Source organism: Molothrus ater, chromosome 7 (assembly GCF_012460135.2).
Source record: "Molothrus ater isolate BHLD 08-10-18 breed brown headed cowbird chromosome 7, BPBGC_Mater_1.1, whole genome shotgun sequence".
Taxonomy (NCBI): Eukaryota; Metazoa; Chordata; class Aves; order Passeriformes; family Icteridae; genus Molothrus; species Molothrus ater.
In genome coordinates this window covers 22,607,902-22,745,582 of record NC_050484.2, presented here as the reverse complement: position 1 = coordinate 22,745,582, position 137,681 = coordinate 22,607,902, and the positions used below count along the sequence as shown (strand labels likewise).

The window sequence follows — 137,681 nt, the reverse complement described above, 5'->3', positions numbered from 1 at the left end:
GCCCAGGGAAACAGCACTGAGCACATATGAAGAGGGAGAACGGGGAAGCCCCTGGGATGTCAGCCAGGGGGTGGTGCTTTGCTTGCTGGAGCTGACCCCACATCCCAGCCCTGTCCATTCTCCTGCAGATATCCGTGAAACAGCCTTCGTGTACGCCATCACGGCGGCTGGAGTGAGCCATGCCATCACGCAGGCCTGCAGCATGGGCGAGCTGCTGCAGTGTGGCTGTGAGCTGACACGGAGCCGGGCACCCCCCTCGCCCACGGCGGGGCCGGGCCCAGAGGGCACCGCCTGGGAGTGGGGGGGCTGTGGGGATGATGTGCAGTTTGGCTACGAGAAATCCCAGCAGTTCATGGATGCCAAGAACAAGAAAGGAAAAAATGATATCCGAGCTCTTATCGACCTGCACAACAACGAAGCTGGGCGCTTGGTAAGGCCCCTGCACTCCCTGTCCCCTGCAGCCCTTGTGCCCCTGCCCAGCCCTCCACCTTCAGTGTCCCCAAGCCGTGTACCTGCACCAGCTTTGGCTGAAAGATGACCCAACATCTTTTGGGTATCCTTTGCAGGTGCTTTGGAAACCCCTGGGCCACTCTCCACCCCCAGCCCCTCCCGCGGGCCAGGGCAGCACCACGGGGCAGGGTTTTGGCTGGGGGTGCTGGGCAGCGAGAGAGGGCCCTGAGGGCTGAGCATGGCTGTCTCTTCCTCAGGCGGTGCGCAGCTACATGAGGACAGAGTGCAAGTGCCACGGGCTCTCGGGCTCCTGCACGCTGCGGACCTGCTGGAGGAAGATGCCCCATTTCCGCGAGGTGGGCGATCGCCTGCTCGAGCGCTTCAACGGGGCTTTCAAAGTGATGGGAGGCAACGACGGCAAAACCCTCATCCCTGTGGGCGACAACATCAAGCCTCCCGATAAACAGGACCTCATCTACTCGGCCGACTCGCCTGATTTCTGCTCGGCTAACCGTAAGACGGGCTCGCTGGGCACCAGGGGCCGTGTCTGCAACAGCACGGCCATGGACACGAGCGGCTGCGACCTGCTGTGCTGCGGGAGAGGGCACCGGGACGAGACGGTGGTGCTGGAGGAGAACTGCCTTTGCCGCTTCCACTGGTGCTGTGTGGTGCAGTGCCGCAAGTGCTCCGTCCGCCAGGAGCTCAGCCTCTGCATCTGACAGCCCGGGGTCAGGCGAGGACAATTTGGGAGGCCTCCTCCAGGCTCACAGGGCCCCCCTGGGACAGAGACAGGTGGAGCCGGTGGCAGGGTCGGCGTGGGTGAGCTCAGCTCTGCACTCTGGGGAGTCCTGGCTTCCCCAGAGGGCAGCACAGGGCTGCCTGGCACCCCCATGGTCCCCATGGCACAGAGCTTCCATAATAAAGCTATTTAAAGCCGTATGCCACAGAGCTTCCTGGGGAGGGCTGAGACGCGCTGGCCACCGTACTGGAATGGGCTTAGCCAGAGAACTGCCTTTTCCCAGCTGTGAGTCCCAGTTAGTCACACTCTTACCAGCCCCTAGCCCTGCTGGGACCTGTGGCAAAGTCTAGCTCATTTTTTATCTACCTCTGTTTTTTCTCTGTGGTTGTCAAGCCTGGAGATGTGTGTGGATGAGGGCGAGTAGTCTCCTGCCCTGCTCTGCTGCTTCCAGTGTGTGAGTGCTCTCCTCCCATCACCCACAGCTGTCATTGCTTGGGGTGCCCGTTTGTGTCCTGCCACCATCTGACCTGGGATGCTTGCAGTCCGTGGTGCCTCCACTCATGCCTCATGCCAGAGGTACATCTAGCTGCCCTAACACTGTGCTGTTGTGCTCTGACTTTCTCGAGGGGACCCTGTATTCTTTTCACCCCAGCCATGTCACTGCAGTCCCCGCTGCAGAGCCTGGCACACAGAAGCCCTGGACAGCGCTGACACTGTTGGCTTGGTGGCATGCAAGGCATTCACTTGGCATGCCATGGGCCACGTGCAACCCCACCTGGGTGGCAGGATGCCAGGCATGTGTGTCTTTATAACCTGATCAGCCTGTGCCCCTCATGGACAAACACAGGGTGAGGAGCAGCCTGCCTGGCTGCCCAGCAAGGCAAGCTGCCAAGTCTCTGTTCCAGGGGCTCCAGGAATCTCTGAGGGGGTCCCTCCCATGCTGCAAGGAGTCCACAGGAACTGGTTTCTCCAGGGTTACCCAGCACAGGGGTTTAGGCAACTGCAGAGTGGAATGGGTGTGTGCAGTGCCTGCTCAGCTGGCAATGCCCCACTGGGCTGAGGACCCCCAGGGGGACGTCAGCAGGGTGAGAGCCTGGGCAGAGAGGCCCACACTCCTGTGCCTGCCCTCCACCTTGCAGCAGTGCTGGACACTGGGGGCTTTCCTGTACACCCCTCTTCAGGAGAGCTCTAAGCTGAGGTGGCTGAAGCAGCAATGCCCCATGTGCTGGGTACTGCCAGGCAGGGTAAAAGCAGAGCTCACAGTGCTGGGCACACTGCAAGGCAAGGGAGGCTGCATGGGGTGCTGGGGATGCCCCCAGCTTGCCTTCCTCGCCTGCCCCACCCCAGGCAGCCAACAGGGAAGGGCAGGAGAAGCAGGGTGCTGGTGAACCATTAACTTAGCCCAGCAATCATTGGGGAGGAAGTCTCTAAATCTGTTAGCTGCAGCTTTGCAGCTGGAAATTCCCTTCTGACTTGGCCACAGTGGTGCTGGGAGAAGGGAGGCACACAGGGCTCCCAGGAACTCCTGTCCCCACGCCCACCCACAGGAACACATGGGTGGGTGTGAGCAGGGTAGGGTGGGTGCTGGTGCATGCAAGCAGCTTGGTGTGTGTGCATGCACAGGTAGCATGTTTATGCTTGTTCATATGTGTGCATGTGAGCTTGTATAACCCATCACTGTGCGTGTGAGCCCATCGTGGGTGTGTAATTGTTGGCCTGTGTGTTTTCCTGCATCTCTATGAATACACAGCAAATTGCTAGTGTGTGTGACAGTGACACTGTCCCACCTGTGCCTGTGTGAGGGTATGTTTTTGTGTCATATTATGTTTCGTCAGGTGTGTCTGGGACAGGGAGGACGTGTGTGGGTGCAAAATGGTCCTCCAGAAGGGAGCTGGAGAGTTGCAGGAGCTGTGTGCTGGAAGATGTGTGGAGCTCTTCCATAGGCTCTGCAGGTGCCTCTGAACTGGATGCACTTGAGCACACCCCATGGCCTGGACTGCCTGTCAGGAGAAGTCAGTTCAGGCAGGTGCTGTGAAACTTTACGTCACCCCTGCTGTCCTCTGGAACCATAGCTGAGACCACCTATAGAGGGATTCTGAAATTCTCGATGAGACGTTCAGAGTCTGGGCTCCAGCCTCCAGCAAGTTTCTTCTCTGCATTTTGTCTCAGCTCCCCCACAATGGGCTGCTTTCATGCTCTGGGCTGCATGGACATGGCTTTGGAGATGTGGCAATGGATAAACCCCTGGGAAGACATTTAGTACTTTTGAGTAAGGTGTCTGGCCTGTGTCATCTCTGCCATTGCCCCAAATCACAGCTCCTGAAGGATGGAGAGCACAGAAGCCAAAAATGTGGAGGGGAAGCACACGGTCTGTGCTTCCCCTCCACATTTTTGGTGGTGGTGCAACTCCTCTGCACATCCACGAGTTACCTCTGCACTGTGTCTGTGAGCTTCTCATGGGTGTGCAAACCAGTCGGGCTGTGTGTCTTGGTCTCTGTCCAGCTGGGGAAAAGGGACAGCTCTTGTGGGGGCTGACAGCTCCTTACCACAGCTCCCTGCTGCTCCTGGTCTGGCAAAGCCAAATCCATTCCTTTGATAGCCAGGAGAAGCCCTGACACAGGCAAATGCTGCCAGTAGCCTGTCAAGGTCTGGACTGTCCCAGTGGTCTAGAGAGGGCTGAACAGACAGCAGAGCCTCCTAGAAGTCTCCGAATTCTCCAGACCTCCACAGCTCCCCAAGAGCTCCCTATCCAATAGAATCCCACCCCAGATTCCTAACACACCCCAGCAGTCCCTCAGGGCAGTTCCTTCCCACATCCCCAGAAGTGCCCCCGGAGTCCCCCATATTCCTAGAAGTCCCGCAGCCCTCCAGGCCCCCAGGAGCCTACTGAACCCCTCAAACCCCGTCTGAGGAGCCCCTCAAGCCCTCCCGGCCTGGGGGCGCAGCAGCCCCGCCGTCGCCATGGCAACCCGGGATGCAGGGCGGAGCGGGCAGCAGGCGGCCGCCAGGGGGCGCTGCGGCACGGCACGGGGATCATGGGATGGGATGGGATGGGATGGGATGGGATGGGATGGGATGGGATGGGATGGGATGGGATGGGATGGGATGGGATGGGATGGGATGGGATGGGGTGGGATGGGGTGGAATGGAAGGAGTGGGAATGGGGTGGAATGGAAGGATGCATGGGGAACATGGGAGTGGGAATGGGATGGGGTGGGATGGAAGGATGCATGGGGAACGTGGGAGTGGGAGTGGAGTGGGATGGGCTGGAGAGATGCACAGGAAATGTGGGAGTGGGAGTAGGGTGGGATGGGATGGATACATGCACGGGGAACAGGGGAGCAGGTATAGGGTTTAGTGGTGAACATGGCAGTTTGATGTTGACAGTTGGACTCGATGATCTGAGAGGTCTTTTCCCACTGAAATGATTCTGTGGCTCTGTGAATGTGGCTGTGCATGGGGGCTCGTGGAGGTTCATTGGGTTGTGCAAGTGGCTGTGCTTGGGGTGGACATTTGTGGGGGGTGTGTATGTATGGGTGTGCATGGGACAAGGGGCACAGGAGTGTGTGTGTGTGAGTGTGTACAACCCCCTGATTCCCATCCCTGTGCTCCTGTGGGCAGTGGTCAAGCAGGACTCTGTTCTGGGGGAGCTGGTGAAAGCCAGGAGTGTACAAGGGTGGCTGTGTGGGTGCAATAAGGAGCTGGAGAGCCCGGGGGTGTAGTTGTAGATGTGCGTGTGTAGCCCAGATCCCTGCTACTGAACAGTTTACATTACAAAACTTGAAAGATCTTCCCAAGGGAAAAAGAGGAAGTTTATAATAATTGGATCAAAAAAAAAAAAAAAAAGAGAGAGAGAGAGAGAATCCCAGACCCCTGTAATGTTAATGACTTTGGTTTTTGTTTTGTTTTGTTTTCACATTTTCTTTCCAAATGGGAAGAATGCAGTTTTTCCTTCAATTTCTCAAGTTGAAAACAGCTGGACAGATTAATTCAATCAAGTTTGAAAAGGAAAATCTCTCTGGACTGAGACCAAAAATAGAATATTTTTGCTCCCAAAAAAGAAGTACTTTAGGAAAGTTTGCAGTAATGCAAATAGGTCCTAAGAGGGGGAGGCCAAGATACCTGGATACTAGCTAAGCTGAGTGGTCAGGCTTGGACAGTGGCACCCAACAACTGTGTCAAACCCTTTTCCTGTGGTTGTGCTGCCTGCTCACTGCTCGTGGCTGAGCAGGGGCTGCCTGGCCAGCAGCAGAGCTGGGTCCTGGCCAGGGCTCCTGCCTGCCCAGCCTTGCTCTCCCAGGAGGCCTCTGACTCTCCTTCTCCAGGCTCTGCTGCTCCCTCCAGGGATCTGCCTGTAACTGTCCTGCTCTGCCCTCACTCCATTTCCAGTGACAGATGTCACCCGGGCAGCCATGAGGAGGACACATCAACCCCAAGTTGCCCAGGAGGGCCTGGCTCATCCCTGCCCATCATAAGGGTTCTGCTGAGCCAGCCCAGCTCCTCCTGGCCCTGCCCCATTTCTGGGACTCTGGTGTGTGCAGTGGCTGCCTCTGGAGTGGGGCACATGGGTACTGGGGGCTGTCCAGGCCAGCTCTGCTGCAGCATCTCCCAGCACTCAAGCAAGGGAATATTTTGGGACCTAAAGCAGAGTGCAGAGAGGAGTGTGATCTCTCGAGGGACAGGAGATGGGCTGCACAAGGACCCCAGACATGCTCTTTGGAGACACTGCCTATGAACATGAGGGGTCTGTGTCCTTCCTCTTCCTCTTGGACCCTCTCCAACACTGGTGTCTGTGCCCTTCTCTGTCCACACAACCCCAGCATCGTGGGACTGGCTGTGCTGGCCTGGCACATGCTAAGCAGTGTTTGTGAGGGCAGTGGGCTCTGGAGGCTGTCAGGGAGCGCCTGACACCAGGGCACCCCTTAGATCCCCCACCCCAGAAGAAGGGCAGAGCAGAAGCTCCCTCACTCCTGGATCCTGTTTCTGATGGCCAACATCTCACCTTACCCAAGCATCTTCCACTCCATGGCCTCATTACTTATGCTGTAACAAAGGCAGCAGCCATCCTCCATCTCTAGGGAGGGGGATCTGACTATGCATACCCCTGCAAGGCAGAGCTGCAGGAAAAGTGATTGCAGAGGTGGCTTCATGCCCTGATCACTCCACATGGGGACCATCACCTCCCAGCTGTCCTTGTGGCTGTGCCCCCCACCCCACAGGAGGCACCTGGAGCAGCCCTGCAGAGATGTGCTTGGGCAGTCCTACCCAGCCACCTCCCTGCTGCCTCAGCCAGCAGCCTGGTCCTTTTGGGGACATACTCTCCCTGCCAAAGGCAATGCAAGGGTTGGGATCCCTCATGGTGGTCATGCCAGCTCTGCCATGGGGTGTCCCTGCACAGCAAGTCCCTGTGGTGTGTGGGAGGCAGCATGCAGGGGGCTTGCTCCAGCCCCATGGGATGGTGTCCACAGCAGGCTTCAGCCCCTTCCTTGCACCCTCTAGGAAGAGGGCCTTGCTGGGATCGAGGCACCCTCTGCCAGCTGCTGGGAGGAAGATGAAGAGGCAAGATCTGCCTCACTGCAAGGATGCTCCAGGGATGGCCAGAGGCAGCCAGGCCCTGCCTTTCCAGCCTGACTGAGGCAGCGTGGCTGAGTGCTGGTGCTGGCCCTGCCCCAGTGCCCCAGGCAGCTGGCAGGACTGGCCAGGCCAGACCAGTGGCCGTGCTTGGTCCTGAGTCACAGCAAGCACACTCGGGCAGGCTGTGTGGGGTATGAGCCAGCCACAAGGCAGTGATGCTGGGGGCTCCAGGGCTGCTGGGCTGGGGAAGTTTGGCATGGTGACTAATGCTGCCACAAAAGGCAGGGTCACCCCGACCCCACACCCAGCTCTGACTCACGTAGCTGTCGCTCCGGTCCCACGAGGAGAGCTGTGCTTCAGGATGTCAAAAGCTGGGTAAGTGGATGGCTGCATGGGCTCCCAGCAGGCCTCCCCTTCCTCCTCCTTCTCCTTGTCCAAGCTTACCCTCACTTTAAGATTCCCCAGAGCTTCCCCCTGCACACTTTCAGCCCCACTCTGCGTCATCAGAGCTGCCTCATCTTGCCACACCTGCACACACAGACTGGCTGGCCCTGGTGGTCCCAGAGGCCATCAGACCCTCCAAGGCTGCAGCATGGCCAGGATTGTGCTTGTCCAGAGCAGGCTGTTCTCTCCCTGTGCTACTTTCTGGTCACATCTGTGGGCCCATAGCCAGTCTATAAGAACAAGTAGGAGCAGTGTGATATGCACAGAGGTCTCAACCCCTTCACTTTCCTGCCATGGATTTCTAGTGGGTCATCCTTGGACATGCAGAACCTCAGAGAAGCTGCATGACTGTCCAGGACATAGGCCTAGGAAGTTACTTATCACAAGGCAGAAGGGGCTGGAGGAGGGCATATGCCAGGAGGAAAGGGGGGAACAGAGCCAAGAGCCAGCAAGTTATGGGCTGAGTGCTGAGGTGCTGGAAAGGATTTCAGACGGAGATGACAACAGGAGAGCCAGCTCCATTCTCCCAGGGGTGTGGGGTGCTGGCAGGACCTGCTCCTGCACAGGGAAGGGAAACAAAGCAGGCAAAGTGCAGGCAGCCTGAGGGCTGGGCAGGAGGATGTGCAGTGTAAGAGATGGAGGGATGGCAAGAGGGATGCAGAGACAGAGAGACAGAAGGGTGGAAGGAAGGGAGGATGGAGAGGAAGAGGTATGGATGCTTCCCCAGCCCCCTGCACAAAGCACATCCTGGGGGCATCATGTAACCTGCTGAAAGAAGGGACCTGTCTGAGTGCTCTGGCCTGGGCAGGGGAGCTCCAAGGGGTATTCCAAAGTGCACTGCACCAGGTACTTCCCCATCACCTTTTGTATGCTGGCTCTGGGGAGCAACCACCTTCATTCCGGCTCTGACAGCATCCCACATCCCTTCCTGGTCTCTGCAGAGTGTGGGGCTGCTGAACAGTGCTGGAGATGGGACAGAAGCTTGGAGGTGACAGGTCCCATGACCCACTGATGCTGTGTTCCCAGCTGGGGGTCTATAGTAGTGACAAGAACAGATGCAGTGCTCTCAGAAATCTCAGCTTTTTGCCCTGAGCTTTGATGGTCCCATCAGGACCAAAGCACCCTCCATCAGCCTCACATCCCTGCCTACACCCATCCCTGCTCAGCAGGGCCAGGTCCTGTCCTTAGCCCCCAAGTTCCCCAGGCCACAACAGGTGCTTAGTCTTGTGCTTGAGGGCTTTGCTGGTGTGATGCAGAGGAAAGGGTGGAGCAAAAGGCTCACCTGGCTCCTCTTGAGCCCCAGGACGTTGGTGGGACATGAGGAAACAGGTCCCCCCTGCCTGCCCTCGCTGTGAGCACCGGGACACAGCAGCTGTTCTCCTCCCCAGGTCAGCAGGAGCGAGCGAGTGAGACACCTGCTCTTGGAAGTGATTGTGAAAGGATGAAAGTGCTTCTCTGATTTGCCTTGGCATTTATTTTGTGCACAGGATCCTAACAAACATACAAACATCTGTGCTCCTGAAGCCTGGAAGGAAGGGTCCCTTTCCACAGGGAAGGAGCTTCCGGTGGGAAGGTGTCCCACTTTCACCAGGGGATCTCTGGTGGGTCCAGGACAGCACAAGCCTGGGTGTAATCCCTGGAGTGGCCTGAGAAAGAAAGGGATGCTTAGGACCTGCTGAGGACACCTGAACCAGGAAGCTGCCTGAAACTGGAGGCTGTTCCTCTGCCCTATCTCTGCCTGCTAAGTGGGGGCTCAGTCTGTTCCAGGATGTAAAGGGGAACTCAAGACAGGAGCCAGATCTTATGTGAGAGGAAGTGCAGAGGGTAGGAGCAATGGCTTCTATGTTAGGGACCATTGTGTGTCATGTCCACAAATCTGCTGGTGTGTTCTGCCCAACCCTGACACCACACCTCTCATCACCAGTCTGCAGCTCTGCCTCCTTTGGTGTGCAGGTGGCTAAAGGGTGTCCTGACACCATTCCCAAACTCCTGTGGGACACTGCACATCACTGGCTGGGTGCTGGGGGATCCAGGAGGGCAGCAGCTACAGAGGAAGTGATGAGTGCTGGGTGATGCTGTGCCAGGAACTTCTCTATTCTCAGACCCTTGCCTGAGGGATAGAAGGTTCTGCACCCTCACCTCTTGCTAAACTGTGTGGGCAAGGATGTTGGAGGGCAGATGCTGGCTCTGTATCAGTGTCCATACCTGCACACAGGCTAAGCCCACTCAGGAGCAGAGCTGCCGAGGCCAGGAGAACAGCCAGCAACCTCAGGACTGCTGAAGAAACCTCAATGGTGATGCCACACTTCTGCACCCAGGGGAACCAGCATAGTCTCAGGGCTCACCCCCAGATTGCAAGTCATGTCCCAAAGGAAGTGCATTTTCCTCTCTGGTGCAAACAGGAACCATCACATGAGCAGAGAAGGTGGCCTCTGTCGGTGCTACTGTGCTGATGGGGAGATACCCAGTGCCTGCCTGGTGGAGAGTGGTTTGGCACCTGCCAGGCAGCTGTTTATGGCCCAAACACCAGCCTGGGGTGGGCTGTGGTGGCTGGGGATAGTGGGGGGCCTGCAAGGGTACTGCCTGCCACCCCCATCCCCAGCACCCAAGCTGAGGGCCCTAGCCCCAGAATGGGCACCCAAACTAAGGGGATACCAAGCATCTCCATGACTGGGGACAGGCTGCATTGGGGCAGATCACATTTGCTGTGAGCCCAGTGAGCCTGGGCTTTTCTAGGTCACCCTCCTGTCCCCAAGGACCCAGCAGGGAGATACAGGGATAGCCTGCAAGGCTACTGCACAATTCCCAGGTGAAAGATACCCTGCCCACTGGGACTCCACGAAGGTAAGGGGTGCCCAAGAACTAAACTAATGGCTCCAAGGAGGTGGGCAAAAATTGGATGTCCAACCTGGGAGAGCTCGTGGACTGAGGCTGGGAGTGCTTGGTGGCCCTGTTGAGGGAAGGCAGAACCACACCCACAACTTCTCCACAGGCACTGGCCCTGCAGCACTGCTCTCCTGGCACTGGGTTGGGGGAGCCCAAAAGGGGGCTGGCACATGGCATGTGCATGGCCATTCTCCATGCCCCCACACACAGAGTCACAGCCCAGCATGTGCCATTCACGCTCACACGCCTGTGCACACTGACAGGCACCCACATGCCCCACACCATCAGGAATGCCTTCCTGCACAACCACAGCTTGTGCCAGCACCCCCAGTCCCCCTGTGCACACCCTGATATCTCTGTGAACCTCCAGCATCTCCTGCACACCCCAAGCCACAGGGACACTTGCCCCCACTCCTCCTCCATGCTATGCACAGCCCTCTCCCAATGTTCACTCACTCCATGCCCCGTGTATTTCCTGTCTGCTGGTACAGTCACTCCCCACACACCCCACACCCTGCACTCTCTCCATCCCCATTAACACTTACCCATGCCCTCATACCCTGCCTATTCACTCTATGCCTCAGTCACATTCAATCCACGCTGTCCACACTTGACCACACTGCACACACTCGCTTTACGCCCCGTGCACATTCCCACCCCACACACAGGGCACACAGGCACTGGGACTGAGAACAGTCCTCAACACTCCACACATGCTCACGCTCACCACTCACACTTTCTCTGTACTCCATGCACACTCCCCCATGCCATGCACCCTTATGCCATGCCCAGTGCCTGCTCACACCCCATGCCTGATGCACTCACCCCACACTGCACACACATCACACCCCCTGCAGCCTCGCCCCTGCCATGCACACTCACCTGTACACTGCTTTCTCACCGTGTACAAGGGTCCCCCTGCTCATGCATGCTGTGCACACACCCCCTTGCCCCACACACACTCAACCAAGCCGTGCACGATCACCCCACACCCTGTGCCCTCACCCACACTTGGTGCACTCTCACGCTGAGCACATTCACTCCACACCTCGCGTATGCTCACCCCGTGCACATTCACCCGTACTCCGTGCACACTCTGCTTCCATGTGCACACCACCAAACCCCACGCCCACAGCACCTTTCCCCCATGCTCTGAGCACACTCCTCCCAGCAGCGTTCAGTCCCCCAAGTCCCCACGAGTAAGGTGCCACAGCATGCACGCTCACCTGCCACCCCACGCACAGTCCCGCACACCGTGCACAGTAGCCCACAGGACGGGTCCACTCAGCTCTCCCCGCGCTCCGATCCACGCCGCACACGCTCACCCCACACCACGAGCACTTACCCCGAACCCTCCGCACACTCCTCCGCGCTGAGCATTCCCACCACACACACTTCTCCGCGCTCCGCACGCTTACCTCACACACCGTGCCCACTCACCCACGCTGTGCCCACCCCACGCCGCTTTCCCCCCCGGCCCCGCGCCCACTCTCCCGCCGCCCGTGCCCGCTCGCCCCCCCCGCCGCCCGCTCCCTCTCCGGTAGGCTGCGTGCGACACGCCGGCTCCCCGCCCCGCTGCCACCCTCTGCCCCGTCCTTCCCCCGCGGGCTCCTGTCTGGACGTGTCGGGACTCGGGCTCCGGGCGCTGAGTAATGCTCGGCGCAGCGCGATCCCAGGCAGAGCCGCTGCCGCCGCCGCTCCGCGCCCAGCGCTCCCGGGGCGCTCCGGCCGCGACCCTGCTCGCTCCGCCGGAGGCCCGGCGACACCGGCGGCGGGGGGCGGCGGGGGGGCCGCGGCTCCCCATGTGCCTGCGGGCCCCGCGGGAGCCGCGGAGCCGCTCGCCCGGCGAGCCCTGCCCACGCCCGCCGCGGCCCCGGAGCCCCGGGGCGCCCTGGGGAGCGGCGGGGGAGCGCACCCCGCGGGCCGAGGGCCCCCCCGGCCCCCCGGCACGTCCCGCCATGGGGGGCTGAGCCGGGGGGCTGTGCGCGGCGGGGCGGCGGCGGGCAGGGCGGGGGGCGCGCAGCCCTCGCCGGGCTCGGAGGGCGCCGGGGCGGCGGGAGGCGGGGGGCGCATCCCGGGAGGATGGCAGAGCCGCCCCGGCGAGCCGAGCCCCGGCGCGCAGGGAGCCAGTGAGAGGGAGGAGAGGGGAAAACACAAACAAGCAAACAACCCACAACAAACAAAGCGGGCAGAGAGCAGCGCCGAGCCCCGCCGCCCCTGCCCCAAAGGCGCCCGCCCGCCCGCAGCCCGCACAGCCGCTGCCCCAGCGAAGATGCGCCCGGCCCTGGCCCACGGACTCTGCTCGCTGCTGCTCAGCCTCTGGGTACCCAGGTAGGAGCTGCACCCCTCCATCCCCAGCCCCGCCGCTGAGAGCCCCGGCCCCACGGGGAGGGCGCCGGGAAGCCGCCGCGCCCAGCCCCGCACCGGGGGCGGTCTGCCCAGGGGGCTCCGGGGGGGTCCCGCCGCCCCAGCCCGGCCCCGCACGCTTGCGGGCCCCCGTTCAAGGGGCTGTCAGGGCTGCTGCCCCCCTCCGCCTTCCCTCGTCCCGACGGAACGCCGGTGGGATGCGCAGCTTCTCCCGCTCCAGGAGGCTGTCCCCCTTCCTCCCCGGCCAGAGACGCTCCAGCGCCCGCCCCGACTGCCTCAGTTTCCCCGCTCGCCCGCGGAGGACGGGGGAATGCCGGCTGGGATGTCACTGTCGTGGGGGTCGGTGCCTGCTGGATCCCCCTGCGTCCTCTCCCTGGCTCTGCCTGTCCTAAATGCTAGAGGGGTAAGAGGGGGCCACCTGCTTTCCAGAAAGCGAACCCCCAAATTCACCGTCCCTGTCCGTCTACGCCTTCCCTCAGCTCGCTCCCAAACTTGTGCACTGCAGGCAGCCGGGGGTTAATCCTGGTGCTGGTACGAGTCGGGGGGGGGTCCCCCGCCCTTCCCCCTCCCTCCAGCCCCTTTAAATATAATTTGTTAACGTTGGGACTTGTATTAATTAAAGCAGCAGCCGCTGCAGCCTGTGACCTGGGGGCCTGTCACCGTGAAATCAAGTTTAAATCCAGATTTAAAGGGGGAAGAGAGCTGGGGGGAGCGCTGTATCCTCCTAAGAAGTGTGACAGTGACAGCTTCTTGCCGGTCCCTGGCCCTTCTGAGCCCTGGGTGGAGCGAGAGGCAGAAGGACCTTCCCTCTGCTCTCCGGAGCCCCTGCCTCAGTTTCCCTGCAGTGCAATCGGGAGAAAGACCATAGCATCGCCCCCATCCCGGGATGCCCTGGGAAAAGATGGCAGGCACTGTGTCAGGCTCAGGACACGAAGGGAATGAAGTTGTTGTGGTGTTCGGGGCAGGAGCTCCCGGGGTTGGAGATGGTGGTGGCTGTGTCCTGCTCTGCATCTTTTGTCAGCCAGGGCTTGCTTGACAGTGGGAATGAGTGCAGGAAGCTGGAAGATTTCCCCTCCTGTGTAGGGGTTTTGGAGGGATGCACTTCCTTTGTCTCTCTTCTCTGCTCCACCTCGACTCTCCCTATTGGAGTCGAGGTGGATTTGTACTGGGGCATATTCATATACCACCCATGAAAGTGGTGGGATGGGTATAGACACCCTTGGGAAGCTGGAGAATGAGCCTGATCCTGACAGCTCTCCCTCTGCCCTGAGCAAGCTGTAATTCAGCAGAGACGCTGGGGCTGAACCCTCCCTCCAGAGCTGGGTGAGCACTGAGCTGGGGACCTCAATCCCTGACAGCTGCTTCTGTCCATGTACCTGCACCAGGCTTGCAGGGTTTGAGGGAACAGAGGGGGAGTAACCCTTCTCTCCAAGACCTGGCAGCTGCAGTCCTTCCTCCAGCATCCTCCTCCAAGTCTTGTTTCTGTAATCAAAGTTCAAAGGGCTTTGAGCTCCTTGCTTCTCCCAGGGACCCAGCTCTTGCCTGTCCCAGGGAACAGAGAAAGACTTTCCTGGGGAGAGCTCCCAGCAGGGACCAAGCTCTCCTGAACAAGCAGTGGGGTGGTGCTGAGCTCCTAGTGGAGCTCCATGCTGCAAGATGCTGGATGCTGCTGGGTGTCCCACTGTCTGCTGCTTGCTTTGTGGGTCTTCCTCTTGGGCACTGTTTATCCCAGAGTCCTTCAGGCCATTCCCTGGAGCTGGGCAAACTCTTCCTACTGTCTCCTCCAGATTTGTCTGTCATGTGTACCTCTGTATTAGCTCCAGGCATCTCTTTCTGGACATGCTTTGTCTCCCCACATCCCACATCCCACATCCCATCCCCACACACTCCACACTTCTCCATTTCCTCAGGTCACATCTCTATTTGTGTAAGTACCTGTACCCCTGCCATGGACCATGTGCCTCTCCTTGCACCATCCATGTGCTGCTCTCTCTGCTTCCATGGCCACAGGTATCTGGTTCAGTGGGGCTAGGATGTGACAGTGGACTTGGGATTGCTGCTGGGAGCTTGAGGATAGTTGGCACAGTGCTTGGCTCCATATTTCACAGCTGAGCTGAAAAGAAAAGGCTGATCATTCCCTTTACCTCCGTTGTAAGGACCCTTGTAAGCAGTGTTGGGAGGATACAGGAGATGCAGGGAGAGGATCAGCCAGCAACACTGGCTGGAATGGTCCTCCTGCTCCAGGGTCTGTCAATTCTCCCGGGGGGAAGTCCATGCTTTCTGTGGAAGGTGAGCTGGGGCGCTGTGTGCTGAGAGTCTGCAGTGCATGGCCAGTGTGGGAGATCCCTGGTGGAGCACGCAGAGAGAGCAAGCCTGGGAGATGCTGGGCTCCAGGGGCAGGATGGCCAGATTTAACTGCTGCTGGCAAAGGCTGCCAGGGTGCCTGTACTGTACTTATGTTGTTGGAGGCAATTGCAGCCCCAGTGCTGCTGGTTTTCTCTGCCTGGATAAGCTGAGCTGAGTTTTTCCAGCCTTCCCTATAGGCAACGGGCACCATGTGGATTGAGGAGCCTCTCCCTTCCCTGTATGTGTTCCCCACAGACTTTTCCCCTTCCCCAAATGGAAAACCAAGTGATTGACACATTGCTTGCTCTGAGCTCAAGAGTGTCCTTTCCCTCCCAGCTCGTGCTCCAATGAGATCCTGGGCCTGAAGCTGCCCTCAGAGCCAGTGCTGAATGCCAACACGGTGTGCCTGACCCTGCCGGGGCTGACACGGCGGCAGCTGGAGGTGTGTGTGCGCCACCCCGACGTCACCGCCTCCGCCATCCAGGGCATCCAGATTGCCATCCATGAGTGCCAGCACCAGTTCCGGGACCAGCGCTGGAATTGCTCCAGCCTTGAGACCAAGAACAAGATTCCATATGAGAGCATCATCTTCAGCAGAGGTAAGGGTTGGATGTTCCCTTCCTGTTCCACTATCCAGCACCTGCTCTCTGGAGCCCTCATGGGCTCCCCCTGGGCCCCTGCACAGCTCTTCCCTGGCCCAGGGGATGATGAGGTGAGCTCTTCAGCATCCCCATGGATGAAGGCAGACAGATGTTATTGTCTGCCAGGCAAAGGAGCACTGCACTATGGCAAAGCTGCTCCATGCACCTTTGTACCTGCACTGGCCCTTGTCCTGAGCTGCTCCTCCCTGACCATCTCCAGCTGCTCCTAAGGCTCTTTCCAGGCCCTCCTGCATTCTGGCATCTTCTCCCAGTGTGGTGTAGGCTGGTGTTTGGAGCAGTGCCATGGGTGTGCAGCATAGCTGATGGGTCTGAAGGTGGATGCCACGCTCTGGGATTTGGTTTGGTGGTTACAGTTGAACATCTTGGCTCAGTCCTGCTCTGGGGATGGTGTTTTAGTGTGTTGTGATGAGCTGAAATGCCCCTATCTAGTGGAACATAGCTCTGTGAACCTGTCACCCTGGTGTTCTGCCCAGCGCAGAGGGCTAAGGGGTCACTGTTCTGTGGGACCCTAAAGCATGATGGCAGAGGGGACAGGGATACAGGCTGTCCTGGGAGCTCAGCTGCCCACAGAGCCTGAGCTGTGCGGCTGAGAGAGCTCTCCTAGCTCTCCATGTTCTGCCAAGGATCCTGGTACCAGGATCTCATCTCCCTCGCAGTCGTGTCTGGCTCTGTCTGTATCAGAGCCTGCCTGGCTGATACTCTCCCCCTCAGGACCAGACAATGGGGTGCAGAGGGGCTGGCCTGCATGGTGCAGATTAGAGTTGTGACCTGATGGGGATCTTCTAGAGGACTTGAATGTATCTTTTCACCTGAGTACCCTTTCTTGAAACCTGTGCCTCAGCACATTAAGTGCCCATTGCCACAGGAAGGCCATGGTCAGGAAGGACAATGTGGTGCCAGTGGCCAGCAGTCAGGGTGCTGAGGGCAGGCCAGGTGCCCAGCACACAGACCACTCCTCCAGCTCCCAAGAAAGGTGAAAACTACCCAAGAAACTGCTCAGATGCCTGCTTTGTGAGCGTCTCAGCCTGATGCCCAGCAGAGAGTTGCAACCATCCACTCTTCAAACATTCTTCCACATCCTTCATCTTCTTTCCCTGGGACTATGAGGAGAATCTCAATGAGGAGAGGTTGGCAGCTTTAGGCTTACATGGCATTGAGGGGATGTGGTGGCAGGAGCCCACAGGCAGCTGTAGCAAGTGGGGAGAAAGCTGGAGAGGGGATCACAGAAGTGTTTTGGTATCCAAAGATGTCCAGGGCAGCCTGCACAGCTTCACTGGATGCTACCTTGGAGCATGTGGGCATCAGGGCTGTGGTCCTGCCATGGAGCAGCTCTGGTACCTCTCAGGACCTTAGTTCCTGGAGAAGGGCAGTGTCTCTTCCCTCTGTGAGCAGTGCCCAGGTTAGGGCCTGGCAGGAAGGGTGGGGACTGTCAGCCCTGATAAGCATCGAGGTATTTCCAGGTCCTCTGAGGAATGTGGTTCACTTCTAGTCTCCTCGGGCGGCAGGAGACACTGGCTTGCTGGCTCGAGTTGCTCACACACCCAGACAAGCTGCCTTGCTCCGGGTACCACCGGGAGGGAGGCTGGGAGAGAAGCACCAGCAGCAGAGAGCAGTGACCTGCATCCCTCCCTCAGCTCACCTTGTCTGCTGCTGGCCCCAGTGCCTTGCACCTCACTTGTGTCCCAGATGCTCCTGCAGCCCTTCCTGCTGTCAGGGCTGTGACCGATGGATGTGGGGGCTCCCACAGACCCTGGAGTCCTTCCTGCCCCTGTCTTGAGCTGTTAGATATGGCTCAGCCCAGGCTCTCAGCATTGGTGGGATCCCATTCTCTGGAATGGAGGCACAACATCCAGCAGCAGAGCAGGATGGAGGTAGGGCTGGAGCATCAGAGCAGGCAGGCATCTCATGGCGCTCCTGTTTTGGCAGCAGAGGTTGCAGGATGAGCCCCAACCACCCAAGCTATCTCATGTAGTTGCTTGGAGCCATTCTGGCATGGAGCAAGCCTTGATACTGGAGCCCTGGCCCAGTTTGAACCCACTCATATCCCTCAGTAGCAGTGCTGGAGCTTTGAGCCTTGCCTTCCATCTGTTACAGGCACAGCCATCAGAGAGGGGATGCATCTCAGGAGCCCAGTGCTGGAGGAGAGGCGAGTGGTAGAAGTGAGGGGTGCAGGCTCCTTGGTGCAGACTTTAATGCACCTGACCTCCAGGGAGCAGGGCTCTGCTCTGCGCCCTGCCCCATCCTTGGCGTGCCTGGAACACAACGTGCTTGTAGGATCATTGTTTGTAACCCGAAGTGACAGACCCCTTTAATCTTTCATTCCTTTTCCCACTTCTTCTGCCATCAGCTCAGCCGTGCGTGAATCTCACTTTAAATTATTTGTAGCTGGCTTCTCCCTCCCGCTCTCCCCGCGTGGCTTCGCTCCCCAACTCTGTCCTGTCCTCCTGCATCTCTCACGTCTTCTCCAGTGTGGGCATGAGCCAGACAGGATGCTACACTGCTCCAGCTGTCCCATGGTGCCCATCCCTCAGTGCCCAGTATCCAGGCACTCAGTGCTGCCAGGGACCTCATCCCCTGGGGACAGAGAAGAGGACAATGGCAGAGTGCCCATCTCCTCATCCTGCTGAGCTGAGCCCAGAAGTTTGAGTGCAAGCTCTGGGGAGACAGGAAGGAGAGGCTTCAAATCGGACAGGGCTGGGAGTCTGGGGTGGCTTCAGAGCAGCACAGCAGGAGAGAGGGATGCTGCCAGCATCCTGGGCAGAGCACAGACCTGGGAGATGCTGCCATCCCTGGGGCATGGGAAACAGTGGCTGTGAGACACAACAGCAGGTTAGTGGAGGGCAAGGAGGGTGCCCAGGAGTTTACCATCCCTGCTCTTTCAGAGCCACTGGGGTCTTTTGAGACACCACCATGGTCTATGGGTTTTTCAGGTCTGGTCTTTTGATGCTGCATCCTTGGGGTATGAGATGTCCTTTGTAACCTCTGTTGAGTTTTATGGGAATATGATCCAAATAGAGTTTCTAGTGCCATCTGCACCCCCCATCCTCCTTGGCCCATGTCCCCTCCTTGTTAAGCCAGGCTCAACAGTGCCATTGCAAATCCTCTGTCAGTCTTCCCTGGCTCCCCAGCTGGCTGCCTGTGCTCACCACCTTCCTGTCCATTCTCTGGCACTGTCACTTCTGCCAGGACTCTCCAGTGCTGTCCCTGGTCCCATCGTTCTCTGCTGTACCTCCCTCTCCCTCCATGTGCTCACCTGACTGACAGAGACATTCTCTTCTGGCCTCAGAAGAGGTAGGGGGAAGGAGCAGTGAGGTCGAGGCAGGTGGCTTCATCTACACCAGCAGTGGAAATAGATCCTGTGTTCCTGCTCCAAGGGTGAGCAGCATGTGCCCACCCTGCTAGAGAGGATGGCCTGTTGTCCTGGTATATTGTCCCATCACAGCATCTGTGGGCTGCCAGGCACTGTGTGGCTTGGCTGGGCTGACCCCGTGCCTGGTGCCTGACAAAAACCAAGCTGCAGATGGTGGTGGGTCACTGAGTCTTGGTCCTTGTCCAGTATGTGTGCACCCATGGGTGGGTACAATGCCATCAGGGCTGGAACTGTCTGGCTGCTGGGCAGGGGCTGTCTGAGGTGTGCTATGGGACTGACTATTCCCCTTTGCTCATCCCAACCCCAACCCCGTCTACATGGAGCTCTGAAAAAAATTAGAGGGGCTAATTTTTTTAGCCCCTCCTCCCATGGAGGGGCTGGATGTCTTTGAAGGCCTTCAAAGGCTCATGGTTGGAGGGGACATGACCCTGGAGTGCAGTATTTCTTGGTTCCTGCAGCCTTTGGAGAGATGGGTGATGCTTCCAAGGCCCTCTGCCCACCTGAGAAGGGCTCACTGGTGACAAAGGTTCTGTGTGGCCACGGCCAGATCTTGATTTCTTCCAGCAGGGAGTGGGGAACTCCCTGCAAGGCTGGAAACACCAGGTGCTGGGGCCCAGCCAGCTGTGAAACGGAGCTTGGGGAAGCTTTGCTGCGTGCTGAGGGAGGCAGGTGCTGTTTCAGCTATCCAGGGAGTTGCTGCCAAGCTCAGGACCCCGGCACCCAGCTCTGCAGAGCCCCAGCCAAGCTGCGGAGCCCGCAGACCGCAGCTCCTGGCCTGGCGCACCTGCAGCTGGGCTGCTGGCAGGGTTTTGTGCACCCCCAGGCAAACCAAGGGCTTTGCCCACCTGGCCCTGCAGCACATGCGGGTACTGTGGAGGCTTGGCTTCATCCCTGTGGGTTCCCCCATTCCCTGGACCTTCTCCCCACTGGTGGTGGAAGGGAGACCCTGGGGCCAGGCAGGATTGCTGGCGATGTGGGGCCGAGCTGGGCTCCCTGCAGCCTGCACAGCAGCAAGGGCTGCTCCCTCACGCTGCCGTGGGCGGACAGCAGCGAGGGCTGCGGGCTGTCCCTGGCACGCTCAAGGAGGTGCAGGGAGGCAAGTTGGGATCTGCAGGGAGGCATTTAGTGCCTAGTGCTGGGCCAGACCCTGGCAGGTTCACCTGCAGTTTAATTAGGGAGAGGGGAGGGGAGGGAGCGGGGCTGGGGGAGAGGCAGCATGTCGGGACTGGCCATCTCGGCAGGCCTCGCAGGAGGTGGCGGGAGAAGTTCTCCTCTGCCTTATATCAGGGCTGGGGCAATGTGCCCACAGCTCCTGGCAGCTACACCCCACTCCTGAGGGGTACTGCCATGAAGGGGCAGCTGAGCATCCTGGGGTACCCTAGGGTGGGCCTGTGTGAGGCTGTCCCACTGCTCCCTCAGGGCCAGCCAGGCATTGCAGTGATGAGTGCTGGGAGAGAGCTGCTGCCTGGCTGTGATGGTGAGCTGTGGGAGGAAGGCCATGCCTCCAGCTGTCCCTGGTCTACAGACTGTAGAGCCCAGAGCTGTGCCTGAGCCAGCCCTGTAGCCTTCATCGCACATCTGCCTGAAAGATGGAGGAACTGCAGTGTCCATGGCAGAGCCAGTGCTGCTGGGACTTGGGGTCTTGCTAAATGACCCTAAATCTCTTAGGCACTGCTTGACAGGGAAAATCTTCCCCCCTAAGAAAGCTGCTTTGGGATTTGACCTGGGGAAAAGATTTCAGACCTGTCCTCCTCGCCCAGCATGGTCTTTAAGTACACAGCAGGCTGGATGCCGGTGGTGGTGTCAGGATTGTGCCCTCCTTTCTCTCTTCCCTCGGGATGCAATACTTCTTGTACCTCCCACAGCTACACTTCTTCTGTGGTCTCTGGAGGGATATGGTGACTCAAAAATCACTGCTGAGGTCTTAAGTGGCTGGGGTAGCTGGAGAGCCTCCCTCCAAAGGGCTCAGGGCTGGCCACCACACACCACTCTCGGCCGTGGTTCCTGGAAGCTTCCAGCCTTGCTGAGCCCAAGAGGCAGGTGGCTGTTACAGCCGTGTTGCTCGTTGCTTTGCTTCAACCCTCTGTCTCTGGTGTGGCTGGGGTAGAGCAAGGAATGTAAACTGAACCTCCTAGCAAAACTGTACTGGCATGGCTGCTGTGATCCCAGTGCTGCCCTGACCCCTCCTCCCCTTTGCTCACAGCTCCCCATGAGAGCAGGTGAGGGAAGAAGGGGAGAAGGCAGGGAAGAATGGTGGGGCCAGCCAGAGTGATACTGAGCAGGGAAAGGACCATGATGGGATGGGAACAAGACTTCCTGAATGCTGTGATGCCATGTCTTGGGAACCAATCTGTCCCCTGCCCACAGCCTGGGGAATGGCAGCTCCAGAGACATGGACCCATACATCATCCATCAGCTCACATGTACTGGGAGAGCACTAGAGGAAGAAGGACTGGGGCTTTAACCCACGGGTTTCCCAACCATGGAGGGTGCCCAATCAACCTGACCTCTTTACCTGTAAGGACACGGGCTTGCTAGACGGACTGGGTGGGGTAGAGCTTGTGTCTGGGCTCAGATGAGATTTTAAGGAGATGCCACACCAGAAATTATTTTTTAGACTGGAGAAATGCGTGAGAAAGAGGCAGGGCTGAGAGGAAGGTGTTGTCCTGGGTGAAGGGTTTGCTGCCCCTGTCCCCAGGCACTGGCTGTGCGAGGAGCTGGGGATGCCCAGCAGGGTGGCAGTGACGAATCGGGCTGTGCCCAGGTTTGACATATGAAGGGCTGAAGTTGGCCCAGATAGCAGGATCAGAGAACTGACATAGGGAAGATTTGGGAATCCAGGAGACCTTTCTGTGCTGGTTATCTATCCTCCCTTGCTCACCTGGGGACTGAAGTTGCCCAGATGTGGGCCTTCATGCTCCAGCAGCGCTGTGGGTGTGTTGCAGGCACTGCCTGCCAGCACTCTCCCTGGGGAGGCTGCACGGCACAGTGTACGCACCAGCGGCCCCATTACCTGCCCGCTGAAAAATGTTGTTCAACTTGTGCATGGAAAGAGGCAGGCTGAGAGCAAGCTTGTCCCACACCGAGGGGAAGCTGGGAGAGGCTCCTGCTGGCTTTTAAGCAGTGCCTCGTTAATTTTTTAAACACACCAGTGTCAAATTAACACACAAAAGAGCAGCACGACTTTAAATGCAGGTTTCCGGGCTGCATTTCATTTTGCTTTAATAAGATCATAGCGTTTGCTCAGCGGGCGGCAGTAACCGCGGAGGAGACATGCGTGATGGGGAGCACTGCCCAGCACGGCCAGCAGCAGCGCTTGCACTCTCCCTGCTCCTGGCACTGGGGCACAGGCAGGGCTTTGGGGTGCTCACCCCAGACCCCTGTCTGATGGCGTGGATTTGGTAAAGAAAACACCCCAAAATCTGTTGTCTGTTCTGCTGTGTCAAAGCCAAACTGCTCATGTCCAACAGAGGGAGAGAGGCTGGGAACTCCAGCTATTTATTTATTCACATGTGACGCCACAGCACAAAATCTGGCACTCCCTGCATCCTTGCCTCATGCTGGGGCCAGTCAATGTGCACCAAAGCAAAGGGCACTGCAGGCTTCCTGCCTGACCTGGGAACCACAAACAAAAATATTACTTTGCATTTCAAATAGAATAGAAACTCCCAGGGAGGAGAGGGTCCTCACCTGGCTTCAGTGAAGCCAAGAGATTCTCAGGTATCCCCTGTTCACAGCCACATGGAGCCTGATGAAGCCCCTTCTGTGAGACCTGTCCCTGTCCCCATCTGCCCTGTCCCCAGCTAATGACACTTGTGGATGTCCTCACTCCCTAGGGTTTAACGACAACCAGCTGCTGGCTCTGGCAGTGCATGGTGTGGTCACGGCATGCTCTAACTGACGAGGGATGCTCATTTTTTTCCTGCCTGGTATCACATTTAGAGCTTCTTGTGGGACCTGGCAGGGTTCAGAGTGGGAGGGATATGGGCAGATGAATGGGGCTGGACAAGGCAGTGCAGCCTGCTCTTTTTACTGCCTAATCTGCACCCTGTGAGTAAGCAGAAGTGGTCCATGCTTCAGCAGAAATATCTCTTGGCCAGTGTTATATTTAGTATAGTAGGAAACTCTGAGTGGAGAGGGGAGGAGGGATTGCTTTTCCCATCAGAGCCATGATGCTGATGCCTGAGCAGTGCTGCGGTGGCATCTCCTGGAGTGATGTGAGAGCAGGGTGGTGGTGGAAGCTGGGCTCCCAGCTAAGGCAGGGCTGGCCCTCAGGGCAGCAGTGTGTCCTTATGGGGATGGGGCTGGAGAGCAGAGAGTGGCCATTCACTCCTGGCCTGTGTGGGAGCTCGTGCATCAGGAAAAAGCAAGACACAAGCTGAACCTCCCAATCCTTACACTCCAGTGTGACAATGAACTCACCCAGCCCCGCTCGGGGGTCACAGCGCCCAGCCTGACCCCAGTGTGTCCTTCCTTGCAGGCTTTCGGGAGAGCGCCTTTGCCTACGCCATAGCAGCTGCTGGTGTGGTGCACGCCGTGTCCAACGCCTGTGCCCTGGGGAAGCTGCAGGCCTGTGGCTGTGACCAGAAGCGCCGGGGCGATGAGGAGGCTTTCCGGCGCAAGCTGCACCGCCTGCAGCTGGAAGCCATGAACCGCGGCAAGGGCATGGTGCACGGCGTGCACATGGAGCACATGCCCGCTGAGACCCCTGGCCTCCAGGACTCCTGGGAATGGGGAGGCTGCAGCCCTGATGTGGACTATGGAGAGAAGTTCTCCAAGGATTTCCTCGATTCCCGGGAAACCTACAGGGATATCCACTCCCGATGCGGCTGCACAACAACCGCGTGGGCCGGCAGGTGAGCAGGGCGCTGGTCACGGCTGTGGGGAGGTGATGGGGGAACAGGGTCACCAGGACATGTGTGGGAAGGCCCTGAAGGACTCGTGCTGGCTGCTGTGGAACCATTTGTGGGTCTGGGATTGTCCCCAAGGCACCCTCTCTCCCCAGCCTTGCCCAGAACAAAGGCAGTGATGCCCTTACAGGACAGGGCTGCAAGGATATGCTGGCCGAACACCGGCTGGGAGCAATACCTCTGAGCATTGCTGCTCAAGGGATGCTGTCCCAGGCCACTGTCACCTGTCTGTGCTGCAGCGATGCTACTGGAGTGGCACAGCAATGATTCTGGCTACTGCCTCTCAGGGACAGAGTGAACTGGTGTTGGGCAGCTGCAGTGGGGGTAAGCCAAAGACAGGGAGGAGGAAGTCATTGGCATCATGGGGACACAGCACAGATTCTGCAGCACCTAGATGTGTCTTTGCCTACAGAAAGGGAGCCAGTGCCCCGAGGAGGCAGATGTGAATGAGATTGAGTTAGGCAGTGGGCTCCTATGCCAGGTGGGAAACACAGCATGCCCTTGGGAGCAGAGGTGACAGCCCACAGCCTTGTCCCCCATCTTGAGCAGTGTGCTGGAGCCTGCTCAGGCAAGCAGGACAGCCTCCCCTCCATTCTTATGATGTCAGGTCTCGTTAAAGGTACTAATTAGTAGCTCACTCTGTCTGGAAGCTGAGGTTTAAAAGCAGCCTGACACTGGAGACAAGAAGCATGAAGGCAGGAGGGGCTGGGAGGATGGCTGCATTTCCCTGCCTGCTTTTGCTCACAGCAGGTGCCTGAGAGATCACATCCTTTGAATCCAACAGGACACATGTCCCCAAGACCCCAGCCACATGCTGCCAGGGCAGTGCCAAGGGATGTGTAGAGGCTGCAGGAATAAATAATTAAAGTCAGAATTCCACAGGGAATGTTTCCTTGGGATGGCTCAGACATTTGGATGTGCCTCTTGCTTTGAGCATGTTTCAAGTTGGCTGTGAGGTGAGGATGCTGCAGAGCAGGGCCTTAATATGTGGCTTACCCTGATGCTGGAGCTGAGCTTTACCACCCTGGAGAAGCCACCCCAGTTTGGCCAAGGTGTAAATGCCTGGGGAATACCAAAACTTTTGATTTGTTTGGCTTTGTTTGCTCGTGTGTGGTGAAAGCTCACTCAGTGTTAGGCAGCTGAATCCTCTGCAGACTGCTCTGGCCCAATCTGGGCAAGACCCCCGTTCCAGTTCTCACTGCAGGGCTCATCCTGATTCCCCTACATCTCTCCATGCCCTGGATCTCTGGGACTCTTGGCAGTGCTCAGAAACCTGTGGTCTGTGTTCCCTATTTCCCAAGGGAAACCTCACAGCCTGCAGAAGGAAGGAAGGTGAGAGAGGAATATTTGCTCTGGCAGGATGTCACGAAACATTTCCTGTGGGATCCAGTAACAGTGAGAATGCCTGGGGTCTGCTTGTCCCTGAGGACAGACAGACACGAGACTGGCAATGTCAGCTCTTGGTGGCTTCAGAGACAAGATGTGGACTGATGAAAGAAGCCTGGGAGCTAGAAGAAGAGGCAGAAGAAGACTAAAGGAATAAAGGGGAATGGTACCTGTGTGGGTGGGGAAGCTGGACAGGCAGCTCACGGACCTTGTTGAGATGAGGGTGTGAGCCCATGTGTGGTGCTGTGGGTGCCGGGCATTGGAACAAGAAGATGATGCTGTGCCTGGTCTGTGCCTGTTGGTGCTGTGCTTATTGCCAGGGCTGGTCCTGGGGATGGGTTCCCACTCAGAATGGGTTCTCCAACTCCCCACTTGCTCTTATGTCAATGCTGTGGGTCCCACACCCACCCAAGCCCCACTTACTACTAGGAGCGATTTTTCTGCTGTTATAAGGAACAATCTCCTGGGATTTCCCTGGAAAGGAATGGCTGTGCTGGTTGCAGCAGCTCTGTGGTCCTCCCCTCCAAGTCCTGAGGCTGAACCTCTTTAGCAGAGCAGTGACATGGATGTGCACACCTTGTGCCATGCTCTGCCATGCACCATCCCTCCCCATGCACCAAGCAGCTGCAGCACCCAGAGCTCTCCAGCATCTCACTGATTCTGAGCATCCTCTCTGTGGTTCCTGTGTATCCCGAGGGTGCTGTGCCTGTGGGTGAACCTGTCTCCTGGCTCAGACCCTACAATGCTGGAGGGAGGTGACAATTCCATGGATGGTGGCACCCAGGTAGAATTAGAGGTGGTTTCTGTAGTGTAGTGGTTATCACGTTCGCCTGACACGCGGAAGGTCCCTGGTTCGAAACCAGGCAGAAACACACAGGTTTTTCCTTTTTACACCCAGCTATGAGGCTGGGCAGGGGATTGTAGCTCAAGGGATGTACAGCATCCTCTGATAGTGGCAGTGGTGACCTTGCTCCTGAAGAATAGGAAGCCCTGGGATAATCATTGCTTGGTCCAACTCAAGACTGAGGTGGGTGTTCTGCATCCCTGGCAGGCAGCAAGCTCCCCAGCAAGGAGCAGCAGGAGTGTGAGAGAGGCTTTGCAGGTCCTCCTAACTCACCAGATCAGAGAGCAAGAGAGGATGAAAGGAAGCCAGGAACTACCCATTACCCTCACAACAAAGACCTACGATAAAGTTCTTATGAGCGTGCCTGGGAGGAGCTGGGAATGTGTGAAAGAAAGCACCAGCGAGTCTGGGCATGTGTCGAACTTGGGTGTCTATGAGACAGGGAGAGGACGGGTTGGGGTGCATGGAGGAAATTCAATGACAAAAGCATGGGGCCAGGACTCAGATGGGCCCTTCTTCCATCTCCCAGCTCTGCCAGGGTCCTGTCTCCTCTGTGCTGCCTGGTCAGGGGTGGACGGGTGTTGTGGTGCTGAGGCTCAGGATGTTCAGCAGTGATGGCTTGGGTGATGGAGATGGCCACACTTGACACCTCTTCAGCCCCTGCTGTGACCAGCTGTAGGCCCAAATGAACTCCTGTCCAGCTGTCACACCACTGTCCCCTCTATCCTCATGGTGAGCCTGCCAGCCACAGCCCTGAATGCAGATTTTTCCTGGTCCAGCCAAGCCAGCAGGGTGGGAATGTGGGAAAGGGTGACAGTGCTAGACTGTTCCCAGGGATAGTGACAAGAACAGTGGCGAGCAGCTGGTGTCACACCCAGGACATGGTGGAGAGGCCAGGTAGCTCATTACCTGTGAGGTGGAGGCTCTTCCCAGCAGGAGCAGGACTCTCAGCAGGATGAAAGCCAAACTGCAGCCCAGCCCAGACCTCTCCGCCATGTGCCCCAAGCTCCAGGCGTGTTTCATTACCATAACTGCTTAGCAACTTGGAGATTTACTCAAAAACAAGAAAACAAGAAATAAAAACTACCCATTCCTACCTAAACAAGGCTCTCCTGTCACATGTGTCCCTCCCAGGCAGGGGGCAGGAATAGACAACATGTGGCAGGCATAGACAACATGTGGCAGGCATGAAGCCAGGTAGATGGGCAGGACTGGCATTGTAGGACAGCACCTTTCACAGGGACAGGTGTCTCCTGGAATCCCCCACAAGCCCTGGAGCAGGGCCCTGGGTATCGGAATCAGCCTGTGATAGCCTGCGAGCCCCATCTGAACTCCTGGTGAGGTTTGGGTGTCCGCATGGGAAGGGAACTCGGTGAAGCCTGTGCGAGCACATGGATATGGGGGCACACAACCCAGCAGGGAATTCCTGTTGGGACAAAGCAGAAGACATTATAAACTGTCTCTTTCCAGGCTGTGTGGGGATGTGTGGCCATGTTGTGCCCCTCAGGATTGATGGGCATGAGCTGTTTCTCTTGGCTTTGCCACAGCAGTATCCCTTACAGGTATGGGGGATGTAGGGGATCCCAGCATGCAGGCTTGCCAAGGGAGTCCAAGGAACCCCACACTGACCTCTGACCTCTGTACGAGCTGTGCTTTCAGGCTGGCCCGAACCACAGCCAAAGCCCAGCCCATGCACCCTGGCCCTTGAAGAGGGTGAATGGGTAGCACTGGCTGCACTGCAGCCTCTACAAATCCCTGTAAGTCAGGGATGTGATCCCTGCTTGGAATTCAGAACTGTGGCCAGGTTGGCTGAAGGAGAGCAGGCAAGAGCTAAAAGCAGAGCTGCTCCTAGGACTCCCAGAACTGGGGCTTTATGGGATGAAGGCCTTGGGGTGGGGAAAGGAAGGGGAAGCATCATCACTCCCACCTGCCCCACTCACAGTGCTACTGCCTGGTGAGGTGCGTGGGAGACCCTTGCACTGGAGAGGTCCCAGTATGGCTACACCATGCAGCCAATGCTCCATGCTGGCTTTTAGCTGGGGTCCAGGATCAGGTTGATGCTGCTGGAACCAAGCAGCAGTGGGAGGTGAGACCCAGGCTCCTTCTCCCTGTGCTCAAAGAGCTCACCCTCTCCTTTAGGTGCCAATCCCTTGATGAAACATAAAAGCCAGTTGGTATTACCAGGATGGGAAGGGACAGGGTGTGGGACATGAGTTGCACTGGGCAAAGCAACAGGGCGCAGCCTTGCTGGCTTTGCAGTTCCAGAGCTTTGATGGCTACTCATGCCAGCCCTTGATGTTCCCGTGGTGCCAACCCACACAGAGCTCCACTGTGGCTTCTCCAGTCCCCAAAATGCGTCTCCTTCATGCTCACTCCTCTGTCCTTCCTTCCCCACCCAGGTGGTGATGGACAACATGAGGAGAAAGTGCAAATGCCACGGTACCTCAGGGAGCTGCCAGCTGAAGACATGCTGGCAGGTGACGCCTGAGTTTCGCCTGGTGGGGTCCCTGCTCAAGGACCGCTTCTACGGGGCCACCCTCATCCGGCCCCACAACCGGAATGCCGGGCAGCTGGAGCCGGGCCATGCTCGGCACCGCCGCCGGGCTGGCATCAGCGAGCTGGTTTACTTTGAGAAGTCACCCGACTTCTGCGAGCGAGAGCCGGCGCTGGACTCCTTGGGCACTCAAGGGCGCCTGTGCAACAAGACCAGCCCGGGCATGGACAACTGCGAGAGCCTGTGCTGCGGCCGCGGGCACAACATCCTGCGGCAGACGCGCAGCGAGCGCTGCAACTGCAAGTTCCACTGGTGCTGCTTCGTGGCCTGCGAGGAGTGCCGCATCACCGAGTGGGTCAGCGTCTGCAAGTAGCCAGGCAGGGCTGGGTGCCCACCCCAGGGTGCCAGGGACAAGCACGTCTGCCTGCGGCAGGGGAGGGAGACGGGGATTGGCGCCGGGGGGGAGGTGCAGCCGCGATACCCGCTTCCCTCCGCTCCGAGGGAGCAGGAGAGGACATGCTCAGCACCCTCCAAAATCAGCACTTTGTCGTCACCTGGGAAGGGCAGGGCAGGGCTGCCCGCTGCCCCCCAACCCCACATGAGAGCACCAAGGCTCCCGGCCCCGGGGAGCCCACGGCCATGCTGTACAGACCGCCGACACCAGCACCACTCGGGGGGGGGCGGAGGGTGGGCCTGGGGGTGGGGGACTGCCCGCTGGCACCCAGCGGTATGGAGCAGGATGGGGTCGTGGACAGCAGGGCATGGGGAGCCCAGGGTGGGAGGGAAGTGGGGGGGACACACACTAGCACTGTGCACAAGTTCCTCCAACCACATGCGAGGTTGTGCTCGGAGCAGGATGGGGTTGGAGCACCCCGTGGGATGGAGAAGGGGCACGGCTCCCCGGGCTGGGGCTCAGCTCTCACCTCTGGGCTGGCCTGGGCTTCGTGGCCAGAGGGGCGGGTGCCCGGGGCTGTGCTGTGTGTGTCTGTGTTATTATATGGTAAGTTATTTTCTGATTGTGAATAAAAGTGGATTGGAGACAGCATAGGGTATTTCAGGATGCAGCACCCTGCTCTTCCTGCTGCCAAGGGTTCTCCATTCCTCTAGGGTGACAGAAGGATGGAGGGGGACCCTCAGTGCTGCTGACCTACTTGTGTTTTGAGACTTTCTCTCAGGTGCTCTCCTGCCATCCCAAAATAACTGTCCTGTCAGCTGTTTGCAGACTGGCAGGAGGTGGGGACCCATCGCAGGCATCCCAGACACTTGCAAGGTGGCTGCAGGGAAGCTTCTGCCCAGTTGGATGCATGCTAGACCCCATCCATCCCATGGGAATCCTGGCTGTTGCCCCCGTGCCCATGGCCGTGCGGGGCTGGGAGCTGCCCCACTGTGTCCCACACTCCTGGGGAGAGATGGTGGGGCTGGAGAGCAGGGAGAGGGGAAGGCAGCATGGGTGGGCCAGGCAGTAGGGGTCCACAAATGGCAGCTTGCTGTGCTGGTGGGGAGGGCACCCATCTGGCTGCAGCAGCCTGCAGGGGCCAGGCAGTGAATCATGCTGCTGCTGTCTCCTGGCTGATAACTTCCCTGCTCCTCCCACGGCTGTGCACCCCTTGGGGCTACACAAAAAAAAAATGGAAGTGAATTAAAAAACAAAAAAAACAAAAAAAACCAAAAAAAACCCAAAAAAACCCCAAACTAAATCAAAGAGGAAAATACCAGGCTGGAAGGAAGCGAGCAGCCCAGGTCCAGCAGGGAGTGGCCCGTGTCCTCGTTTCATAACACTCACGCACGCAGCTGGAGCTGCCCCGGCCCGGACGGGTGCTCTGCCTTTCACCACCCCTGCAGGGGAGGGCTGGCTTTTCCCCTCCAGCAGGGACCATGTGGATGGGGTCCTTGCTTCTGGAACCAGGTGAGGAGAGGAGAAGAATGCTGTAGGTGCTGGAAGGAAGCACAGGAGCTTTAGTGACCTTGTGGCATCTGCGTGGTTCTGTCTGCCAGCCCAGAAGGGACAGCGAGACACGAGGTCTCCACGGTGGCTCCCAGCAGCAGAGACATTGGGCTGGTGTTCTTGCAGGGAACAGGATCTCAGCTTGGGCTTTGGGGCACCCAGGCTTGCCCTGTGAGGCATGACAGCAATGTTGTTCCTGTGGGGCAAGTTTACTCTGACAGGGCATGCTCCAGCAGTTCATTTTCCCTCCTGAGATCCTACTTTTCCAATATCCATCTCCAGTATCAAGGCCCTTTTTCCAAATCCCCAAGACTTTTGCCTTTTGGCCATTAGCCCAAGGACTAATTGGACCCCATGGGGTTCCCCTCCCTCCTAAGCTGGCCAAACCTAAGGTTATGCTACTCAGGGCAGGGGGGCTCTGCACATCTATCACACTCCAGCCCTTGGTGTGTGACGTTGGCTTCCCACCTCCCAGGGGCTGCTTTGCAGATACCTGTGATCTCAGGGCTGCCTGGGGTGATGACTGACTCACCACGGAAGCTCTCACCACACTGCACTGGCCCTTTCACCCCCTGCTTGCTAATCCCAGACCACCTGCTCTGCAACAGCGGGATCCTAGGATATGACTCCCCCATAAGGGGACCAGACTGGGGACAAGGTGTGTTTGATGGTGCCCAGAGAAGTGATGCAGGGCAGGGCCATTCCCCCCAAGGATGTATCACATCCCCCAGTGAGGCACCAGGCTCTGGGCATCCTGGATCTGCAAGGACTGCAGCTTGCTCTTGCCTTCCAGCCAATTATGGGAATAGCATTGTGAAAGAGCATTGTGATGCCAGCACACCTTGGCTGAGACTCCCAGTGCTCCTTGGTTCTGTAGAGACCCTGTGTGAGCTGGAGACCCTGGGACACTCAGAAGAAAACACAAGGTCCCTTGATCTTTGCCAGTGTGCAGGAGGCATGGCTGGGGTGCAAGTGCTGTGCTGGAGGGCTGCTTTGTGCTGCAGGCAGCACGCTCTGGGTGCAGGCAGCTCCAGGGCACAGGCATCCTGCTTGCAGCATCTCATTTTCCTCTTGGGGCCAGCTGGCTCCCAGTGCAATACCAGTCTTCAAGATCTGCTCTGTGGCTTCTCTGCTGAGTGTCTGGGAGCCACAGGCAAGGTGCCAGTGTGCCTGTGGTTACGAAAAACAGTGTCCCCATGCTTCCCTAGCTAGGAAGCAGCCACTGGGCAGCTGTCCTCACAACCACACTGCTGCACAGAGCACGTGCAGGACACCTCCTCTCCCCACGGCCACTGCTGAGCTTCCAGAGCCAGCTGCCAGTGAGGGCTTGGCTCCCCGTGTCTGGGCATTCCAAACTTCTATTCCATGGACCACCCTCCCTGATGCATCAATGGGATATGTCCCAGTCCCACCAAAGACCCGTGTTTCCTCATACAGAGGGACTGTTTGAGCCTGCTGAGCTCCAGCTTGCACATGCTGGTGCATGGCCCCCTACTGCCCTGTGAGGGACATCTCCACCCTGCAGAGCACTGCACGCAGTTCTGGGCTCAAGTGGGAAGGTTCAAGGTGCTTCACCCAAGAGAGAACAATGACCATCAGTGTAGAACAGCCCAGGCAGATGATGAAGGTGGTTTCCAGTAGAGGGGACAAGACTTCCCCAGTGTTTTCCAGTCATCTTCCTACAGAGGCAAATTACTAAGGGAGTTCCAAAACTGAAAAAGGAAATGGCCATTCCTTTCACTTGCATGTCATAAAAGGGAACTGAAAGCTCTAAAGAAGACTACAAGTCCTTGCTGGCAGAACCAGGAAAAACTTATTCCAGTTTCATTAAGTATTTTAGCCCAAGCTCTAGAAATTCCTCCGTCCTTGAGGGTCCCTGCTGCCGAGGGAACCACCAGCTCAGTGTGAAGTCCAGTGGTTTTCTCAAACTTTGAACTTCCTGGTCCCAGCGGCAGGAAGGCTTCTCAGATCCTTCTAATAAACTGAAAGTAAATCTCACTTCTTGCCCCTGTGGTTGTGGAGAGTGATGGGATAGCCTGACCTGAGTGTGACTCTGAGAAGACAATAGACCTGAGCTGGTCTGATCAGTTTGTACCTCTGCCAGGTCTGAAGCCAGATCTGTGGCTGTCCAGATGTGGATACCCCAGGCTGGTGCTCTCCAAGACCCTGGCCTTGTGCCCACCAACAGACACAGAGTGGAAGAGCCAGAGGGACAGTGGATTCCCTCCAGCACAGCAGGTTTCTGGTCTCTGGGTCCTTTCTCCTCTCACCCAAAGCCCCAGCTCATCTCTTGCTTCTGGAAAGCTCCAGCAAGGGTGGGGAAGGTCTCTGGGGGTGGCAGGGGAGTAGTGGGGGGGCTGGGACTTTCCCCAGGAGATCACAGGAGGAACTTTGGCTGGAGGGTGGGGGGAACCGATGAGGAGTTGCTACATCATGCCCCAATGAGCCGTGAGTAACTCCTCTGGTATTTCTTCCCCTCACAGAACAGTCATCAGAGCCAGATCCTGCCTGGGGGAATCACTACACGGGAACACCCAGCCCCATCCAAATTCCATTCCTGCTCCCATCAAAGCTCTCAATATGAAGCAGAGCTATGAGTGGACAGTTCTGTCTCAGTGGTAGCCCCTGTCCCATGCCATCCACTGGGGTGGCACGAGCATGGACATGGGCACGGCTGGCAGTGATGGCTGGTTGAGCCTGGTCAGCTGCTGACCCACAAAAGCAGCCAGTTGCACCTGGGCTACTGGAAGTCAGGAGAGAGCAAAGCCTCGTTGTGTCTGCTTATCCAAGGGGAGCAGAGGGCAGCCCCTCTCCTGCTTTAGTCCGGGCAACTGGCTTCCATGCTTGAGAAGCAAGTAGCCATGGCTTGAGACCCATGCTGAGAGCCTGGCTGGCACTGTTATGTGAGCTGAGATGCAGAGAGATGCTTCAAGCCTTTCCTGACGTTCAGCCCCAACATGTCGTGCTTGGCACCAGCACCCGTGCAAGCCCCCGAAGAAGAAAAAAAGTTTGGCCCTGACTGACCTGCTTGGCAAGGCGAGGTACCTACAGTGAGGCAGCACCTGGCTTGGGATAGGAGCCCAGGAGTCCTGTGCTCCCCCCACCAGGCCCAGCTCCTGCCACCACCCCCCCGGCACAGCGTTCCAATGGCATTGCCCTCCCTCGTGAGGGGTGGGTCACCTACCCAGTGAGGAGGCTGCAGCCACCACTGTGTTGAGCTCACTGAGGTACCAGAAATGCCAGCAGCAGCCAGGCCCTGGGAGTGTCGCCTCTGGCTGGGCACACTGCAGCCTCCCTGCTCAGCCACAGCTGCACCAGCCCTTGGTCCTCCAAGGGAGTCCCTGGCCATGGGGCTGCCACACAGCTGCAGAAGGGCCAGCAGAGCTTGGACATGGGTGGGATGTGGAGATGGAGAGCAGAGGGAGGGTTTGGGCTGAAGGCTGTGGTGGAGCCAGGGCAGCTCCAAAGGCTGGGGTAGGACAACCTCTAGGGGGAGGCTGGGTAAGGGATGGGAAAGATCTGGGCTGAGAAGAGTTTGAGGTGCCCTGAGCCCCTTAGAAAAAAGATCTGAGCAGAGGCAGTGGACACACTGGAATGAGAGTAGGTGGCGAGATGCAGGAGGAAGGAGGCTGATATTGTTTGGGAAGGGGCTGATGTGGAGATCCTCCACAGCCCAGACCCCAGTGGCTGAGATCCTCCCCAAGCAGATGGGCACCAAGTCTCCCTAGAGAGCCTCTGGGCTAGAGGGAGAGCTCTAATCATTAGACCACTTAGCTTGTGTTGTGTCCCTGCTCTAATGGCTGCAGTTACAGTTGGACCCAAATGCTCTTTATCCCTCTTAGTCCTAAATGTGGTCCTCTGGCCAAGAAAACACCAGGGACACCCCAGGCCTCTTGGAGAGTGTGTGAGGAACACCAGCCCCTGGCACAAGAATAGGGTACCCAAGACTTTTCCTGATCCCTTGATATGTCACAAGGAGTGCCCAACCCTGGCCACTGTGTGAGTAGGGTCCAGCAGCACTCCCAGCTCATTGCTTCCATGAGGCTGATGGAGGAGACAAGAGGATGCCTGGCTGTGACAGCACAGGACATGCTAGGGAAGGATGTGAGTCTGGAAGCAGCCTGGTGGGGACACCAGGACAGGTGGGGAAAGGGGAAAAGCTTTTTGGGCACAGTTGGAGAGCACCTGGGGAAGACCTTGTGCTACTCCTCTCCTTCCCCCATTGCAAAGGGAGGTTTTGGGCTCCGGAGGGAGATGATAGAGGGGCACATCTGGCATGGGGGCAGGACACTGGTGCAGGAGGGTGGGAGCAGGCAGCTGGGGGTCGGGGGATGAAAGCACAGGGTCCAGGAGGAGGGAGTGACAGGAGCAGTGCAGAGGCAGCCAGCACAGCCAGGTGCAGTGGGAAGGGCTGGGGGGAAGGCAGGGAAAAGAGGCCAAGTGCAAAGAGAGCAAAGGCAGCGGAGGAAAAGAGAGCGTGGCCAGAGAGGCAGAGATGAAAGGGGGAGTGAGGCAGGGGAGAGATGAAAGGGCCACGGCGCGGGTGCTCCTGCCTCCTCCCCAGGCTCCCGGGGCTCTGTAATCCCCGAGGAGCTGGCTCCTCTCATGTGGTGGCCCGCAGCTGTGTGCGGTCGGCTCAGCCCCACCACTCCGCACTGGGACTTTCCAGGAGGGGGAGAAACCCAACACAAAACACATGACTGAACCAGCGCCTGCCAGGCCCCTGCACGCGGGGTCCGGGGGCACCCTGGCGCGCGGCACGCCCCGAGATGCCACAGCCCGCTGGGGCCAGGGCCAGATGCAGACATGGTCCCCTCTGCTCTGGGGAAACCTGGCCCAGGGTGGGGTGAACAGACCTGGCTGGTCAAGGGGCAAAGCCATGAGGTGCAGGTGAGAGCTTGGCTGAGCCAGGGAGAGCACGGCTCAAACAGAACCTGCATCAGCATGGGGTGGCCTCTTAGGGACACCCTCTGAGGTCACAAAGGTGAGGGGTGAAGGGGCCATATGGGCTTGGTCCTTCTCTCCAGATTTCTCTGTTAAGTGCCATACTGCCTGCTGGGCTTGGCTCTGGGTACCAGGGATGCAGCAGGACTTGGCATACGGAGCTGGAACCCATCCTGGTGGGTCACTGGGCCATTTGTTTGACTGCTCCAAGGCAAACTGAAAACTCAGGCCACTGCAGATACTGAAGCAGCCCTTTCAAGGCACTTGTTACCTAGGTTATCTCTGTTGTCCATACCCAGCTCAGGCCACTATGGGGGGTTCTTTCCCATAGCAGAAGACTTTGCTGCTTGGCAGTCTCCTGTTCACCACTGCTGACTGCAAGGATGCTGGGCTCAATAGGGATGCAGGCTCTCTTCTCATCTTTGGGGCAGGTGGGGCACCCATGGAGGGTGTCCCATGCCTCTCTTCCTCCTTGTATCAGTTTTGCCCACCCCAATCTTCTCTCCTGTGCCCATGTGAAACTGGTGAGCTCAGCTAGAAATCACTCTGACAGCTTGAGCAGCACCAGAAGCTGCCTTTGCCTTCTTGTCTCAGGGATTTTCCTCTCCCCATCTCCAGTTTCAAGATTAAAGAGGCAGCTTGGCCAATGAGTTCCTCTGAGCCCCTTGTGAGTGTCACTCTGTAGGACCTTCCTGTTCCAAAGGCTCTCTGTTGCCAGCTCCACAGGTATTGCCCCTCTGGGAAGATCCCATCTAACTCCATTTTTTTGGCTACATCTGGAAGCATCCTGACTTCCTCTGGACAATCCCATCCATACTCAGCAAGGGGGACCCTCCACGGGACAGGGAGGTCTCAGCCTTGACACTTTGTCCCTGCCCATGCCACATCTGAGTCCTGCTCTGCACCAGCTGGGGAGGGTCACACCATCCCAGCCACACGCCCAGGAAAGAAGGGACACAGCTATCCATCCCAGCTACCTCACAGCTGCACAGCAGCCCTGGAATTGCTCCTGGGAGCACATTTCCGTGCTGGCTGGGAGTGGTGACTCCACGGCTGCAGTGGGGTCTCTCCTCAGGGACCGAGCTGAAGAGGTGATGAGGGCACTGCGGTGCAGAGGAGCCCAGCAGATGTGGAGAGCAAGAGGTGGCTGTCCGCAGGTCCCCATGCCTCCAGGTACAAGCCAGCCCTCCCCAGAGGAATGCTCCAGCACAGCCGCAGCTGCAGGGAGGGGAGGCGCTTGCCAGGCGCCGTGGCACGAAGGCATGATAGGGCACGCTCCTCCTGCAGGACCGTGAATACCTGTCCCAGACACTCAGAGGCACACAAGGCGTGTACGGGTGGCGCAGGAGCGCACACCTCGTCAAGCTTGGGCGGTGGTGCTCCACCGGGAGAGGAGGCTCCATCCAGTTCACTCTCCCAGTGCCGCCGGTGAACGGCAAGCTCCCCCTCGGCAGAGCCCGCTTCCCCATCACACTCCGCACGTAGCGCACGGGTCCTGCGGAGGGAAGGAGCGAGGAAGAATGCCCTTTCCTCCTGGCACAGGGGGTGCAAGGGGTCTGGCCTGAGGCGTGGAGTGGGCTGGGTGGTCTTACTGGGTCCCTCCAGCCTTAGCATCGCTGTTTGAACGAATTGCCAAGGGAGTTGCTGAGCGAGGATCAGAAACGAGGAGATGTGCAACACAGCGAAAGAATAAAGACAAGCACAAGTAGTGGTGCCTGGTGACTTCTGTCATTTGCTGCTTGCATGGGCATGGACTGCATGCCTGTCACATGCACGAGGATCCATCCATGTGAGCCTCACCCATATTGCTCACTCACAGCTGCCCCTCTGCTGCTGCAGGATCCTATTGCTTGGAACAGGCTGCACCCCTCTGCCACACCAATGACCACACTCCCTGCACCAGACCAGGAGCATGTGTCATCCCAGGAGGCTCCCACATTCTGTGCTTGATTGTGCTCTCGGCCCAAGTACTGATGCACATGTCCCTGGAGGCATCCTGAGGGGCTGGCTCCAAGTAAAGAATGAGGAAAAAGCTGATGCCAAAATCTCCAGCTGCTTGCAACAGCTGCCTAAAAATAAGGATGTACTACACCATGACATTGCCAGTGTAAGTCGTCTGCCATGAGCAGCTGGGGTAAATACCTGCCAAAGGAAGGGGCTTCTGCTGAGCAAAGCTGGGCTGGTATTGATAGCTCTGTGCTGGCTAAAGGAGTGCTCCAAACTTCCTGAGAGACAAGGCTAGGAGCTCAATTTCTCTATTTTTGGGCTAGCAAGAAGGCACCACACTGCTGAAATACTTTTAGCCAGGACCAAGGAGTCTGAAGTGCTGGAGGAGTTTGAGCCAGATGAGCTGAAAACCTTTGAGGACACCTGTCCTCAGGAGGTGGAAGCTGTGACAGGAGAGATGCAAAATCAGAAGACTTCTGCCATGTGCCTCCAGATGTAGAACCCACAGTAAACCTGAAGTGGCTGTGAAGTGGAAGGCAGCAGCACTGCCATTGCCCCCCCATATCCCTCTACCTGCACACACTGCCTGCCCAGCCTTACAGGGAGAAGTAATCTGTGCTGTCATGATGTGTCACACTCACTGTTCATGGATGCTGAAGCCTGCCATGGGATGGAGTGTCCTGGATTGTCTTTGATGTCACTGCCTGATGAAACCACTCCTGCAAGGTCCCTTGGCAGCAGCCCTGGATGCAGGGCAGATATCCCAGACTTGCAGGGGCCCCCCTTCAGGTGGTGTTGGTTGGGCTGAAAGAGGAGCCTGACAGCAATGGGAAACCTGGGATGTGCTGGATGATAAGCAGTTTTTCCCTGGAAACCCTTAGCAGACAGTAGGCTAGTAGAAGAAGACTTGAAGAGACATCCCCAGGGGCATTTTGTGAGGCGAATGCCCCATGGCAGGTATGCCCTGCAGTGAAGCATAGTTCTAAATCAAGGCTGAACTGGGCAGGGCTGTGAGGCACTTTTGTTTCTTGACCTGGGGACCAGCCCATGCACAATTCAGGGGGTGCTCAAGCTGTGAGCAGAGCCGCAGATGCAATTGGTCCATGTGCTTCCTGGAGCCTCCTGACTGAACGTGTCACAGGTTGCTGCAGTCTCAGCCCTTTAGGATTTGGGCATGCAGCTCCATCCCTGCTCTTCTGGGGAGATGTCTTTTTCCACCAGGCCTCTTTCTCCCCTGTACCTCTGCAAAGCCTGGGGCTGGCCTGGCCCCACGCTCAGCAGGGACCACAGCATCCCTCAGCCAGGCTCGGTGGGAGCCTGGTGCTCCAGCTGCCAGCAGAGTGGCTCTCCCTTGCCAGCTGCCCCGCACTGGGGCTGCAAATAAACAAACACCCCAGAACCAAGCCCCAGAAACTCATCCCCTCCTAATGACGTAATTACAGCGAAGCAGCTGGTGAGCAGCACTTGAAACCTGGCATGTAAACATGGCTTTCTCCTCCACCACTCAGGCAAATTGCTCTCCTCCTTCAAGGGGAGCAGTAATTTCGGGAGAGGGGTCCACGTTTTTGTGGTGAGGGTTGTGGCCAGAGACTTTCATCTCAGCCTTTTGATGCAGAGCGGGAATAATAGATGGCAGACGTCAACACCCCACCTTGCTGTGCTTCCTGCTCTGGGCCATTTTCCACCTCCCGGTGGGTATTTGAGTCTCCTTGCCTTTTCCAGCCCCTGGGCCAGCTGCTGGCTCCCTCTCCTTTGCCAGGATGGGTAAGGGCACAGGGAATCTCAAAAAGCCAGACCAGCCATCCAGGAAATAAGAGAGCCATCTCATGCCCAGAAGGGCTGGCAGAGAGAGGCACAAGGGGATGGCAGGCCACATCACCACCCTGGAGCACATCACCACCCATCTCACTCTCTCACACCACCACTTCAGGGCTGTGTGTGCTCTAGAGCCAAGGGACTAAGTGTGTGCACTCAGATACCTTAGTGATGGGCGCCCTTCGAGACCAGTCAGGGAGGTGAGGCTGCCCAAAATGAGGGATCACCTGAAGATCCTCAGTGATGTCACCTCTTGCAGAGTGAGCCCAGACTATCACATGAGGGATGTCCCACTCTCTGCACAAGGATGTTATATCATTTCAGCATCCTCCAGTCCTGTCCCCTGCTCCAGTCTCTCAGCCCTACCCAGAGCTCCATTGGCTACCACTGAAGAGAAGAGGAAGTGTGTGGGAAGCAGAAGGCAGGGAATGAGGAGGCTACATGGATGGAAGAGGATTGGGAGAAGAGACGGAGTGAAGGAGTTGTCCCAGTTGGGAGAGATGGGTGCAGAAGATCTTTGCTCCCTGCCTTACCTCCCAGTCTCTCCAGTACGCCCAGCAAGCAGCCCTGGGCACGATGCTCCTGAGCTGTGGTGCCTGTGCCTGGGTGCTGGCTCACCGTCCCCGTGCTCCTCGCTGCTCGCCCAGCCTGCTGCCACCAGGAGCCTTCCATGCTGAGCCTGCAGAGCTGGGTCCCTCTGGGAAAGGAGGTGGCCTGTGTCCTGCCAGCACAGGGAGGAGTGCCACTGCCTCCCATGGTGACAGCACAGCGTCCATACAGGGACAGGGAGGGACGGGGACAGCCCACACTGCCACACCCAGTGGCAGTGCCAGGCTGAGCACTGCTCAGTCCAGTACTGTGGCATGCCAGCTGGGCATGGCTGTCCCAGCACAGGCAGTGGCAATGCTTTGAGAGACAATTGGTTTTGTGGGAGTGATTCCTGCTGGCCATAGCACCCAGATGTCATGTGCTGAGCTGTGCATGCTGGCAGCAAGGGGACAGAGCTGGGCATGTGGATGGTGGCTTCCAGGTACCTCAGGCTGACTCTCTGCACTGTTAGCCAAGGGCAGGGACACTGTGGATGGGTCAGACTGTCTCAGCACACTGCAAGAGTGCTGAGTTGTGTTGGGATTGATACTCCAAGTATCAGCCACAACATGCTGCCTTCCACCCTGCTGTCTTGATGCTCCCCTACAACCAGAGCCAGGGTGTTAAATCCACTCCCCTGGACCACTTCCAGCTCAGGTAAATGCACCTGCCAGAACCCCCTTCTTTGCAATTCAAGGTCAGAGCACCATCTTTCACTTGCTGGGGCACGGAAGGGATGCTGTTGCCTCCTGGGAATGCTCAGCCGATGCCCAGGATCACCCCTGGCAGGCCCAGGGCTGGTGCTTGCTCCCACATAGCCAGGTGCTGCACAGAAGATGTGCATGGTCCAACTCCCCACTGACGTAACTCCTGGGAGGCAGACAGGAGTTGCCAGTGGGGAATTGGCCCGCATTTCTTACAGCACTTGGGGAGCTGTGTGGAGAGGAGGTAATTGTTAAATGTGGGCTGAGATAGGCTGAGCAGGGAGGGCAGGAGGCCAGGGAGGTGGCAGACACCTCACCAGGGCTGGCTTGGTTTATACAAGTTGAGCTTTGTTCAGCATCTCCCCAGGGTTTTGTGGCTGGGAGGTACCATCCTGAGCTGCCTGGATGACAGGGAGCCAGGTGGCTCCTTTGTGGAGCCTTGCAAAACCTTCCCCACCAGCCATTCCTCAGCAGGACAACTGACAGGAAGGAGCCATGGCAGGACTGCCTCCATTCTATCCCAAATGCTGGTGCTAAATCCCTGAGGAACAATGGCCTCAAAAACCCTTGGGAGAGCAGCACAGGGTGCAGATGGTGAAGCCTCCTTATCTGAACCAGGAGATGGTGACCACTGCCTGACTGGGTCTTGGAAACCAGGTTGAGGGCAGAAGCAGTGGGGTGGAGGCTGTAACCTCTCCCATTTGATCAGGGTCCTGAATGCCAGAGGAAGCATCATCTGGCACAGATATTTTGCTCCACATTGGCCAAAGACTCAAGGCACAAGGCTTCCAAGATTTAAGAGCATCTGCTGGGCCAGTCTTCGTGGACCCCTGCAGGCCCCATGGACTCCTGTGGGCAGGTGAGAGATGCCCATAGTGTGGTAGGAGACAGACCCTGGCTGCTGGGACAAGCTCCTTTAGCCTTCAAGCTTCCAAATGTATGTCCATGCCCACTAATGTTGATGTCCAGATGGCTGATGGTGCTGGGATATGGCCTCTCCTTGCCAGGGGAAGATTTTGCTCCTGCAGTGCTCTCAACTAAGAGGGGAAGATCCATCAATGCCTTGGGCAAACAGATCAGGTCTCTCTTGTGATAGATCTTGACACTGGGATCTAGCAGAAAACTGGATTATGCAGCAATGCCCAGCTGCCCCCACAGGCAGTCTCAGCTCCCATGTGTGTGCCCCAGCTGAGACTGTGGGATGCCCATGGTGCAGAGCTGGCTCCCAGGCTCCCCCAGCCCTATCCATTGTCACGGGTGATGGAAGCAGAGCCTCCTGTCCTGCAGGTACAACCTGCCCTTGTCCTCGTCCTGGCACTGCCTGGGACACGCTGGGCTCAGCCAAGGAGCCAGGCTCTGTGCTGCTCCCTGCCAGCACCCACCAGCAAACATGGCTGGTGGTGGTGCCACCTCTCTGTTTGCTGGCACCTCTATCGAATTTGAAACTGTCTCCAGGACTCTCCTTGTCCTTGCAAGCATGTCCTTGCCCACACTGCCTGGTTTTGCTTGACACCCCTCCCTAGCTGCACATCCCCAGCATCACCCTGGCCCATCCCCAGCACCAAGCAGACACATTGTGTGTCTCTGCGCTAAAACTTCACAAAAAAAAAAAAAAAAGGCAAGGACCTAGCTGGCTCTCATGCTTACCCTCACCAAGCTAGGCTGGGGCCCATGTTCACAGCAGCACATCTCTATAACCTGGGGTCTGTGCCCACCAGAACACATCTGCTCCTCATCTGTGCCCACACAGGGGAGGTCTAGGGCAGGAGAGTTGCCTCTGTGTGATGCCTCTTTGTTGTGCAGGGTCCTGTGCTCCGAGCCAGCCTGAGAGAGGCTCCTTGCTTGGCTGCAGGGTTGTATATCATCTCCTCTGAGCCTGCCTGCCCCAAGGCTCTGCTGGCTCACAGGAAGTGGAGGAAAAGCATGAGGGTCTTGCTTACACTGTGCTACATTCTCATGGGTTATATGCAGAGGCTGCACAGCATCTCATGGCATCCAGACACCTCCTCATGTAGCTGTCGTGGACCCCAACCATCCCCAGTTCTGCAGGCATGGCCTCTTGGCCCCTTCACTGCCTGATACTCATCTCTGCCTGGCTGCCAGATCTGGTTATTGAACAGGAGGGTCTTTTCTGGAGATCTCTTACCTGCTGCTCCTCCCCAACACAGCCAGCCTCTGGTCTTCTGGCTGGCTGCAGGGGTGAGCAAGTCCTCCCCAGCCCCACAATCTTGTGCTCCCCCATACTGAGCACTCTCGATTCGGGACGACCTCCCTATCAACACCACTGCAAAGGCCTCTCTGAAAGTCATGGGCAGGGGGCAGAAAATACATCTGGATCTGTCTCCCACTTTCCACAACCACATTCCAGCTGGCAGAGCAGGAGCACGGATCCTGGGAGAGGCAGCTCCCTAGCTGCTCGCTGCCTCGGCCACAGCTCGGCGGCCAGGCTGGCTCCCCAGCACCTGCCTCCCCCCAGCCTGCAAGCCCCAGGGCAACGTGCAAGGAGTGACAGGTGAGTTGGCAGCAGCTCAGCCCTGGCACCCCTCGGTGCTCCTTGCAAACCAAGCCCTTTGCACGCCGTGTTTGTGCCATGACGAACCAGCAGACATCAAGGAGAAGTAATTTGCTGGGATTCTTCTGGGCAGGTGTGTCCCGACGCCCACACGCCGCTCTCACCGCGCGGACAGGACACACGTGCTCTGATGTTTCCCGACACCTGGGCACGGCTGCTGCCTTGTGGTTGCTGGAAACACTGGCAGAGGGGTTGGGTCTGTTTCTCTCCAAGACCTTGGATTCAATGGATGGGTATCGGCTCAGGGTTTACCCTTCCCAGTGCACGGGTCATGAGACAAACAAACATGCAGAGTTTGTAGAAAGATTGCCAAGGCAGCTTTTTTCCCAACACGACCAAACCAGCTGCAAAGGCTGCAGGATTGCTCTGCCCTTCCCTCTGTCCCGTCACTCTGAAGCATCCTTTGGCTTTGGGCAAGTAAGATCCTATACCCTAGCTGTTGCTCTGAATCACCAGTCTGCCTCCCGCTGCTGCTCTGATAACTGATGACCTTCCTTGGCAGAGGCAGGAACAAACTGTCTGGTCTACTTTCCAGGATTCCCTGGTCTCTGAAAATCCTTCTGAATTTATAATTCCTGTCTCTGAAGTCAAGCTGTTCTGTTCCATCTCTTGACCTTCCATGCCCCATCTCATGGCAGGGCTTTGTGTAAGCTTAGAGCAGGGCTCAGGGAGCAGGATCTCGAGCAGGGCTTGTGGGGCAGCTTAGTCTTTCCTTGGCAGGGAAATCATTCTTGGACTCTCAGTGTTGATTGTGTCTGTTGTGAAGCTGGCCTGGTGGGACAGGCCTTGGGGTCTGGGGCATGCCCAGATCCCACTGTCTTAGCAGAGCTCTGCTGGACTGTGAACAGGAGCACAGGGCATGTCCCATCCCCAGCATGGAGCGGCTCTGTGCCTTGCCCCAGCTGAGGACTCTTCCATCCAAACAGGGTTTCAGGACCTTGGGCCAGTGCAGGCATCTCTCCTGGGAGGGTTTTCCAAGGAAGAGACACTGAGCCAAGCTCCTCAAACCGTGTCTCTCCTGGCAAGGCAGGCAACAGCCTCTGTCAGGATGGGCTGGGAATCTCATTCAGCCAGCGCTGCTGCAGGCTTCCCCCCACCCAGGAGAGCCACAAGTGGATGGCCAGCAAAGGCATACACACTCCAGCATCTGGTGAGTCTGTGGCGTGCTCAGCCATAGCCTGGGCTCAGTGACAGCTGGGCTCAACCCAAAGTGCTGATTTGGCGGAATCCAGGCCAGGATAGCTCCTACACTTCCAGCAAACCAAGAGGCTGAGAGTGACAGAGACTTGGGGATCTGATGGCAAAGGCAGCATCCCACAAGACCCCTGCTCCCTCCACCACCCTTCATGGGGCCACCCTGGCCTGAAGAGGAGTGCTGGGGTTGGGGTCTGGGAACACCCTCTCTGTGGCTTCCCTCCTAATAACGAGGGGATGACGCTATGTGTGCAAACTGTTCCTGAGGGAGGAATGTCCTTTCTTCCCTTGCCATGTCGCAGCCAGCTAAGTACAGGCCTTCAGCTCAGCAGCCTGCTCATGGCTTGCTGCTGTAAAGTGTACCTTCCACATCTGGCCTGAATGTTCCACAGCTGCCAGGCCTGCCCTCTCTCTCTCCCAGCCCAACTGGGTCAGGCATCACCAACACAGTGAGACCAGAAATACTGGGAGAGGCTGGGATGCACTGGGAGGGGATGGTGCTTTGTCTCCCTCAGGGATGGGCTGGCACAGGGGACTCTCCCACAGGTGCAGGAGGAATCTTGAGGCTGTCTGTCATGTGCCTTAGACCACTATAGTGCTCTTGCTTAACTGGTTATAGTGCTCCTCCTGGTATAACTGTAAGGACCTCTGCTCATACAGCTACAGGGTGATCCTCTTTATACTCTGATGAGGATCACTGCCCACATTCATGCAGACACTTCTTCACCTCCCCCTGCGCAGCAATAGAGGAGGGGTTCCAGTTTTAGTTTCGTGTGGACACTCCCCCTGCCCTTCCCACCCTCAGCATTGCCTCTATGGCCACATCCTTGCTGCCCAGGGCTTTGATTTCCTGCCGTGACAAACGCCGTGAAGACGGCCCGGGCTGGGCTCATGCAAGCAGTGACGCTCGCTGGCTGTCCCGTGGAAGTGTTGCCAGTCCCTGCGGGACCCCTGTCCCTCCAGGGGTGCCAGGCTGCTCCTTCAGCCGGCCGGCAGCACCGGGAGCCCCGAGAGCTGCTCCGCGCTGCCGCGTCCCTCCGTGTGTGCGGGGGGCGTGCGGGGCCTGGGGGCGTGCGGGCAGGTGTGCGGGCAGGTGTGCGGGCAGGTGCGTGTGCATCCACTGCCCTCTGCTGAGGAGTGCGGGCAGCTCAGCGGGGCTGAGCCGTGCGGGGCTGCTGGGGCTGGACAGCCTCCGGCCACGGGCACCGGCAGCTTCGTCACGGGCTCATTTTGCTCTTTCTACCCCTCTCATCTCTCACCGGGTGTTATTTTCTGGCCCCAGTCCCCTGATCCCTCGCTCTCAGCTCTTTTCCCATGCCACTCCCAGCCTTCCTTGCCATACCTTTCCTAGTTTCTCACTGACCTTGGTCCCTCTCTACCCTTTCCCATTATTCAGTGGAAGCATAACACAGTTATCCATCTCTCTTTTCCTTCCCCCAGCCCCAGCCAAGCAGATCCATCTGATTTAATTGCCAGGAGCTGGGAGGCACAAAGGAGCTGCTGGCAGCAGCTGGAACTGTGGGATGGTGGTGTACCTGCCCAAGCCAGCCCTAGTGAGTGGTGATGCAGCTGCCAGCAGCTCCCGTGCTCCCCTCTGCCCTGCCCCAGACTTGTGAGGCACTTCGTGGCCAGCCTTCATGCCCAGCTCATACAGCAGTTGATTGCAACAAGCCAGTGGGGTCTGGCCAGGCATGAGCCCCTGCATGATGCTAAGTGTGTCAACAGGGCCAGATTCAGACTCTCTGCAGCACCTCTACTTGTCTGAGGAGCTACAATCACATGCTTTGATACTTAGAGGGGTTTTGGTGGGTCTAGGGTACTTTTAGCTGCCAGATATATCGAGGAGGAGCTGCTTCCCCCTCCACATCCCTTCTATTCCCTCGCTGCCTCTCTGTAAACAGGCTGCTTAATTCCAAGCCTCCAGAGGAAAGTAGTGGGAATCTCTGGTTATGTCTGCACTGTTAAAACAAACAGTCCCAGGGCATTGCCAGGCACAGCACTGCAATTGTCCCTATGGGAATTTTTAGCACTGTCCTTTTATGACTTTGTCTTGGGCCAGCTTGCAGTGATCCAGACAATTTTTGCTCATGGTTTGGGAGTTAGCCTGGGTCAGGGACAATCCCAGCAGGATCTGGCACACAGGCTGTCCATTTGCAGGATGCATTTCACAGCCTGAAGGAGGGCTGGTCCATGACAGAGGTCCCCAGGGGCAGAGAGAATTCCCGAGTTTGTTTAGCTTATCATAGGGCTGTAGAGAATCCTTCCCAGAGAGACTGGGAATGGATATTTTGGAAATGCAGCCTCACTGTCCATGTCTCCTCCAGGCATTTGGAGGGGCCTCTGGGTAGAGGATCTCCTAGGCCAGGGACAGAAGTATGATTCTTTTCTGTAGATTTTTGCAGTCGGGGTTAGGATGAGGATTAGGGAGAATTTCAATGGCTGGGCTATGGGACTGCAGGCATGGGAAGGGCTTGGGACAGAATCTGTTGGTGGGATGAGGCAGAAATTCATCCATCCATGATACAGGAGAGCCTCAACCCATTTCCCCCTAAAACTGTGTCCCACATAGACCAATAGCAACAAGATTTATTCACACGTTCACTCTAGTGACTCCAAAGGACTTCCACCCCTTGGGCCTTTTCAGGCATCACTTGCCCTCTCCCACCATGGCCGCACAATACCAGCTGCATTTGCACACCTGCTGGCAATGGGGGGGGGTGAGGATGCATGTACATGTGTGTGTGTGTGTACATGCATGTGTGTGTGTGTGTGTGTGTGCATTCGTGTGTGTGTGTGTGTGTGTGTGCTCACGTATGTGTGCATGCATGTGTGTGTGTCTGTGTGTGCACTCGTGTGTGTGTGTGTGTGCTCACGTATGTGTGCATGCATGTGTGTGTGTGTGCTCACGTATGTGTGCACTCACGTGTGTGTGTCTGTGTGTGCACTCATGTGTGTGTGTATATGTGTGTGTGTGTGTCTGTGTGTCTGTGTATGCACTCACATGTGTGTGTGTGTGTCTGTGTCTGTGTGTCTGTGTATGCACTCACATGTGTGTGTGTGTGCTGGGCAGACGCCCCTGGCATGCCCTGTGCCTGTGTTGGCACTGCAGTTGCCATCTGCATTTCAGGGCACGTGTGGGATCTGGCAGCCTGCTGCGGGTGCTCGGCGTGGGCAGGGGGTGTTTTTCTCCACACCTGCCTTCACCTACGGCTGCGGTTTTGATGCAGAGAGCGGCGGCGTTTGATGTCTGCGTGCGTGTGCTCTGCGGGCATTCACACAGCCTGTGTGCAGCCTGCCTCAGGGCTGCTTGCACATGCATGTGTGTGTGCACGTGTGCGAAGTGTGAGATCAGGGCCTCAGCTGGCTGCTGCTCCTGCTGGAATCCCTGCCTCCCAGGCCAAGTTAGAGATGAATACACTTGAAAGCATTTTTTCCCCCTTAGCCATCAGATTTCACCGGGAGAAGAAAAGGAACTGGGCACTTTATCTTCATTAGCAGCTGGGAGGCTCTTGGGGCAGCTTTAGTCTGGGTGATGCTCCCTCCGCCCCAGCTCTTATCCCCTGTCCTCACTCATTAGCCCTTTCCAGAGGGCAAAGGGGCTGGCTGCAGCTCTGCTGTGCCGCTGCCCTTGCTGACCACTGTGTCCCCCTGGCCTTCTCCAGTTGTCCCTAGGTAGCAGGGCTGGGAGCAAAGGGGAAGCATCCTTTTCCTTCCTGTCCTGGAAGACCCCAGAATAATTTCAGACTCCAAGAAGCTCCTGCAATTGCAAGCTGCTGCCACCTCTGGGTTTGGAATTGGCTTAGGCAGCGCTGGCTCAGGGTCTGGAGCAGTTGGGGATGGGTATGGAGGGGCTCCATGGCCAAGCCCCATGGAATGGCTGCAGCTGGGCAGGTTAAGGGCAGCCCTTTCCTTCTGAGCTGCTCATCACTGGGAAGCAGTCGTGCCCGCATCCATTAATACCCAGTAACCATGACAACTGCTGTGGAGCTGTCATCCTGTCCCCAGGCCAGCCACCAAAGGGTTCCTCTCAGAGGGGTCTCAGGACAGCAGCTTTCCTTGAATCACTGCTGTGTGTGAGGTGTCCTGTGGGCTGCACACTGCCCCACTGCCCAGGGCTGGGGTATCTGGAGGGGATACAGCACCATTCCATGCCTGCCAGGGCATCCCTGGGCAGGGCCAGGGGTGTTGCTGACAGGAACAGGGCAGGATGCTGGGGCTACCACGGCTGTGGGGAGGGATCTGGGACAGGACAGGAGCAGAGAGTGTCTGCTCCCCTCTTGCAAGCCCAGATGCTAGGCTTTCAGTGAGACAGAGAGGCAGGGGTGTTGGGGGCAGACTGCCTTAGGTAACATTCCTTCCCACTTAAAAGAAGCCATAAATCACTCATTCTTTATTAAAAGCTCTGCCTGACCGAGAGAGAAATGTCAGCAGCATAAATCAACTCTACTGCTCTCTTGCAAGGGTCCTGGCTTGCCAAGGACTGCTCCCTCCACTGTCCCCAGGTAGAGCACAGCACAGCCACACTGCTTCTGCCCACCCCCATGGACAAGGGAAGGGGTGCAGATCAGGGACCAATGATGTCAGCTGTTGGAAACCTAGGCTTTCTGGGCCAATCCTTACCTGGGGAGCCATAAGGAATAAAAGCAGGGTCCATCCAGGGAGTATGGGCCCAAGCCCTTTGCTTCCCCCTGCTTCTCAGGGCCACAGGGAGAACTGGGCAGTGCCCTGGCCCTGTGGGTGCAGGGGTGCTACAGAGGTGCTCATGTGGCTGTGGGCAGAGAGCCCTTCTCCTTCTACCTGCCTGGCAGTGAGAAGGGCTGGCCTTCCCCAAACACCCAGCCTTTGCTAGGATCTGAAAGGTGCCAGCTGAGGCCTCTCATAGCCTGCAGTTTTGCCCCAAAAGATGGGGGCTGTCCCCATTTTGCTGTTCCTGCCTACCCCTGGAGAAGAGCTGGGGGATGGGGAGCTCAGCAGGTAGGAAAACACCCCATCCAAAGCCCAAGGGCAAGCTGTATGGGGCAAGGTGCCCTCTTGCCTGCATAAGGGCAGGCAGGGGTATAGAGGCAGGCAAGAACCTGAGCAGGAGGAGGACTCACACACTGTTAAAGCATCTGCGGGCACTGAGGTAGCTGCTCTTGCTTCTCCATCTCCTGTTTTTCCAGTTAGATGCGTGGCTTAATATAGCAGCACTTATGTTGTAAAACATCAGTCATAAAGCAGAGAGGATGTGCTGTGTGGGAGCGTGTGTGAGCCAATCCCCAGCTGCTTTTTGATGTCGGCCTGGAAATTGCAGCGTCTTGGCAACGGCGGCTCGCTGGGCTTGGTGTGCAGCAGGGCCAAACCTGCCCGGCTGCAAACCTGCACTGGGCTCTGGAGCAGCCTGCAGGGCTTCCAGCCACTCCAGCTCCTCTGTCCAGAGCACAAGGGGTGGGAGCTGCTGGGGGGTCCTGGGGATGTGCACACCCTGCAGATCTCAGCTGTGCCTGGTGCCACGGAGCTGGTGCCATGGGAGCCTTCCCTTAGCAGGTATGACTAAATCTGGGGCCCAGGAGATGGGCAGCAACCAGCAGCAAGTACCCATGGGCACTGCCAGCACTGACTGGGGATGCTGAGGAGGCAGCTCTGCATGCTGACTGTTTCTGCTGCCTTGGTGGGGGAATGGCTGCCTTGGCTGCCCCCAACAGCACTGGCCTTCCTCAAACGATTTTCCCCAGAGAAGGAGCAGGATAATAAAGGAGGCTGGCGAGGCAAAATCAGACCAGGCTCAAGTAGTTTGCACACAGCCAGGTTTCCACTTGTGGGAAGGGTGAACACTGGGGGCTTCAACCTGCATGGAAGCAAGGGCTTGACTCTGTGGGGTAGCACCAGGCTGGACCAGGCAGCCAAGGATAGCTCATCTTCTTATCTCAGCCCAGGCCTCAGCTGGAGAGGGAATGGGCTGTGAGGGGAAAGAAAAGATGAGGGGGAAGGGGCTGGGACCTTCTTGCTTGGGAACTTGCCAGGACTCTTCCTTCAAAGGGAAGGAAGTCCTCAGCACAGGGCCACAGGCTTTCATCAACCACTTGCTGCAAACCCCGAACCCCATGGGGCTGTTTATCCTGGCATGGAGACCCTGTAAAATGCAGCCCTGATCTGGCTCAGAGAACATGGCTTTCCTCCCTGCAGCAACCCCAGCAGCAGGGCTGTGACAGCTCTCCAGGGCCCTGCTCAGTCCCCACACAGCCCTGGAGCAGCTGAGGCTCACCAGGGCACAGAGTCTTGGGGTCCCATCTCAGCTACTCACGGACCTGAAAGCAGGTCCCAGCCCCAGGGGGGTGAGGGGACATGAGCAGAGCTTGTCACCACGGCTCGCTGGCACCCCCAAAGGGTCTGACCTGCTAAGTGTGTCTCCCAGATGGCCAGGGTGCCCGGTAGTTTCCCACGTTTCCTCCCACCTGCCACCCATCATATTTTGCATTTCTCCCTCTATCTTATCTCCCTACCAGCTCACCCCTTTGCAGCTGGTGTCTTGTTTTCCCTCTGCCCTGTCCCTTGCTCCTTGGCCTCACCTGCTCCAGCTCCAGCCCAGCTCCCATGCCCAAGGGCCTCGAGGCAGGGCCCTGATAAGGGCCAGACCAAACAAGAACCTTTTGTGCCATGCTGAGCTCATCCACGGGAGCTTGGAGAAGACCTGGCCTGGGCAGGGCAAACAGCAATGCACAGAGGGACAGAGTGGCTCAGTGCCTCGTGTGGTGTCAGACATGCAGCATGATCCTGCCTCAGTTTCCCAACTTCTCTGAAAATCTTTCTTCTGCCCCTGCTCAAAGAAGTTTACGTTCCTGGAGCAGGGAGGGAAAAGGGCCCATGATGAGCGCTGAACTGGGGAGGGAGGGCACATGTCCTGCTGAGAGATGCTGTCAGTGCTGAGCCCTGTGTGCACAGCGGGCCTGGCAGCCAGCAAGTGGAAGGAATAAAATTCTCCCCCCTCTCGAGCCGCTGCCGGGTTAATATTCCCTCTAACGACAGACGGCTCCTTTTATCCTCTCTCGCACTCCCGCCAGTGATTTAATCTTGGAACAAGCCGTGATTATTTCCTGTACAGCTGCCTCCCTCGCTTCCACCACAGACCAGGCTTGACAGCATCCCACCAGGCAAGGAGCAGACTCTCCTGCAGGCCCCAGCCTGGCCATGGCCGAGGGCAGACAGACCCTCTCCAGCACCCTGCCTTCCCAGCCCTACACTGGGGGAGCCATGGAAAAATGAGGAGCAATCAGTGATGGGAAGGAACCCTTCATGGAACTGGCAAACACCAGGGGAGAAAGGAAGGTGTGGTGGATTGATATGGAAGGTGGTGGATTGCTTGACTGGGGGATCTTTCAGGTCCCAGCTTCATGAGGCAGGTCTGGGGCTGTGAGAGGAGTCTGGTGGGTGTCAAACTGTCTTTGGGGGCTATCATGGTATCATTGCTGAAACAATTACCCCTGAACCCCTCAAAGCTAAGGCAGTTGGATCTCAGGCTGCCAGTCCTTGGTGTAGGGCTGCTGAGGACTGGCAAATGCAGGCTCTTCTCCCATAGGTCCTTACAGTCCTTTTGATCTCACAGTGCTTGAGCAGACGCACCTTGAGCACAGGGCCACAGGGCACACAGCCTGGAATGCTCCATCACTGGCCAGCAGCAGCTCCAGAGGGTCAGGGGATCCTTGGGGACCCACGCACAACTGGAATGGGCAAGATCCACTTTGCATGGAGAGCTTGGCAGGAGCTGGGACTCACCCCATCCTCCACGCAGTGAATGTAGTCAGCCCCAAGCCCTGGAAAAACATGAGGCCAGAACACCACTGAGGGCAATCTCCCAAGTCCCCTTGAGCTGCTGCTGGGGAGAAGGCTTCCAAAATGTGTCAATGTCCACTAACTACCTGCAAGCAGGCAATTACTGCTGGGCAAGTGGGGCTAGTGGGGGTCAGCACTTGTCGCCAGAGCATATTTACATGACGTGCATTCTTGTCCTTCACATTTCTTGTGCATTTCGTGGAGGGCTGGAGAAAGCCAGGGTCCCTCCTTGCCAGGATAGGGAAAAGAAGCGAGAGACCGGGCCTGGCCCAGGGCCACCCCATCAGCACCAAAACGTGGGGTGCAGCTCCACCTGGTGGACAGCCAGCCCCCCCCCCCCAGTGTCACCGAGTCCCCTTGGCCACCAGACACAGACAAGGCACCCCAAGAGCTGCAGCTTACGGCTTTGCCTTCCCAGTCTCCACTGGAAACAGATCCAGGGGATGCAGCCTCATCGCAGCGCTTGGGAGGCTCCAGCACTTTGGAATGCTGAGGCAGCATTGACCTGTGGATGCACACGCTGCTGCAAGCATGCAGCTGCACATGCACACAGCCTGGGCAGAGAGCAGCAGGAGAGCTGGTGCAGAGCCAGCTGTGCCCCCACAACCTGCCCTTGGCGTCCTGAGTGTCCCATGTGCCTGCAGGAGAGCTTAAAGCAGGGCAGCTGCCTGTCTGCCAGATGAAGCAATCCCGAGGGACTGGATTGTTCAGCTCCTGCCAGCCAGGGAGATGTGGCAACTGCTCTCACCTAGAAACCAGGGGTCCTGGGCTCAACACCCAGCAGCTACACGCTCCTGGATAAATCTCTGCTGACTGCCCAGGAGGATACTTGCACAGATGCTTTTGTTGCCTCATGCTTCCCTTTGTCCTCTTCCCCCAGGATTCTCCGCACACACAGAGCATCCTGTGGCATCCCTTCCACCCCAGCACAGAGCCCTCAGCCCTTTCACTGCCAGAGATGCCCCGAGCTTCTGCCCGGCCGGGAGGTGCTGGGTCTTTGCAGGTGACAGACAGCAGGAAGGAATCAGTCACCAAACGGGCAACCAGACGCTTTCCCTCAGAGCCCTGCGATGTTCCCGCAGCTGTGCCAGAGCCCCTGACAGCCAGTATCCCCAAAGCGGAGGGAGGCAAGGAATTAACGGTGATGGGCTGGGCACACAGCCGCTGGAGACGCATCCTGGAGACGGGGGGAGCCGAGCGGCGCTGGAGCAGCTGCGGGGGCGGCTGCCGCGAGAGGGCAGCGCAGCCCCGGCCCGGCCACCCCCGAGCCCCCCGGAGCCGCCACCGCGCCCGCCTCCGCCTCAGCCTCTCGGGGCTCCAGCGCAGAGAGCACCGTCACCTCCCCGCGCTGGGCTGGAAGGGGACTCCTGATGGAGCCTGAATTGGTTGCAGGGAGGATAATCAGCCCTTCATCAACCTCTATCACCCTGCGGCTGTGTGGATTTTCTCCTGCCACAAGACCTTACCGGTGCGCTGGCAGGCATTTGAGCAGCCCATGGCGATACCTCGTGCCTCCCTGTTATTCCCTCTTGTTCCACTCAGCGCTTGGAGCTCTTTCCCTAAGGGCTTTAGTGGCAGCAATCCTGTGAGGGATGTGGGCTGGAAGCATCGCCTTGGTGGCAATCAATCCATATCCTCACCCCTCGGTCAGCAAGGACTGCCTTGCCTCTCCCACCAGCAGCCCAGTGTTGGACCCATCTCTCTGCCTATAGATTAGGAAGCAGAGATGTGTTTTCATGTGGATTCAAGCCCGCCTCTGCCTTGCATGTTTTCCACCCGGAGAAGCTGCGTTTCTCCAGCTCTCTGAGCCATTCCCATCACCACCGTTCAGCAAATGGCAGGACAAAAATAGCTTCTCTCCAGGGGCTGCAACAGGGCTGCTTGACTTGAGTGTGCTCTGCTTCTCTCTACTGTGTGAATCCAGGGCTGACTGCAGAGCAGGGGCTGCACAAGCTTCTCCAGCCCCCCTAGGTGGGCACTGCTCCCCACCCTGAGCAGCACTAGGCAGGTATTGCTGGGGAAGCTGTGGTGGACCCACAGCTATAGCCCCCTGCCCTTGAGCTGGGACAGGGATAGGAGACAGGTGAAAGATAACCAGGAATGGAAAAGGGAGAGATGCCTGGGCTGAGGTGGCCAGAAGCACAAGCCAGTTGTCCTCCCTGGGCTCTGTAGACATCCTGCCAGCCAGGTCCTCTGAGGCTTCCCAGCCCCAGGGCTACCAGCGCAGCCAGGACTTCTGCTGGAAGCTGTCTGCTGTGCAGCCTGGGGAGGGGGAGCATCAGGGCTGTCAGACCTGCTCACTGAGGGATGTACTGACACCGAGCTCCATCTCCATGGGCAAGGCAGTGCGGGAGCTGGCTGGCCAGCTGCTGCCAGGGAGACAGTCCTTTCCCTGCCTGCCTTTGCCAGTACAGACAGACCACGGCGCAGCAAGTGAGCTATTAAAGAACAGCTCTAGCCAGCCAGCAAATTCAGCTCATTCATCATTCTGGAGCAGGCAGGGGGACGTGCCAACTGCTTTAAGCCAGGACCCATCACAAGCCTGTGTCCAATAGCTCAGCAGCCTGGAAGCTGACTAGGGGGCTCTGGACCCTCCAAAATGCCTTTTATGTCGTGGGGGTGCTGGGGGAGCTGCCCTGCCCCAGGCTGAGAGCTTATGCATTTCTGAGCCAGAGCCCCAGCATGGGATCATCATGCCAGAGACAGTTTGGAGAGGATGTGGCAGCTGGCATGAGCTTAGCCAAGGCCTGAGCTGCCCCCCATTTCCACCTGAACCAGGCAGGCAGAGCTGCACAGCTCTGTGTCTGGGAGGCTCAGGTCAGGTGAAGCAGAGAGAGAGACTGCCAGGCACCTGCAGGGAGCTGTGTGGATCCCACAGGTCACTGCTAGCTCTCTCAAAGAGTTTTTACAGTACTGCCTACAGGACTGGTTTTACACCAGCTTCTCTCCCCTGGTGCTGCTGTCTTCCCACCAGTCTCCATCCCTAGAGCCCAGTCAGCTGTGCTGGGAACCAGAGTGCTCCAACTTCCCATCTGGAACTCCCCTGATTCTGGACAGGGATACCCCTTTACATGGCCCAGATTAGGGTTTTGGACAACAAAGCATCCCTTTGTTGGTGCTAGCAGGTCACTGAAGTATGTGTTGCCCTGCTAGAGTGACCCTTAGTCACAGAGGATCTGTGTATGCCAAGAGTGCCCCTACAAATCCACCCTACCTGGGTGAAGATTTAGCCAAGGGCAGAAGTCTGAGAGCTGCGAGACTGACTGTGCCTGAAGATCTACTTCATTCCTCCCTTTCGTCTGAGGGCATGTCATTGCTGCTACCTGGAGTGGGAACCCAAATTCCTTGGGGAAGGGAAATGCTGCCCTTCCCTCCTGCTTTGTGCCTTTCCCTACCAGCTGACCAAGAAAGAGGCCAAGAAGAGATGGTCTCAGGGATGTAGCTTGTGCTATAGCATTGCCTGCCAGCCTCAGGGCTTGAGCCTGAAGAATAAAACCAAAGCGTGGGGAAAAGATCCTCTTCTTTCACATGGAAGTGCAGCTGCCTCCTATGTAAGCTGCAAAGCTGCTTCTTTACCCACGTAAGAAACATCCTGCTGTTCTTTTGGGGCTTGGGTAATTCCACAGTGCTTGCAGGAAGCTGTTACCACTGTCAGCAATGCTGTCTTGGAGAAGGACTAGGGGCCCGCTGACCTCCTCTGCCCCAGAGCTGCTGCCGCAGCAGGACACAAGCTGCAAGCAAGAAGGGAATAATGCCCTGGAGCTCCTGTGCTGCTCATAGCTGAGGCCTCGAGCTGCATCACTAAACAGCCCTGAGCTGGATTTTTAAAGAGGCTTCAGCCAAATGTCTCCTCCTGGGAGTGGTGGGAGGTGCATGCACACTGAGCAGAGTGGTGCAGCAGCCACAAACCCAGCCAGGGCTGGGGAATTCTCTGGCCTCTGCTGTGCAGTCCAGCTCATCACTGCCAAACAGGAATAACCTTTATGAATGAGTTCTGGGAAGCCAGTTTGGGAGAGCTCACACAGCATGGGGGAGGCTTCGTGGAGCCTTCTTCAACAGGAGCCAGTAGTATGCAGAAAGGTCTCTGCTTCCTCTCCTGAAACCCACCTCAGCTCTGGGTTTCTGAGACCACATGTGCACACCAGAAGATCCTTAAACATGCAAAGAGAGCAAAGACAACAAGCTCCCTCCTATCCCCTCCCTAGGGCTTCTCCATCTTCTTGGCCAGGTTGAAACCGGCTATATCTAAAGGTGCTGACTTAATGGTCATCACAAACCCTGTCCTGATTTTCCTCCTCTGTATTTATACCCTTTACCAAATCTGCATGGTTACTTCAGCCCAGCCTAAGCTGGCCTCGAGTAGGTAATGCTGGCCCAGATCCACTTTGGTTCTGGCCACTCCCAAAGCAAACCTCTGCATCTGAGGGTCTGTGTGTACACGTGCCTGTTCCCTGCAGATGCCACTGCAGGGACAGCAGCTGGCCACAGTGCAGGATATGTGGGAATGAAACTTTGCTCTATTTCCTTGCCATGGTCCAGAGGGCACAGGCCTCTCCCCTGCCCCAGAGGGGCAAGTCAGCCCCAAGCATGAGGAGGCCAGTCTAGAAGCCTGAAACATGGCTCCGAGTCTGCGCTTTCTTTGCGAACACCTCCAGCATCGGCAGTGCAGGAGGAAGTGGGGAGGGGAGAGGGTGGGCTGGTTTAGCTCCTCCCAGCTGAGAATTCATTACCGCCCGTTAGCCTGGATCCATCCTGCAGCAGCTACATCCTGGCAACAACATGTGTTCATTTCACACATAAAATGCTGTATCAAAATGCATCCTTGAGACATTCCCCCTGAAACCTTTTCCAGCTGCCTCTCCCAGCGCTTCACTTGTGGAGCAGTCCCTGCAATTGGGATGTTTTGCTCTTAATGGATGCCTGGCACCCATCATAGAAATCATAGAAATCAGGGCTGCAGCTCATGAGAAATACAAGAGGGATCTTCCTGCATGGAGCAGAGAGGCAGCAACATCTATGGCGTGCTCTGCTCCATAGAGGGAGAAGCAGCAGCTATGCTCATGCACGTGGCTGGTTTATTGCACACCATTTGCAATGATGCAGAAGTGCAGCATCTCTTCCCTCCCCTCCTTCCCTGTGGGTTTGGGAGCTTTGGGCAGCAGAGCTGGCTGGTCTTGCCTTGGGAACATGGAAGTGGTCTTGTCCCGTTTCTCTGAGGTCCCTGACTGCTGCCTGATGCTGGTGACTGTCAGCCTGGTGGTAAATCTCCCTTCCACAGCTGAGTGGGAAGAGGCAGGGTGGGTGAAGGACCCCACGCTTGCACAGCAGGTCATGGGAGTGCTTCCCCATGGCACCCTCTGACTCCTTGTGGAGCCATTCCCAGGGCTGGGCTGGCTCTCGAGAGAGATGAGGCTCGGCCACCAAGGCTAAGCTTTTCATGTTGGCTGCCGAGTCTTGCACCAGCCTTGCACCCACCCCAAGCCTTCTCCAGCTTCCCTCTGAGCACCCGTTCTTCTTGATCCTCACACCTCCTCAGCCTTTCCTCTAGCATTTTCAGAGGCTTCTTCCCCACCGTGTACCCCTAGCACCCCTGGGCCAGGGGGCTCTGCTGGTCTGGGAAGGTTCATCCCTTTCCTTGTAGGTAAGAAAACAGAGCAGGACTTGGCAGGAACGGCCGAGTCCAGCAGCCCTCCCCAGACCCTCCCCGTGCCCCCTGTCCTCTGGGTTCCCCCCCACGTCCCCCAGACAAAGGGCTGGGGTCTGTGACAGCATCGCAGGTCCCAGCCCGTCCGCCCTGGCGGCCGCACCGAACGAACCCCCCACCGGTGAAGGTCACGCCGGGGCGGCGGCCGCCGGGCAAAGCCACCCCTCGCTCTCCCCCCCCGCCGCCCACCGGCGAGGGGCGGGCGCACCGGGGCCCCGTGCGGCGGCGATTGGCTGCGGGCGGGGAGGCGGGGAGCGGCGGGGCCGCGGCTGGCTGCAGCGGCGGGCGCGGAGCCCAGAGCGGGCGCGGCGGAGCATCTTCGGGCACCGCGGCCCCGGTGCGGGCCGCCTCCCCCGCAGCTCCCGGCCTCATATGGGCGGTGCCGGCGCCCCGGCCCCCGCACGCCCGTCCCGCTCGGCGTTAGCATGGGCACGGTGCTCTCCCTCTCCCCCGCCGCCTCCTCGGGCAAGGGCGGCGGCGGCGGGGGGCTGCTGGCCGAGAAGGCGCCGGGAAGGGTGCCGGGCAAGGGCGAGAGCCGGCTGAAGCGCCCCGGCGTGCTCATCTCGGCGCTCACCTGGAAGCGGCTGGTGGCCGCCTCGGCCAAGAAGAAGAAAAGCACCAAGAAGGTGACGCCGAAGCCCGGCGGCGGGGCCCCGGGGGGGGCCCCAGGCCAGCCCGACCCGCTGGTGGTGCAGCGCAACCGCGAGAACTTGCGCAAGTCGGTGGTGGGGCCGGCCGACGGTGCCAAGCAGGGCCCGCTGGCCGTGCCGGTGCCCACGGTGCCCTCGGCGCCGCAGGAGCTGCACCCGGGCTCCGGCGGGGGAAAGCCGCCGCCGCCACCGCCGCCGGCCGGCAGCCGCCCCGCGGGCTCCCCGCGCCGCGTGGTGGTGCAGGCGTCCACCGGCGAGCTGCTGCGCTGCTTGGGGGACTTCGTGTGCCGCCGCTGCTACCGCCTGAAGGAGCTGAGCCCCGGCGAACTCATCTCGTGGTTTCGCAGCGTGGACCGCTCGCTGCTGCTGCAGGGCTGGCAGGACCAGGGCTTCATCACCCCGGCCAACCTGGTGTTCGTCTACCTGCTGTGCCGGGAAGCGCTGCGGGGCGAAGACATCGGCAGCCAGGCCGAGCTGCAGGCCGCCTTCCTCACCTGCCTGTATCTCGCCTACTCCTACATGGGCAACGAGATCTCCTACCCGCTCAAGCCCTTCCTGGTGGAGGGAGACAAGGGGCGCTTCTGGGAGCGCTGCCTGGGCATCATCCAGCGCCTCAGCGCCAAGATGCTGCGAATCAACGCGGACCCGCACTACTTCACGCAACTCTTCCAGGACCTCAAGAGCGAGGGCGAGGGCGGAGACGGGTCCAAGCACTGGACGATCAGCCTGGACCGTTAGGGAGGTACCAGGCCCCCGGCGCCGGGGGCGGAAGGGGCCGCGCACCGAGGGGCGGGGGAGGCGAAGGACTGTCGGATTCCCCCCCCTGCCCCCGCATCCTCCTCGCCTTCCCCCTTCCCCGGCCGTCAGTTCCACGGAGACGCTGCTTGGACCCTCCCTGCTCCGGATCCGGCTGCCCTCCTCCCCCGCCTCCGACCCCAGCTGGGGGCTGCGCTCCGGAGCTCCGAGGCGGCGGCGAAGACCGGGGAGGGGGAGCGCTGCCCCTCCCTCCTTGGCCAAGGGTGGGAGGGGGAGGCTGCGGAGGAGCGGAGGCTCCCGGATGCGGAGAAAAGGGGTGAAAAAATGGATGTGGGGGCCGGGGGCAGGAGGGCTCGGGGTGGGGGTTTTGGGGTGTGGCGGGTGCCCGGGTAGAGGGTGCATGTGAAGGAGTCCCTGGCGCGGGCAGGGCCGCCCCGCGCCTCCGCAGCGCTCCCGGCGCTGTCCGTGGTGCTGGAGCTGCCGCGCCTGAGCAGACAAAGGAGGGGATTGCGGGCACGGCTGGGGGGGTTCTGTGGGCGATGCCTTCCCCCCCGCCCCCCTCGGCCCACGTGTGGTATATGGGCCCCCTCCCCCAGCATGGGTGACGCTGCCCCTCACCCCGCGGGAGCCGCCCGCAAACCCCTTTGTTCGAGCCGCTGGTGAAGGGGGGGTGCCCACGCCCCTCCCCTCGGGCAAATCCCCCCCGTGTGCCCCCCGAAACAGGGGGTGATGCCTCCCGTCCTTGGCTTGCTGCGGGAAGAGGGGTCTGTGCCAGAGGAGGCCTAGGGTGCCCAAACGGAGGGGCCTGCTATGGGAGGGGGGGGGGGGGGTCTCCTCTCCTCTTGCTTTGCTTCACTGGAGAATAAAGAGGTGGCCTGGATGGGCCTGCGGTGGCTCCTGGACTTGCTGGGCTGTGGGGTGCAAGGGCAATTGGGGTAACACCCCAAGCTCCCGGTCATGACCCACTCTTCCCCAAGAGGGATGGGGGGCCCTGGTTCCCAAAGGGGTTTTACTCCCTGATGTGAGTTGGGGGTCAAATTTTCACCCCTCTTTGTGCCCAAGGCCAGTTCTGGTCCACCTGAGTGTCTCTTGGACCCTTGTGAGCTCTCCTGGCCTCCTCCATTCCAGATGGAAATTCCTGATGCCTGTCTGCCACACTGAATTTGAACAGGATGCCACAGTTTATGTCACCTCCATTTTTTTAAAATTTAATTTTCTTTTTCCTGAAGCTATGCCCTCCCTCACCTCACTTCTCCCTACCTCTGCTCTGCAGGGCTGGGCTCCCTTTTCCTGGCAGCAGCAGCAGGCTGTGGGAGCTGTGCTGCTATCCCTGTTACCAGCTCTGTGCTTCTGCAGACCTCCAGGGAAGAGGGGTGGAGCACGGGAAAGCTTTGCCTTTTATAAAACTGGTTGCTATGCTTCAGGGTGCTGAATTTTCCAGGACTCCTTTAGCAGAAGCTGCTGCACATGCTCTCTGGCTGGGGTCTGCATCCAGGGCTTCACAGCCCCTCTGAGCCAGGCATTTGGGCTCCCCTCAGCTGGGAAGAGCTGTGCTGGCTCTGCAGGTCATGGAGGGTAAGCTGGATTCCCTCTACCTTTGTGTGCATCAGCAGAGCTGCTAATTAGGCCCAATCTGGCTCATTCAGGCAAAGCTGTGCTGCCAGGAAGACAGCACAGATGTCCCTGTGACAGGGCTGACCTGGCAGGGCGCTGTGCGAGGCTTTTCCGTGGCTGTGTGAACCCAACGAGACCCATGCTGCTCCTGTCCTCCCTCTCCTCATGGGTGCTCCTGTCTGTGCCTTTAGAGAGACATTCAGGTGACCTTGTGGTGAGCTCTCTGGGCCACAAGGCATTCCCAACCCACCCCAACTTTGGCCATACCCACATCTTGTCATGGGAAAGGTAACTCTGGCTTCAACTGGTGGAACTGAGGCCTTACAGCTCCTACAGGGCTGCTGGGAGAGCCCTGTGTCTCCTGTACCAGCGTTTTGCAGAGAGGGAAACTGAGGCACAGTGAGATGAATACAGCAAGGTAGTCTGCATTACAGGGTAACATCTGAGCCATTGGTACCAGCTATTTCCACCCTGGGCTGTGGTGTTTGTCCACAAACATGTGATTTCTATTCCCAGCTGTAGGGCTTTATGGAGTCTCCTCCCGGAGCTGAACAGCCTCCCAGCACTGGAGGATTTTCCCACCCTACAGATCTCCTTAGAGACACTCACAGGGTTATTCCAGCTTCAAGCCCCAGCCTTTCAAGTTGCTTCCAGCTGCAGTGAGGCCATGTCCTTCCCCTCCTCCCTTGTGTTTCATTGATTAAGAGTCCTAGGCCTCACTGGGGGATTTAGGAAGAGCTAATTGCAGACTGGTAATTGAAGACAGCTTGGAGTCTCTGGAAATGTCAAGGAATGAGAGAGGAGCTTAGATGCTCCCATGCATTTAAATATGCATCATTGGCTCAGCCAGAGCCTTGCTGGGGGGAGGGAGGGAGACAGACAGACATGTCTCTGGTTTTCCCTATCCCAGAGGACCTCATAGAGCTGCTGGGGGGAACAAGGCAGGGGTAGCACTAATCTTACCTTGTCTGGGAGCTTTCTGCTCCTCCCAAGGCAAAAGAGAGAACACAAAATGGCTGGGTACTGAGGGTGGGAATCTCAGGTTAGAGAGCTTGGTTTTCCCCTTTTTAAAACTGTGATTTGACATGCCAGACTCCTGTGCTGCTGCACAATTGATGGTCTGGACTCAGGAGGCAGCTGTTGGACAGCAGCAAGGGGAATGGAGAGAGCTCGTGTCCAAACCTGTGATGGCTGCAGTGCTCCCTGAGGAGCAGTGAGGGACTGAGACCCTCCCAGGAGGGACTGAGACCCCCCCAGTGCTGCCATCCACAGGGCCCAGCAGTGCCCGGGGTTGCAGGGATGAGAGGATTCACACTGGGTTTGGGACTTGGAGGTAGAGCAACAGGGCCAAATCAGTGATCAGTCACTGCAGGGATCCAGGTGAGGGGTGCCAGTGCTTTCCTAGTTTGAAATTCCTCCAGCAGCAGCACATCTCCTTTCCATGCCTCACAGTGGGTGCCCCATCTGCTCCACATTGCAGCAGCAGAGGTTGGCTCTGCAGCCCACAGTGGTTCAGCCCCTCCTGCCCCAGGGAGGTCTCTGCTCAGGCCAGAGCACCCTTGTCTTCCTTCCCAAAGGTGCAAAGGTCTCTTGGATGCACCCTGGGTGGCAGTGGATCCCAAGGATGCATAGTCACATGTGAAAAAGGGAATTTCTGCCTGGAGTCATGGAAGAAGCTCTGTGGGACTTCCCTTGCCTGACTGCTCTGTCTGTGGAGCAAATTCCGTGGGCTGGATGAGCTGGCCATAGCACTGGGGCAGGGGTGACAGGCAGCTGGAGCAGCCAGCCTGGCAAGCCATGCCTCTTCCATGTCAGACAAACAGCAGGGAAGCCGTGGTTTAGCTATTAAGAGCTGTCATCATCCCCCAGAATGACTTGGAGATGCTCCATGGGAGGAAAAGGCTCTGGATGATGCAGACCCAGCACCTGCTTGGCTGCTGAAGGACCTGCCTTGGCCCAGCTTTCTGCAAAGCCTTTCCTCATTTCCCTGCAGGGATGCTGGATGATGTTCCTCGAGGCAGATGGGAGTGGGAGGTCTCTCTTTGCCTCCGTGGGAGCCACTGGAGCACTGGCTCCATTGCAGCTTTGGCTGTTGCTGCCCTGTTGAAATGGGGATGGCTGGTGGGGGCAGGGCTCTGGTCACCTCCCTGCTCTGTGGCACTTCAGCCACAGCTGCTCACGAGGGCCTGGGGGCAAAATGGCCTAGGGAGACGGCAGCAAGGGCAGAGAGAGCCAGAGCATCCCAGACTAAATTGGCTGACGAGATATTTGTGCTCAGGGAGGGGCAGGATGCTGCCACAGGGTCTCATTTGAGGGAAGACACATCCAGGTTGGGTGGAAGGCTGCAAGAGCTCTGCCTGTGCCTAGGGCGGCCCAGTGGCAGGCATGGGACTGAGGGAGGTGGGATGGCATCAATTTGGTTCCCACTGTAGCCAAAGCACAGCCTGTGGCATTGCCTGGCTGATGTGTTTGGGAATGAGGGCACAGACTGGGAACAGCTCAGTGCCAGGAGGCTGGGGCAGGAGAGGAAGGGGAACTGGCTGCCTTGGAGCCCTGCTGGGATGGTTGATCCTTCTGCCACAGAGCCTGGCAGAGCAGAAGGCCAGGGCTGCAGAGGCTGGGTCATTACCTCCAGCTCACTGAGAGCTGAGCGTGGAGGCTTCCCTGTGCTGGGTCCCCTGCCTGTCTCACAGTCCTTTGTCACTTCTGAGGACTTAGCTCCTTAGGGGGCAGCCAGGCAGAACCCAGCTGTGACCCAGGGCAGATGTGGGGAGTCTGCCCCAGGGAGTGAGTGTCCCCTGGCTGGAACAGGGACTGCTCCCTCATCAGAAGGCCTGCATTAGAGCATAATCTGGCATTAGTGCATTAATCCAGCCCTCCTGCCCTCAGCAAAGCCCACACCAAGGTCTCAGTGTACAGCTGGACAGCAGCAGCACCAGGACACTCTCCCTGGCCACCCCTGATGGGCACCAGAGAGGAGGTGGCAGCAGGGACAAGGTTTGGGTTTATGGGGGCACTACAGCCCCAGCCCTCAGCACACTGCCAAGGGAGAGAGCATCTTCTGGAAGCATCCCTGTTGCTTTCTTGGAGGGACTTCACAGGGGTTTTGGAGCCTGGCTGCCTGCACCTGCAGGCTCTGGCTGAGCCACACTAAGTCACGAAACACTTTGCAGGGAGCCAGGCCAAGAGAAGGTGGTGTCTGGAGAGAGGATGTGAGTCAGCAGCTCGGGTGTAGGGGGCTGAGGAGCCAGTGCAGCTGGGATGAGGAGAGAATGAAGGAGGTGGGAGTTAGGAGAGCTGGAGAGGGTGCAGGAGTGGGCAGGGAGGCAGACTGTGTCCCCCAGGGCAGACATGGCCTGGCTGTACTGCAAAGGCTCTTCCCAGCATGACAAATGAAGACAGTGGCAACATGACTTCACTAAAATAGGGGAGGGACTAATCCATTCCCTCTCTGATACATTATGGGGGGACTGGAAGATTTTGGGGGAGTTGGAGAGGTCCCCCTGTCATGCTGGCAAGAGGCTGGCGTCAGGGCAGCCCTCTTGCCAGCTGAGCAAAGCCAGACACAAAGATGCATTTGTTGGGGTGTTTTTTAGTGGGGAAAAAAAATCATCCTTCTTCCTTTAATCACAGAGCAGCAGAGGAAGCTGCTGGGCCATGTGCTCTGCTCCCTCAGTCTTCCCAGCACAGGCTGAAGCCCCTTGGGACTGTGTTCCCCATCTCACCCCACACAGGGCACCCAAGGCCTCCCCTCAGGTAGGTTGGAAGCCCACAGGTGCACTGAGTGCAGCTCTCAGCCACACAAAATGGGCTCCTCACCAGCTGGTGCACCCCACAGCCACACACGGTGCTGCCCCTCTGCCCCCCGGGCTGGGCACCCCTGCCCAGGGCCAGGGATGGTGTTCCAGGGGGAGCTGTGCTGGGTTCGGCCCTGCTTGCCCATTGGCAGGATTTTGCTGCAGTCTGCTCCGAGCCCGTGGTTTTGGTGACTGAGGAAACCTGCAGAAAGCAGCACTGCTGGTGGATTGGGTCAGACGGGGCTCTGGGAGGAGGAGGAGGGAGGCTGGGTTGGGTGAAGCTGGTGCTCTGTTCAGCCCTCCAATAAACTCAACATGTGAGGGGAGGTGGCTCCCAGTGGAGCCTGGGGATGGGAGCATCTCGAGTTGCCATGGTGACCGCGGCTGCATCCTCAGGCAGGCAAGAACATCGCTGGTGCAGCCCCGCATGGGTGTCCCCCGCTCTGCTTCCTTCCCGGCTGCCGTCCCCGGGGAGAGCAGGGCTGGTGCCCGGCCTTTGGCATGGCACCCAGGGGACAGAGCGCTGGGACGGTGGCACCCAGGGGACAGAGCGCTGGGACGGTGGCACCCAGGGGACAGAGCGCTGGGACGGTGCCAGCTGGGCTCGGAGCAGAGCGGAGCGAGCCGCAGCTCAGCCTGTTGCTCCGGGTGTGTGCGGCCGCCCTCCCTCTCCCGAACAGGTAAGTCCCCCTTTTCCCTAGCGTGTCCCGCCTCCAGTCCATCGGGGATCCGGGCTGCAAGGTCGGGCCGGGCTCACCTGGGCTTCCCTGGTACAGACCCCGGCAGAGGGACGGGAAGGGGGAAGGGAGGAGCTACCAGTGACCCACATCCCTTAATCCGCGTCCTGCCCTGCGTCACGCAGTTACCTAAGCCCCGGAGCAGCTCCCCCGGCGAGGGCACAGCCTCTGCCCCGTCTCTCAGGGGGCCACTTGTGGCCATTTCCCCCATTTTGCCCTTGATAAGTGAAACTGGGGGGCAGGGGATGTCTCCAGCCTGCCTCGGCGCTGGTTGCATGGGGGTAACGACTCCTTTTCCCCCTCGCTTCACCTCCTGCCGTGCCTGGGAACAGTCTGTGCAACACCCGGAAACCCTGGAGGCAGGGACAGTCCCCTCCCAGTCCCTGCAACTCCTTTCGCTCTCAGGGGTTCTCTGCCAGCAGCATCAGCCCCCCCAGTTCACAGCCTGAGCCCTCCCCAGAGGACACACTGACATCAGATCCCACTCCCTTAAGCTGATTAGGGCAGTAAGGATGCATCGGAGCAGATGCCACCAAGGCTGGAGAGTGACCAGACCCTGGAGGGCTGCAGAAGGGGCAGCATGGAGCCCCCAGATGTGGGAACTGTTGTGGTCTGGGGCATGAAGGGAGAAGAGGTGGGGGCTGACCACTCCTTCCATGGGCTGGGGAGCTGTATGACTCCCCCTGCACAGCTGGTTTGATCCCTGAGGCAAGCCTGGGAGCCTGAGAACAGCATATGTGGCTTTCCTGAAGGGGAGTCTCAGGTAACCCAGAGGTTTCCAGCTCTGTCCTCTCTCCTGGGGATTGTAAGAACTGGAGGTGACACCTGGAGAAAAGATGATGCAGACAACGGCCACATCCTTCCCACCCCAGCCCTGAAGGTGTTCTGGCTCAGATGGGAGAGGATTTGCTGAGCGGTTCCTCCTCTCACCAGCTCCCTTCAGACAGGAGAGGACACAGGTGACAGCACCTCTCTGTTTTATTGAACACCAACCCCACCCCCCGGCCAGTGCGGAGCTCAGCGTGCCCAGCTCTTGTGCATCCACTGGGCCAAAGTCCTGCTCCAGAGGATGGGGGCAGCTCCTTGAACCCAGGGGGAGAGACTCAGGGCTGCCCCTTGGTGCCTGGGGCTCCCAGGCCTGCTGTCATCCCTTCTTCTGCTCCACCACCCATGCTGCCTTGTACCTGGGGATGTTCCCGCTTATGGAGGGTGTCCCACCAAGCCCTGCATGTGAGAGGCTAAAGCTGGAGTAAAACTGGAACATTAATTAAAGTGATGAGCAGGACACCGGCTCATGTGCAGGGTGTCAGGGACTGTCTGTGGTGTGATCCTTGGGCACTGGGGGGAGGGCAGAGCTGCAGAGACCAGGCTATGCTGCCTCCAGGCTCTGGTCTTGCCCTGAGACCTGACAGTGAGCCCCACACTTGTCCCTGGCATGTCCAACCCCAGAACCCTGCCCTGGGTCTGAGTGAACCCATAGAAAGCATCTGCTCTCCAGACCAAGGCTTCTCCTGAGGTCTGAAGGAAGTCACCTTCAGGCAGCAGGTATAGGAGGGATGGAGGAAACAAAGCCTTTGGAGACAAAGGTGAGGGGACCAAGTGGTCAGGGAAGGTCCCCTTTCCTTGTCCCTGCTCAGTGGGATCCTCATTCATGGACACAGCTGCCCTGGGGCCCCAGCTCCAGACTCCTCTCTGCAGGGAATGGGAGGGCAGGCACAGGCTGGAGGCAGAGCCAGGGACATTCATGGCATGGGCAGCACGTTGCAAAGGAAAGGTGGGGCAATGTCCCTGCCAGGAGAGGAGCCTGTGGTTTTTCCTTCCATTCACACCCTGCTTTAGGTATCCACATCCATTCCTAGAATCATGGATACTTCCTCATCTTAAATTTAGATGGCTTCCCTCCTCCAGCCACCCACATCAGAGAACAAACCCAGCAATCCTGCAAGCACCCCCCATCCCCCACACCACAGCAAACATAAAAGGGGGCAAGTGAGAGCAGGGCACAATCCCATCCCCCACCCCTCCCCGCTGAGCTTCCCAAATCCACAGCCCCACGCTGCCAGGGCCATGGAGCATCCACGTGGCACAGCCGAGCCCCTAATGGTAATGGTTGTTCATGTTGTTGAGGTGGGAGGCTGCCATGGCGCTGAACGAGGCTGAGGGCTGGAGCCCGTGCCCCGGGTAGAGGGATGGGCTGGAGCCAGCCCAGTAGGAGAAGCCAGCCGGCGTCACTCCCGAGGTCATGAGGTTGAGTTTGGAGATGCCCGAGAAGGGCAGCGGTGCCAGGTTGCCCTGGAATTTGTAGAGGGCATGGTCTGGGGTGGCCGGCTGGCACACCTGGGCCAGCCCGTGGAAGTCGAACTTGTAGGCGTAGCGCTTGCCGTGCACCTTGGTCATGATGTTCTTGTCGTAGTAGTAGCGCAGCGCGCGGCTCAGCTTGTCGTAATTCATGTTGGGCTTGCTCTTGCGCTCGCCCCAGCGCCGCGCCACCTCGTCGGGGTCGATCAGCTTGAACTCCCCGTTGGTGCCTTCCCAGGCGATGCAGTTCAGGTTGGCCCGGTCCGAAAGCAGCTCCAGCAGGAACTGCCACAGCTGGATCTGCCCGCTGCCTGCAAGGCCGGGCCCCAGAGAGGTTAAAGCTCCTTCCCAGGGCACAAGGTGAGGGACAGGGTGTGCCCCAATCCCCTTGACCCGCTGTTACATTGCCCTCTCCCACACCCAGGTTTTGGCTGCACCTCATTGCATCTTCCCTGCTTTAGAGACACATAAGGTGGTAACAAGGTTATGTCTCCTTTGCAACATCCCAACCCCATCCTACAACCCCAGATATGAGGAGAAGATGCCTCTGCACCTTGAGATGGAGTAGGAGTGCTCAAAGGTCAACACAGGTTACAGCGGGTCTGGATCCAGAGTCTCCCCATCCCTCCTGCCCACATTCACACACCACTGAGGATGAACACCTGCTTATTTGTTTTTGTGGGAGGATGTGGCCTTGTTCTTTCATCAGCAGCCCCAAGAAGGACCTATCTTGGCAGAACCCAGACCCATCCCAACACAAGCATTCCCACTGCCATGTCTGCTGGAAACTGGGCTGGTCTCACAGCCCCTGCTCCAGGGACACTGTGCCCTGCATAGTGGTCTCCATGGTCAACTCAAGTCAGGGAGCAACACTCATCTGAACTACACCCCAGAGAGACACAGATAGGTGTAGGTGAGGGAGAGACAGGGACAGAGCATGGCCTACTGTGGCTTTGAATCAGGCATCAATGATGTTCCTTATTTCCAAAGGAAAAATATCCTTCCTGAGCCATAGCCATTGCACCTGCAGCTTGCACCAAGGAGTTTCCTCAGTGGGTGCCCATGGTGCCCCTGTGCCAGGCTGTGCACACACTGGAGCCGGGCACACCTCGACACACCCATGGTGAGGCACAAGGACATGCTGCATCGGGTCTGGCCAGAGGGCATGAGAGGAGAGGGAACCTGGACCTTTGGGCAAAGAGGATCCGACTGCTGGGACCCGGCCACCCTGCAGAGCAGCCCTGCATTTTCCTGGGCACCCCACTCTGCCTCCTCTGAGCAGCATCCCCTGCACATCCCTGCTCCTGATGCCAGTCCTTGCAGCACAGTCTCTCTCCAGAGCAGAGGATGTGCCTTTGCAGTTATCCCTGTGCTCTTCTAACATTATCATCCTAAACCTGATGGAGGTTTAGGACCCATGACCTCAGCAACAAGAAGTCCTACAGCTCTGCTACATTTCCCACCCAAAAAAAAAAAAAAAAATCTTGTTCTGCTTGTTTTATCTGGTTCTCCCTGTATCTCGCTCTAGAAGAAGCAGGGAACAACCATTCCCAATTGATTCCCATTCCACCAAAACCCACCCAGACGTCCTGATCCAGGTAGTTGAGCCCAGGTCTTTCCAAGGTGTTGTATTTCCTAATTCCCCATCCTGGGACCAAGGCAGGGGATCTCTCCTCCCCAGAGTGCATCTGCAGCCCTTGCCTCTTCTCCATCACCACAGCCCCACCCTGGCCTGCAGCTATCTCCCACCCTTGGGTGTTCCACCCCATGCAAGGAGGTCAGGGAGGTGTTGGGGGGTGCATCTGGGTGGGATGGTGAGGCTCAGTCCTGCATGGTGCAGCACATGATAATGCACCTGAGAGCTCCTTAAGGAAATACCCAGGGTCCAAAAGGATCCCTCTCACTGCAGCACAGTGTTTGCAGTATGGCTGGGCAGAGTCTGCAGTGCAGAAGCAAAAGGGCTCCCCCAGCTTCATCTTTCTACCCCTCCCACCACTAAACCAGGGCTCCGTTTTTCCTGCTCAGAGGAGTCCCTGGTCCCTGCCTCCTAGCAAACAGGCAAACTACACAGCCCAAACACCACAGTGCTGGCCCCACGACCCCCAGTGCTGCTGTGCTCCCAAGCAGGCTCCAAGCTGCTCCTTGGCCAGCACTGGGAGCTCCAGGCTGTTCCTTGGTCAGCTCTGGGAGCTCCAGGCTGCTCCCTGGTCAGCGCTGGCAGCTCCAGACTGTTCCTTGGTCAGCACTGGGAGCTCCAGGCTGCTCCTTGGTCAGCACTGGGAGCTCCAGGCTGCTCCTTGGTCAGCGCTGGGAGTTCCAGGCTGCTCCCTGGTCAGCTCTGGCAGCTCCAGGCTGCTCCCTGGTCAGCACTGGGAGCTCCAAGCTGCTCCCTGGTCAGCGCTGGGAGCTCCAGGCTGTTCCTTGGCCAGCTCTGGGAGCTCCAGGCTGCTCCTTGGTCAGCACTGGGAGTTCCAGGCTGCTCCTTGGTCAGCGCTGGCAGCTCCAGGCTGTTCCTTGGTCAGCGCTGGGAGTTCCAGGCTGCTCCCTGGTCAGAGCTGGGAGCTCCAGGCTGCTCCCTGGTCAGCGCTGGCCAATGCCCATGACCCCTGCGCGGGTTGTTCCAGATGGATGGCTCCGGTTCCCGGGGACACATCACTCCCGTGCCCCAATGTTTCACTGGCAGCTCCCTCACGAATGATGTCCCAACTCTCCTCTGCACTCGCAGGAACGGATCTCTCCCGAGCCCGGATTAGCCCGCCCCACTCCCGGGATGGCTGGCAGCTCCCTCCCGTCGGATGTCCCGGAGCTCCCGGGAGATCGGAGTTAGGACCCCGCACTCTCCCCGCTGCGGGGCTCGGGGGGATGCGTTCCCCGCTCCTCTCTAATGCCTTGGACGGGAGCTTCCGACCGTCGGGGTTGGCCGCTGTCCCCGCGGGAAGTGGCGGCGGGATGCTCCCAGCCGGAGGCACTGGCAGCAGCAGGGAACGGGGGCTCCGTGTGGCCGTGTCCTGCAAGGACAGCGCCCGGCAAAGGACGGGAAAGGGGCTCCGCTGGCTGCTGGGCGGGAGAGAATGCCAGTGCCCCGGGGTCCCCGCTCCGTGCTGGCCGGGGGGAGCGGGGCCTGTCCAGGGGAAGGGGCAGCGGTGCTCTTACCTTTCTGCACGCCGGGGCTTAGAGACCCCCACGCCTGGCTCTTCCCGTCTTTGAACAAAGTTTCCCCGACTGGATCTGGGGGAAAAAAGGAACGCGGGTGGTGTGGAGGGAGGGCTGGAACCAGGCGGGACCGCGACACCCCAGCGCCCACCCGCGGGCAGCGTCCCCGCAGCCCCCGGCCGCTCCCCCTTGCCTGCCCCGCCGCTGCGGCGAAGCCAGGAAACGCGTCCAGGAAAAAGGAAATCCGATTTCCGACCCAGCCGGGGAAGCTTTTAAATAGGAATAGACGATCCCGTGGGCTTGGGTAGGGAGGAGAAAGGGAGTGAGGGAGAGAGGTGTGGGGCAGGGGGAGAGGGAGAGGGAGAGGAGGCGGGTGGGTGGCAGGATGGGTGACAGGAGCGGCGGGTGGAAGCAAGGATGTCTGTCGGCATTTGGGGAGTGGAGTGCTGGGGAAAGGATAGATAAACGGACAGATGGATAGAAGGAAGGAAATGGGTGAATGGATGGAAGGAAAGAAGAGACGATGGTGAGTGGGCAGGTGGAGGAAAGAAAGTGCGAGAGATCGATGGATGGAAGAGCAGGTAATGGATAAGATGATGGGAAAACAGGCTGATGGAAGGGATGTTGGGTGGATGGAGGGGTTGGCTGGTACCCGGGATGGAAAGGAGGATGCAGGGACAAGTGGGGGGGGTGGAAGAATGGATGGAAGCACAGGGTGGAAAGATGGGTTGGAAGAAAAGAAGGGTGGATGAAGAGATGGAAGGACAGGGTGACGGTGGGTGGATGAAGGATGGAAGATGAGTGTGCGGGTATGGAAAGCTGTGAGGGCAGCTGAAAGGAAGAAGGAAGGGATGGTTGTGGTGCTGGAAGGCAGGAAGAGAGAATGGACAGAGGGAGAGGGGATAACAGGGTGGGCGCTGGAAGGAGATGGGGCAGAGGAGAGCCCCAGGGCCTCAGCGGGACAGGGTGGGCAGGGGCTGGGTGCTGTGCGGTGCACGGCGCTGCGGTGGGGCAGCGGCCGAGGGATCCGCCCGTACCTGGCAGGTACATGTTGAGCAGCAGTGGCACCGCTCCGGTGCCGTGTCTCATGGCAGCTGTGGAGGCGGCCCGCGGGCTGCATGTTTTAATATTCCTGCCCCTATTATTATTATTATTATTCCACTTTATCAGGGAGCAGCTGATGGCGAATAAATGGCAGCGGGACGGGCAGGGGACGGGCAGGGGCCGGGGGAGGCGGGGGAAGGGGGAGTTTCCAGGCAACTCGCAGGGGCTGGGGCCCCGGCTCCAGCAATTTCCTCCGCTGTAATTAAACCGGGCGCTGCCCCCCCCCCCTCCCTCCCCCCGCTATCGGGCCCGCATCAGACTTTAATCACGGCCGCGGGTTTCTATGGAGAGCGGTTCGGGCCGCTTCCTGCCTCTTCCGCCTCCTTAACTCTTCGCAAACACGGCGCTGACATCCCAGCTGGGAGCGGGCCCGGCCACTGCCTGGAGACCGCCCGGGCCCGGCCTCCCACCAGCACCTCCCTTCCCGAGCCGCCGATCGGCCCGCACCGCCCCGGAGCCCGCTCCCGATAGGCGGTACCGCCCCGGAGCCCGCTCCCGATCGGCCGGTACCGGCACCGCCTCGGAGCCCGCTCCCGATCGGCCGGTACCGGCACCGCCTCGGACCCCGCTCCCGATCGGCCCGCAGCGCACCGGAGCCCGCTCCCCGCTGCACGGCACCGGCAGCAGCTCCGGCACTGCCCCCCTGGCTCTGGCTCTCCGAGCTGCCGTGCTGCTGGCCCTGGGGGTCCGTGCCTGCCCCTTCCCCAGCTCCAGCATCATCAGCACAGTCCTGGGGGCTCCTTGCAGTTCAGAGTCCTGGGGTGGGCAAGGGGAGTCCCCACCAGGACCCTCCACCTCCAGGACAATGGTCACGGGGTTCCTTTGCTGTACCCAGAGTTTTGGGGTGGGTAAGTGTGTCTCCAGCAGTTGGTGCACCAGGTCATCCCACAGCTCTGCCACCTCCCTGGCTCCTCTGTGCTCTCCTGAACAGTCCCTGCCCCAGGGACAGTTAAGCCTGTGACCATCCCACAGCACCCAGCCCTGTCCCAACCTGCTGCACATCTTTATTAGGATCCATGGAAGCTGGGTAACCCCCAACACCCACACAAACCAGGATGGCCCCATCTTCATCTGCTTGTCCTGGACAGTGCTGGGTACATTCTGAAGACAGGAGGATATTTCATGGAGAAACTTATGGAGAAAGGTGATACCAGCTCCAAAAAAACCATATCTGGCCAGGTTTTTCCCTGTCACCCATGGCCCCAGCTGTTATAGGCACTTGTGGGGTGCTGTCAGTCTCTGTCCCCCAGGTCAGCAGTGGACCCCCCACAGGATCCCACAGCTTGAGGCAGCCAGGCAGTGTGCCAGCAGCTGTCGCCAGTTCTCCTCCATGAGTCCAACACTGTACAGCCAAGCTCACAACTTCTTCTGGAGCGTTTCATTGATGTCTGGCAAAAGGATGATCTCTCATGCTGGATTTAGCTGCCTTTCTGGAAAGTGATCATTACAAGATATGGACCTAATGGAAATCAGGATACAGCCATGCCAGACTCACAGTTTTTATTTACAGTGCCTGCCCTGCATAAGAAGCTGCAGCCCAAGGGGAGCGATGCTCAATCAGGGTGGCACAGCCCAACAGAGCTGGTGACTCCTCTTGGCAGGGGGTGTCCAAAGGGTTTAGGAAATAGGGGGTGCCTTGATTACCGAGCTCCACCTCTGCTCCAGGTGCTCCACCTCTCCTGCCCATCTCCATCATGGACAAAGAGCAGATGCTGGCAAGGGGAGACACGAGCAGAGACCGTGGTATTCCCCAGAAATTCCCCAGCAATCCTGTTTGGAGGTAATAGCCCTTAAAAAGCTTCTCTTTCCCCAGCTTGTCTCCTGAGCTCCCCTGAACCTCCCAGTGGGGTGTCCAGCTCTGTACAGCCCAGCAGCCCTGGCTGCTCCCTGCATCCCTCTCCTGCCCAGCCCCCCAAGGTGCAGCTCTCCCCGCAGTGGCTCTGCAGCCTCCCAGACTTGCTTTCGCTGCCTGAGTCACTGAAACAAACCGCAGGCAACGGAAAACAAGCCCCGGAGACAGCAGGGTGAGGTGGGGGCGTGCCTGACCCACCACCTGTCCTCTCCTGGCAGCCCAAGGGGAGACCGTGATACTGCTCCAGCAAACTGCACAGTGGAGGGCATGGAGGGGGTCTGTGCTGAGGGACATTGCATCAGCCCAGAGTCGGGAGGGGGTGCAGTAGGGATCAGGCTCAGAAATGGGTTTAGGGTTGCAGGAGCTGGAGAAGGGGGTGCTTTGGAGGGCACTGGGGATGGAGATTCCTGGGTCCCTGGGAAAGCCAGTGGGTGGGGGGCTTAAAGTGGGATGTGAGGGGACTGGGGTCTTTGAGTGATCTGGGGTCAGAAGCCTGCAGAAGGACAGAGAATGTCAGATCCTAAAAGCTGGCAAGCCCTGTGTCCATGTAGAGCTTTGGAGACCTGAGTGATGTGACCCCAGGTTCATGGGGGAGCTGGGGCAGACCCGGAGCATGAGGAAGGCAGGGTATATGAGAAATCCAGGAAATAGGGGCTCATGTTCATGGGGGAACAAGGGACTAGGCTGTGGGTCTGAGGGGGATCTAGGAGATGAGGTTCCAGATCTGTGGGGCTACTGGGTATGGAGCCTGGACATGTGGAACACCCAGCTGGAAGCAGCTGCAGGTCCCTCCAGCTGCAAGAGGCGGTCTGCCCCCCACCCCCCACTCCAGTGCTCTCCTCCCACCCCAGGTGGAGCAATAAGGACCCGAGACTTTGCAATGACCCCCACAGCCCACCCTTACTCCCCCATCACAGCCCTGTGTGCAGTGCCCGGGAAAGCTTCACCTGCGAGCCGGCGGTGTGGAGCGGAGCCGAGCTGACGTGGCCCTGGGCTGCCTGCGCCTGGCCAGGTGTGCCGGAATGTGTTTGTGCTGGGGGAGAGGCCCTGCGGCCCGGTGGGGTGGGGCCACTGGGGACACGGAGGAGACGGGGCGGGCTGGGGGCCACTCTGCAGCCGGGATGCCATGTGGGATGGGGATACACAGGGGCTGGGTCTTCTGCACAGCAGCACCGGGGCCTGAGGGGAGAGGGGGCATGCAGGGAAACACGTGTGTGCTCAGCTGTGTGCAGCTCACACACACACACACACACACACACACACAACACACACACACACACACACACACACAAAACACACATACACACACACACACCCACACCCATGCACATGCTGACACACACACCAGGGCTGGGGTCTCTGCACACTGCTGGGTGAGCACCGCGCACAGGCTGACCCCCAGTCAGTCTCCCAGCAGCCTCCTGGGACACTCCCTTTCTCAGAGCCAAGCATGCTTTTAGCAGGGTGGGCATCAGGGAGCCCAGGCATCTGAGGCACTCAGAACTGTTCCACCATGCATCCCTGTCCTTGGTGTGGGGAGCGCCTCGGGACCAAAAGCCTGTGCCCCAGGAGGGCTTTGGGGTGCCAGAGCAGGATAGAAGACAAGGAGGAGGAGAGGGGGAAGAAGCAATGTGCTGGGTGCAGGGAGCACCTTGGGATGGGTAGCCCACACCCCAGGAATGTTCAGAGCCAGATGGAAGAGGAGGAGGCTGGGAAAGAGTGCTGGAGGAGGAGGAGGAGGAGGCTGGGTGGGGCTCCCAGTGTCCCGGAGCCGGATACTGGCACGGATATGCTGGCGTGGCAAGGCTGGAGGAGGAGGACACGCACACACCTGTGAGCATCAAGCCAGGCCCCTACCACCTGTGGAACGCTACCCTCAGACCTCCCCCTGCACAGCCACCTCCTGCCCAGCCCCTCTGTGCCAGTGCCCCCAAGCCTGACACAGCTGTGGCTGCCCCATGTGTTGTCAGAGTCCTGTCCTGCCCCAAATGACCCCTATGTTCTTCCTCCTTCCCAGGCCCACAGCAGGCAGGGACCCCCTTCTCTCTTCCAGAGGGGTGCAGAGGAAGGGGACCTTGGTTTGCAGACTTTGTAGCAATCAATTTCCCTGGCATTGATCCTGGGAGGAGAACCCAGGGTACAACCCTGCTGGATGCCTCTTCCCAGGGCACAACCCTCTTGGTGTCCTCTCCCACCTCCAGTGCTCCCTTTGCCCAGTAAGTTCCCATTTTCCCAGCCAGAACACCACAGCAGTGGAACTGTGCATGGATGAGAGGTGGGGTGCAGAGAGCTCAGCCCAGGGTGGAGCTGGCCATGAGCCCAAAACTGCTGGGGAAGGGGAAACCTTCCAGGTTGCCACCATGGTCCTCCCAGCATGGCAGCCCCCCAAGGAGCCGAGCAGAGGCAGGAGCACTCTTTTTTTTTGACAAATGCCTTTATTTGCTACCGGATAGAGGTCTATTGCACAGCAGCCTGGAGGCTGCAGGGCACACAGCCCTGCCCCAGTTCAGTGCTGGACGCGGCGGATGGATTGGATCTGGTTGGTGTGGGCCTGGCTGCTGTATTCATTGTACTTCTTGAACTCGCCGTTCTGTCTGTCCCGCTCCAGCACGTACTGGTAGCCCCTGTATCCCGGGTACTGGTATGCCACCCACCTGCAGGCAGAGCCTTGGCTCAGAGCCCCAAGCCAAATCATCCCATCCCATCCCATCCCATCCCATCCCATCCCATCCCATCCCATCCCATCCCATCCCATCCCATCCCATCCCATCCCATCCCATCCCTCTGCTTGCCTTGGGAGGAGAGGGACAGAAAATACCCAATGGCTTGTATTTTCAAGGAAAAGGTAGCAGGAATGCATCCCTTTTTTGAGGGGGTCCCCCTTCCACATTGTGGGGTTTATGGAGGTGTTTTATGCAAGGAGGTGCTTCTGAGCCTCTGCTCTTGGCACCCCCAGTCCCTGCCCCGCTGGCTGCACTCACGCTCCGGCGTTCACTTTGATGGATGCCACCTCCTTGTTGCCCCAGCCCATGGCCTGCAGCGAGGGATAGTCGTCACTCAGCTCAAACTTGTGACCCTGGAAGTTCTCAGCCTCGTAGAGGATGACTTTGCTGTCATTGTGGTTCTGCAGAGAGACAGAGCTGGAGGTCAGCAGGAGTGGGTTGCCTTGCCCATGGATAGGGATGTGGCATCAGTGTGACACACACCAAGACACTTTGAGAGGCCTGGGATCGTGAGCAGCTTTGGTGCAATGCATGGGGATGTCCCTCAGCCTGGCACCCCCCCACTGGGACACCCCAGAACTGCCCCAAGGATGCTGCTCTCATGTCCCTGTGGTCCCAATGCACAGCTGTTAGTGAGAGTTAGTGGCTACAACCTCTGGACCCACACGGACTGCTGCCCTCAGCATCACCACAACTCCCCAAGGCTGCAGGAAAGTTCAGGGCAAAGCAGGATGCTGAGAGAGGTCCCCTCAGCTATGTGGGACCTTTCTGGGTGCTGGACACGGTGGGGTTAATGGCTGGGACACTGAGAGATGCAGCACTGTCCCCCGTGCCCAGCCCCCACATGCATCTATCTGCACCGAGGAGCAGTCCTGCCAGCAAGGAGTGATCTTATCGCATCCCCTTTATTAAAGCCTGAACATATCTGCCTGGTGATTATTAAAAGTTGGGGGGGGACCCCCCGCTCGGAGGCGCAGACGTGCCGCTGCTGCGAGCAGCGGTGTCTCTGCAGATGGAGCGATAGAGCCGCGGCTGCCTGGGCACGCCCCAGCTACCCGCGCTGGGAGGGGACGGGCCCGCACTCCGAGCATCCCTGAGGTCCTGCCAGCTCCTCTCTGTTCATCCCAGCCCCGGGAATCAGGGCTGGGGGACAAGGCCTTGGGACCCCAGCCTGGCAGGTGGCTCTCCAAAGCACAAAGAGCTGGAATTGTGGTTCAGGCTAAATTTTAGACCTAGAAAGCATCCCAGGATCTTTGCAGGGAGATGGGAGCTGGTGGGTGTGGCTACTCCTCCACTTCACATGTACCTCTGTGAACACCTCACCCCTCCATCCCATGGTCCATCTAAGTCATCCTCCAGTCTGTCCCACATTGCCTCCATGCTGGGCTACCTGGAGGAGGCTCTGCCTGCCCTGAGCCCTCCCCCTGTGGGGTCCCAGTAACTCACTGCGCATTTGACAGGCCGGAAGGAGAGGAGGTGCTCGGTCCGGTAGCCACTGTTCCCGCTCCAGGCCTCCCACCGGGGATAGTCACCCTTCTCCAGGATAAACTGCTGTCCCTGGTACTCAGGGTACTCGAAGCCTACCCAGCTGGAAAGAAGAGGAGGAAAACCCTCAGGAATGTGTGACACAGTCCCCAGGATCAGTCAGGGGTCAGCTTCTCCTTCCTGGGCAGGGGACAGAGACTTCCTGCCAGGTTATGGGTCTGTCACAGATGCTGGGGTCCTTGCTAGCAGAAAATGTCCCTTTTGAAAGTGGGGCCCCTCTCTCCAGAGCCACATCATTGCCTCCAACCTACGCCTTGCCTTGTTAAGGTCTCCCTGACTAGCAGATGGGAAAACACAAGGAGCACAAGAAGGGAGGTCTCACGATGAGGCTGTGTCATAGCTGAGGAAGAACTCGGGTGTTCTGGCTCCCTAGCAGCTCCCAAGAGTGCCCTGGGAGCAGCGGGTTTGCTGGAGCGGGGCGTGCCAAGGGGCCGCGGGGCCGGCGGGGCACTTACGGGCCAGACTCCACCTTGATGGAGCGGATCTTGCGGAAGCCGCGCTCCATGATGCTGGGGCACTCCATGAGGAACTCGCAGCGCTTGCCCTGGAAGTTCTCCTCCTCCCACACCGTGATCTTGTACTGCCCCAGGGTGTCCATGGCTTCACTGCTGGTCATACGGGTCTCCCGGCTGCTGGCAGAGCCCCACGGATCACCCCAGGGCAGGTGCCCACCACCAGCCCCCAGCCACCCTCCTGCCTGCTGCTGCGCCTGGGATGCTGGTGGCACTGCCCTCACACACCCCATGCCACTGGCCCCTTGCCCTCCCCACTGGCTGGCATGGGGACATTTCCCATTCCCTTTCCTTCGGTGCTGGGGGATCTTTGTCCAGTGAGCCCCAGGTTGCAGGGAAAATTTGCAATGCCCCATCTCTCCATGTGATGTACCCAGGACTGCCTCAGTTTTTCTTCTCCCAAGCTCCCTGCCGTGGCTCCGGGAGTCATCTGGGTGCGGTGGCACTGCTGGGAGGCGGCGGTGACCGCAGCTCAGATGCGGGTGTAGCCCCGAGGCAGAGCAGCCCGGCTCCTCCATCCCTCCTGCCAGGGTCCCTCCTGCCCGCTGTGGCACACAGCGCCCCGCCACTTGCCCTTCCCCAGGGTGAGCGTTGGCTGGCTGGGGGGCTTGCTGTGGGGCGAAGGGAGCGGGGCAGCGCCTGTGCACGGGGGTCTGGGGGCTCACAGCCTGGTACTTACTTGGTCGGAGGGCAGGGCACAGAGGCGGAGGTGGCGGTGCCGGCGCCGGCTTCTCCTGTGGCCCTTTATAGCGGGCGCTGGAGCGCCGATGGTGCGGCGGCCAGGGCGCTGTGTCAGCAGGCAGGGGACGGGGGCACGGGCGGCTCACCCGGCCCAGACTCCGGCTGTCCATTCCACTTAGGCAGTGTGGCGAGAGCGGCCCCCCCGCGCCCGGCCAGGCTGACAATGAAAGTGCTGGGCTGTGTTTGCGCAGGGGCTCAGGGCACAATGGGCAAAGGGCCTGACGCGCCGCTTTCCTTTCTGCCCCCGGACAATGTCCCCGCTTGGCCCAGGGATTAGGGAGCCAGCCTTTCCCAGGGCACCCGCAGCCTCTGCCAGGGTTGAGGCTGGTGGGAAGGAGGTGCCAGGGTGAAGTGGGGATTTACCATCTGGGAGCCGAGGGGCACTGATGTCCTCACGCTGGAACACAGGGCTTATTTGGGGCTGCTTCTGCCCCTCCATGTGGGACTCTGCCACCATGGGCTCCTTTTCCAGCCTTCCAGCCAGCCCTGCAGGGATTCCTGCGCTGGCTGCAGACTGGGTGCTAATGGACTCCAGTTACATGCTTGTAATGCCCTGAGCATTTCCCCTGGCTTGAGAAAGAGCTCCCTGTGCTCCCACTCACCTCCCACAGGGGCAAGGGACACTGTGCACAGCAGGAGGGGACCGGCTTCGGGACAGAGCTGTGTCCTTCGCCTGGACAGGAGCAGCCCTGCCTGGAACTGCACCATGCCATGCAGCTATCCCCAGTGGCTCCTACCAGGACCTGGGATGGATGGGGCCAGCACAGGCTGGAAATGAGGAAGTAGGCCCTGTTGAGCTGTGAAATCCTGGGTGTCTAGGCAGCTGTTCCTTGCAGCATCCTGTGTAGTCTGTGGTGAGGCTGGGCACTCCCCACCTTCAGCTGGGCAGGTGCCACGCTGGCCACTGGGCAAGGGCCGGACCACAGCACCACAAACCTTCCCAGGAAAACTCCAGCCCTTCTGGGGGTCCTGGGCGTGGGGTCAGCATCACAAGAGACCCGGACATTGTTGGTTATGGAGAATGCAGTGTGAGCAGCTGGAGGTGGTGTTAGTACGCATGGCATCAACAAGAATCGGGGACTGAGGAGTGACAGCAAGGACGGGCTGGGGGCAGGACTTGGGGGTCCCCTTCGTGACCTCCCCACTGCTCGACGGCCCCGAGGCTCGGTGCGAATCCGCGCCGATGCCTGCGGGTCCCAGCAGAGGGTGCAGCCTGGCAGCGGTTGGAGCACGCTCAGCTCAGGGACATTAGTGGCCCTTGGCAAGGGACAGGCGCTGGGGAGGCGACCCTCAGCTTGCGTTGCCTGAAGTGCTCCTAGCAGGGAGGAGGAGATGCTCTTGGAGCTGTCTGGGGAAGCAGAAGGTGGAGGGAAGGATAGGGATGCTCCCTGGAGAAGGAAGAGCACTCTGGTGCAGCCTGGTGGCCTGGGGACATCTCTCAAAGTGCTGGGAGACAGTCTGGGCAGGATTTAGGGAAGTCAACACTTTGGCAAAGGTGAGGCAAGATGCAGAACTAGTGCACTGCAGGGTCTCCCCACGTTGCTGCCCCCCTTGCCTGGGCTGTGAGCACAGAGCTGTGGGGCACTGGTTACTTTGGGGTGCTTGAGGATGAGGGCAGCTGGGGACTCTGAGGTGCAGGGCACTGTGGGGTGTATTACAGAGCCCCAGCACATGAGGCACCACAGAATATGTGGGATGCTGCAAGCTGTTATAGGATGTGCATGTGTGGGTGACTGTATGGTGTGCTACAGCATCTGTGGGGCACTGGGGCTGTGCCACGAGGAGCATGCCAGCCACTCAGCCATCCCCATGCAACATTTGGATAAAAGCACTGGAAGGTGAATGGTGCAGAGGAGAAACCCAGATGCAGACTGTGCCCCTCCCTTGTTCCTCAGCATGTTGTACTCACTGGAAAGTGCTTCACCTCCTGCTTGGTACATTCAGGGCAGCCACGTGGGAGCCACAGCCACATCAGGGCACAGGATCAGTGGGGTCACTCACAAGGAGACGTCCCTGGCTGCATCCCAGAGTGCTGATGCAGCCTGTCCTCCCTGGGCCATCTCCAGGTGGTCTCTGTCCCCAGCCAGCATCCCCTGGCTAGGTCACTGCAAGCCCCCAGCCAGCCCTGCCCATCTGGGGCCAGGGGCAGAGGCAGGCTGGTGCGGGGGCAGGCAGTGACTCTGCTCAAGGGCAGCTGCTAATGCTGGCTGTGGGAGCTGCTCAGCACTCGCCCAGGGCCTCCTGCATAGGCTAATTTAATAAGGGCCCCTCGTAGCTCCCAGCTCAGCTTGTTCCCTGCACTAGCAAAACAGATCATGTTTCTCAGTGCCACTGGGCACAGCGTGGTGGCCCGGGGGCACGGTGGGAGCACAAGGGCACCCAAGTGCTCCCTGCCAAGCCCAGACCGTGGGGCTGTACCCCGTGCCTTGGGCAGGCACTGGTCCCAGGACAGTGCACAGCTGGGGGAGCCGAGCAGGCTGAAGGTCAGCCAGCCACGAGAGAGGTGAGGCAGGTGCTGCCCGGGAGCCCTGAGGCTGATGCCGTGTCTGTGGCAATACGACTGTACCCATTGATGGAATATCTGGGCAGGCTGGCCAAGGCAGCACAGCTGTGTGTGGTCCACCTGGCTGGCACCATGGGCTGAGCCCTGGTCACACCCTGCAAGGACCTCTAGCTGCTCTCTCCTTCTCCCCAGCCCAGCTGGGGGGCTGGACCAGCACTCCGGGGGCTGGAGGTCTGGGGGCTGGGCCCAACAGGAGCAGATGGAGCTGGTGCCGGCCCCTGTTTGTCTTTCTTCCAGTTGCCTGGTGCTCTGTTTGTTCTAGGGATGGCTTCCTGCTGTCAGGGCCAAAACAGGTGGCTTTTATTTGCAGGGTCTGGCTGATTAGATCAGGGGTGGTGTGTCATTGCCCCCACACAGCCCCATTGCTTCCTTTTTCCTCTGCTTTCTCCCCCAGCCTCATTTCTGTGGGAAACCATCCTCCTCGACAAGGATGCAAACACCCTCCTTCTCTCTACAGTCACCTGTGCTTCAGGGCTGCTCTGAACATGGCCACACCAGGACTGGTTAATCCCAGCCAAAACCCCTTCTTCCACCTGTGAATCCTGGATCCCAGAGCCAAAAGGGTTGCTGGGATCCCCAGTGCCACTTGTCCCCTCCAGAAGCTTTGCTGGCCACATGAGCCATAAGTGTACAGCACACATCTGCCACAGGAGCCTCCCCACAGGCACTGCCTCACACAGGGAGCCCTGGCACTTGCCAGCTGCCCCACAGGCACCTGTCCCCTGTGCACGCAGCCATGCCACCCCTGCAGCCAGGAACCCCAGGACAGCAGGAGCCTGGCAGATGTTGCAGGGATTAGCTCCCACGCAGGTGCACATGCACACCGTGGGCTGCCAGCTGTTCTGTGCCCCTGGCACCACCCCAGGCACGCTGCTCACCCCCTCCTTGTGGGGCTGTGCCCACCCTGCCCTGTGGCATGCACGGCTCTGGGGGTGCACCTGCAGCAGCCCTCCAAGACAAGGATGCTCCCAGGGACGCAGGCTCACCCCGTGCCACCCATTCACCACCCGAGCCTGGCTGTCCCCACATGGGGGTGTGCTCAGTCCCCACGAGCTGCCAGGGGAGCTGTGGCCTCACCTGCCTGCTCCCCACTGTTCCCATGGGGACTAATCCCACCTGAAGGTCAGAGAGGCTCCACCAGCTGCTTACCTCCTGCCTGTGGATTACAGCCTGGGTGTGAGCAGCTGGCAAAGGCTGCTCCCCAGCTGAGCCCAGCCCTGCTGGGGAACTGACAGCAGCACAGAACCAAAAGGGAACCCAGGGTGGCATGTCCCTTTCAGCCTGAGGTGTCCCCTCTGTCACACCCTACCCAGTCAGAGATGCCAGGCACTGGGGCAGAGGAGGCAGTGTCTGCTCCTCTGCTCCAGATCCTGACCTGGAAGGGAGCCTGCTGGTGCCAGCCACTGTGACCTTCTTTCTGCTTGTGTCTCAGCCTGGCACCTCCAGGGCACCCCATAGCTTCAGTGTGCTGGAGAAGCTGGCTGGTCCTCAGAGAGTCCCCAGTGCAGACCAGTCCCAGGGCTGCTGTGGTGGAGACAGGGGAGCACGGGGCAGCCCACACCCAGCCTGGTCTGGAGGCAGCTGCTGTCCTTCAGTACATTGTGTCATTTTGGAGGGACACCACGGGGTGAGCACAGCTTCCCAGGTGCCAGCTTTCCCTATAGCAGCTAGGATGCTGTCATGGAGGTGCAGAGTGCAAGATTAAGGCTGGCAGCCCCCGGCAGCCTCAGAGCCAGGGGATACCAGCTCAGCTGGCACCTGGCCAAGGTCCCACTCCACCCCAGTTCTCCTGCACTGCCCTGTTGGCCACGTCTGCAGTGGCAGGCACCCCAAGCTGGGTGATGCTCACTCACTCAGTGGATGGAAAGGTTGGCGGTGGTGGGTCCCCTCCTCCAGCAGCTTTGAGGATCAGCACAGGTGGGGGCTGAGCCAGGCGCTGCCACAGGAACAGAACATCCTGCCTCAGCTGCCTCAGGGCTCCTGGAGCCAGCAATAGCTGGGCCAGGAGCAGCAGCCCTGGCAGCCTGCTCAGTGTCCATCCCCTGGCAGGCTGCCCACACACTTCCTAGAGCCATGGGCTGGGACAGAGGAGCCCCACCACTCACCCCTTCCCTGGAGGCCCTCTGGGAGGATGGGGCTGATGTGCCCCAACATGCAGGACCAGTATAAGCTCTGGGTGTTTTCCCCCAGCATCTCAAGTAATTCATCAGGGCCCTCCCTTATTCCCTTCTCTAATGGGCCTTCAAAAACATTTTTGGGGGCAATTGTAAAAAATGTCCCCTCATCCCAGTGGTCTGTGGGTGCAGGGGGGAGGATGCCAGGCTGTACCTATGCTGTCCCTGATACTTCCCACAGCCAGGAATGGGTTGGAGTATGCAGAATTCCTGTAGTTTCACCACAGCAGAATTCAGATCCATGCCTGGGACCCACCTCTCCCATCCACTCTGTCTGACAGAGGGGGATAAGCTTGCCCCAGAGCCCAGGCAGACTGAAGACTGCCTCTGCTTATTGTCTTCAGCTGGGGGTGGTGTGTGGGGTGGATTCATTGCCTGGTGACAGTATCTGAAGCCTGGCAAGGAGAGTGCAGGACCCCAACACAGAGTGAGGACAGTCCTTATGCTCTCTGCCCCAGGCCTGGCCATGCCAGGAGCAGGCTGGAGCCAACATTAGCTCATCCCCAGCATCACAGGCAGCCTGTCTCCTTGTGCAAACTGTCTGGGAGCCCACAGTGGTGCTGGGACAGACTTTGAGGGGCGGGGAGCTCCTGCTCTGCCTGGGCACCTCCTTCAGGCACAGCAGAGATGTGCCAAAGAGGCTGAGTGGGGTCAGATGAGGTCTAGGGATGCTCACACCACCCTGGTTCTCAGCCCCTGAGGTGCCCACACAGCCCTGGGGGCTGGTCCCTGCTGGGGCACTGGTTTGCTGAGGGCAACCAGCTGCCTCTCCCACATCCTGAAGTAAAGCAGGGCTTGCCCCAGGATGGCACACCCCATCCGGGCTGGGCAGGACATGAGCAGCCCAGAGGCTGCCAGCAGCAGTGAACACCTCTGCTCCCACCCATACCTTCAGCTGCACACACCAGGAAACAGAGCAGCAAGCACAGCAGGGGCATGGCCAGCACTGTTCATCTCAGCAGAACACATACATGGGCACACACAGGACATGGATGCACCAGCTCTGCCCTGCCTGCCAGGGAGGGCACACACACCTATGCAAATACACAGGCATGCATGCACATACACACCTGGGTGAAACTACACCTGTGTGTAAATCCAAACCTGGGCACTTGCAGCTCCCCAGTGCTCCTCCTGCACCCTGCCCTCTCCATGCAAATCCTCCTGGTGAGGAGCTGTGCCACGGAAATCCCCAGCCCAGGCCCCAAGGTCCCCAGAGCCATGCCACTGGCCATGCAGAGCCTGGGGTTTGTTTGGGGAACAGCACCACCCAGCACAGACAGCAATACCCTGCTGTGCCCCATCCCATGCCAGCCTCGGTACCCACGGCACCAGCACTGGCTCTGACATGTAAAAGTGGGTGTTTAATGCCTCTGGCTCTGCCTGTTGTGAGGAGCAGCTCACCCTTGGGTGCCAATCCTGCCAGAGTCATTCCCCAGGTAACACAGCCCTCAGGGCAGTGTGGCTGCTGGGGGCCATCCCACCTTGGAAGGGTTTCACAGCTTCCCAGTGCCACTGGGCTGGCAGAGCTGGGGCAGTGACTGCAGCTGGGAAGGTGGCAGGGGGACAAGCAAGCCAGGGCACAGACAGCCCAGAGGAGCTGGAGCAGGCAGGTGAAGGCAGAGGCGGCATGGCTGCATTTCACAGCCTTGCTCTGCCTGATACCATCTCCACCAGGCTCTGCCCCCACAGGGACACACGTGCAGCCACTGGAGCACATGGACAGCAGGGTCTGGCTTTGCTCAGAGTTATTAATCATGTTCTGTTTGATCCCAGCCTGAGCAGGGCAGCTGCAGAGGGTTGTGCATATTGGGGGATGTGTTGTGCTTTCTCAGCTTTTCAACTTTGCCAGGATTGGTAGCAGGGGACACAGAGCCTGGAGACACAGCCCCAAGGGCCCATGACCACAATGATCTGCATTGTGGCCAATCACTGCATTGTGCTGGGGCTGTTCCCAGGCTGGGATGTACCCTTAGCTCTGGAGGGATGCAGGGAGCGCGGCAACCTTGGAGATGCTCTTTGATTTTGGCCCCTACCTACACCACCTGATGGAAACTTCCCAAAGCGTCTGCCCAAGCAGGAAGCCTAGGAGGTGCCTCATCTCTGCCCCTTGCAGGGGCTCTCCAAGGAGGCAACAGGACTCTCCTGCTCTGGGACCAGTGCTGCTGAGCTTTGTCCTGTGCATAGCTGCATTGGGGTGAGGGAAAGCAGCAGGAATCATCCTGTCCCTTAGCACACCTGAGCTCCTTCACTCCAACCTCTGCTCCATCCACACTGGGTGGATGGGCTGAGCCTTTTTGGTGTTTGCAGAGAGGCTGCAGATGGGCTCAGGATCCAGCTGTAAACTCAGAGCATCCCTGAGCACAGCAGGACCAGAACTGGATGCTGTGCTACGGAAGTGCCTGTGCCTGAGAGCAGGGCAGAAGCAGCTCAGGGCTGGCAGAGAAATCACAGGCAGAGCCAGGCATATACAGTAGGGAGGTGAGGGATCTTTCCATTCCCAAAAAATACTCTGAGGTGGGAGGAAAGCAGGTTTACTGCTGTCCTATCTCCTAGGTCTCCATGACTCCCTGCAGCCTCCATGGAGCTAGGAGCAGCCCCAAGCTCTGAATGTCTTCTCTGGCTGCTGGGGGAGAGGGATGGGACAGGAGTCCAGGTCAAGCACTTGTGCTTGGAGAGCAGGGCAGGCAGTGAGCAGGGCTGTCCTGGAAGAGACCCACCGGCTTGCCAGCACCACCCCCATACCCTTCCACAGCAGGCATAGGCAGGAGGATTGCCACCAGCAGGATCTGGCACCTGGCCCACAGGCTTCAGGTGAACAACAAGAAACACCTGCCCTGGGCAGTCAGTCCTGGAAGGGCTGGGAAGTGCAGGTCCTGGGAGTGAATCAAGGCAGGGGGAGGCGAGAACAGATGTGACACCCCTCATCCTCTGCCCTGCTCCCTGCTGCCTGCTCCTGCCCTCCCTCCTGCTGCTTCTCTGTCAGCAGCTAAAGCTCCCTTGGTGCCAGCAGACCATTGAGACCTACCTGGGCGCTTGGCAGAGCCTGCCAAACTCCACCCTTGGCCAGCACCGTGCCAGGGCTCTGTGTGCCTGCCATGGCTCTGCAGTGCTGCCAGGGCCAGGCTGCCCTTCCCCAGTAGGCTGCTCCAAGCAGCAGTCAGCCACACAGGCAGGATGTGTGTGCCTAGCGCATTACATGTGCCTGCCATGCCGTGGGCACATGGACACGAGTCCAGCCTACAAAGCTGAGTGCCAGAAAGGCCGAGTGTACCACTGTCACCTGGGTCCCACAGTGCCATGGGTCAGTTCCATGGCGTTCCTGCATGCTATGTGTGGATTGCTTCATCTGTGTGCACTGGCTGCTCACTGCCGCGTGTGTTTGGGTGAGACTGCGTGCTGTGCGCGGCCCCGGTGCCCTTTGCTCCGCACACACACCGGGTGTCCGTGTGGCACGCAGGCTGTGTGTCCGTGTGGCCCGCAGCAGCTGCAGGCAGGCGAGTGCTCCCTCCGCGCTGCAGCGGCTGCGGCGGGGTCGGGTGAGCGCCTGCAGCCGTACGCCTGCAGATGGGCTGGACCTGCCTAACGCGAGCCGAACGAACAAAACGTTCAGGTCAGGTATTGCACGTGGGGCTCGACGCCAGGCAAGTGCAGAGATGCTCCGACTTGGGACAGTGTTGGGCTGGAGGGGTGCTCTGCCCTGGGCTGCCGGCAGCCCCTTCCTCCCGAGCTGGGTCCTTTCAGGCTGGGTGTCCTTTGCTGCACATGCTACTCCAAACCGGCTCCTCCGGGGGTAAAGTCTGGAAAGTGGATGCTTGACACCTGCTGCCTGGGAAAGCCAAACAGAGCAGGGGCAGGTTAACTGGCATGGCAGAGTGGAGAACAGGGAAGAAAGGAAGGAAGGAAGAAAGAAAGAAAGTAAATGGAGGAGGGGAGGGGACCAGAAACTATTGGAAAACACAGGTGAGAGAGAAGAGTTAAGGAAAGGGGACAGGCTGGACGGTGTCCCCCGAGCCCGTCCCCTTCCTTCCCAGGAGTTCGGCTGTGTGACCGGACTGCCAGCCCTTGTCTCGGGAAAGCCCCCAGGATGTTCTCCATGCCCAGTACCCTGTTCCCAGCCAGGCAGGCAGGATCCTGGCCAAGCTGTGCTGGGCTCTAGCAGCTCACCTGGCTCTGGTGACACGCTGGCAGCTGTCAGGTGAGTGGCTTCGCCTTCCCCCGCTGGCTCACAGGCAGAAAATGAGGGTGACGCTGGCTGGATGGGGCTTTTATAGTCCCGATAAAAATAGCGCTGGCTGGCCGGTGATCGGGGGGCCGGAGAGATGTGACTGAGCAGAGACAGGCAGGAGGGCTGGGCTGGCGGCAGCGAGCCTTCTCCCCAGCACACCTGTCACAGCTCTGTGTTTGCTCAGAGCAAATATTGACCCAGGGAAGGCAGGCTGGGCAAGGGAGGCGATTAGCCCACCTAGATTAGAGGCAGAGCAGGTCTCTATGCAAACTCTCCAGGGCTGCCTTTGTTAATGGGAGCCTGATGGGCTGATAGGAGCCAGGAGCCTGGGTTCTGGGGTGCTGGGGAGGAGGAGGTGAGGGGGAGAGGAGGAGACATTCATTAACCTGCACTGGAACAACACCAGCTGTCACTTTTCCACCCACCTGCCTGGCTCACTTTGCAGCAGAGATGAGAGGAGAGCAGGGGGCCAGGGGAAGCAGGTGTGAGGATACTCTCCCTGGGCAGCCCTAGGATAGCAGTGAGTTAGTTACTTGCATTGTTTTGGGCTGCTGAAAAGGCAGGGAGTTGTGAAGTCTCAGGGCAGAAAAAGAAATCTAGTGCCTACCCCAAGCCGTCTGAGTGCCAGTGATAGAAAAGTCTTCCTTGTTCTTACCCCAATCCCCCCACTCATGCTGAAAAACCCCATGGCACACCAGTGCAATGCTCACATGTCTTTTAGAGCAATGCACAGACTTCTGAGCTAGGCAGCAAAGCACAGCTCAACAAAACTTTGGGAGCAACACTCTTTGGGAGTGCTCCCTGCATGGCCACACAGGCCGGGAGCCAGCTGTCCTAACGCAGCAGCTGGAACGGGATGTGTTTCACTCCATGTGCACATGCTTCCCTGTGGGTCACTGCATCCCTGAGTCACAGCACCCTTGTGTCCCAGCTGTGTCACTGCCCAGCTGGTTAACCAGTGCAGACGAGCCTGTGCTGGCTCTGGGAGCAGAGCTCATGGAAGCCAGGAGAAGTTTGGACACTCCTCCAGTGCCCAGCCATGGTGCTCAGCCCTGGCAGCCCTGTGCTGATCTCAGCCAGAGCCAGCCGGAGCTGGGATCTCTCTCCCAGTTACTCTGGCACCCACAGCTCCTCGGATAACAGAGCATGAAGCGCAGCAGCAGTGGCAGGAGAAGCTCCTTTGTGCAAGTGCAGTGGCCTGTTTGTTTGTGCAGATGGGTGTGTTTGTGGGTGGGGAGGGGGTAACGCTGCTTTAACCCCCACGGTGTACACCTGCAGGAGTTTGTCCTGGGTGTGCTTTAGAAACCATTGCTCCCTCCAGAGCTGGAGTGTACTTGCAGGCTGCAGTAAATGGATTCCAAATGTAAGAGCATAGTGGCAGATCCTTAGCAGCCACTGCCCCCCAGTTCTTCTTCCTAGGAGACTTAACCCTCTCACACTCGCGATTTTGAAAGGCAGGCTCTATCCCTCCTGCCTGCTGCTGCCTCTGCAGCCTGGGGTCCCCCAGGCCTGGCTGGAGTGATGCCAACATGCTGCCCTTGCTCATCCTGGTCCTTTTTCAATAGTTTTGGCAGCAAAGGAAATGCAATACTACCAATACTCTGAGTTGGGATGACGTGAAGAAGTGTGATGTTCCCCCTCCTTTTGATGCTGTACAGGCTGTGATGCTTGGACTTACATATTTCTCCTTTCCTGGTATGGGAATTGTGCTGGACAGGACTCCCACCCCTCCCTGCCCTGGCACACACCAGCATAGCAGAGCTGCAGCTCCTGGCATAGACTGCCCTCTCTTTCTGGAGAAGCAAAAAACCCCAAATACCACAGGTGCTGCTGCAGTGCCAGTAGACATCTCCAAGCCTATATGCTGTGTCAGAAATGCTCTTTCACCCCAGCTTCTCTCCTGCAAGGGCAGGGAGGGCCCCACCATTCACTAAATAGCAGCAAATATTGTCCTTGCAGGGCTGATTTACAGAAAACACGAGTAAAGCAGGTCCCTTGAGCTTGTAGAGTGCCCTGCACGGCACTGCTACCCTGGGGAATGTCTTGCTTCTGTTCTGGCATCTCGGGGGCAGCATTTACCAGTTTGTGCCCTTCCCTGTCAGGCAGGTGGGCAGCACCTGAACTGAGCTCTTAGTAGGGCTGGCCTTGGAAAGGCAGCCTCAGCCTCCTCTTGCAGCAGCCCAGGGCTTGTGCTGCCTCAGTGTCCCTTGAGGACTGACTAGCTCACAGCAGAGCACCTCTTGTGTCCATCAGGAGCCAGCATGGTGCCCTGGCCTGGCCTGAGCATGGCTCCCAATCCCAAGCACCAAAGTGACACAGCTGAGCCAGCAAAGCCCAGTGCCTCGGAGACAGGAGGCCAGGGGTGAAGGATCTGTCCAGCTTTGCCAAGGGTTTTGGAAGGATCACCACACACCCTCACACTTTTGCTCTTCAGACACTGCAAGCTGGTCAGGGCAGGACTTTTCCAGGTTCCTTGTACAGAGGGAGAAGGGGATGGTTCCAGCCAGGGAATGGTTGATTCTTTGTCCCCTAACACTGCTGTCTTCCTCACACTGACACAGAGACCCACCAAGTGGGACTTTGCAGGAGATTCAGGCTCCCCAGCTGCAATGGGACAGACACTCTGTCAGGGAAGCCCAAGAGCAGTTTTGTTCCCTTCCCTTTATCTCCCAAACAATAGCACGATTCAGCAGGTGTTAAATGTTTTAATGGGATTCAGGATAGCTTCTGTTGCCCACCTGCCCCAAGGCCATTTCAGCCCTCCCTGGGAGCCAGCAGTAACAGCCAAGAAGAAAGCTCCTGTTGTGTGGTGCATTAACTGCCTGATGACTGAGTGCTCCCGATAATTCCCACAAGGAGAGGGGGAGTCCCATTGGCTTGCCAAGCTCGTGCTCAGCCATAGGCGTGCTGGCTGTGTCCCTGCCGGGAGCAGTCCCGTGGGAACATCATCCATTTCACTGCCCAAACACCAGTGGGAAGAAGCAGGGCCTGTACCTACAGTATTTCTGTTGGAGAGATGTGCTCTGTTGGGCAGGGGCCAAATCCAGCCCTGGGAGACAGTACAACAAGCTCAAACTTCCTTCTGCCTGAGCCCCAGATGCCATTAGCAGAAACAGGACTTCTGCCCTCTTTTGGGTGCTGAGCTGGGCTGTGAGTCTATAGTCCCACAAGTTCATAGCCCTTGGCAGTGGCTACCAACAAAACCTCCTGCTAAGAGAAAGTCCCTCCCTGCCAGCTCTGCACATCTCTGCCCTCCCCTCCCCATTGCCCCAAAGATCCAAGTGAGAGAGAAGCCCCCGGGTGAGAACATCCACACTAAGCAGAGCTCACCCCCAGCACTATCTGGGAGTGCTGCTGTCTCTCTTTGCTAACAGGACAGTGATGTGGTTCGGTCACACGTTGAAGTGTTTTCCAAAACCAGGGTCAGGGTCTAGTTCCCAGCCTGAAAAGAGGAATTGGGAATTTCCCCAACCTTGGAAAGGGGCTGCCTCGGTGCATTTATATTTTAGGATGAGGATAAAAGAAGTAAAGTGTGTGACAGCTGCTACTCTCTTTGCTTAGTGCACTCAGAGTGGTTCTGGTTGACAGTCAACAAAGACCTACAACAGAGGTGACACATGACCATCTCACAGCCCCTAATAAGAGCTGAGAGAAGAAAAATTTCTCTCACACAGGTGTAAATAGCTCTCAAATCTGTTTCCCTGACTCACCTTTTTTTAAGGCATCATCTTTGAGATCTCTCCTACTAGAGTGATGCTTATCAAACAAGTGAATTTCCCTCTAATAGTGCTCCAACAGGCAAGTACAGTGTGAGCACTGTTTTCTCCAGGTCCAGGCTGGGAGCACAGGAAGGTGGGGAGAACAAGAGCTTTATTGGCATAAAAAAAGTCCCTGCACATTTGATGGCACTCGTGCTGTGTCCATTTGTTTTTGGGTGTTACACCAGACTAACACACAGCATTTCCCATGTCAGCTCCTCCAGGTAGTGGATGCAATGGTGCAGCTGCTGTGATCACACAGCACGTCTGAGGATGGACAAATGGACTGACCCTGTCTTCACTGCTCCATGCTGCCCTTGGGTAGCTGGATTCGATCTGCTTTCGGGCAACAGTGAGGTTTCTGCCCCTGCCTTTGCTATCCATTTGGGAACTCTGTTGCAGGACAACAGAGCATCTGCAGTGAGCAAATCCTAGCGAGGAGCCTGGACCAAGGAGAATCAGTCCAAGTGGACTGAACAGCCAGGCCCTGCTGCTGCCCTGAGCTGTGGAGGAAGGAAGTGGTTCTGCATTACCTGTTCAGCACTAGCCAAAGGCCAGAGGAGTACAGAAAGACTGCTGTGATGTAGGATACCTGGCACGCAGAGTGTTGGGAAGGGAGGAAAGGGTTTGCACTTCTCATGAGAAGGATCCAGGACCCATGTGAAGGCCCCAGGCACTCAGGCTGAGTTCAGGAGCTGGCAGTGCCTCTGCTGTATCGCTGACAACAGGAACAGCTCAGCCCTGGGGGTTAGTAATGGTTACGCAGGCAGGGCCCCTGCACAGAGAGGAGTGCTGGGGTGAAGCTGGCTGAGCCACAGTATCCCAGGCACAGCAGGCAACTACCCTCTGCTGAGTGGGGGAAAAACCCTCCACAGTGCCTTTTGCACAGTCTTCTCTTAGGATGTGAGGGAAGAAGAGGCATCTCTGGTCTTGGCTAGGTCCTGGCACTGGGAAACAAGACATGAGGGTTTGAGAGACACACCAAAGCTGCACCCTCACCAGAGCTGGGGGGCTGCATGAGCCCCATGCTGCGGAGTCCATAGTGGTATGGCAGAACAGGGGATATGCTGCAAATGCAGCCCACTGCCTGGCACAGCCATCCTGCAGCTCCTGCCTGGGAGCAACAGCTGGAAGCCAGCACCAGCCTGCTCTGTGCTGGCCACTGGGATTTCTCACAACTCACGCTGCCACCTCCCGGCTGTGACAAACATGCTCCTTCACTGTGACACACCTTACAGCCCGACAGACTCTCCAGGCCAAGCCAGGGCTGAGAGGATCCCCTTCCCTAGGTGACAGCCTTGCAGTTTGGAAAAGGAAGACCTTGTCCAGAGCTCACAAGCCCAGATGCATGAGTTATGTACGTTACACACGGTGTCAGTGTCTGAAGGTCAAGTTGGTTTTATTGGGTTGCTGTGTGTACTGATTGTGCTGCAGCTGCCCCCTCAGAGCAAGGAGGGGAGGAGGATTCAGTACCTGCATCCTGCTGATGCCATCACCTCATTGCCCAGATGTCAGTCCTTCCTCAGCTACATTCCAAAGCAGATTCCACTCCTCTCAGCCAGTACAGACTGAGGATAGTGGGAAATGTCATAGTGGTTGTCCATGTGCTCCCTGTAGCATAGGGTTCTTCTCCGATGATGTGGCCAGCCACAGAAAGGAGAGATCTCATGAACTCTGCCGTGGAGCTGCCAGAGGATTCAAATCAGTGCTGAGAACATAATCAAGACATACCTCCTCAGAGAAAGCCAGCATGCTGAGCTAAGGCCATGGTGTGGGAGGGTCCGAGTTGCTCAGGACATCACAGGGATGAAGAATGGAGAGAGCTGATGTGCTTGAGGAGCTTAAGCAGCACAGTACCCAGCAGCTACACTCTTGAGGGTGGGGATGCAGGGCTGGTGATTCTGAAAAAGAGATGGCAGCTCTGGAGATGACATCTACATCCAACAACCCTCCTCCATTAACCCTCAATCCTATCTCTCTGCACTTCTGCCCAAGCTCGGGCAAACCCATATGCTTTTCACTCAGGTCAAATCTACTTTCCCCACCAGTGGCCATTCCCTCAGTCTAACTAGATCCCACACCTCCTTGGACTATGACAGCTTTGCTCCTTTTCTGCTGTCAGAGGCTGTGCTGCCTGCTCCTTGACCCCTTTTCCCAAAGGACCATCCTTGTGCTAGGCTCTCCAGTGCCTCAGGCCAGCCATTCCCACATAGGGCCCTGCCCCAGAGCTCTATGAGGGTCTCAGGTCCACAGATAGGCTGTACTGTTACCACCTCTGCTCTGTGGCTCAGGACAAGCCAAGAGGGGGCAGGGACTTTGGGAGTGGATTCTTTGTTTTGCACAGGCAGCCTTGGCATTGATAGGCAGGGATTCAGCCAACCTACATGGTCTAGAAAATGGGCTGTGCTTCAGCCTGACATGTTAAGGACAGGTCCTGTCCCCCACCAGAGCACAGATACACTCTGCTACCTTTGGGAGGCACTGGGGGGTAAAGCAATGACCCTGGGCTGGGCTGTCAGCACCACCTCCCCACGACTGGCTTCGATCATGATATTCTGCAGTGTGTTTTCCAGCAGCAGCTCCACGAGGTTCCCAACAGCTGGCTGCCTAGAAGGACAGAAGTACAGCAGAGGACAGCTATCAGAAAGCAGATAAGGCAGGTTGCTTGCTGTGACTCCTGCCAGGAATCATCAGGCACAGCAGTGGAGCACACACTGTTTCCTACACGCTGAGACCAATGAACCAAAGACTTGAACAATGGGTTGCTGACCCTTGTCCCAGAACTGTCACCAGCTGGTGTCAGGCCCTGACCTTAGACAAAGCTTGGTGACCATAGTTTAACTGGTTTCTCCCTCCAAGCTGTGCTGTAGCTGCTATGAGTGAATAATGCTTGAAGCTTGTAGCAGTGTACAAGGGAGCAGCCACAGCAAATGCAAGGTGGTGAAATACTGCAGTGAAAATAAAAGGTAAGGTAAGTACATACTGCACCCCAATGTCTAATGTGGCCTAGCGTGCCTGAGAGTAGACATCATTCACTACCAGCCTCCTGGCAGTGCCCACAGCTCAACCCCAGACACAGTAAACCATCTCTCCCCACAAACCACATTTGGGAGAGGGTGGCTCGGTGGGCTAGCATCCACTTCCACCCAGACAACACATAACACACCCGCAGAAATGCTGCAGGGCTGGAGGAGAAATGGATTTCTGGCCAGGCAGTGTGCTGCCATGGCTCTCTTGACTGTGCAGCTCTTGGCTTTGAGCCCTTCCTCACCTACTTATTATCTCCTTTACCCTCAACTGCTTATGGTGAAAAGTCTCGCTAGACTCTGGCAAATCACTGGGAGAGGCTTCCTGACTCATTTTTCTCCTCTCTCCATCCTTCTCATGGTCAAGATCTGTGGAAGCAGAGACTCTGGAGGGGGTTGGGGAGCCCTGTCTACTGTCCTGGAGCTCTGCTGATTTTGCAGACTGGAACTGGGAGAAATATGGAATAGGCTCATCTTCAATTTTTCTCACTGACTTCTGGAAGTGGCCGTTCTCCAAGAGGCTCCTAGGAAGAGGAAAATAAAGGATAAGTTTCAGCAAATTGACTATCTGTATGACTCAGAGGATTATTACAAGACACCACAAAGCAGAGGAAATCACTGACTGATGTCAGTGTTTAGTCTGTACCTTCTTGCTTTCTGGGCCTAAGGGAAGCAGCAAGAGGTCTTGAGCCAGTGAAACTACCTCTGTTTCCCCAGTGCTGGTTCTTTACATTGGAGGAGCTCACAAACTGAATAGGTGTACCCCAATGCAGCCTGTTTCTAAGATCACAAGGTAGAGTTCCTTGGTTCCTGAGAACTCTGGAAAGATGGGCTCAGCCCCTGGCTGGGGAGGAAGCCCCTGCCTTGGCTGTCACTCCAGGATCTGAGCTCATAGTCCCCAAGACAGCTTTTAGCAGGTGGATCCCCCATTCTGGCAACGAGAGTGCACAGATTCCTCCAGGATTAGCAGAGGGTTGACCATGCTGCAATCATTCTCTGGAGGACAGGGGCTCCAAACCAGGTGAGGGTGAAGGAGCACACACCTGATGACACCTGTGAGTATGTCAGTCACCACCTCCAGCTCTTGTTTAGAAGCAGCAGCCAGGGACAGCCGTTTGCACTCCGTGTCTGTCCTGTTTCTGTGCCCACTTCCATCCGCCAATTTGCTGTCTGAGGGCTTGGAGCTGTAAGGGCTGAGAAAGGAGGAGTTGTTCCATCAGTGGCAGCACTACAGAACCAAACTCTCAAAGACCAGCATCCTTCTAGCACTGCAGCAGCATGTCAGGCAAGCAGGGGAGGGGTGGGAGCTGTTGTATTTCTGACAGGAGCAGGGACACTGTCATAAAAGAGGAACACTGAGCTCTGACAGTTGAGGTCGGGAGAGAAACAGGTCATGTCAGCTAATGCTGGGGAAAGCAAGACACCTCTTACTTAATACTGAGGCACTGGAGAGGAGCAGAGCAGAGCACCAAGTTCAGTGCATATCAGAGCATGGGGCAACCCTGGCTCAGATGAAGCAGCCAATCCAAAAAACTCTATCTCTTACCGGGACAAGAAGTATCTGGGAAAATCCAAGGCAAAGTTGCTGAGAAAGTCCTCAATAGCATAGGACCTGGCTGACACATCAAGGTGTAAGGACAAGGGCGGGGGAGGCTCTGGTTTGACCCACACCTGGCTGGCATCTTTGTCCAATGGCAGCCCCCTCTCAATGCGTCCAGGTGGCTGACTGGGTGTAGGCTGGCTTTTAATAGGGGGTAATGTCTGTTGGAGAGAAAGAAATGGCAAGCATATAGTTGGTCCTTTGGCCACAAGTAGGCTGGTGTAGGTTTGAGCACAGGCATGAGAGCTGAAAGCTCAGCAAGCAGAGCCACCAGATCCTGGGTGTCAAAATGATCTTAGCACCGCAGTACTGATAACAGGCATGAGCAGCCACAGTGGAAATCAGATCTGTTCCCTTCTCACTGACCAGTGTGCCAGCCCCAAATGTCAACAGGGTTTCAGGGTCTCCCTAAGGTACTTGGGGCTGTTGTTCTCCAATCCATCACCATGGAAGCTCTTGCAAGCACACTGGCAGTGCTGCAGGAGAAGCGATGTACATGGATGGAATCCATGGGGAAACTGTCCTCCCCCAAACCTGAAGGGAAACCAGGAACTGACCCCAGCCACACTACATGGGCCAACTTGGGGATGCATTACTAGCAGTCAGATTGGGGAAGTTCCTTAGAGCAGTAGCCAGGATGCCTGGGCCAGAAGGACACTACAGAGATCTGGAGAAGTCCTCAGGCATTGCAGGACTTCAATGATGTTTGAGACACGGCTGTCCTACCTCTGGGAATGAGGTTAGGGGCCTGCACTGCTCCTTACACAGACACAGCAGGCTCCAAATTACCACTAGAGGTTAAAACCCTAGAGGACTAAAAGAAATGTTTTTTACCTTTCTGCAGCCATCCTTATGCTCATCCAGTGAATGCTTTGACCTGTATCACTGATCACACCAAACAGCACAGAGAAAACAGTCCAAGCTAGAGCTGCCCTGAGCTGATTTCTTCACACAGAACCATGCAAGGCTTGCAAAGGCACTCGTGGGGTCTCAGGAGCACTGCTACAGCCTCACTGAGGTGACATTCCTGAGATAACAAGCTGCATCTCCTTGTTGCCTCAGTCCTCTCAGACCCAGCCTCCCCTCAGCTCCCCTAAATTTTTCCACATCTTGGGTTAGCTTTGAGCCCTGTCATTCCCACAGCACATCCTGCTGATGGCTATAGGCACCACTGGCTCTTCCTTTGGGCCCAGGTAGCTCTGCAGAGCACTCACTGGGACCTTGTTTCACACCTTCCCACCACTGCTGGAAAAGCTGTCTTATAGCAGTGCATACAGTTGTGCACTTGAGTGGAAACTGATGAACCAGGCAAACTGAACTTTAAAGCTTTCTGTGTATTTAAACCAAGGCAGCTCCTGTCTACAGCTTCTCCTGAGGAACAGAGCACAGCTCTTCTTGAGGTGTCTGCACCACATTCTGCCAGGGTCCTGCTGCTTTCTGCTGTGGCACACATTCCATTGTGGCCCCAAAATGAAACCAGTACAGATACCAATTGCCCTGTCTGTGTGCATTTTTTCTGCTTATTTGAAACCTTTCCCCCTTTCTCCAGTCATGGGTGCATGTTTGATGCCAATTTCAGTTCCCATTCACCTCAGCTGGAAAGTTACTGGCCAGAGAACACAGCCAGACAGTGTGATTCTTCTGCCTCCTCCAAACAGTCTGTCTCCCAAAGCCTTGAAGCTACAAATCCTGCTGTGCTCCCTGTCCAGACTCCCACACTGTGATATCCAGCATTTGCCTCTTTTCTAAAGCAGTCAGTTTGATTCTACCACGAGTGAGACAGGCTTGACTTACCTTGTATTTCCTGATCACAGGTGAGGATTTTGAAAGATATTCTGTTTCAGCAGAATCTGATAACCTCTGAAAAATAAAATATTAAATAAAAAAAGGGAAGAAGAATTACCACGTGGGGAAGATACAGAGAAGAACAAAAGCTTATGATCTTTTTTAAACTTTGTGCCAGCTGAGAGTCAATGATCTCATCCTCCATTCTTCACTCAGACCACATTCTTACTGCTAGCTACACATTTCTCTCCAGTGTTTATTCATGGTTAAAAATCCAACCATTGGTTTCCAGAGGCATCGGCTTTGTTTTTCCAAAGGCTTCTCATGCACTTCCAAATTTCAGATGGTCACTGGAAATTTCAGAGTTTGTAAGATGATTCTTGGCTAGAAAACAAGATCTCATTTTCCTCTAACCACAGATCAGCTTTGAGGTCTTTAACAAATCAGCGTCTCATGTCCTCTTAACAACTGCCTACGTTTTCCTAAAGAATGTTTCTTGTCAACGCTGGCTGCTGTTTTTTAAGCCAAGCTAAGCTGGTGCAAGGTTTTGAGAGCACTTACCACTGAAGGAGATGTTAGCTTCTTCTTAGTCTCAAGGTCCTTCTCTGTGATGGTGAATTCCACAGCCTGCCGTTCCTTCTCCTTTTCCCACTCACGCAGGTCCCTCTCATACTGAACCAGGGACTCCTGCATGTACACCTAGGAAACAAACCATAACTGAAAGGAGCAGGGCTAGAAAAGACCTCCAAATAACAGTCTGTGGCTCAAGTCCATGCCTGTTTCTCCCCTTCAGGAGGTCCCAGGAAGAAACCCACTTGCTTTCCATGTATTCCAGTGGCAGGAAGAGGAAAAAACAGTGGTATTTTAAGTCTCAGAGAGAGAAGATGTACTCTCTTACCAAAAAAAACCTGGGAAGTGTTGAGGGGGACATTACTGTTGGTCTGTGCCCCCAGTAATATTAAGCAGCAAGACTTGTTTTTTACAGATATCAAGTCTTTGGCATCCACTGAAAGCCATTCCCATTCAAACCATCACTTCTAGCAGCTGGGCTCCCCTCCCAAATCCATACATTGCACAATTACACTTCATCTAGTGAGCCACACAGACAGAAAGATGCTTAAACCATCAGGAAGGATGAAGCTAGGTGTCTTCAGGAGTGAGAAGTGTGTGAGAAGGATTCTTTCAGCTGGAAGCAGCAGGCAGCTGACTGCTGGGGTCAGCCATTTGGGAACCACAATAACATGCCCAGGCCATGGTAATAGACAGGTACCTCTTGGGTCTCACCTCACACACCAGATTTATCCTGCAGAAGTAGGGATTCCTTGTAGGTTGCAGTGTGATGAAGCAAGGGATACTCTCTCCAGGCTGCACAACCCCTGACTTTGGAGCAATCTCCAACACCTGGGTGAAGGGCAGGAGGAGGAGAAAAAAAATTAAATAAAAAAAGAAAAAAACCCAGAGGAGCTATTGCACTGTCCTGGGACCTTCCTGTGTGCTTTCTCTTCACAGGGAACACACCTCTCCTCAGAGGTATGTGGCATGAGAGAGATGCAGTTGATATATTCTAAGAACAAACACGGCTTTTGCTGGCAGACAGAGTCCTGAGGTTTGTTATTACATTTTGTAGTTCCAGCTTCATATAACCTCACCAAAGTCTTTGGATTTCCCTTCTGAATTTCTGTTGTTCCCTCTGTCCTAACCCTTGCCTTCACTTTTCCTTTCATCACCTAGTAGAAAGCCAACTCCCTAGAACTGAGTGTCTTGTTGAAAATCGAGCTGTAAGGTCCTTTCATGGCACAATAGAGATAGGCAGGAAGGCTGTAGATCAAAGAGGACTCACCATTTCTTTAGCATTTATCTGCCAGTTAAACACCACTGCCTTGCTCTTCGAGATATTGTTGAGAAAGACAAGTCGACCAGCTTTGGTGCAGTCTGGGATATTTCCAAGGCAAATCCTGTTATGGGACAAGGTGGCTGCCTGCAGGAAGCAAGGAGAAATCAGAAGGAACAGCAGGGAAGGAAGATGGGACCTAACCATACAGTCATCTCGAAGTCATACTCATCTCTAAGTCCAGCAATTCACAGATTATATCAGGTATCTTTAGCAACTTGAGAGAGTGTAACAATTCTCTCAGCTTTGCTCTGGTTACAGTGACATTACATCAGAAGGCCAGCTGGATTGCAGTGGGATTGAGTGAGCAATGAATAAGACATAACACTGGTGCTGGACAGGAGAGGATCTCAGGAGCACAGAGGACCAGTAACATCCCAGTTCTCTGTGCAGCACTTGCAGTCCAGGCCTTTTCCTACTTCAGCTGAGAAACATGAGGTGTGTGCTTGTGCCAAATCCCTATCAATCTGACTGTGAGTTTTAGGAAATCGATCCCTAATACACCTTGCTACTAATATGCTACTAGTTTGTCCCGTTCTCCAGGCACAACACAATCTCTAATTAAGTACAGTTATCATTAGAGAAAGAAACTTCATTTCAGACAACAGAGCCTTGCAGAATGCCATCTTCATTGTCAGACTGAGGCGGTTTTCAATCATCTTCTCTTTGCTGTTCTCAGGAATATAGTTGCCCTGCTGGAAGCAAAAGAGCAGGTGGAGCTGTGGCTGGCTCCAAGGAAGGCATGCTAATGTCACACAGGTTGAATCCTTTACCTGCCAGGGGAAAGCCTCTGCTGCTACTGTGTAATGCTCATTCACTGTGCTTGGATCTGTGGGTGAGTTTAACAACGGATTGTCCAGGCTGGCAGGCCAGCTCCAGCCAGGCCAGACAAGCTCCTGCTGAGCCAGCAGCAGGTCAGACAAGTGCATTCCTCTGCATGTGCCTGAATAGGTGACCATCCTGCAGTCAGCATTCAGGCTATGAATCACCTGAGTTTGGCTGGGAAATGGTGGCAGCCAAGCCCTGACAGAGCACAGCAGGAGTATAATGGTCTTTTTGAGAATGATTTAGGAAAGAAAAAGGTGTTGTAGCTGCACAGAAGAAAGGCAGCTGTGATGGGAGGTAACTTCTAAGAAAAAATTACACAAACAAACCCAAACCTGTTTTTGTTCTAATGGCTGTGGAAGTGACAAGCTGGAAAGAAGACACCTTTCAGCATCCATGAGTTAAGCTCTAAATCACCTGCTGGAAGGGAAATGTCTTGTTCTGTCTCATGGCAAATGAACTCTCCTGCAACACAGACTATTGCAAGATGGGGCCACTTGTATATTTCAGTCTCTCACACATCTCTGGACTGATCATATTGCTCATATCCCACACTTGGACTCTTACCTGCCCAGGCACAGTTAGCCTGGCAGAACCTGGAATGACTGCAGAAGAAAAAAATTGTCTGGATGTGGCAGCCTCTTCTACAACATTTGGATTGTAGCCTACTCCCTGGAAAGTAATCTGGGTCGAGTCACCCTCCAGGATCTGGATGAGAACATCAACCTGCCTCAGACAAGATAAAGGTTTTAAGACCAGAGTCATATTTGGGAGAGATGTACAATAAGCTAGCATACTTGCTAATGGACTGGTCTAAATACACCTCGTGCATGGATAAAGACAAATCCAGTCTCTTTTGCTCTTTCAGGCCTTGGCCTTTCCTGCTAGCCCAGGAAAGCTGGATAAGTAGTCAATTAGCCAGTTACAGTATGAGATGGACAGAGACTACATCTTGGAGCAACGGCTGGAGGTTTAAAGTTAAATTTCTTTATTTATCCATGCACTCACCACAGACTGAAGCAACAATTAGTGCTAGAGCTCTGGCCTTGCCTGCCTGCTGCAGCCCAGGACAGAGGTCTTTGGGAAGGCTGTTTTCAGAAGTTTGCAGCAGCATACACTGCAATGATAGAAGACACTGACTTCAGTCTCTTTGCTGGGAATTTTTGGAGGCCAACAATGAACCACAAATCTGAACAGATACTACTGATATTCCCAGTTACTGTTTGCTACTTGAAAAATAAATACTGGGAGGACTCTGGCTGTGGAAGATATCTCTTCTTGGGAAGAAAAAATTTATGAGACAAATTTATCTGCTCTGTTTCCAGACCAGACCAGCCACTAATTTGCTCTCACAACTCTGCTTCTTAGAGGCATAGAGCTCAATTCAGCAGTAGCATTTCATTACAACCACCAGTAAGAAACCTAAAGAATTTTAGGTCAACAACAGAATCTGTTTCTTTCAGTCATGAGGAGGCTCTTACCGTGTATGTTTTAGCTTCCAGTGGTGAGAAGATCCACCCAATGTGCCCTGATTCACCAGGGGGGATTTCTCCTCTAGGAGTTAGGCAGGCAAACACAGGATGCTGAAAATTCTTCTCCCGTATCTTCATAATGTTGTCCAGCTGAACCTCAAATGTCACGGGCATGGAGCCACCATTGTAGAGTTTATAAATCTGAAGTGAGTCAGAAAGAGCAGTGGTTTTTATACCAGGTACCAGTTAAACTAGTTAATGCTTCCCCAGGGGGCACTGATAAGCATTAATATTTAATTAATCAGCTTATCTCCTAAGAATGAGAAGACCCCATAGTGTCAAGATTTAACACCAAGGCTCTGATAGGCAGCTGTGCTGAAGGTTTATCACCACACATGTACATTGATAAGCAAAGTGCCTCTCAAATGGTGTCCTGTCAGTTCACACTAGGGGAAAATTAATACAGATTAGCTGAAGGGATCATTGTAAAGCGGATTATGTAAATGCAAAAACACTTCTATTAAAGTGCTCTTAATTCAATTCAGACTTGTTCATTTCCCAAGTAAATTAGGCAGAACATAATCAAAGCTGCCTTTTTGCTGAATAAGTGTTTAGGAAGTAAAATTAATTTACTAAAAAACTAATTAGGCTTTATTTCCAGAGTACTTGGAGCAGCTAGGCAAGTTTTCACCCAGATACAATGCAAGAGAATAAGTGAACAGCCCAACACGCCTCATAAGCATTCTGATTACAGAGTGAACACCAAATCTTGTCAAACTGCAGATGGTGAGAAGTACTTTCCCAGCAGCTATTTCCAAACTCTGCCTAGAACTATCCTCAGAGTTCTCTTGTGATGCTTCACTACGGAGGCCATTCCATTTTCTGAGAATTGCCTCAGACACTGCCTGTCTTTGGGACACAGCAGAACTAGCTCCACAGCAGAACTAGCTCCTTGCTGCTGGCTTTGGCTCCAAGATGCTCACCTGTGTGGGGGGGTGGGAGCCCCCCACAGCGATGGGTGCAAAGACGTGCTTGGTGGATGCAAAATGAACGTAGCGCTGGTCGTGTTCCACTGTCACACCACTGAAGGTCAGCTACAGTGGAGAGAAATGCAGTCACTTCCTCACAGGGCCTTGGTCCCATCACTAACATCTGCACAAGGACTCTGAAGTACTTTGCAAATGGAAGGCCACACAGTTACAAACTATAATTGGTAATACCAGGATAGTGTGTCCTACGACAAAAATCACGGAGATGGAGAACCTACTCCAGATTTTCTCTGAAAGGTTCTCTTCTTTTATCAGAAAGACTGTACTTTTCTCTCTGCTATGCCAGCATCAGTGCTTCTATGTGCAAGTGTATGGTGGAAATTGTCCATGAATGAAAGTGTCTGGACTGTACATAGGAGAGTGTGCAGCTCTCACAGCCAAATACTTTGGAAAGACAGGATTTAGGTAAGTAATGGCCTCCTCTTGGAAAGGATCATCTGGATGTACTCTAGAGTGCTCCAAGAATGTGTCTAGCAGCCCAAAATCTAGAAGCAAGTCCAAAAGCGAGAAGATTCCAGCTGAACTAAGTGATCAAATGATGATCAACAAGTATCCTGTTGGCAAAGTAGCCACCAGGCACTCCAAGCAAAGTGGAGAGATTATAGAGCTATTTCACAGAAACGATTTGGCATTCACATAGCTCTTGCATTTTGAGAAAACCACAGTCAGGCTGAAGATGCATTGATGATGCACTGTTTTCTGCAGGATCACTCCAAAGTACCCCTGAGCTGTCTGCTTTGGGGTAGAGGCTGCAAAGCAGCCACCTAGCAATGTATCTGCATGGGCCAACAGGAGCCAAGTTGCTGCAATTCACAGTAATTAAGCCTGAAGCATGGCTATTTTTCAAACATGCTATTTTTCAAGCATGGCTATTTTTTGTTTGAAAAATTGTCGTGTGTAAAACACAAGACAATATTTGCAAAGATAGACACCTGCAGGACATACTGTATCAGCCACTTTAAAAAGAGCAGAGAATGACAACTCCTTTTAAAAAACCCATTCCAGCTCAGATCAATAGGCAAAATGCAGAGGGAAAAAGAACTAAAAATACAAGGTTAGCAAGGTCCCACATGGGATCTTTTCAAAGCACTACATGAGTATTCAGCCTCCTGAGAACCACAGCTTGCCAGATGTAGTGAAAGTAGGAGAAAGACAAAAGATTTGCTGTCAAACTTCAAGGGAAAATGGGATAGTAACCTCCCTGAGTTTTGGGAGTGAAACATCCATTTATACAACTTTGATCAAAAACCCACCTTGCATTTCAACAGACCAGAACTGCTCAAGAAAAACTGTCATCAAGTTTCGATTTGACAGGATATGACATTTAGAGGATTATCAGTTAAAGAGAGACAAATGGAGAAAAGCGAAGACTTGCTGCAATCAATTCTCCTTCTAGAGTGCATAGACTTCATCCCACAGTGAAGACTTAAGATAATAAGAGGGATGCCAGGGGATGCCAGATTCCCCAGGGAGGAGAGCTGCCTGGAGAACACATGCTGCAGGTGATAACACCTCACAATACCAAACCAGCACCTATGAAGTGCAAACACTTGCAGTTTATAAAACCTGTGTGCTCAGGGATTCTCCTTGGGATCCAGCCCTTCTCTCCAGGGAGTTCTGTGAACCAGCCTATCTCAGCCTGCAACACATGAGCTGGCTGGGCTTTTCCTGCTAAAACTGCTGGGGGCTGCAAATTCTGCCTGGCCAACAATCTCAGAGCTCTGAGAACAAGCAGTCTTACAGGTGAAGAGGCAAAAGACAATCTGTGAAAGCATTAGGCAGTGGGAGGCCTTGTTTCTCTGCTGCACAAGGAATTGGAAACACAGAAGTCCTACAGATGTCTCCTCCTACAGCCAGAAGAAATTGCCAATGGGAAATCAGTTCGGGTTAGTCAGAGTACCTATAAATCAGCAGAGGACTAAAAATTGGCCACTGAATGGAGAAGGAATAACAGAGAAGAAGCTTCTCCTGAAAATTAAGTTGGGGAAACAGGGAAGCAGGAGTCTCTGTTGGGGAAACAGAGGAGCAGGAGGTCAAAATCTATCCATGTAGGTAAAGTCATCACAGAAGTGATTTTAAACCCAAAGGAAAAACAGGCATTGGCTTGCAGTTGGCTAACCACACATCTCTGAAGCCAAATAATTTGGAATTTGACAGAGTAACCAAGCAATACCCCAGCTCAATGGGCTCCTTCACTGTTTATTGCTTTTGGAAATTTCCAAAGCTTAACTTTTGGGGTGACACTACAGCATTTGCTTCAGGTTAACATATGCTTAAGGTTAGCATATGCTCTGCATATTTCACCAGAATCCCAGGTGAGGATTTGCTCAGCCCTGGAATGTGAGCATATTTAGGGCAGTTACTGCCCCAGGAGCTGGAAACTCTGTGCACTTCATGCCATGACTGCAAGGAAAGCAGGCACACCGTGCTCAGTCCCTCAGCTGCCCTCCTTGCACAAGAAGTATCTCCCATTCCTACTTTCTGATATCAGCAGTTCAGTCGTGGCACTGCATCTCTGCAGGCTGCAACCACCTGCACTGCTCCATGTCTCTGGACTGGCTTCTACAGCTCCTACTGCCAGAGCTCAAAGGCACCAAGGGACCTTTTCATCCCCAGGGTATCCCACGCTTTTCTAGCCCTTTCTGCAGGGACATCATGACAGAGGGTGGTGGCCTCTGGTAGCCACCAAAGCCACTGGCTATATGGCAAGAGAGGATGTGTGCCCTGTAGGCTTCTGGTGCTCCAAAGCCTCTTCCCTCACTGGCCAACTCTTCCCCACAGTCACTCTCAGGATTGTGCCAGGCAGGCAGAGCACAGGGAGCCTGTCCAAGGGCTTTGAGGGAAGGCACAGTTAAGCCACTGTTTGAACAGCTTGGTCAAAGGGTTGGATTTTCAGCTGACAACAGTCCTGAAAGAAAAGAAAAATAAAAGAGATATGTGAACACAATGGTCTCATAGGAAACTTCAGAGACAGACAGGAAGGCTCAGCCGGGCATGAGTGGTGCCTGGCAGAGAACAAGGTGACTTTGACTCTAACTGACAGTTTGAGAGAGGGGAGAGAGAGAAATTAGTTCCAAGCCTGAGGAGATGCTCAGGGAAAACACACCACAGATCAGCTCTGGGATGCTTTAGAAAGCAGTCGAGCAGGAAGAATGAGAAAGAATCTCCTGTATCATTGGTAGGAGAAGTAAGTGGGTGGACAAAGGCTGCAGCCAACCAGGAACCCAGGGACAATCTTCTGGGCTTGGGGAAGGAGCTGACCCTGTAACCCCAGAGGTGGAGGATGCTCTGCCACTCTGTGCATTCCCAAACTACCATCACAGCAGGTGATGGTGGTATATTTGGAGAAAAGCATATTCCAGGGGGGGTTGTAGAGATGGAGAGATTCAGGAAAGCTGCGTAAGAGAGAAGCAGGATGGGCTGCAGATCTGAACTCCAGGAACTGCATGGAACAACTCACAGTGAGGCAGATGAAATGAGGGGAGGCATGCACAGGAATCCTGACCATAAGTTACATCAGAGTGTGGAAAACATGCAGGGACCGTAAAACCTGGGAAGGCTGTTTTGGACTTGGAGTTGTCTTGAAGGAAGAAGCAATTCTGCATTACTGACATTAATAAAATACAAAGGTTAATAATAAATAAATAAATAATAGTGCTCTTGATGAAGAATCCAGCAGATGCAACATCCAAGGGCCATTCTGCCAGTGCACTGCCCACATCGCTCTGTGCTGGAACCACAAGTTTGTCAGAACATTGTTTTTATGTCTCTGCTTGGCCCTCTCTTGCTGCCTGGCTAGTGCAAATTCCAGGGGAAGGCCACAGCCCCCTGTACACTATGCAGATTCTGGGGAAAACACCTATTAATTCAGTTTCTACCTGCTGTTGTTCAGCAAATGGAAGGAAGGGACACCTGCTATCTTACCAGAATCTCATGGCCATAGGAAATCTTCAGCAGGACAGGGAGGCGATCATTGCCAATGAAATCATGTCTAGCAGTGAAAGAGGAGAGAGAGGAAAACAGTAGATATCAACCTTGTGCCCAGGATAACAGAGTCAGAGTCACACAGAACATTAGAGACAATTCACTTCCCAGCTAAAGAGTCACTGCTGCGTAAGGGCCGCGGGGAGGTGGGGGGAACCCAGCGGTGTTGGGTGGGAATGAGTGATACAATGTTGATTTTAGTCATACACCTGTTTAGGGACCTAAGTTTTTAGGCCAACAAAATGCCAGAACTTCTCAGATATGGTCTGCTTTGAGAGGGGAAGCATTCAGCTTTCTTCATACCTTCTACAGGCATGCAAGGGCTAGCAGCTCTAGCTGATGACAAAAAAAATATTATTACATAATCAAAAGCGCAGAAGTGCAGCATCTTGTTCATCTCTTCAACTGTCAGGTCAAGGCAGACCAGTGTCCCCAGCATGTCACACTAAATGCCTTTTGCTCTGCAGTGTTAAAGGACATCAAAACATCCTCCTGAGGAAGACCAGCTCTGTGGGGTCCAGAAACTGGACATGTTCAGGAACTTTTTACTTGCCCAGCCTCTGCTGAGGAACGTATGATGAGGAAGGAAAATCTGGCATGGAAACTCAGGGGACTGATGGCATGTGTTGTTCTGGCACACAGCATGAAGCTCTGAAGAACAGGTTCTTTTCATCACCTGTGTGAGAGCTGGACAGATTCCTCCTGCCCTGGAAGAAGTGTTCCTGACTTTGGGGAAACACTGAAGAGCTGGTTATCCTGAATTCTCATCTGGTGCAGCTCCTGGGGGGTAAAGTCAACATCTTCTGCCCAGCGCTCTATGTCCATCTTCTGATCAGAAGGAAACAAGAAGGCCCTAGGGAACCAATCAGCTGGTCAGCAACAAGGATATGCAGCTTCCCCAGGGCTATGGTCACATACTCAATCCAAATGGGCTTAGCCCACCTGGTGGCCACATCACATTTCATCAGGTCTGATCTGGATCTCCCTGATTGCTTTCCCAGCTAGACTCATCAACAGATCTCAGCTGCAGCTGTACCTACAAAACCCCCCTATTAACCTTCAAATTTCTCACAGCCCTTTGAGCACTTCCAGACCCCCAAAAAGAAGGCTGAGCTCCAGTGAGCACTGCTTACCAGTCCACAGGTACCACACCCTTGTTCTCCAGCAGAAGCATCACACTGGTAGGCTGTGAGCCTACCGGGGCAGACCCAAAGTCAAAATCCAGCAGGAGAGGGGTATACACTGGAGGGATCAAGCATGTGCTGGTCACAGGAAAGAAAGAAGATATTTAACTGAAACAGGAGGAAGGATCATCAGGGCATGACAGGGGAAAGGTCATTCCACACTGGCTGTCTTCCTTATAATTCTTGTCTGACCTTATGTTCTTGACCCTTTTGAGAGAAAGGACACTGGGCATAAGGCAGACCTGATCTTCTTTTCAAAATCTTTTATGTATGTCTAATGAAAGTGAGTGACATAAGAGAGTCCTGCTTAGCCTGAAGTCTCTCTTTAGCTCCTCAGTGTAAGGAAGTCACTGACATACTGGAGCAGGCCTAATGGAGGGCCACTAAAATGGCTGAGAGCTGGAGCACATTGGCCAAGCTGGATGGGGCTCTGAGCAACTTGGTCTAGTGGAAGGCATCCCTGCCCATGGCAGAAGGGTTGGAATGAGATGATCTTTAAGGTCCCTTCCAATTCAAACCATTCAATGATTACAAGGATGGACAAAAGGACCTGGATTTGTTCAGCCTTATGAAGCAATGGGTCAGGGATGGCAACTGCACAAGTTGCAATACAAGATATTCTGATGAGATACTAAGGAAAGGGTTTTCACCATGGAAATGGTTAAACAGGAGCTCAGACAAGCTGTGGTTTCTCCATTCTCAGAGATATTCAGCACTGAATATTCAGATATTTAGAACTAAATAAGGTCTGGGGCAATCTGATCTATATGTCCCTGCTTTGAGCAAGGGGCTACACAAGAGACTTTTGGAGGTTATTGCAATTAAATTATTCTCTCTCTCTGTGGCTCCTTTCAAGGGAGCTTAAGCAGAAAAGTGGAAGTGAGCAACTGCCTGCAGCAGTTAGGATGGAAAAACAGGGTGCCACGCAGCAAGGAGCTACAACACATTCCAATAAGCCACAGCATCTCTGTCTGGCTCATGCAAGGGACTCAAAGATCCACTAAGCCATTTCCTCATCTCACCTGTGCCTTGTGGGGACTTTGTAGGTGAGCTCGCCAGGAGTTGGGTCTCGCTCCAAGTATTCATTCAGTGTGTCCAAGGAGAAGAGCTTCCAGATGTGCATCTTGCTGTTACGCCTGGCAGTCCCTGTTGTACAAGCGTCTGTGATGCACAAAGTTGGGTAGACGCCTGTTGCTACAATGCGGCAGAGGAACTCCTCCTTCTCTTTAGCACTTGCAAGATCTGCAGCTTGGGGGAGAAAGAAACACCAAAAAGTAGTCATGTACCATTAAGGGGCTGCTGCCTGGGTCATTCTGACTGCAGCAAAGAGGAAAGAGACCCTACCAAGAACAATGAAAGAATGGGCATTGTACATAGTCTTTTGTTTGGCAGCTTCTCAAAACCCCTAAACCACCGACTTCTAGTTGTATCTTGACTTCTGCATTTAGACATCACCAAAAGACTATGAATGGGATCCTTTTCAGTGCATTTACACAATTTAGTTTTGCACTATGTGAGGAAAACTTTTTTTGATTTAAACCTACAGTCCAAACATTTTATGAAGTGCCCCTTGTTTTCACACTGAAAAATCACAAACAGTTATTTATATCTTGTGTTCCCCTTTCATTCAAATGACATTACATTTTTCACCTTCCAAGCTGAAAACTCCTTGTCTTGCCAGTCTCTTCTTTTACAAACACTGTCCCCCATCTCTGAACACCCCAAAACATCCATCTCACCTCTGGGTGCGAAAATATCATATCTGATTTTCCAGGTGTATTGCAGCCGACGGGCTGGCCTTACTTTTATTCCGACAGAAACTTTTGATCTTGCAGGAATTGTTCCTCTGGAATGTTCCAGCTCTAGAGCTGTAGGATACAAGAGGTGGTATGGGCTCTTGGCATTATTGTCTTTTACACCACACATGTTGTGGCACACAGATCCCTAAGTCTACCTGCACCCTAGCCACTGCCACCCCTTGCCTAATAGTTAGGATTAGCTTCAAGTGCTGAACTTGAGATTCCCAGACTACAACTGTAGGCAGCTTACTGGGAGTACCCAGATTGCCTCTGGCCAGCAAAGAGCAGGGAACTTCCCAACTGGAGGTCCTCTAGAAAGGCAACTAAGAGCTGAGCGCCAACATTTCTTCTGGTAAGGTCCTTTATTTAACTTCCTCCTCTGCTGGGAAATTGTATCTTATTTCAAGGTCCAGATTGGTCTAACTTCAATTGTCAGACTCTGGATTATGCTTTTTCCAGCAAGATAGAAAAGTCACGTCCTATACAAAGGGGCAGACAACTTAAGGTTTGAGAGAATCAGTGCAAGCCAACCAGCAAGCAGTCCAACCTCCAAGTTAATTCTAGATTGGTTTTGGAGAAAAGAGAGGAAAACTAAGGTCCTGTCCCATATTAATGCCTTTACAGTACCCAGTAGATCGCTGCGAACCTCCTCAGGGTCATGGGGCCCTGTGAAGAGTTGCTCCACACTGAGGATGTAATTCAGAGTACAGATCCCATCATTTAGCAGTACAATGCTGTAGCTTTTCTGATCACCAACCAGAACATTTCCAAGGTCCAGATAGTCGTTTTGTGCCTGGAATACAAACCCACCATGCTAAGGTCACTTTAACATGTCAAGCATAGTGGTTGAGTGTAGCCACCACTTATGTCACCACATGCTGATCCCTTGGCACATGGCCCATACAGTGCAGTGCAAAGGACTCCCTGCTTTGTGTAGGACCTGGCATGCCCTGGGAGATAGAATTGTTAAGGTTAGAAAAGATCGCTAAAATCTTAGACACTGTTAATGCCACCACTAAATCATGTCCCTGAGTACACATTTTTAAATACTTCCAAGAATGATGACTCAACCACTTCATTGGGCAGCCCATTCCAATGAGTGACAACCCCTTTCCTGAAGAAATTTTTCCAAGCATCCAATCTAAACCTCCCCTGATGCAATTCTAAGTCATTTACTCTTGCCCTATTGCTTATTACTCAGAAGAAGAGACCAACACCCACTTTGCTACAAACTCCTTTCAGGTGGTTGAAGCACAATAAAATGTGGAACAGGTCTGTGAGGGACTCAATCCTCCTCCAAATGCTTTCTCTACTGTTTTTTAGGCTGTTTGCTGGGTAGGATGTAGCATATTCAGGGCTGTGAGAACACTAGCTGGCCAGCTGCACTTGAGTCACAGCTGAGAGATTTTTGCTGGCCCTTTTGTGACTGCTTAAAGAGTGCCCCTCTCTTTTGGCTCGTTGAGACTCACATACAATTTATGATGACTATGTACCTCAAAGACATTATCACCCATCAATCAACATGATTGACATTGGGCAATGACTTTCAAAGTATTATTTTATTTACCTCTGGTTTGTTAAGAAACCTGACAAAAAATGAAAGTGGCTGCACAGATCTGCAGATAACAGGAGGAAAGCCACATGGAGGTGTACTGGCTATGCTACTTTAAAAGGTCCACTACACTTAGAAATCAGACTAACAGCAAAACAAATGGAGAAGGAGAACAGACAGAATGAGAGAACCGTGATTCCCAAGTAGTCAAATGGCTTGCTTGGTTTAGTCTGGAACAGAGCAATCCCAGAGGATTTGTTAAGGCTGTATTTGAACTGGGAGGACATTTACAACATGTTGCCATTAGGCCACTAAAATGTGTACTGTCATTTACACTGAAAACAGTGTCTGGGAATTTTGCTGTGAATCCTTATTGGCTGCTTCCAGTACAGGGAAAAGGGAAAGTCCAACACCCCCATCCCTCCCTGATCTCCCCTACTAGTACTCAGTGGGCCCCTGTTCCTTACCCTGATGGTGCCCAGTGCCCCTTCTCCAATGACCCGTAAGACATAATGGACATCTGTGGGAGACACGGGCTCTGAGCTTTTCCACTTCACAAACACCATAGCTCGCAGCACATACTTGGTTTCATTGTCAGGAGTAAAAGTCCATGCCTGAGCCTGCAATCACAAGAGGGAAGAGTGTCCACAGGAGCTTCAGTCCAGAAATAAACCCAAACATCTCAACAATTGCATTTAATGCACAGTCCCTTCCTCCATTGTAACTAACCTAGTTCTCTACAGACATACCACCTCCATCTACATCAAAGATTCACACTGGGAATGAACATCCAGACATTCAAAGCCAGGCTGAGGTTGTGTTGTAGAGAGCAAACTACAACTTTCGTAGAATTTGAACTTACCAGGGCTTCATAGGGCTGGAGGATCCCTGCAGCAGGGCTGACAGACAGGATCTTCCTGTCTGACTGACGGATCCTCCATGTGAAAACCATGGGTAGCCTTGTGCAGTTTTTAATGGTGTACATTCGTGTAAAGGAGGTCCCTATCTGGAGAGGCTTGAAGTAGAGAATTCCATCACCTTCTAAGAGCAAAAGAAGGGACTGTCCACAACTCTGGAGAACAATCTCCTGTGGAATTAAGAGAAAAAGTAACAGACATTAGCTAGAAGTCTCAGCTACCTCTGGAGGAACCTTACAAAGATGTTGCTCCTTCCGAGAGAGAAGCAAGAAAAATCTGGATCTTAATAAGGAGGGGAAGGGCTTTAGGCTGTGCGTCAAGTCAGGTCCTTAGCATAATACAGTGTATTCCAAGAGATGGAAATGTAAGGAACAAGGGGTACAGGATGTTTGGCACCACAAAGCCCTTTTTTCTGCAATGTTGACTCCATATTAAATCTTGAAAATATTCTTTTGTTCCTATTTCCAAAGAGAAAAATCTAAACTAACCACTAGGAGATGTAATAAGCATCCCAGTGCAAATCACTATGAAAAGGGAAGACTACAAGGGAACAAAACTTTGCTCACCATCTTCCACTTCCCTCTCCTTACCTTGGTGTATGCAGGATAAGAGTTCAGCTCCAAAGACAGGACATGCTGCTGCAAGACTGTTGTAACTGGGTGAGTGGAGAGAAGGAAAATCTGGTGGCCTCCTGGAATGACGTGTCCTAAGCTGGGCTTGACCAAAACAGAGGGACAGTCTTCAGTATGGTTCACATTGAAGGTTATCAAAGAGGTGCTCGTGTTGGACAACAGCATGCTGCAGTAGGTATCAGTGTCACAAACCACAGGAGGAAAAGTCTGGTGGAAACAAACAAAAAAGGTTGCTTTCACTGGGTTTAAAAACCAGCTTAAAGAAAAAGTTTTCACTATATTTAATTCCAGGTTCCAATAAGCACTATCCTGAGTCTATGGAGAACTTTCTAACTGCTTCTTTTCAAGGAAAGAAATTAAACCACCTAAGGGTACACAAATGATGGTCTTTTCCCTTGCCATAGTGGCCCTCTTGGGCTCATGGGACTGGTGAACCTATTTTCCATCATGCCATGCTTTATGCCCATCCAGTAAGCGAGCTGCTTGTTGATGCTTGCAGTTTCTGCATGGATAGTGACATCCTGGGTGAAGAATTCCAGCAGGGTAGAATTTGCTCTACTTCATGCACATCAAATAAAGGCTGCATGGCCTAGATTAGCTGAGGAGATTTCATAAGAGGTTCTCAAGACTATTCTTATGCCTTAGGATCAGATCTCCCTTAACCTCATAGGAAAAACACCTTACTGTGTTTTTCAGGAAACAGGAAGAGAGAGAGAGAGAGAACCTTCCCCTCTATCTTACAACCACTTCTCTTTCATGAGGATTCTGTTTGCCCAAGTGCATGCAGTTTTTGAGGCTCCTGGGCTCCCCTTGTTAGTGCCTATGTCCACCTAAACAGAAAAGAAGGTGATCCCAACAGCTTTTCTCTCACAGCTAATGAGATGGTTGGTACAGCTGACATGGTGGAGGGTGGGAAGCTAATGCAGGAGAAACAGCATACTATTGTACCAGAGCAGGAGCCTCCACACCATCAGAAACCACCAAAGACACATCTCAGTGCAATGGGAGACAAAGTAAAGAATTCAGAACACTGAGTGTCTCTGCAAAGATCCGAAGGTCAATCAGTTACACACTTTGGGGACATCCAGGATGTACTGTGGAATGATGTGCTCCTGTTCTGCTTCATATGTGTGTGCTCTCAGCCTCACAGTCAGGCACCACGACGGGCAGATGGTGGCATCATCCTCAATGTTGTTGTAGTGTCTCATCACCTGCAGACACACAAGGGACAACACAGTGTGTGCAGGAAGGGAGTGTGGCAAGGTGCCTTCACAGAATCACAGATTAGTCTGTGTTGGAAGAGACCAAGTGCACATACTACCTCAAGCAGCTGCTTGTTCTATGACAACCCTGGGGCTAAGGAATTAACATTTTCAGGGAAGAAGGACTGACCAGTGCCAGATGAGAAACAGGTGACAAATGCTAACTTTCACTTACCAGGACATTTCTGGGTGCTAAATCTCCTGTAACTGCAGACTCGTGTAACATGAATCCCATGTCACTTGGGAGAAGAGAGACAGTGCCCAGCAGCTTTACGTGTGGAGGGCCAGACACAAAGATCAAGTTCTTACCCATCACCCAGGCCACAATAACCATTCTTGTGCAGGCTCACATCTACACTAATAGTGCAGTAATTCATAGTAATTCCTCCTTCAGTGAGGTGTACCATGCTTCATGTTTCTTAGGGGTAAGAGCAAGTGTGGCTGTGCAAGTGCATGAGCTGTGACTTGTTCTGTCATTTCTCTGCCAGGACACGGGTGAAAGAGAAACTTTAACCCAACAGTGTATCAAAGCAGTGGCCAAAAGAGTTAATAGAGGTGCTAGTTTTATAGGGTTTAAACTGAATTTTAACTCCCCTGAAATACTTTATTCTGAAAAAAGTTGCTTGTTAGGTCATCTCTAGTCTTAGTAATTCCTACTAACCTTATAAACAGCAAAACCTTCCAGCTCTGCTGCATAAAGACTGTTGACCTGAGTGGGCCTGCAAAAGACATGGAAGGTTGAAGACTTCAATGGTGCCACGTCACAGATTTCAGGGCGCACATGGAAGGCACTGTCATGGTTTGGAGTCCAGGCAACAATGATATTTCCTTTGGTGTGGTTGGTCACACAGAGAGAAAGAGATTTTTGTGGTGGCATGCAGCATCCAAAATCATACTCCCTGGGGCTGACACTAACATGAGCAGGAAACAAGGCCAGGTCGCTGTTTTCACCATTGTCAAAATATTCAGCCATGGCATTGGGTTCAAAGTATTCCTTGGGCGGCTGCTCCTCAGAAATCTACAGGATGGAAATATCTCAGTATGAGTAGGGAAAGTGTGCCTGTGGGAGACACCAGGTGCTGCTTGCCTTCATGAGCAAGAGAGCACTTCAGCAAGATGCACTTCAGCAAGAATTCCTAGGACAGTTCAAAGTCTAGGCTTCAAGGAGGCTTCTGTTTGTAAGCCTTAATCTGAAACTAAAGAGGAAGCAGAAAATGACCCCATGATTGAGTTAAAGCCAGAAAGAAGCTGAATTAGGGTAAAAAGCCAGCTGAAAAAGATAGTGTTGGTGTGTGCTGGGAACATCAACAGCAGAAATACTAAAGAAATCAGTCTGGCACTTGCAAGGCCTTCTAGATATGTCTTCTGTACAACAGATACCCAGCATACATAGAGAAGAGCTGAAAGTGTCCTAGATTCCAGGTAGAGCAGCTCATACCTCAGGGGGCAGCATGAGAGCTCCCTTTTCATCCATCTGCAACTTCTCATTCTTCAGCATTTCGCTCAGGATATCAGGGGGGTAGAAGGTCAGTCCCCTCACCATGTTGGTTCGGTACCAGGAGAGGTGTCTTTTCTGAAGGGTGGGTGGCTTAGCTGTGTCTGAATGGCAGGTACCAAAAAAGTCCACATACAGGGGTTCCTGGGAAAACACAACACAGGACAATAAGAAATAAACTGTCCTGTGATTGCTTTGAGAGTTTCACCATACCAGTATCTCACTTCCAAAACCATGCTGGGAAAGGCTTAGCGGCTGCAGTTTTAGGCTGCCATTTACTTTATGTCTCAATGTGACACAAGAACTTTCTTGAAACTGGAGTTAAAATTGAAGGCACTCAGTGCACAGCCATGCAGCTAAAGTTAGGAGAGAGACCTAAACAGACAAGAGCCACAGAGGGTGCACCTCACCCTATCTGCAGACATTACTGACTGTCCACATCCTATTGCTGATAGGAACCTGCACCATGGGGATTCTGCTTAACAAGAGTCCAGGTCCTGCACTTGGGTCACAATAACCCCAGGCAGCATTACAAGCTTGGGGCAGAGTGGTTGGAAAACTGCTCATCAGAAAAGCACCTGTGGGTGATGGCTGACAACAGCTGAACATAAGCCAGTGTGTGCTTGGGTAGTCAAGAAGGTCAAGGGCATCCTGGCTTTTATCAAAAACAGTGTGGCAAGCAGGACCAGGACAGTGATTGTCCCCCTGATCTCAGCAGTTGTGAGACTGTGTCTTGACTACTATGCTCAGTTTTGTGCCCCTCAGTACAAGAACACAATGAGGAGCTGAAGCATGTCCAGAGAAGGGCAATGAAGACGGTGAAGGGTCTGGGAAGGGTCTGGAGCACAAGTCTTCTGAGGAATGGCAGAGGGAGTTGGGGCTGTTTAGCCTGGAAAAAAAAAAAAAGGCTAAGGGGGAATTTTATTGCTCTCTACAACTACCTGAAAGGTAGGTGTAGCTATGTGGGGGCTGGTCTCTTCTCCCAGGTAAGAAGTGATAGGACAAGAGGAAATGACCTCAAGTTGTGTTTGGGCAGTGATTAGATTGGATAATGGGAAAAATTTGTTCACCAAAATGGTTGTCACCCCAGGCTGCCCAGGGATGTAGTTGAATCATCATCCCTGGAGGTATTTAAAAGGCATGCAGATGTGGCACTTGGGGACATGGTTAGTGGTGGACTTGGCAGTGCTGGGTTAATGGTTAGACTCAATGATCTTAGATGTCTTTTCCAAACTTAACGACTCTATGACAGCTCTCAATGAAAATGCAGTGGGAAGAGATTTGCAGGGATTACTGAGACAGGCCAGTCCTGTTGGATTGCACTGAAGATGCCTCTAAAGTATCACAGCAATGAAACTACCCTTTGCCTCCCATACCTGGTAGTGGACGAGGCACGCGACTCTGCGGTGGTAGGTCATGGGGTGGGTAGGTCGGAAGTTGACCTTCAGCGTCAGTGTTGTTGTGCCCTCCAAGACTCCACAGGGGCGATCCAAGGAGAAGACACTCCCTTTGCAATCAATATCAAACTGATAATAGGCTGGGACATCGGACGTGTTGCTGATTTTCAGTGTCCGCATCAAACTTTCTCCAAGATTGATCCAGTCAAAGCTCACAGAATGCTGGTGCAGGGACACGGAAGGACCTAGCACAACATGCAAGATAAGATCCTGGACCTGTCATAGCTGTTTCTTCCAACATGTCACAAGACACTACTGCGCTTAACTGACATTCCCGAACAGATTCAACTCTTCAGCAAACCTACTGGTCCTAGCAAACAGTTGGACATTCACTTGAAACAGTCAAGCAAGTATAAATCCCAAACAGTACACCAGGGACAGCCAGATCCCAGCAGGAGTTTAGTCTGTGACTTCAGGCTATGATAACTTCAAGCCCTTCCCCAAGCACTAACCTTTTCCCTCCAGAGAAGCTGACAGGGAGAAATGGGAAAGGCTTTGGTACCTTTACATGAGCCAACCACTTTTAGAACAGTCTTCAAGTGGCATCCAGCAGATGTGATAGTGAAATAGTCAGTACTGTGCTCTCCTACTACTTGGGGCTGAAACCGTATGCACAAGAGCAGCTTCCCTTTGGCAGGGACAACGTCACCAGACGCATTACAGGAGAAAACATAACCACAAAGCAGAGGGTCTTCTGCTCGTTCTATTGTACATGGTGCATCAACCTACAAGTAGAAAAGAAACAGGTTAACAAAGAAGCCAACATGACCCAGGATGGCTCTGAATGAAGGACACTAATCAGGTAAGAACTGCAGTTTTCAGCAGTGCTGAACACCACCAAGAACACCAAGGCCACCACAGAACCACTGTGCAGCAAACCTCTGCCATTTTGTTCTGATGGAGAATGGGTGGCAACTCAAGCAACTCAGGCTCCCTCAACATGCTCAGAAAGCAGCAGGCTGCAGCTGAACTCCCGGTGATCTCCGGGGTTGGAGTGCCCCTCCTGCTAGGTGGAAAGATGGCTCAAGGTGTCCCTAGGGGACAAAATAGTGTAAATGACTGCTGCGACCAGGGGAACATGCAGGCAGGTAACTTATTTCCCTCTATCCACAGTTCCAGCTTGTTTATGGGTCTTCTTTTCCCAAAAAAAACAAAGCTGGTGCTCTGGCACCTTACTCAAGACCCTTTTAAAAGCTGTCCTGATCCTTGCCTGGCAATGCTGAGCACCCCTGCAGTGTGAATAATAACAGTACAAAAATGAGTGTGTCTTTTCCACTCCCAAGCTGCAGGGCCTGTGGAGGAGTCAGCACTGCTGTCATCTATGTCAGCAGTCTCTGAGTACATCCATCACTTGAGAGGCTGGGAAGGGCTGAGCTGGCAATAGTAACAAGGTGCTCAAATCCATTTGACTTTTTGAACAATTCACTGGGCTGCATTCCACAGAGGGCAGCAGAAGATCCATCAGTTGCCTGGGACACACACACACATCAATTTGAGACTGACACAACTGCCACACAGGATTGATTAACTTGTCCAGGGTGGGCAGGAGAGCTGCAGGGTGCAAAGGACATGGTGATCTGGACCAAGTACAGAAGGGAAGCAGGGGGAAACTGCAATACCACGCTGCAAATGGCCAAGTTGCTAGCACTGTAGCTGGGAGGCAAGGGTGAATGGCATGGCTGGTAGGGGAAGGCTCATCACCTCTGCTTCACTCACACTTAGGTTATTTTCGCGGCATTAAGGGAGATAGACAAGACCACATATCCCAGGGAAATGTGTCAGCTTGCCAGCTTCTCACAAGAAGTCAATCTCCCTCTCCCCATACCACAGACACGTTGAAGATTTCCACAGACTTCTCCACAACTGTCCCCACTGGTACTGATCCAAAACACAGGACATCTTGAAACTTTCCAGGCTTCTTTCCTGTCACACTCACACACAGGCAGGGGTATTTGGCTGTTAAAGAGAATAGTATACTGCATTAGGAAAGACAGGTGGAACCTCTACTCTTGAACATTCAACACTCAACTGGACAAGGTCTGAAGAACCTCAGATAACTCTGAAGTTAGATCTACCTTCAAAGTTGGCCCTGCTTTGAACCAAATAAACTTCCTTCTCCCTAATTTACTGGACTTGCTAATGAAATTATTGCTTATTTTAGCTTGCATCCAGAAAGGTTTAGAAATTTCCCTCTGCTTCTCTGTCTAGCAGGGATAGACAGGAGACACTGAGTGCAGACAAAGCCAGGAGTTTGCGGAGGCTTTTTCCAGTGAATTCCTCTCATTTCTTCCCCTCTGTCAACTCAGACAGGCCTTAGAAATGCTGTTTTGGCCAAAACATGCCACAGGGCATATTGGACCCTCTGTCTCTTCAGATAACACTTCCAAATTGGCAAAAGTACACTAGAGAATTCCACAGGCCACTTTCAAACTGTGGGCTTCACTTGCTCTCACTGGGTTGAGCCAAGTGTGGCCGAGCCTCAGAGTGCAGGCCCTCCCTGTATCCCTGTGGAACACTATTCCAGAGTAAGGGGCAATACACATTTCTTTGAGTGTTAAATGCAAGAAAGACTCACCCAGGGCTTTTAGCACTGATTGTCCTCTTTTGTTTAACTTCACCTCCAAACCAGCACGTTGCTGTTGCATAATGCACCCCAGCCACCTCGGGCTTGAAGATCACCTTGACCAAGCACTTAGCACCTGGGTTCAGTGTGCCACACTCAGGACTAATGAAGAAAGGACTTGATGTCTCCCATTCAAAGATGCTAACGAGATCACTAGGAAATGGAGATACATTTTTAGCAGATCAGTGGATCATTTGCTGCCTGTGCAATCATGCATAGGATGGGCCTTTCCCAATAGGTTATTCAGTTAGGATGTGAAGCAACCAGTGCTGAATGGAAGAATCCCAAATGCAGCTGGACAAATATGTGATGCTGTGAAGAAATTTGTCTCTAGTCTCTGTTCTGCTCACACTTTAAAGAATCTTAGTTATTACAGCTAAGAACTTTATTAATGACCATAAGGTGATAGCAAGCAAATCAGCTCCACAATTAAATATTTGCTTTCCTTGTATCTAAATTTGCAGCTACTTAATTTAAATGACTATTTGTTCCTCTGTTATATGCTCAGGTGAGAAAAGAGGATTGAGCCATTTCCCTAATACCTTATTCAATTTTCCAGAACCCCATTTCCTTGTTTGATTTCTGCAAAGAACATGATACGCCATCAGCTTTTTCTATTTTATTGATCTAAGCTGTGTGCTGCTTACCATCCTTATCCTCCAACATCCTGGGCCTATCATTTGTAGCAAATTATTTCTCCAAGTGGAGACTGAAACACCTGAAATGGCTGGAATCACTTGGCTGGAAGTACACCTCCTCCTTGCCTGGGAGGAGGTGTACTTCCAGCCAACTGCATTCCTTTCTACAGTACTGTCCTTCCTCATTAAAATAGGACAAACCTTGGTAACTGGGAGCATCCTTGCATCCTTTCTCCTAAATGACTAAAATGTTTCCAGCTGGTAGCTCATCTCTCCCTGTTCATGCTGGGCAGGTTGCCTTTGGTTAAACAGAAGCCCAAGCCTCTCCAGTGAATGTGGGATGTTCTGTGCTTGTTCCCCCCTAGTTCCTGTGCACGAATGGTTCTCAGCATATGCTGGCAACAAACAGATGTGAGATGCCAAGATGTGCCCACAATGACCTGAACTACCATTCTGCTGCCCTTTCTGCCAATACCTTAGGGAAGGCAGTGTTGCCTCTTGTTAAGGCAGCCAGCAGAACTAATAACCACTGGAATGAGCTGCATTCACTGGAGAGTCCAAAAAAGTGGCAAAATACCTGAGAAAACAGAAGGAGTGTCTGCTTAGCCACCTGTCACTCACCCAACGTTGCAGACAGGAAACACCGCCTCTGTAGCACTGTGGGTAGCACAGACAGGCAACTGGACAGCGGCCGGCATGGACAGACAGCAGCGTGGAAGCATAGCCTGCAGGCTAACAGAGAACTCACCCTCAGCTTTCATAAAGAGGATGTTGTCTTCATAGTCCCTCTGCACAGAAGAGCAAAGGGAGACAGCAGTTAGATGGAATCCACCTTGCAGGTGCTGCAGCTCCGCCCATGAATACCTGTCACCTGCACCACTGCAAGTGTTGGGGAAAAAACTGTTGGCAACAGAGGCACCAGTGGAGGCCTCTGTGCAGGACAGAGAGCATATGAATCACTCAGAAAGGGCAGGCAGTGTGGAAGGTACTCAGGCATACTCCTCTGGCACGGAACACACAAATACTCCCATGAAGAGCAGTTGAAGGCCACATTAGTTTCACCCGGTTTGTTTCAAGGCAGATGGATTTCTTTCAGTATTTTCAAGATCCAAATTCAGCTGAACTGAAGCATGTACAGCTTTTCTTTGAGCTCCATGAGCACAGAAGTATCAATCTTTGATTAAATGCTTTGTCAGCTAGAGATCCAAGCAGATAACACAACTTAAAGATGCAGCATTGACAGCACTATGTAGAATACAGAAATAGCCTCAGGACATCTGCTAACAAGGCAAGATACAAAGAATTGAAAGATAGGTGTTTTCTATGCTTCCCATTTGTCACCCTCCTGAGTAACACTTATACAGGTAAGGAGAGACCTTGGACACGGCAGCACACACAGTCCTTGCTCTCTCTCAGAAAGGCAGCCTCCTGTTCTAGTGATTGATGTGCTGCAGACAAACTATTCACTGAAAATGGAACAAGGCCAGCAGCTTATTTCATAAAGGGAACACTGAACAGTCATCAGAAAATCATGATACTAAGACAGCAGGGTGCTGGGAATCTGTCCAATGACCATGCTCTATGGCTAGGACAGAGGTACACATCAAAGACACACAGCTATGGACAAGAGCCAGAGATCAACACTCGGAGCCAAGACAGACACTACAAACAACCTGAAAAATAAGAAAAGGGTCTGGATATAAAGAACCATTGCTGTTTAAAATAAAGCTTACAGAAACACCCTCCATCCAAAAGAAGGGCGGCCCCTGACATATCCCTTAGAAAACAGGTAGCCCTTGAATGTAGAGGCGTTGGAATCTCCTGTGGGAAGGCAGAAAGTGAGCTCCTCAACCCAAGGTTCTGCACTAAAACCACCCAGATGTGTTTCGTTGGGATCAAACCAGTGTGGACATCTTAAGAACTTTATCTTACTGAGTTGAAAGGCAGAAGTAGTACATGAAAAACTGGGAGTAATACTTTTTGTGAGGATTCCTCTCATAATTACTGGCAAACTCTGCAGAGAAGTCAGGGATTAGGGCTCCCTCAGGTAATGAAGATGTGGAGAGATCAAGAAGGCCATTCTGCCCACTCCTTCTATGCTGGAATTTCCCAAGGACTCATGCATTCGAGTGAGAACAAATCAGAAAGGACAAGAGAGGCAGAGGCCCACTGCTGTCCCCCAGAGTGCAGCCTGAGCACTGAGGGCAGTTGTGATGTTGCTGCTTTACCTTTTCACTGGGCCGGAAAACGACGGGCAGGCTCACAGACATCCCGGGGTTCAGAGTGATCGGCTGCGGGAAAACAGTGAGGAAGAATGGCGTGGAAGGAGCCCTAGACAACAAAATCAAAACAAGAGATTTTGTCTGAGGGTGGGCAGCTTAAGTGAGCAGAAAAGAGAATAAATAACCAATACCTCCAGACCCCACAATTTAGAAGCAATTTACACACTGGACCCCAGGGTACTTTGGCAGCAAAACAGTAGAGAGGGACAGAACCCAGGTGTCCTGAAAACCTATTCCCAGCTCGAAGCACCCACCCCTTCCTTGAACAATGTTTTATGTTTTCAGGACATGCAGTATGAGCACACCACACAGGGCAGACACATTTGAGTTTCAGAGCAGGGAGGGTCGCAGGGACTGCTGGAATGGCTCAGCACCCAGAGGGACCCCGGGAGCAATGGTTTTAGGTCACACTAGTGACTGGCTGGCATACATCCACAATTAAAATCTCACTAGACTGGAAATGCCTCACAGACAGAAGTATCAGCAAAACAGAATTTAAAACAAGGCATTTCATTTAACAGACTTCTGCCTGTGTTTCTGAATTAGCAGGTTTCTGTCCTGCTACGTAAGGGTGCACCCATTGTCTCCTGCACAGCACTCAAGGGGAGAGAGGGAAGGTGAATCTGAGAAAAGGTGCAAATGTAACTGATACAGCAGGAGGAGTGAGGATGCAGAGAGAGCATGAGGAGTACAAAGGACAAACAAACTTCCCACGCACCTGTAACTCAGCTTCTGGGCTTTCCTGTGAACATTTTTCAAGGTCAGGTGTTTGATCACCTCTTTTCCAAGTTTCCAGTCATGCCAACTGAGTGTTTCAGGCACCTCAATGCCCCAGAATATGACTTTCCTCTTCTTTGCCTCTCTTGGAGACACCTTAGGGAGTAGCAGTTTGGGAGGAAGGGAGGAGAAATCACTTAAACAGCCCTTTCTCTACGCTAAGGGTTTCTGACTGGCAACAGACGAGAGGAGCCACCCTGCGGCAAAACTCCAGGAATATCCAAAAGCCCTGCTCCGGGGTCCTGAGAGGACACCTCCTGGCCACAGCCCAAACAGCAGATGCTAAAAAGTGTGATGAAGGGCAGTTTTTATGTTTCTCCTCTCCCTGCCTGCCAGACAATCCACCCAAGTCAGTAGCACTCTTTGCTCCTCCGCTCACCTTCCTGTCATAGGCACTCTTCCAAAAAGAGTCAGAGTTTTGGGGCTCCTCATGCACCTGAGCAAGCATCTGAGAAACAAGAGGGAAAAGTCCTCACACGTGCTGCTCCTGCACGCACAAAGCCTTTGCTGCCAAAAGCCGGGCACTCCCAGCGACCGATGGCCCTGCTCAGGCTGCTGGTGGCGCTGAGCCGCCTCCCCGCCGGGAGCAACCCCGCTGTGTCCCACAGCCCCCGCTGTGTCTCCAGCCCCTGTTGTGTCCCCAGCCCCCGCTGTGTCCCCAGTGCAGCCCTCTCCAGAGCACGGCTGTCCCCATAGTCTGTGGGCGACAGTGCAGCCCCTGCGGAAGGGCTCTCCCTGGCGCTGAGCAGCATAGCCCTGCTCACTATCGGCCCACAAAGCACCGTACAGCACAGCTGTGCCCTGCGGCCTGGCCTGCCCCCCCCCCCGAGCCCCGTGTGGATGAGTGTGGCGGGACCTCGCTTCCCACAGCGAGCGCCTGCCCAGCTCCCTGGGGCACGGCCCGCTCCAGCATGTCCCCGCCTGCCCCCCGTGTGGAGCAGAAGCCGGGGCCCCGAGTCACCACCGCCCCCGGGCCAGGCCGGCTCCCTCGTTCCCAGCCCGGAACCCTAGAGCCGGAGCCCCGGCACCTCGCTGCCAGTGCTGGCGCCGGTGGCGGCCGCCCAGCGCCGTGCGGGCCGGCCCGCGTTGCCATGGAGACCGGACGCGGTTGCAGCAGCTCCCGGAGCGACGACGGCGGCCGGCTCAGGTCAATCCGCACGGGCAGCGGCGGCCGCCAGAGGGCGGCGGAGGGACGCGCAGGGAGGCGGAGACGGACCGGGAGCGGGGCAGGGAGAGGGCGCGGGCAGAGCCCGGGGGGGGGGGGGGTCCGGAGAGCACCGAGCGAGAAAGGAGGCCGTGAGGGGTTCTCAGGGGTGCAGGGAAGAGATAGAGATATGGGGCAAATGGCAAATGGGAAGTTCAGGGGCACAGAGATGGAGGAGGGCGGGTGGAAGAGGGAAGGATGCAGGGGTGCGGGAGAGAGCGTGGGGCTCGGGGTGTTGAGGATGAGTGCGGGGGGAGCGGCGGCATAAAGCTGAGCCAGCAAAGAGGGGCCGTGAAGTCTGTGGGTGCATCGGATAGATGAGTGAGGACAGTGTGGGGATTGCAGGGTGGCAAGGGATCACAGGTGCATCAGGATGGAGGGTGCTCTCATAGGGATGGAGTGACACCTTAATGGGGCCAGGTCACCCTAAGCTCCATGGAGCGTTGGTGACACAAGTAACAAGTTGTTATCATTGCCAAAAGTAGTTATGGGGCCAAGACCAGCAAAGGCACAGAGGGTGGGGAGCCCTGGCTGTGTGAGCCCATCAGGTGTCATTCTCATGGGGCACCACCACCACCACCATCCTAGGGACAGTCCTACATCTTCCCAGTGCCCTGCATGACCCTCAAGGAGACAGGACCTTCATTTTTCCGGTGTGGAGGGACAGATAGTGCCTGCAGGGTGCACAGGCAGCTCTGTGGTGGAGAGTGGGGCTGGCCGCATCAAACCGCACAGGGAGGGTGCCCGGCAGAGGCAGGAAGGAGATGCAGCTTTAATGGCATTTGTCAGTGTTTACAAATGAGTCATCCAGCTAAGCAGCCCGGCTGTAAATCAGCACTCTAACTCTTCCAGCATCAGTTGTGTCCCCTCCTTTGTCCCCCTAGCTCTGGACGAGTGCCTGGCTCCTCCAGAAACAACCTCATAAATAACAGCAACAAAACAAACCCTCCTGCAGCCACGGTGGGCCTGAGTGCAGCAGGCGCGAGATGAACGCCTCCCATCCATCACTTTAATGATTGTACTCTGCAAATTAAACCTGTCATGGCCCATCAAGGTGAACGTTTTAAGCCTGTGACATGCCTTCAGCTCCCCTCCTCCTTCCTGGCACTTTTGTTGCTTTCTTTCTTGCCTCTTATTCTCTGCCTCTACCATCCCTGTCCCCCATTTCAGCCCTGCTCCAGTGTGTGGCACTCCCTGTGGTCTCCTGCTGAGCCAGGTTGCACATCAGGTGATGGATGTCCTTGGCCCTGATGCTCCTGCAGCCACAGGCTGGCAGGTGCCAGCATTTCTGTGCCAAGTCCTGTGTTTTTGCTGGGAGCTGGCACAGCTCTCCTGGAGCAATGAGTCTCTCCTCATCTGTTGTCTCCACACATCAATGGCAGGGAATTAGGTACCATCCTTTCATGCTTCCCCATCCCTTCCTCCTTTCCTTATTTCTTCCCCCTACACCACATTTATTTCTCTCTTGCTCCACGTTACACACCCACGGCAGGCTGCTGGCACCTGCTGCTACCCCAGCTCATATCTCCCCCGTTAGTGCAAGGGCTGCAGCCTCCCCAGAACCAGAGATCCCCACGGGGCAATTCCAGGGGTCTGGAGACCTGCGTGTCTTGAGATGGACTGCCAGGGGAGAGGGAACCCGGGCAGTGAGGATGCCACGTGCCCCAGGGGGAAAACTGCTGAGCTGCCAGCAGCCACTGTGGGTCACTGTCCCCCCGCACAGGACCGTCATCGTCGTCCGTCCGTCCGTCCGTCCGTCTCCATGCTCCTCTCTCCTGTCACCTGCTTCCCCTGCCCACCCTTCTGTCCCAAAACCATCGCATCTGTCTCCCTGCCCAGGGTGCGCCCCCCCAGACACCGACAGGCTTTTCCCAGCCCTGCGATGTGTGACAGCCCCGCACCAACGCTTACCTGTCCCTTTGTCACCGACTGACTGCCAGAGATGGCCAGGATTCCACAGGGGCTGCTGTGCTTCAGCAATTCCCACCCCCAGCACAAATCCCGGGGCAGACAGCCCTCCCTGCACGCTCAGGCAGAGCCGGGGAGAGGAGAGGACAGCTGGGTGTGGGACAGGAGGGACATCATGGTCTGTCTGGGAAGGGTCACCCAGCCCGGCCCAGCCTGCTCCACCCCTGCAGCTCCTGGTGCAGTGCAGTGCTGAAGCAGAGCTGCCCCCTCTGCCTCCACGGCCGTCTCAGCACCCCAAGGGGTGACCCAGTAAGGCACAGGAAGCATGGGCGATCTACAGGGCCTTCCAGGACCCTCCAGCACCTGTGAAGACACGGGCCACCTGCTGATTTACAGGGAGTCAGCGCTTAACCCTAGTGTTTCTAGGGAAGTGGTACAGGGTGTCAGTCACCATTCTGCTGCCAAGGGTTGATTTCAGCCCAGTCAGAGTGAGCAAGATCCCAAGAGCATAATGAGACAAGCCCAGAAAATAACTTAGAGAGGTTAAGCATCACCATGGGGAAAGGGGAGCTGACCACAGCACTGAGTCTTTACAGCCTGAGTTCTTTCCTGCCTCCCTTCCCGCCCGTTTATTTGGGACAATGCCACACCAACGCAAGCAGGCTAATTGCAGCATGGAAAACAGCATCAGCTTTGCTTCCCAGGACAGTTTTGCCCGGCAAAGCACAGACCCTACCAGGGATGCACTGGTGCAGGAGGAGGCAAGGCAGGCAGGCATGCAACCTGGGCATCCTTCCCAGCTCTTCATGCCACCAAGGGGAAGGACAAGCTGGTACCACACTGGATGTGCTGCTCCAGGCGCTGTCAGATCTGTAGGGAAGTGGCAGTGCAGTCAAAGAAGGGTCTGGGTCTCCCTCTTCAGCTGTGCCAGCAGACTGCCAGCTGTCCAAGTCTGCTCTCCCCACCTTTTTTCCCCAGAGACTTGGTAGGACAGCACAGTAGCAGGACAGGGGATTTTCCTGTCCCCTAAGGAAAAGCACAGGCATCCAGATAACAGCTTTATAGGGGAGGGATCTGGGGACTCCTCCAGATACACGCAGAGGAATAATTACAAGTTAAATAGGATCCAAACACACATAAGTTAAAGGGTGGCAAGGTGCCCTGCGGCTCCCTGCTCCTTCCAGGCACAGTCTGTGTCTGCCAGCAAAGAGAACCCCCACAACACAGCCTGGCCCCTCTCCCCAGCTGGCTCCATTCGCCTTTCACAACACAGAGCCAATCTTCCTCTCTGTGGCGCCCATCTCGTCCTCCTCCTCTTCCTCGCCCCCCGAGCAAGACGAGTCCTGGCCATAGCTCAGCTCGGCGGCGCTGCAGTGCAGGAAGCCCGAGTCAGGGCTGTGCCCCATGAACTCGGGGCTTTCAGCAGCTTGTCCCTGGGGCTCGCTGGGCAGCAGCTTCTCACAGGTTTTGCTGAGCCCTCGTTGCTTCTCAGGCTCCACCTGAGCCCCCTGCTCCTTGGCCTTGCGGCTCCGCTTCCACTTCATGCGGCGGTTCTGGAACCAGATCTTCACCTGCAAGGGAAAGCCCCAGGGGAAAGGATGTACCCTGCTGCATCCTGTCCCCACTCACCCCCTCACCTTCCCTGCAGGGAGGGTCCCCTCAAAACCTCTTCATTGTGGGGCATCCCATGGTGCTACAGGTATGTACAAAGAGGATGAGGTTGTCACAGGGAGAGGAATAATGAGGGCTGCTGCCTTCCCCCCTTCCAGCCAAGGATATGCACAGGGACATTTTCATATTAGCCCCACAAAAAGACCCCTCCCACAGTTGAAGAATGGGAAGGCTCTGAAACCCAAGTTGGGGGATGCCAGGTGAAAAGAGGAGCAGTATTTCTGGGGTGCCCTTCACAAGAGAACAGCCTGAAGCCCACCAGGCAGGTCTCTGCAGGAGATGGCCTGAAGAGGCACTGATGGGAGCAGTGGGGTGTGAGGTTGATGCCATTAGCATTGCCCATGACCTTGCCTTGCCCCCATGGCAGCTCCATGGTGCTATGCTCCATCCCCCAGGGCCAAGGTACCTGTGTCTCAGTGAGCATCAGCGACGTGGCCACCTCAAAACGCTTGGGTCTGGACAGATATTTGTTGAGCTTGAACTGGTTCTCCAGCTCCAGGAGCTGCTGGCTGGTGAATGCTGTGCGGGGCCGACGGCACTTCCCCATCAAACCAGACTGTGGGGCAGCTGTGGAGCAGACAGTGGGTGGGGGTCAGAGGACAGCAGACTGGTAGGGGGACGACCCCTCAGCAAACCCAGGATGAGGAGGAAGGTGAATGTCTCCATCATCTCCCACCCCAATAATGGCTTTATTGCCTGATAGGAACCAGTGAGATACGTTATCAGGTCTCGGTGTACAACTGGGATCAGTGCTGAGACTGAAATTAATTCTCTTTTTTTTATTGCTGGGCCGCACAGGTGGCAGCTCAACGGCCAGGGGCTGTGCTGGGGCTGCCCGTGAGCGCCGCTATCTCGCCTGCAGCCCTTGAAGGCAGAGCGGCTCTGAACCAGGAGGCAGCAGAACAAAGGCACCTTTGAGAGTCCAGCACGGGGTGGCTGCCGCACTGTTTGATCCTCGCTTATCTTCTCTCCACTGCCTTTATTGTCCCCCTGGGGTTCAGCTTTTACTGCTTCTCCCAGCACCACAGCGGCAATCCCAGGGGTTTGCAGCTGGGAATAAAGTGCTGGAGCAGCAGGGAGGGGTGTGGGGGAGAATGGGGGGAGGTGGTGGTGGTGGGCACTAATGCAAAAGGACCTTGGCACATCCCTGCTGACACATCTTGGGCAACAAGATCCTGAAGCATTCTGGCCCCAAAAGTGTGCCATGCTTGGCAAGGGCCACTCACCCACTTTGCTGGGCATGGGGCACCATCCATGTTATCTCCCCCAGATTCCAGCTTTGATCCCAACCTGCCCATCTCCCGAGGTGTCCACCAAGCCCTTCACAAACACAGCGATGACGCATGGGGCAGGAATTTATGAAAGAGCTATTAACTGATCACAACACAGGTTTGATCTCAAGTACCTGGATGCTGGGTCAAACAGATAGAATGCAGGCTGGGCTAGGGCTGTGCAAATGCCTCATGGGAGCAGGACAGACATAACCCCTTCTTCTGCCTGTAGCCCCTCAGTGCCAGGAGAGACAGTCTGTGGGACCCACCTTGTAGCCACTGGCCAGTTAAACGAGGGACTGACTGAACAGAGGCACACTGTGCCAATGATTCTGACACACATGATGCATTATTTTGCATATGAAACATATTCAAGGCTAAAACTGAATGAGAGGTTCAAAAGATTTCCAGGACAAACAGAGATGAGAGATGTCTCAGCTCTGCAGAGTTCAGCAGCCATCTGGGCTCTGACTGGCTGCGGGTGCTTGGGCTGTACAAATCCTCCAGGGAAACATGGGACCAAACAGGTCTGCAAAGGTTTCCTCTGGCTAAGAGAAAAGGAGGTGTTATGGGAACTAGCATCTGCAGGGATGGGGCAGCCCAAGCTAACGCCCTTTGCAGCTCCTCAGGGAGGGAAAGCCCAGAGATGCATCAGAGACAACTGGAGGGGAAATTCATTCTGTTGATGGGGGCACAACACAAAGCAGCCCCAGGCAGTGTCCAGCAGCCCAAGGACTCTGGGTCCCTGTGAGCCTCTTTGCTGACAGAGACAAGAGGGTGGCTGGAGCATCTGGAGCCCCAGAATCCCTCCCTGCAATGAGGCTGCACTGTGCAGTTTGGCTGTACCAGGTCAGGGAAGGGCCCCTCTGAGCAATTCCTCTTTTTGAGCATGTTGTCTAGAGAAATGTTTTGGGGAAAGAGAAGGGAAGAGGTTGTGCCCTCTCAGCATCCAATAATCCAGGAGTTCTGTGCTTTCTGGAGCTGGAGGGTCCAGGAGTGAAGAGATATCATATTCCCAGTCTGAATTCCCCACTCCAAAGCAGAGAGCCCAGGGCTCAGCTCCGAGGGCATTGTGTCCTGGCTCCAGGGAGCACAGAAATCCTTCAGATCAACCTGAAAGGTTCCTCTGTGCCTCCTCAAGCAAGGTCATATGTGACCAGACTAAAACCAGATGCAGGAAGAGTAGAGGCACAGAAGTGCCTCACAGAAGAATTTCAATCCTAAAAGCAATTCAAGTTTGGTCTGTCCAGCTTCACAGGAGCCTGGAAGGCAGCCTGCTTTGACAACAACCATCTCAAGAGACTCACCTTTCCCCAGGTGAGCTGCTGAGGACTGCTTGGTCTAGCAGGGAAAAGAAGAACAGAAAGTTTGTCCAAAAGTCAAATAAATCCAAACAGGATATATCCCAAATAACTACCAATCCAGGGGACTGATTTCTGGAGCATGGCCCTGCTGCCAGCCCTGATTTCTCCTTCTCAGTGTCCAATTCAGTTTCAGGGCAGTGTGCCCATTACAAATATTGTACAGAACCCGACTTCCTTGGAAATTCATCTTGCCTCCTGCCCCAGTGCTGACAAAAAAAAACCCCAAACCCAATCCTCAAACCCCTCTGTGGTGCTGTCATACAGTTTGAGCCAGCACCACTCCAGTGCCCCGCCCACAGAGTGTGGCTGGCCACCTCATCTGTGACCTCCTCTGACAACACACCCTCCAGCAGCTACAATTATCCACCACCACTGCTCCCCACTGTGACTTGCTCAAGGTTTCACCTCCACACCAGGTTGAGAAAGCCCAAGGCAATACAGCTGATCTGCAGCCACCCATGGCAGCAGGTTTTCACGGACATGAATGATCAACATCTCTGGCATCAGCTCTGCTGTTACCTTTCCTAAAGGGTTCTAGCTCTTTTGTGTGGAGAGAGTATGGCAGAAGAGGATCTGCAGATTCTCACTGGGAAAAGAAACGAGGAAGGAGGTAGAAGCTGAGACTGCCAGCATGCCCTGCTGAGTCCCACCTCTCCCTGTCCTGTGGCAGGGTGCCACATGGACAAAGAATCCTCCCAAGGGGTGCACAGCACCTCCCAGGGCCTACCTTCTCCACTCAACAAGCTATGAACCCATCCCCATCACAATCAGCATCTCACAAAGTATTACTGTTCGGGAAGGCTCTCCATCTTACCCAGCTCCTACCAGAAGACCAGGGACTGCCCCAGTGTCACACCTTTGCTTGCCAAAGGATTTATTTTCTGCTCAGCCATCTCCTGCAGCACTCCATCCAGGATCAGAGCTTGTTTCAACATCCCTTCGGCCTGGCAGGGCTTGGACCCCCTGAAGGGTGCCTGGCATCTGGCTGCAGTATCAGTAAATAAAGTGCTTGGCCTGGGGCCAGGAATGCCCTCTGAGTCTGAGGCCAGGAGCTCTGCAAGGCAGCTGCCTCCTGGATAATTAGATAAAGCTTATAAAGAATTGTTGGTTTATTTGATACAGTTCCGCCTACTTGATAACAGGGGTAATCCTAGGTTGATATTAACTCACTTGTTTTTAATTTGGTTTGTTTAACTATAGTTCACTTCACTTTGTGGTCTGGCAGATAAAGGAGAGGAAATTAACACCCTGACTGCTTTAGGTATTTCTCTGGATGTCAGAGCTGGAAGGGAGGGAGGTAGTCTCAGCATCAGGGTCATCACCAGAGGCTTTTTCTGACCTGCCAGCAGCCCCGGCCATTATCAGTGGGGCAGCATGTGTAAGGGCACCTGCTACCTCTGCAAGCCCCTTGCTTGCTCCACCATTAAACCTCAATTGCTGCATGCCAGCTGTTTCCCAGCCCATGTTCCCAGCTGACACCAGACCACTGTACACCTGGTGAGCCTTGGAAGGCATTGCTTTTTGAACAGTTTGATAAAACTTATCCTGCCTGCTCTCCTATCCCAGCACAGCCCATCAGCAAGCTCTCTGCCATCATGGGCAGGATCTGATCTAGGCTCCAGGCCATCAACTTAGTGAGTGGGTGATGCAAGGACAGTGGTGTGCCAGGAAAGCCATCTAAGCACCGGCTCCCTCGGAGAGGATCCTCTGCTCCTCCTGAGAGCCCACAGCTGTATGTCACTGCTCCCCACTTGCACAGCTCTCAGTGGGTCTCTGCACTGGCTCCCACCACTGCACCACGTTTCCACACTGACAAACAAGGAAAATAAATCACAGCTCCCAGAAAAACTAATAGGCCTGGCATTCCAGTGCCAAATGCTACCCCGGGTTCTTCAGGAGGTGCTCAAAGCCCAGGATAGGGATCCAGGCTGGGGATGGCAGAACCTGGGCAGGCAGCATCCCTGTTTCCTGCAGCAAGGGCATGCCTGCTCCCGCAGCCAGGCCCTGCAGAGCCCTGTGAGTGCGCATTGCAGCAGAGGCAGGCAGGCACCGCGTGCGGCTCTGCACAGACATCCTGCCTACAGCAGGGCACTGCTCTCACTGAGCACAGCACCCCGGCCCTGGGGGTACCAACTGTCCCAGACAGCCTCCCTGGCAGCCCCACACACAGGTGATAGCAGAGGGAATGTGTGCAATGAACACCCACAGACCACACTTGCAAAACATTGCTACACATGCACCCAAAGAAGGAATTTATTCCAGAATTTACTTCTGGAATTCCCTTTAAATAAATCCCAAGGGCGATCACCCCCTGGAATGATCCATAATATGTCCTAGAAGGCTTTCAGATTCATCTCTTACAGCCATCTGTCCACTGGTCCTGGGAGAGTTAAACATGAGTGACACCAGCAGCCTTGACACTTGTACTTGGTCACTCTGGAAACTTCAGCCAGGCAGGTCCATCCTTCTGTCTGTCTAGGCTGGGTGATGGGACAGGGGCTCCCACAAACCAGAGGCAGCCCAGGAGCCCTGTGCCAACAATGGAAGGAAGGCTCCTGCCCAGCCCATTCCCCTCCTCAGAGAGGTGAGGAAGGGCTGTGGAGGCAGCACCTCCTAGGCAGGTGCCCTTTTCTGTCTCTGTCCCTACAGCATGGCCAGCACATCGGGGCAATCTGAGCCCAGGCACAGGCACGGCCTGCAGCCAGTCCTGCTAGGTACAAGGAGAAGGCAAGCTGCAAATGACCTGATTTCAGAGCTTCAGTGAGCCCACAGGAACAAGGGCTGAAGACACCCTTGAGAACCCTAAGGTTACCAAGGGACAGAAACAAGGATGTGAAGATGGATAAGGTTCTCTTCTGCACAGCAGAATTGCTGAAGTATTTGACAAGACACTCTGGAGAGAAAGAATCCCCACTGCAAAGGGCTCCCCAGGATTGGGAACAAACATCTTTTAGTAAGGACATGGATTGAGGCAGTGGTCATCCTGATTTAAAAATTTACAGTTTTGGCAGCTTTTGCTGCATCCTTGTTACACCTCAACATGTCTACTCTGCTTTGGGATCTCCAGAACCCAGATAAGTAACACTTGGGTCAAAAACTGCTTTTCTTCCTGCTGAACTTCTCTAGGAAGCCTGCCCAGTGTTTCCCACAAGACCCTTTGACATTCTGGTCCAGCACATTCTGCAGAGCTCCCTTCACAAGTTGTACTCATGCCAGCAGTTTGGGATTTGTTTCCTTTTCGTGAGGTTTTGGATATAACCAGCTGAAGATCGCATGCTGCTTTTGAAAAGAATGGGGCAGATGTACAAATATCTCTATGTTATCCCTGCCAGAAGCTGCACTCTGGGCTACAGAATCAGATGCAGTGTAGAATTCCCACCGTGGTGAAACACAGCCCTGTAGGAAGCTACCAGGATGCTGAAATACACCAACAGATTCAGACCCTTCAAAGATAACATGGCTTCTGCAGAAATGCAGGAAGATGTAATAAATAATAAAGACTTCTAACCAATCAGGATTTATTTTTTCTTGTCTTAGTGACATCTGTGAAGACTGCACATAACCCATAGCACTGGAGGCTTATCCTACACCTCTAGATTCACAGATGGAGCTTTCCTAAAATCTAGGGAAAGCCAGGTAAAGAGAGATATGGTGGGGAAAAAAACAGCCTGTTTCCCTTTAACCTGACCAGGAATAGTTTGAGGAGGAGTTGAGGAATAGTAATACGTGTGATTTTTCAAGTAATTCTCTGTAAATTTTTGCACTGTTATTTACCCAGCCTTTTAAAATTATTATTATTATTTTGCAAATGGTCCTTCCAGATTTTTAGGAATTTTTTTTACCCTCAGCTAACAAATCTGGATACTCTGACAGGGCTTTATTAACCAGCCACGCTTGGTTCAACGCCCATCTTTTCACTGACCAGCACAGGGCAGGGTCCAGGCTGGGGTGCCAGACCTCAACGGGACCAGTGCCTGAAGTCAGCTCTTGTTCCGTCCGTGCCCTGCACGGCCCATGGCAGCCGTGCGGGGTCCGGTGCGGGCCCGCAGCCCAGGTGGTGCCCACCAGGAGGGACTGGGGCTCGGCTGTCGGCCCGCCCGGGTCCCGCGGCTGCCGCCAGGAACGAGCTCACCGGGCGCTCATCCCACAGGGCGAGCGGGACCCGGAGCGCCGGCCCGGCCCCGCACGGAGCCCGATCCGGCCGCGCATCCAGCGGGACTGGGGCGGGTTCGTTCCCAGCCGCGCCGGGAAGGATTTATTCGTTTCCCGGTGCAGGTTTTTGCCGCCGTTTCTTTCTTTTCGTTTCCTTCCCGCCCCGCAGGAGCCCGCGGGGCCGGCAGCCTGGCTAGGCGCGGTCCGGCTCTGCCGCCGCCGGCGCGGGCAGCGTTTCTCGGGGCTCTGCCGGAACACCGGGCCGGCGTAAGGCGAGAGTTTGCCCTTCGGATCTGTTCCCCAGGGCCTCACAGTCCTCGGAGGTCTCCAGCAGTGGGACACCCCACCTCCCCACCCCAGCCCTGCCGGGTGTGGGTACAGAGAGAGCCGCGCATCGGGGTCAGCGCGGAGGGCTCAATGTCTCTGTGGGCTCCCGACCCGGACCCACCGGAGGGCCTCGAAGGGTTGGGGTCGGGAACCCTCAGTGCCGGGCCGTCGGAGGGACCGGCACCTGATGTGCCGGCGGACGCCCCCGGGGCTGAAGGACCCAGAGCCGCGTTCCGCCGGACGGGAGGGTCGGTCCCCGGGTCACTCACTCACCATTGAAGTCGGAGAGCCTCGGCACCAGCATCCCGGCTCGGATCCAGTGCTCCAGCGGGAAGGAGCCGGCCACGGCCGCCTTCAGGTGCTCCGCGCCGGGCGGCGGCAGGTGCGGGATGCCGGTGTAGGCGAACGCGGGGTGCTGGCCCCCCAGGGTCGGGAGCGGGTACACGGCGGGGGGGTACAGGGCCGGCAGGGCGCCGAGCCCCGGGCCAGAGAGGTGCAGCAAGCCGGGCTTGGGGACGAAGCCGGCCGGGGCGAGGGGCGCAGCGGCCGGGGGCGCCCGCGGTGAGGGGGTGTCGGAGCGCCCGGCGGGACCGGGGCTCGACGCGGGGCTCCCGGGGCTCAGCCCCGGCGGGGAGGCGCTCCGCGCCGGCTCTTCGGCCAGGAGCGCTTCGATGCGGAAGTTTTGGGACTTCTCCATGGGCTTGTGCATGGCCGTGCCCCGTGCGGAGCCGTCGAGCCCTCCGGCGCCCCACCGCTCCCCTGGCAGGGCACAGCCCGGCCGGCCAGCCCCGGGCGAGCCCCGGCAGCGGCGGGCATCCACCCGCGGGGCCGCGCCGCGCTCAGCGGGGCTGCCCTCGAGGGCAGCCCTCCTCTCCGCTCCGCCTCCGGGCACTCGCTCGCCCGACGGCACCGGGGTGGGTTTTAACCCCCTCTCCACCTACCCCAGCTCCCCATTGGCTCCGCTCCGGCCCCCCGCCCTCCGCACCGGCCGCCCTCCTCCGGCTTCCGCAGCAGTGGGCAAACGCCAGGGACGGACCGGGGCCACTCTGTCCCTTCCCCAGCCCCTCCACAGCCAGAGGTCCCCCCAGCCGCCAGGACTCACCCAGGGCGCTGAGCCCATCATCCTGACCCTGAGCCCCATGGCAGGGAAGCGGCTCTATGGTTGCAGCAACTGGAGGAGACATGGAGATGAGACAGACTTCAGACATGTAGGCAAAGCCCTGCTGGGCTCCAGTGCTGCCCTGGCACCGTGGAGCCCCCAGGCACGTGGAGGGCAGAGTGCTTAGCTGGGAGGGCAGGAGAGGCTCTCACTCACCAGCAGGCTCCCCTGCATCCCGTGCACTGAGATCACCACCTGTGCCCAGCTGTGCTGTTTCCCATGGCATCACTGTGATCCAGGGAGATCAACAGACCTGAGCTGGGCACACAAAGGACCACCACCCTCCATCACCCATGTCTGTCCAAGATGCAACCCAGCGGTGCATACAGGCAGATTGTTACTCATTTGCCTGGTCTTACCTTTCTTAGGTAAGACGCAGCTTGGAGAATAGCACCTGGGAAGGATAGAGAGGAAAGTTTTGGCTGGTCTGGGAATGGTGGGTAAGCAGGAGCAGAGCTGGTCCAGATCCCCTGACA

The 137,681-nt window shown here is 55.7% G+C and overlaps 7 protein-coding genes and 1 non-coding gene across 8 annotated transcripts in view; 4 read left to right on the top strand and 4 right to left on the bottom strand.

Annotated features, from left to right (window-relative positions):
- WNT6 (Wnt family member 6) overlaps positions 1 to 1,169 on the top strand; it is a 12,172-nt gene extending 11,003 nt beyond the window's left edge. The window contains exons 3-4 of the mRNA XM_036386870.2: positions 129 to 430; positions 708 to 1,169. Of these exons, the coding sequence (XP_036242763.1) occupies positions 129 to 430; positions 708 to 1,169 (764 nt within the window). The remainder of the gene's footprint in view (positions 1 to 128; positions 431 to 707) is intronic.
- An 11,076-nt stretch (positions 1,170 to 12,245) lies between these two features.
- Positions 12,246 to 28,845, top strand: WNT10A (Wnt family member 10A). The gene is given in 5 exon segments (XM_036386834.2): positions 12,246 to 12,424; positions 15,143 to 15,405; positions 23,319 to 23,657; positions 23,660 to 23,694; positions 28,378 to 28,845. Coding segments are annotated over 5 exon segments (1,164 nt in total). The 5' UTR covers positions 12,246 to 12,365.
- TRNAV-GAC (transfer RNA valine (anticodon GAC)) lies at positions 25,934 to 26,006 on the top strand. Its single transcript has one exon. It is a non-coding gene; the product is annotated as a tRNA-Val (tRNA).
- A 29,123-nt stretch (positions 28,846 to 57,968) lies between the features above and the next one.
- CDK5R2 (cyclin dependent kinase 5 regulatory subunit 2) lies at positions 57,969 to 59,980 on the top strand. Its single transcript, XM_036386509.2, has one exon. It carries the CDS (start codon positions 58,120 to 58,122, stop codon positions 59,080 to 59,082), a length of 963 nt encoding a protein of 320 aa, XP_036242402.1. The 5' UTR covers positions 57,969 to 58,119; the 3' UTR covers positions 59,083 to 59,980.
- Positions 59,981 to 67,279: 7,299 nt separating this feature from the next.
- FEV (FEV transcription factor, ETS family member) lies at positions 67,280 to 71,871 on the bottom strand. Its single transcript, XM_036386511.1, has 3 exons — positions 71,737 to 71,871; positions 70,700 to 70,774; positions 67,280 to 67,857 (listed from the first exon to the last, which is right to left on the bottom strand). The coding sequence occupies exons 1-3, from the start codon at positions 71,786 to 71,788 to the stop codon at positions 67,346 to 67,348; spliced, it is 639 nt and encodes a 212-aa protein (XP_036242404.1). The 5' UTR covers positions 71,789 to 71,871; the 3' UTR covers positions 67,280 to 67,345.
- A 4,290-nt stretch (positions 71,872 to 76,161) lies between these two features.
- CRYBA2 (crystallin beta A2) lies at positions 76,162 to 82,708 on the bottom strand. Its single transcript, XM_036386513.1, has 5 exons — positions 82,685 to 82,708; positions 78,379 to 78,545; positions 77,825 to 77,966; positions 76,637 to 76,779; positions 76,162 to 76,309 (listed from the first exon to the last, which is right to left on the bottom strand). Exons 2-5 carry the CDS (start codon positions 78,537 to 78,539, stop codon positions 76,162 to 76,164), a joined length of 594 nt encoding a protein of 197 aa, XP_036242406.1. The 5' UTR covers positions 78,540 to 78,545; positions 82,685 to 82,708.
- Positions 82,709 to 93,273: 10,565 nt separating this feature from the next.
- On the bottom strand, positions 93,274 to 125,237 carry CFAP65 (cilia and flagella associated protein 65). The gene is made up of 33 exons (XM_036386508.1): positions 125,178 to 125,237; positions 124,529 to 124,597; positions 124,091 to 124,245; positions 123,319 to 123,421; positions 121,712 to 121,878; positions 120,405 to 120,605; positions 119,655 to 119,805; positions 118,332 to 118,554; positions 117,749 to 118,014; positions 116,316 to 116,516; positions 115,539 to 115,895; positions 114,689 to 114,826; positions 113,574 to 113,822; positions 112,929 to 113,153; positions 112,534 to 112,686; positions 111,142 to 111,307; positions 110,455 to 110,583; positions 109,738 to 109,963; positions 108,665 to 108,793; positions 108,208 to 108,384; positions 107,472 to 107,538; positions 103,482 to 103,592; positions 102,508 to 102,699; positions 101,594 to 101,752; positions 100,151 to 100,288; positions 99,595 to 99,711; positions 98,872 to 99,009; positions 98,320 to 98,385; positions 96,472 to 96,686; positions 95,969 to 96,118; positions 95,171 to 95,449; positions 94,369 to 94,506; positions 93,274 to 93,800 (listed from the first exon to the last, which is right to left on the bottom strand). Exons 2-33 carry the CDS (start codon positions 124,595 to 124,597, stop codon positions 93,764 to 93,766), a joined length of 5,292 nt encoding a protein of 1,763 aa, XP_036242401.1. The 5' UTR covers positions 125,178 to 125,237; the 3' UTR covers positions 93,274 to 93,763.
- A 3,286-nt stretch (positions 125,238 to 128,523) lies between these two features.
- Positions 128,524 to 136,755, bottom strand: LOC118688724 (motor neuron and pancreas homeobox protein 1-like). Its single transcript, XM_036386510.1, has 3 exons — positions 136,320 to 136,755; positions 129,339 to 129,499; positions 128,524 to 128,832 (listed from the first exon to the last, which is right to left on the bottom strand). The coding sequence occupies exons 1-3, from the start codon at positions 136,753 to 136,755 to the stop codon at positions 128,524 to 128,526; spliced, it is 906 nt and encodes a 301-aa protein (XP_036242403.1).
- Between the last annotated feature and the right edge of the window lie 926 nt (positions 136,756 to 137,681).

Excerpts from the sequence above, each read along its gene's own strand:
- CRYBA2 (XM_036386513.1), bottom strand. The coding sequence starts at position 78,539 with ATGACCAGCAGTGAAGCCATGGACACCCTGGGGCAGTACAAGATCACG. Across the intron at positions 76,780-77,824 it reads TCCGGCCTGTCAAATGCGCA|AACCACAATGACAGCAAAGT; the intron begins GTGAGTTACTGG and ends GTCTCTCTGCAG. Across the intron at positions 76,310-76,636 it reads ATCAAAGTGAACGCCGGAGC|GTGGGTGGCATACCAGTACC; the intron begins GTGAGTGCAGCC and ends CTCTGCCTGCAG.
- CDK5R2 (XM_036386509.2), top strand. The coding sequence starts at position 58,120 with ATGGGCACGGTGCTCTCCCTCTCCCCCGCCGCCTCCTCGGGCAAGGGC.
- FEV (XM_036386511.1), bottom strand. The coding sequence starts at position 71,788 with ATGAGACACGGCACCGGAGCGGTGCCACTGCTGCTCAACATGTACCTG. Across the intron at positions 70,775-71,736 it reads GCTCAACATGTACCTGCCAG|ATCCAGTCGGGGAAACTTTG; the intron begins GTACGGGCGGAT and ends TTTTTCCCCCAG. Across the intron at positions 67,858-70,699 it reads AAGCCCCGGCGTGCAGAAAG|GCAGCGGGCAGATCCAGCTG; the intron begins GTAAGAGCACCG and ends CCGGCCTTGCAG.
- CFAP65 (XM_036386508.1), bottom strand. The coding sequence starts at position 124,597 with ATGCTTGCTCAGGTGCATGAGGAGCCCCAAAACTCTGACTCTTTTTGG. Across the intron at positions 101,753-102,507 it reads TGGAAGCTAAAACATACACG|GTTGATGTTCTCATCCAGAT; the intron begins GTAAGAGCCTCC and ends TGTCTGAGGCAG. Across the intron at positions 96,687-98,319 it reads CTGTGATCAGGAAATACAAG|ACATTACCCCCTATTAAAAG; the intron begins GTAAGTCAAGCC and ends TCTCTCCAACAG.
- LOC118688724 (XM_036386510.1), bottom strand. The coding sequence starts at position 136,755 with ATGCACAAGCCCATGGAGAAGTCCCAAAACTTCCGCATCGAAGCGCTC. Across the intron at positions 129,500-136,319 it reads GAGGCTCTCCGACTTCAATG|CTGCCCCACAGTCTGGTTTG; the intron begins GTGAGTGAGTGA and ends TCTGCTCCACAG. Across the intron at positions 128,833-129,338 it reads TGATGCTCACTGAGACACAG|GTGAAGATCTGGTTCCAGAA; the intron begins GTACCTTGGCCC and ends TTTCCCTTGCAG.